Below are 144,179 nucleotides of genomic sequence, written 5' to 3'. Positions count from 1 at the left end.
AATACTTGTTCAAACTTATTCAAAGTTCTTCATAAACTTCTTCATAAACTTTATTTTCCTTTTTTCTTATATTTTTCTTTTCTTTTAACCTTTTTTATGTTTTGTTTAAATTCTTTTTTTTATTTTCAACCAATTTTATTTCTATTTTTAAAATACTTATTTTAGAACTAAAATACATTGTAAAATTTGTTGAAAATAAAATAAAATTATAAGTCATAATTCCAAATTACAAATTCCAAACTATTGTTCGGTTTTCAAAAAAAATAGTCTTAAAAATTAGGGGTGTTTTAAGAAAAACAAAACACAAAGGAAAATTAGTTAAAAGGAATTGAGTTGAAAAATATTAGGAAAATAGGATAAACTTCCATTTGCAACTTATTTAAATTTATGTATAATTTTCAATGTTCTCGTCACTCATAATCTTTTTTTTTTGTTCTATGTTTATGGTTTTACTAAATACGGATATTACTAAGTTTACATATCTTTTCACAATATATCGATATTGTACTAATTTAATTAGTACATGTTTTTTAGGGAACTTTACATACATTGTAATGGATGAACAAACACTTATTGGAGTCCTAACTGCATTCACGTTGGCCCAACGTCAGATTTTACTAACGTTGGATCTATTAATGAACAACAATAAGCGTCTCCCACATACATCGCCCGATACACGCCATAGAATTAGGGAGCTTGCTTACTTTCGCATGATACACGAGTCAGATCTTGTGTGTCTGCAAAGCACGCGGATGGATAGGCGAACATTCGCAATTCTATGCCATTTACTTAGAAATGTGGCTGGTCTTTCTTCAACTGAAATTGTCGATGTTGAGGAAATGGTAGCAATGTTCTTGCACGTCCTCGCTCATGACGTGAAGAACCGCGTCATACAACGAGAATTTGTACGCTCCGGTGAGACAGTATCTCGACATTTCAACATCGTATTGTTGGCTGTTCTTCGACTGTACGAGGAGTTGATAAAGAGACCTGTTCCGGTAACAAGTAACTGCAATGATTAACGTTGGAAGTGTTTCGAGGTGGGCATCATAGAAGTTCACTATAATTGACCTTTACATACATCGCACTTAATTCAACGTGTTTCTTTCAACCTGCAGAACTGCCTTGGCGCGTTAGACGGGACGTACATAAAGGTCAGCGTCCCCGCAGGAGATCGGCCTACTTTCAGAACGCGTAAGGGGGAAATTGCCACAGACGTTCTGGGGGTCTGTGACACGAAAGGGGATTTCGTTTATGTCCTCGCCGGTTGGGAAGGATCTGCAGCAGACTCGCGGATCCTACGTGATGCGATTTCACGAGAAAATGGACTACAAGTGCCAAAGGGTATATCTTCTTTATAATAAAACACTGTCGCTTCCTACTTACCTATTTAAAGTTCATAAACAAACCATTTAATAACAGGATATTATTATCTGTGCGATGCGGAATATCCAAACGCGGAGGGGTTTCTCGCCCCGTACAGAGGCCAGCGGTACCATTTGCAAGAGTGGCGTGGTGCTGCAAATGCGCCAACAAATGCAAAGGAGTACTTCAACATGAAGCACTCCTCTACAAGGAATGTTATTGAGCGCGCGTTCGGTGTTCTAAAGGGTCGTTGGGCCATTCTTCGTGGAAAGTCGTACTATCCCCTGCAAGTCCAGTATCGCACCATTCTAGCATGTGCCTTGCTTCACAATTTGATCAACAGGGAAATGACATATTGCGACGACGTTGAGGACGACGATGAGGGGGACTCCACGTACGCGACGACCACCGCTTCAGAAGACATTCAGTACATTGAGACAACAAACGAGTGGTCTCAGTGGCGCGACGACCTAGCCGAATCGATGTTCACTGAATGGCAGTTGCGTAACGCTTAGCTAAGACAAATTTAGATAACAAGTTTTCGATGACTTCGTCGCAATTCTATCGTGTCTAATATGTACTGTAAAAACTAATATGGGTTGTTGCATATGAATTGTACGCGTGCCATAATTTGTATCATGCCTATTTTATTTTGGAGTTCAATGGTGAAATTACTTACGTACTCCACGTATTTTTTCTAATTTCTCATTCTCAGTATGTCAACGTCAAATCGTGCCCCGAGATATGTTTGGACGAAGGAGGAGGAGGGGACTCTTGTGGAATGTTTAATGGAGCTAGTGTCAATGGGGGGATGGAAATCAGATAATGGTACGTTCCGCCCAGGATACCTTGCGCAGTTGGTACGCATGATGGCGGAGAAACTACCTGGATGTCAGGTACGAGCAACAACTGTAATTGATTGTAGGATCAAGACACTGAAGCGAACGTTCCAGGCCATTGCCGAAATGCGGGGCCCAGCATGCAGTGGCTTTGGGTGGAACGATGAAGAGAAATGTATCGTTGCGGAGAAGGAATTATTTGATAATTGGGTTAGGGTATAGAATATAATTTAAACGTGACACAACGTTCACAATGTACATTTAGTTAACAATTTTTCAATTAGTACTCATACGTGATTTTTTTTTTGTTGTGCCCGCAATCGCATCCTGCAGCGAAAGGACTTCTGAATAAACCATTCCCGTATTACGACGAACTTACATATGTATTTGGTCGCGATAGGGCGACCGATCGGTTCGCTGAGACATTCGCGGACGGGTCTAACGAGCCTGGTGGCGGATATGACAGATTTGATATGGGGGATGGAAACGAGGACTTCCCGCCCGTGTACAGCCAGGGAGTTGACATCTCGCAGGACGATGTACGTGCATCCCGACCTTCTTGCGCTTCAGAGGGTAGGATCGGATCAAATGGATCGAAGAGGAAGAGGGGAAGTCAGCGAGACTTCGAGCTTGAAGCGATACATCTGGCGCTCGACCAAACAAACGAGCAACTCAGGCAGATTGCGGAGTGGCAAGCACGCAACCTTGCAAATGACAACCACGTCACACGGAATTTTTCCGCATATTGCGTAAGATGCCAGAACTTACGAGTTTGGATAGGGCGTTATTGCAAAGGCATCTTTTGTCTCGTATGGATGACCTTCGGGGTTTCGTACTCATTCCTGAGGATGAGAGGGAGGGATTCTGTAGAGTCCTCCTACGAGACATAGAGAGATAGTTTCTGTTTCTACTGACCTGGGTTGCTTATTATTTCCTTACGTTTTTTCTGTATCATGTTGACTATTTATGCATTTTCTATTGTCAAGAACTTCTTTTCCTCATTGGTAATGTTTATTTTAAATGAAGGAAAATAGTCACAATTTTCCAAAAGCATTATAACGGCTATTTATATAGGTTTAAAATTGGATGACTTCGCTATCGCCGATTAGAAATATTGAATAATTTTTTTATCTTTATAAAAAATTAATTGTAATAAATTTATCACAATATGTTCACAAATTTATTTTAATTTGGGCAACTGTATGTATGAATTTAATAACATTACACATACAACAAATAAAATAGGAGAATAAGACGGATTCGAGGGTTTCGTAAAAAAATATGCAATAATTTTTTTATGATATTTACAATTTAATTTAAAAATATTATACCACATAAAAAATTAATTAACCCAACACATTTAACAATTTTCCCAAATAAAATTTATCACAAAATCCACATAAACCTACCCACCTAACCCTTCCCCCAAACACATTTTATCATAAAATTTCCATAAAACTACCCACCTAACCCTTCCCCCAAACACATTTTATCATAAAATCCCCATTAATCCTCCCCACCTAACCCTTCCCCCAAACACATTTTATCCTAAAATCCCCATTAACACTTCCCACCTAACCCTTCCCCCAAACACATATTATCATAAAACTACCTTTTTAAACCCTTCCCCCAAACAAGGGTTATGATAAAACTAGGTTTAACTTAACACTAGTTTTATCTTAACACTAACCCTTCCCTAAATCAACCCTTCCCCCAAACGCACCCTAATAGTTAGAAAACACCAAATTTAAATAACTAAACCATCTAATGATTAAGGGTCCAAAATTAACATTTGTTAGGAAACAATCAAAACTCAACTCAAACTTACAAAAAAAATGATAAGAAGTAAAAAATAAGCTTGGTGGCTCAAATGGCTTGGCTAGGAAGAAGAACTGGCTAAGTGACTCGGCTTGGCTAGGAAGCAGACGCGGCGCGACTTGGATCCAACAGACGCACGGTGTGGCTTGGCTCGGGCGGACCTTGCGCACATGTGGCTTGGCAACTGCTCCTAATCGAACGTTCGTTGACGGCAGTGAGCGACAGACACGTGACAGAGGGTAGTGGACCTACGCGGCTCGATGGAACACACTTAGCTTTAACGGTGAAACGACCGTGGAGATACCGAGACGACGGATCAACAACGAAGGCAAAGGCGGAGACCCACCGACGCTTGATGGACGCACGAACGGTCAAAGACTTGACGCGAAAGGGAAGAGACACAGACGAGGTTGAGCACGACTGGCTGCCGGGGCTACGGATCGATGGCGAGGAGGGCAGTTCGGCAGCGGCGGCTTAGGGTTTTAGGGTTAGGGTTTCCTTCCTCTTTTTTTATCCAATGAAGGAGATGGTACAACTCTCTATGCCCAATTTAAACCAATTAATGATAATAAAAATTATCATTTTTCTCCTCCTTTTTCCTCTCTCCTCAACTCATTCAAAAAAAAAATCTCTTCTCTCTCTTCAATAAATCTCACCAAACCCTTTTTTTTAAACCAAAAACAAAACTGCCAACTTAAATAATTATACTATTCTCATTATATAATTATTTATTTTATTTATTCACAAATAATATTTGCCAAACAAATAAATAACACCCAACAATTCCATAATTTACACTTAAGATAATTGAAAATAAATTACCTTAAATTTGGGGCGGTACAACTTCGCTTTTTTTTTTTATTGGTTTTTTTAGATTAATTGCTCGCTTCAGTTTTTCATTACTATAGAATAAAAGAAAGAGAGAAAGCAAAGGTTGGAAATAATTTTGGTTTGTGAATAGAGTAGATTATTTTGGCCTCTTATGTTTTCTGAATTCCTATTTCTTACCCATCAACAACTTCTTTTCTTGTATCTCCCTCATTTATCCTTCCTCAAAACTTTGCTAAATGCACCTTTTTTTTTAGCATCTCTTTCTTCCTTTTCTTGCATCTTTTCTCTTCCTCAATTTTCTTCCTTTTTTTCATACCCCATCCAAGTTGAGAATGTATTCAATAGGTTAAGGCATTAATAATGTCCTTTAGAGGTATGATGTTGGAATCTTCACTCTTTATTGGACTCAACCAAGGAAAAGGAACACGGTCCACACATTTTCAATTCCTAATTTTTTTTAAAACAACTCAATTCCTAATCTAAGTATTCATAAACACTGGCCAAGTAAAATTTAAAAACAAATAACTCCAAAAGAGTACACAATAGTAATAGAACTCGCTAAATGTTCCAATCAAAATGCAAGAAATTATTGTATTCGACATGAAAACTATAATACTTCTATTACTGTTCATGCATTGATAAACTAAACTGGATGCTAAATTTGCAAGGAATGTCAGTAGTGGACAGTAGAAAATAACAGAGGATTCAAAATAGCAATCAAAGAACTCAAATTTCAGCCAAACAAATGTGAATGGGAGAAAAGAGAGTGAAGGGAGGGAACCAAAGAACGAACGAACGAACCTGAATTTACGGAGAATGAACCGAACAAAGGAGGGAGCAAGGAGAAGCAATAAACAGCAAAAGACGGCTTCGCAGAGGTAACCAGAAATTGATTTCGACGGTGTTGCAAATGTGCGACGTTTCGACAACTATTCCTAAAACACAAGGAAAAGCAAAATGCTTAACAAATTAGCTAAAATTGATTGACTAAAACTTTTAAGATATATTGAATAAACACGTGTAATTAATATAATCACTTCAAACATAATGTTATAGCATATCTAGAAGAAATGAAAATTGTTACAAACATCTCGATTTAAATATTTTAAGAAAAATCTGCTTAAACTTGAAGGTACACCAAGCACAACCTTAATTAGTCTCTCTTGAACATGCAATTATGAATAAGAGGACCCTACAAGTACTTGAAAATTTCTAGATTTCTTTTGGAATTCTAATCCATTGGGAAACTTCATTTTTATGCTATCTTAGATTCTTGTTACTTGCATCCTTTGATTCTTATACTCAAAGACTTACAAGTGTCAAAAACGAAATTCTAAATGGATCTAACCTAGTGGCTAATTCATTCAATTCACACTAGTTGAAGTGAAATGCAATCCATATGATAAAATTAGACAACAATCATATTTCTTGAGGAATACTAACACAAGATATATTCTCCAAAAAAGAATAGCTATGCTTCGAGAAATTTGGTTAGGTAGAAATCAGAGAAGTTTTAATGTTAAATATAGAGAAGGTACACCAAGCACAAGCTAGTTAACAAACAACAATTAACTTGAAATTATGAAGCGAAGAAGTTAAAAAATAACAAGTATACCTCAAAATCGTTGGCAAAATAAGAAATCAGAGGCTGAAGCATCTGCGGCTAGAAATCAAAGGCCAAAAACTGATTCCGAGAATGACACCTTTAATAACACTTTGGAGGGAGACGACAACAGTCGAAAATCATCTGCGAGAGGGGACGCTTCCTTTAATGACTGTCGAAAATCAAGCGGGTTGTGGCTCCTTTAATGATGGCACAAATCGATTCAAGGGGAGACGACGACGGTCGAAAATCGTCTATTAGAGGGGGATGACACGAACTCGAGGTCGAATATCGTCAGAGAGAGGGGACGATAGAGGGAGACAACGGCAAAAAAATGTTTGAGAGAGAGACAACGACGACGAATTTCTTTGGAAGGTTTCAGAAGAGACGACGCAAAAAAAATTAGGGCTTTTTTAGTGACATGAGGGAATTTTATGTCAAGAAAAGTGGAAAAATACTTTTTTTTTATTAGGATAATTTTTTAATGATGCAAAACTTATGTCGTTAATTAACAACAACGACAAGAAAAATTAAATAACGACGTAAAAAATATGTCATTAAAAATTCTCCATTTTTTATTTTCAACGCTCCCACCCACCCTTTTTCATTTTTAACAACACAATATTTTGATTAGTAGTGTCGTTAAAACTCTGGAGTTCTTATTTCAATTCAATTTAGAATAAAATAATAAGCTGGTTTTTCTTTTTAGAATAAAGTTTGAAAAGCTTGAAAATGAAAAGTTCTTTGATTTTTTGAACGTTTTAGCTCGAACCTCGCACACCCCCAAAATTTGAACGTAGCAAGGTCCTCATTCCGAAGAGTGAATGATAAGATGAACTTAGAAAAATTTACAAAAGAGGTTTGAGGTAAAGCTTGCTCCCCTAAAAAAACCAGAAATGTTTACTTAGTTCATTTCGCTAAGGAAAGTGTCATCGTTAGATACAAGTTAAATTAAAGTCTACATAAGGGTCATCATGAAAGTTATCCTTGTGAGGAACAAAAGAAAGTATGCGAAGAATACAAAAATTTAAACAAGCGCCAAGAAAAGCATAACGCATAGTATAAAGGAAAATATAGACTTGTAGAAATTTAATTAATGAAGTAGATAAACAGTTTACAAAAGGACAAGATAACAAAAGGCAAATTAACAAAAAGTACAATAACAACCCGAAATTTAGTTTTCTGGGCGAGGATCAAGTTTGCCAGGTGCTGGATTGGTGGGGTGGATTGGAGGAAAAGGCGCCACAAAGTCTGGGGGATGACTGGTTGGGGAACACGTTGTACAAAGACCGCGTGAGTATATTCCATCTGAGCGGAAAACTACTTGTCATGCCTTTCCGCCATTTGATGCAATTGTTCAGGGTGCGCAATTACTAGGTTGGTGAGGTTGGAGATTGTTGAGGCGAGTTGCGTGACAGTAGAGGATAATTAAGAGACCGTGGCATTTAAACCGCTTACAGTGGCATTGAGTTCTAATATTGTGGCATTGAGTTCGAAAATTTTTTCTTGCACGGCCTGATTCTCCCTAAAGAGTCTGAGGATTTTAAGTAACATGTCGTGATTATCCTCGGTGATAAAGTACTATGGTTTGAACACGTTCTGGAAACTTTCGAGCATGGGTTTCGCGATTGTAGTTCTGAGATAATCACGGAGATCCCCTTCAGTTGTCGCAGGAACTTCGTCTTCAGGAGGTGGTCTTCTCACTGAACTTGTCTCACCAGGTTCATCAAGGATAGGTTGTTTTCCCTTAATGAATGGGTCATAAATAATAATTCGTTTCTCTAGGTTACACGGAACGTCAATCTCAATCTCGTTCATCGTTGCTTTATCCCCTGCGTGTTGATTCACCTTCACTCATAAACTTATTCACACGCTCTTCTGCATAAACATGTGATTTAGTTGAAATAGAACTTTTGCTTAAGATTAGTACACAAATTAAATCCACAATAGAAACTACTAATTCTCTAGCAACAACGCCAAAAACTTGCTTGTTCTATAATTGGATTTTAAAATTAATTTGTGAATGTCAATGTTAGGCTTTAAGTATGTGACTTAAGTAGGCGACTAGGCTAGGGTCATGCGATAAAAGGGACACAATCCTACCTATGTGTTGCTAGCTTCATTGATTCAACGTTTTAGTACAAGTTTTCATCTATGTTGTCCAAGGTAAGTGAAAAGAGTGGTTTCCTGGATAAGCTAGGATCGAACACAAGAAATTGGCTATCCTAATGAGTTAATTGTGTGTTATAACCTTATGTGGTATCTATATAATGATATGAACAATTATATTTTTATCCTATATACTTACACTATTGTGAGATGGAGTAACAAGATGGGGATGGCAATGAAATTAAATGACATGCGAACTTAAGTATTAGGCAATGACATTCAAGAATATTTAACTAATTAAGAGTAACGCAAGGGTAATTAAAATATTGGGGCGATACCAAATATTTGTTAACTTCATAACTAAGGCGAGCAACTCTCGATGCCTTTGCCATACTTGCTCACCTTTCGAAACTCAAATACTTAAAATTAAGAGATTATTTTTATTGGATCTTTTTAAATGAATTACAAGCAACTCATCCTTTATTAAGGCGAGCAACCCATCAGTACTTTTATCGCACCACTCGCATTTCTTATATGTATGTTAAGGATAAGTTTGGCTACAAAATTTCTTTGTCATACTTGCTCACCTTTCGAAACTCAAATACTTAAAGTTAAGAGATTATTTGTATCGGATCTTTTTGAATGAATTACAAGCAACTCATCCTTTATTAAGGCGAGCAACCTATCAGCGCTTTTGTCGCACCACTCGCATTTCTTATATGTATGCTAAGGATAAGTTTGGCGATAAAATTTTATTGCTACAATCTTTTCACCACCTATTAGCTAAATCCGAGTCACCACACGTTATGTGACAATAGCTAACACTGTCTTTCCTCTCAAATAGGGCAAGGCATTAATGGCCGCATTTAACTCAACAAGACACCCAACGCAAACATCCAGATTCTTTAGTCTTAATTACACTTTACCTTTACATGATTACTTAAACTTAAGTAGAGTGCTGAGATAAGAAAATGAGAGAGTGAAAGTAGAAATGCATCATATTCATAATCAAATCTTTAGGCTTTTTGGCCATGGAATTTTCATTACGAACTAATATAAGGAAAATACAAATGGAAATACATGAAAATTGACCTTTTAAAATTTTTAATTAAATACACATACCCATGTATGTATGTATGTATGTGTATATATATATATATATATATATATATATATATAATTAATCTGACACATTACTGTAAATAAATTCCTTAACTTCCAATTCTACTTAATCTAACACCCAGAATAATCTAATCACAAATTATTCAAGATAATTAAGTAACAAAATTACCTTAAATTTTTTGTGTTGAAATTTATGTCCTAAAACTCATAGTTTGTAGTTTAAAATTATATTATATTCAATAAAGTAGTTATTAAAAACTTATTAGTGAAAATAAAATACTATAATCTGAATCCAATAAAGGTCCCGAGGCTATCTAATGTAGACTTGAACTTTATGTAGAAACATAAACGTGGATCAAGTTTGAGTATATAACCCAAATAGTCTATAGTGTATGAATAAGGTTGGACACCTTATTCTAGGGACACTATGGATGCGGTCCACTCTGTAGTTAGTACACACCATATGATCCTGAATCGTTTATGTAAAGATATGGCAGTGGAGGCATCCAATGTAAAGACTTTACATAAGACTAAAACCATGAAATAGTTACTTTTAAGTTATAACACTGTTGACTGACTATATATAAACTGACTATTTTTATTTTAATGACCTAAGTAACTTAATCTTAATCTTGAGTTAACTATGAACTTATGTTCAAACGGTATGCTCTTTAGATCTGCATAGAGAATGACAGCTCAACGACGCTGGCCCAATAAATCTCCACTACTAGAAAATTGTTTTTTAATGACACAAAAGATCAAGGAAAAAGAGGTGGAGTAGGAAACATTTTGTCCTTCAAAATAAAAAAAATGGAACTTTTAGTGACATATTTAAAATGTCATTATTTAACTTTTCTTGACACAAATTATGCGTCGTTAATTATCGACATAATTTTTGTGTCATTAAAAAAGTACCCTAATAAAAAAAAATTATTTTCCCTCTTTCTTAACACAAATTTCTTACTCATGCATAGGCCCTGAAAAACCTCACTTTTTTTATGCGTCGTCGTGTCTCCAAAAAAAAATAATACGCCGCCGTCGCTCTCTCTCAAACCCTCGAAACTTTACGTCGTCATCTCCCTCTGTCGTCTCCCTTTCACAAACTCTCTATCCAATAATTTTATGTCAAGTTTCCCTCTCCCTCGCAACACTCCAGCCAAACGCTCCACTTGTGCCATCGTTCTCAAAATCAGTTTTCGGCCTCCAATCTTCACGACTTTACAGTCGCTTCTTCTTTATAGATGCCATTCACGAGTTTTCATGATGTTCCCGGAGTCAGAATCGAAATCAGAATCTCTCGCAGAACTTCAGCTGTCGTCATTCCATCCGGCTGGTGAAGAATTTACCGACGATTTTGAGGTATAACATTTATCTTCTAACTTCCTCGCACTTCATAATCTCATTGGACGTTTCAGCTAATGCAGCGTTTATGATGAGGGTTATTGATTTTTATTTTTTGGTAATAAATGTTATTAATGTTTAGTGTTTGAAGAATGAAGCAGTCCACACTATACTCTCTCTTACACCTTTCTCTCAAAAAATATAAACAACAAATATTCAATATCATATTTCTCTCTTATTTTCTCTCATTTTCTCTTTGAAAAGCAATTTGATAAGATCTTGGAAGAATGTCGTCAATAGTGCATTTTCTTTCTTTTTCAAACCCCTTTAACAACTTTGGTCTTAGTTCATTTTCAAGCCCCTTTAGATTTTGTGAAGAAAGCCATAAAAAGCAATGATGCTTCAGAAAGAGGGTTGACGGATTTCCATATGCCTTACTTTGTGTGGGTGTACAAGTCCATCCCCTTACTTGCGTTAAATTCAAACTTTTTTGCAATGTGGATCTTTGGCACACCTAGAATGAACAACTAGGCAGCAAATGTTCATCCAATTTCATTGAAGAATGAAATTACCAAAGAGGGAAGAGAGCCTAAGGAGTTACAAAATACATCTCTAGTTGGTCAAAAGGGAATTAAGAATGGAATAACTTGATGCAAACTAGAACATTGTTGGGTTTAGAAACACTACAAGAAATCTGGCCTTTAATGTCACTTGGCGACCGACATCTTTGCAAGCGTTATTAAAGGCCTTTAATGTCGGTTAAAAACCGACATTAAAGACCTTCTATGTCGGTTATAAACCAACATCTTTGAGACTGTTATTGAAGGTCTTTAATGTCGGTTCATCTTTAATGTCGGTTGTTAACCGACATTAAAGCTGTTTTTAATGTCGTTTTTAGACCGACATTAAAGATGTCTTTAATGTCGCTTATGCTACATCTTTAATGTTGTTTTTCCACCGACATTAAAGAGGACTTTAATTTTTGAACCGACATTAAAGACACATTTAATGTCATTTTTAAACCCACGTTAAAGATACATTTAATGTCGTATTTATAATAGTTTTTATGATGGCAAAACCGATATTATTTGAGTCGAATTACGTCCGAAAATGTTCGTCATCGTATATTGTAAAAAATAAAAAAAAAATGGCTTACACACTGGCTATAATGCCTACTACTCAATGCCTTATAACTATTTCACCTGCAATGCACACAATAATACCTAAAATTCCAGCATACACTTCCATATAGAACTACAACAAATACACATCATCCAACACCTACATATAATCACATATCAATAAACACAACTATATTCAACATTATAAGTCCAACTAATCCAAATCCTCCAATATATCCATAATCACACATATCAAACAACACATCCTGCCATCCATGGCAAACCAATAATAAACACCTACAATGCATAAGATCCAACACTAAAATACAAGCACACTTTTCCACACTTCCATATAGTACTACAGCAAATACGATCATCCAACACCTAAAATATCAGCACACCTTTCCACCCTTCTACATAGTACTACAACAAATAAAATTATCCAACTCCTAATCACATATTTAAATAAACAACCAACAACTGTAAGTGAAAACTCAAAAATATAAAGATAATATATAAGATCGTGATTAATAAACAATGTATATGTAACAATAGAAAGTTCCTTCACTAACTAAAGTATATGTACAAACTATCTAACAAACCGATATTAGTACGGGACCACCTGCACTTCAAAAAACTATAGGACTGCCCGTCCCTACAAAAACTTAACTCGACCAACTACTAACCTAAATACCACATGACTTTCACTGGAACATTTTTAACCTCCTTCTTTGAATTTTTAGGAATCTTCCATCTTGACATACCACAAGAGGGGCATACATTTGCATCAGACAGTTCTTTCCTAAACAAGCAACAATCATTCCTACAGGCATGAATCTTCTCGTACTTCATTCCAAGAGTACACAAAAAATTTTTTGCTTCATAAGTAGAAGTAGGGCATTCGTTGGGAGTAGGTAAGATGTCAGAAATTAATTGTAATAACTCAGTGAAACTCTTATGCTCCATCCAAATTTAGCTTTCAAATTATATAACTTTATTAACATAGATATTTTGGTAAAATTCGTACAATTAGGATATAATGGTTTCTTGGCATCATCTACTAGTTCCTCAAAATTTTCTGACTTGTCATTAAAATAATTATGTGCAGCCTCAAACATTCCAATTGTGTCATCAACATCATCCTCGTCAATTTCTTCTTTTACACTACTAAAGACACTTTCATTGTTTCTCTTTATTGGTAGTGATTCACCATGAAAAATTCATTCTTGATAACTCTGATCGATGCCGTTAAAAAACAAGTGATCTCTAATTGTATTCACATCTAAAGTTTTTGCATTCACACACTTTAAACAAGGACAGGCCATGACATTCGACGTCTTTGAATGCTTCAACCCATTTTTAATAAACATCTCAACCCCATAAGCATACTCAGATACGTTCTATTCTTTTGCATCCACGACTTCTCCATATTATATAAGATGCAGTTTAATCTAAAAAAAATCGACAAAACAACGAAATTAAGTAAACTTAAATTGAATCCATATTCCAAAAACTAACAAGTTCTATATAACCCTAAACCTTATTCTCTGTATTCCAATCAGGTTTCGAACTATAATCATGTAAAATGAAAAGACAAAAAATAATAACAAAAGATATATCTATTAGAAGCAAATTTAGTTCTACATATCCTCAGGCATACTTAAGTTCTACATACTTCCACAGGAAAGAGTGGTAACTGAAATTAATGTTGAGCATACATGAAAAATTTCAAATAATACGTAATGTCATGTCAAAAGGGGGTATGATGGTCTAAGTATGGAACTAAAGTTTTTAATGATTATAAAAAACTTTACTTATTGAAAATGCCATTATTGCATGTTATGAAATGAAAGCCCATGTATATATTATAGCATAAGGAAAGACCAAATAGATGATCACAGAAAGGACAGAAGTTGAGATAATTTCGGAATGACAGAAAAGGGCTCATAGCTAGGCATCTAAATCTTTTATGTTGAAGAAGAATACATGAGGAGCCATGTGCCTAAAAGCCACAAATCTTTACCCTCTAAAAAAAAAGAAAAAAGAAACAAATGCCAAAATGAGAAAAAAAGACAATAGAATTTGAAAGAAGCTAAGCTCTGAGGGTTTTTTTGAGTAGTGGGCTTTGGATTTGAGTGACACATTATATAGCCCATTATTATAATGATAAGTCTTGTCCAAAGTTTGAGTTTAAGCTGTTACATCTAAACTACTAACACACATTATATACATTATTTATGACATTTTGCTTTCATTATATCTTTTGTCTTTTTTTTTCTTGTTTTTTCTTTCTGTTTTCTTTTAAGATTGATCCTCACAATCACCATGTTCAATGATTTGTGGATATAAAAGATAATATTCTTTAAGAGAAAACCCTTAAAGTTGTTTCAAGTAACAATAATTGTTGGAAGAAGAGCAAGTTAACCATGCAAAAATGTTTGGTTGGAGATAGAGAAGCTTGTTAAGACACTTATCATCTAACATGAACAAAAATGATGTGAGAGTCAGATAGGAGAGGAAAAGAAAACTACAAAGAAAAAAATTTGGACGTAAATAAAAATAGTTTACTGAAAGAGCTCCATAGTTTGAGTAGACACAAATTAATTTTATTTGGTGTTTTCGTTTCTCATCTTAGAAGTCCATAGATGTGCATGGTTTTGGTTTGGTTAGATTTAGGCAAAATCATTAATTAAATTGAATCAACTAGTTTCGAAAATTTGTGTGTGAAGAAACCAATTTGAAGCACGAAAAGGACAACAATGTCATCACCAACAATAAGGAGTGGCTCATCTTTGACAATAAGAGAAAATAGGTGAGAATAGACATGGATCATAAAAGATTGTCACTAACGGAGAAGAACACAAAATGAAAATCGATCACTTTAGAATTTAGGACATTTCAAACTCATACAAAACTTAATTATTCCTATGAAGAGAGTAAATGAGGAAATTCAAATTATGAATATTTTCATCCTAATTTGTATTTATCAAATAAAATTGTTTTCATCCTAAACGCAACTCCAGCCATTTCATCCTATACACAGCATTATTGTAATTAATTTATGCTTTTCAAGATTCGTCGACGCCAATAAAGCCCGCACAAATCTTCCAACGCCTTGAGAATTTTCCCTTGTCCAAGAATCCATAATCTTACCCACGTTAATAACTTTATTCCCAGTTTTACACCAAGCTTTCACGATACATTACAACAAACAATACTTTGTGAGAGAGAGAATAAAGCCAGTCATTTCATCCTATTCACAGCTACGATACACTCAGTTCATGATATCAAAAAATACAACTACGATACGATACACTCAGTTCACAGCTACGATTTCATCCTAGTTTCGAAAGTTTTACACCAAGCCATTTCATCCTATTCACAGCTATAATACACTCAGTTCATGAGATCAAAAAATACAACAAACAATAATAACAATAAAGTACAAAAGAATGATTTAAAGAACAGTCATTTCATCCTCATTTACAGCAATTTAAATCGAAATCAAAAAACATGCTAAAAACCCGAAATTAAAAAAATCGCGACCACTTGAAAGAAGATGGAAAGTTTACCGTCGTTGCTGTGAATGTGAGAGGGAGAATGAGAATGTGAGAGGAAGACACGGACGATCGGACGAGTTTCTTTAGAAGGAGAGTAATGCGGCCGAATTTGATTCCAAGGGTAGGCGAACAGAACAACAATCGTGGCGGCAATAGAAATGGTGGCAGCGATAGAAATGGTGGCGGCGATCGGAGAAGAAATGGAGGGGAGTCGTTCGGAGAAAACGAGGGAGAGTCGAATAGATTTGGAGAAATCGTATAGCAGACGGTCGAAAAGGGTAAAGTAAGAGAGAGAATGTTATTTTTTCACAAAAAAAATTATTAAAAAAAAATTAAATGGACCTTTAATGTCGGTGGAAAACCGACATTAAAGTGTCTAATTTTTTCACAAAATAAAAATATTAAAATTAAAATTAAAATGGACCTTTAATGTCGGTTCTCAAAATGGCAGACCTTTAATGTCGTTTTAAAACCGACATTAAAGCTTAGTCTTTAATGTCGGTGGAAAACCGACATTAAAGGTCCGCCTTTTCAAAACCAACATTAATGTTCTTTTTTCATTTTTCCCAAGCGACATTAAAGCCTATATTTCTTCTAGTGAAAGATTAAATCGAAACTTACATTTGCAACACTTGTATACTATGTTTATGCTTATGTAGTCGGTGTTTTTTTTATTATCATTATCTTTTGCATTCCTTATAGGTCTTTTATTAAAAATCTTGGTTGTATGAACCTTGGGCACTTATTTTGAAAAATTCATTAGTTTGCTTATTAAGAAGGTGATTTCTATTTGGCATGTATTTAATGTTTATGTTTATGTTTCTGCATTTTCCGTAATGAATGTTGGCTAAGGTTCATTTTCTTCAAATTTGTTACACGGACCATGGTATATATCAATCAAATTCATTTATGCATCAATTTGATTAGATTAGGTCACACATACATGTAATATTACAGTTAATTTATTTTTTGGATTATTGTTCCTATTCTTTACCAACAATGTAATTTACATTTTTTATTATAAATATAAATATCTTTCTAAATATATGTGCATAATGTTGAAATTTAGGATTTAATTATTTTTTAAGGAATATATGCAAGATAGAATTCACTCCTACCCGTTTTAGGGTTAGTAGATAGGTCGTTCCCTTGACTGAATCTAAGTCTTAAACAAGAGATCCCACTCTTTCATTGACCCGAGAGGGATTCAATTTATAGGTTAAACTTTAAACCAATTTTTCAATAGTAGATTAGTGGGACTTAAGAAACAATATGTTGTCTCGAGGGTAAAACGATATTTTGGCCCAGTCGAGGTTACGAAAAACCTGTGAATAATTAACTTACTAATCATGGTTATCACATGGACAGAAATATTTCCATAGTAAGGAGAGTACAACTACGGGACTCTAGTGGAATAATTCGTTAGTTAACGAATGTTGATTAGCTCAGTCTAAAAGGGTTTAGTCAGTCTATAGGTTCATTAGGTTCCCCTGCTAGCTCATATGGAATTAAATTAGAATAATATGTTGGAATAATTCGAATTTTTCAAACAAGGTAGAGAGAGAAATCGACGAATATATATGATATAGTCATCGATTATAGAGCTTTATGTTTAAATATGATTTAAATTTTAAAAACATGAATACAAATTCATATTTGGGAGCTCGGAATTGATGGAAATTGTCAAAGTTGTAAAAAGTCAAATGGTTGACTTTTGATTTTAAAAAACCAAACTTTGGTCGGCTTTTATAATCAAATGTAATTTGAATTTTGGAAAAATGAATGCAGATTTATGCTCGAGAGGACGAAATTAGTCAAGACGAAAAAAATAAAAAAAAATAAAAAAAAGTCAAAATGTTGGCTTGAAAAATTTTGACTTTGACTTGAATGGTCAAATGACCACATTGCCCTTAGACTAAAGTTAGTGGAAAAATCTAACATTTCGTTGGATAATCTCACTAACACTTAGTGGGACAAGTGTTTACGTAAGAAGTAAACATATAGCCTACTAAGATTAAGTGGAATGTGAGGTGTCTCTCAAAGATCGATGTAGTTTTTACATGCATTTGCAAGTTAATTTTTTATAAAAAAGGTATTTGTAAAATCTTTTTAGATGAGAGAGAACTTTTTGATAATTTTAGAAATTATTAAAAATTTAACAAATTGTCTCACATCTCTCTCTTAACCAAAAGTTTGTTCCCTCCAAATTTCCATCCCTCTCTTATTTTTCCTTCACTTAACGATTCCCACAACCCGATTCTAAGTCTAGAGTATAGCAGGTCAACTTTAATGGTGGTCCTGGTTCATGTTCATGAGGCGATATCAAAGGTTGTAAGGCTTCAAAGGTAAGTATTCTTCCTTTAACCTTAATTTATTTTAATTAGGGTAGTTTTATAAGTATGTTAACACTACTAGAAAAAGAGTGTTGCTTAACGGTTGTATTTTTAATTTCTTGACGGTTTTTGAAAAAAAAAAGTCAAGAAATGGGTAATTTAAAAGAAAAACTGTGAATAAATTTTATGAAAAAGTAGAGGGTAGTCAATTTTCAGCTTTCTTCACAGTTTTGAAATGTCAAGTAATATGCATTTTTTTTTACGTTTTAAAATCGTCAAGTATTATCTATTAAATTCTTGACATTTTTAAAACGTCAAGAATTTTTATGAATTCGACATTTTTGACGTTTTCTAAACGTCAAATGATATCTACTTATCCTTGACGTTTTAAAAACGTCAAGTAATATCGATTATTTATTACCAAGGTAACTTAATCATAATCTTGCTAACTATGAATTCATGTTCACAAAGGATTATCCTTAGATTTGCATAGGTGAAAGCAACTTATTAGTGGTGGCCCAATAAGCCTCCAATTTCAAGAGTAAGATTTGGTGGATAGCTAGAAATATAGAATGCAAAATGGAATTCACTCTTGCTCGTTATAAGGTTAATAAAAAGGTTGTTAATCCCTTAAGCACTGAATCCAGGTCTTGAACACGGGGTCCCACCCTTTCATTAGGCAAGAGGGATTTCGTTTATAAATTGGATCTTAAACCTATTGTTCATTAGAGGATTAGTGGGATTTAAGAAACAAGATGTAATCTCAATGATAGACCAAGAACAACTTGTAAAAGAATAACTTACGAGTGTTGTGAGGTGAAAAAGAAAATAGTTTTTTTTTATTATCTTTAATTCAATTAAAATAAAAAATATTTGTTGCTTTTGCTTGGCCACAAAAGAAATATATATTTATTACTTTTGTGCCACGAACAATTGGACCGGTCTTCTTGTGTCACGCATTTTACACCCGGAACGGATGCATTCTTGCAGAAGGCCGTATGTCTCCTCTTCTACCGTCATGGCATGAAGGCCTACAATAAAGCCTCTGCTCCTCCCTCTCAATCAACCACGGAACAAATTTTCTCTCTCTTCTTTGCATTCAACCTTCTCTTTACTGTCTTTTCGCTTTCATTATTCTTCGTTGTCTACATTTCCATGTGTCGAGCAAATACATACGAATCCGAAAAGGCGTTCTGTTAGGAAGACCATTTCCAGTGTAGAACACTGACAGTATACATTTTTTGTGACTATTTTATTAAAGGAATGGTGCAGAAACTTTTCAGAACTGCTTGCACAAAAACAAGAGCAGAATCACGAAACATTCTATGGAAAGGGAGCTTCCCAGCTCAGCCACTAACAAAGTTTTATTTTGCAGATTTTTATTTGGACAGTCCAGCTGTTGTTTCCATTTATTGGTTGTCAGAGATTTCTGAAGCAATACATACGTAAATGTGGCCCAATTTCAATTTTCATTCGCCTTCGCTTGTAGGTGAAACTTGATCTGTCCATTCTGGAGGGCATTGAAGATGATTATGACTTCTGTGTTCAGTTGGCTAAAGAGGAATCTGTCATCATTGTTCCTGGTAAGATCTTGAATTGAAATTTTTTTTGAAAGAATTACTGTTCTTGAAAAATCATTCCAATAAAGATGCCCTTGAATCTTATTCATGACAAAGCTTGCATTAGTTTAACTATAGTATTTATTATTTATCCAGGCGCTGTAGTTGGTTTGAAGAACTGGTTACGAATATCATTTGCAATTGATATTGAAGCCCTTAGAGATGGCCTTAGGAGGCTGAAAGTCTTCTGCCAACGCCATATTAAAGGCAGTCAGGCTAGCTTCATATTAATTCAATCTAAAGATGGCATAGACTTGAAATTATAGCTAGCGAAATAGAGATGATAATTTGGTAATTTCGCTCTAAATATATTTCTGTTCTTTTTTTTTTTCATATAGAAATAGTGCTGTGTAGTGCTATGTAATGCATTAAAAACAGTTTATCATGAGGTGAATATGAGGATAGGAGACAGGTTACTGGTTAGAATATCCTTGGCTCATTAAAGTGTCCTATGGTCTATTTGTTTCACATGTTTTTGTTAAGGAATTTTGGACAAAACATTTAATATTCTAGCAAAAGAGAGTGATAGAAGCTTAATAATTATGTTTGATTCATTCTTCGAATTAGTGTTTGTAATCTTGATGAAATGAGTTGACAGCCATGAAAGTGGATGCAGTTATCCTTTAACGGAACCACTCTAAATTCTGTGTGTGCTGAGTTCTCTCTTCTTAATTACTCTCATCAATGTCCTTTTCAATTCCCGAATTCATATATATCTTTTGAGCTTTTTCATGATCTGATTAAAAGAAGTGAAGAAGAAGAGGGTACGTAATTTTCAAGGTGCGTGCATGTCTGAAGAAAGAAGAATGAAATCAGAAATTAAACCCAACTTTTACCATTTTTCTATTTCTTTTTGCAGATTGGTTTGTTTGTGCGGCAGCTGGGCATGCCTTCTCACAAACTTCATTCACGCATGTGTTGTCAGGCATTGGGTCTTTTGTAAAGTGGACAAATCCAAATTATTTATAATTTTAACACATTTTAATATTCAACTTATTTGAAATTTTTGTACTAAAATAAACCTTATTTGAAAGTTTATGAGATTATATATCGTTCAATTTTGAAGAATAAAATCTAGAATTAAGATTGAAAAAAATTAATAACTAAAATAATGAGATCTAAAAGCTACTTGAAAAAATAGATTTTAAAGATGCTCGCAAATGAAATGTATGTTTTAAAAAAGATTTGGATAGATTTACTTAATAAACCGTAGGAAAAGAGAACACTAAGTTTATGTTTGAAAATACTTAAACAATAAGAAAAATCACATTTTTATTATTTTTCTCACCGATGAAAGTTACAAAAGGATACAACCTTATAGGATTTAGCAAGTCCAAAATAGTTTTCCCAAACACAAAAATGGTGATTGTTTTTAAATCAATTTTAAACACTCGGAAAATCAATTCACAAACTCACCCTATAAATAATAATATTATAGCATGATTAATTAATAAAATCAATACAATTCATCACTACTGTTAAATTTCAAAAATTATCATGGATAAGAAAAAACATAAATCATTTACAAAATATAGTAAAACTTTTATTAATAGTTTAAATATTTTACCTTTTTTTAATTTCCCTTAATTATACTTAATTGTTAAATATGAATATATTATTTAAACTTTACTATATTTCAACTAGTACACACATTATCTTTTAGAAGAATTTGTATGGTTAGCAAAAAAAAAAATTAAAACTATTTTTAAAATATAGTAAAAAAATTTAAATAGACTACAGATAATTTGATATATTTTGTAAGTAGTTTCCATTTTATGCTAAATTTGGAAATATTCCTTATCTTTCAAAAGCATTTTCAAATATAGTAAAATAAACTAAAATATTTAAGCAAAATTTTGGATTATATTCTTTATCAATGTGATCATTGATAGAAGCATATGAGTGTCTATCAATGTCTATCATTGATAGAATTTGAATTTTTCTATATTTTGTCAAATTTGTCATTTTTTACAATTTTTCTATCTTTTAACTAATCTATGTTTATTTAATGATTTTTAGTGATTAATCAAATAATTTAATTAATATCTAGTATGTATACAAATAGAGTTATTTTCAAATATATCAAAATGAGTCAAAATATAAGAAAATATCACAATTTATTTGTGAAAGATCTAGATAAACTACTATTCAATTTACACACAAATAGTAGTCTAGTTGGGTTTATCTCAATCTATAACAGATACATTATGATATTTTGTTATATTTAGTAAATATTTTTTAGAAGTTTTATTATTTAAAATAATTTTTTGTAAAGATATGAGACGTTTTCAAATATAGCATAATGAATCAAAATATTTACAAATACAACAAAATTTTAGATTTTTTTCAATTATGGACATTTAACGATAGAATCTGATATTTTGTTATATTTTTAAAATATTTTCAGTAGTTTGCTCATTTACAATAATTTCCTTTAAAATATTGTTTTTTATTTAATTTGATTAAATAATAGGGATAGTTCCAAATATAACAATTAGATTCAAAATAATTAAGTATATAGCAACATTTTAAAAAAAATACAAATATAGCAAAGTCATTAAACTCCTATCATTAATAGAATTTGAAAAATTTTGCTACTTTTGTAATTTTTTAAAATGTTGTTATATACTTAATAATTAGGATATTTTTTGTCGCAGGATAAATATTTTGTATTTTTTATTATTATTGAAAAAACTCTAACAATTATTTCCAAATTATTATTCATTATAATTACTTTAAATAAATATTATAATAATATGTTAAATAATGCGGCTAAATCAAATATTCTCCTATATTTAATATTAGTTTAAATATACAAATTTGGTAAACAAATAAATATATTTAAACTTTTAAATATTAATTATTGGGTATATCCAAACTCAGAAATTTGAATCCGAAAGATTTAATATTGAAGGCGTGAAAAATGTCCCTAACGGAAAAAACGTTGAATTAAAAATGTTAAAAAAAAAAAAGAGAGTTGCAAAAATCACTAATAAATTTGTTAGTGTCAAATAAGTTTCATATTGGTGGTTCATTGGTACACAAACATGCATTCTAGCTTACCTCATTGTCCATTCCAACCATTATTCTACAAAATATATTTTTGGTATTGGTCATTTACATATATGACAAAACCCACCAACTCTACCAAACACCGATCACTCGTTCACTTATTGATTCTTTCCAAGTATTGTTTTATTTCACGTCTTGTTCATTGTTCACTAACCCATATTTCGATTGGTGCCAATGCTTGAGTGTATATTAGCTTATTGATATACCTTGAGTTAAGGGTGAGCTATCATGCTTTTTCTTTCACTTTTTTATTAACCATTTTTAAACTTATTCTCAACCACGTAAATTTTTTAGAATATTCCAATATTTTTCATTCAAATAAAATATCATCAAAAGATTCTTACAAAAATTTTAGATGGAACAATATAATTAAAATATTTCATCTTTTTATTTGTAACCGTTAAAATATAATGGTGTATTTGGGGGAGGAAAAGCGTTATGAGGGAAAAAGATTATGATAATCTTAGTGTTATGATAATATGTGTTTGGGGAAGGGTTATTATTGGTAGTATTATTGTAATATGATGTTGCAGTACGAATACTTCATATTGTCGGGAACGTCAAGGAAAGTTTTCATGTCATCCACGTTACACATCAGTATACACATTAAGCGACACCCATCCATCAATGTCAGCTCAAGGATGACCTCCAACTGTCGGACAACCTCTTGAGGTGTTTGGCTTGCGTCTTGACGTTGTAGGATAGGTCATTCAGCAATGCGATTAAGTTGTTCATTTCTGTACTCAATCGCAATGTGAATTACTTCCCCGTTGTCTGCGGCCTGTCCTCCACGTTTTCGCTTAAACCCGCTCGAAACATACCTACCCTCACTTACCCAAGTGGTTCTTGTTTCCATCGATTCATCAGTTGACATGTTCAATCCCTGACTGTACATTGGCTAGAAGTCCATATCCGGTGCAACATCAATGGCAAATGTCTCGTACCCAGCAGGATCGTTTAATCCAACATCCACAAAAGTCTCGCCCCGGGCTTCCGTCGCACGATCTTTGCCAAACACGTATGACAGTTCGTCATAGTGGGGAAACGACTTATTAAGGAGGCCCTTGGCCACCGGATGACTCTGTACAAGTGCAACAATAAATGGTTAGTCCTTTATTTAAATATACTACAGTAATTGTTGAAATGACTAGTAATGCACCTTAAACCAATTATCAAAGACATCTTTCTCTGCGACGATGCACTTTTGTTCATCGTTCCACCCAAACACACTGCAGGTCGAGCCACGCATCTCCGCAAGCACATGGAACATTCTCTTCAACAATTTTATTCGGCTATCGATCGTTAAAGCATGGACGTTACAACCTGGGATCTTGAAGGCCATCATTCTCGCCAGCTGATTTAGGTACCTGGGGTTAAGGTCCTATTGTTGGACCTCCACCCACTAGCATTTAATAACTCGACGAGGCTTGCCTCTTCCTCTTTCGTCCAACTGTGCTTAGGTAGTCTCGATGTACTTGCCATGCTAGAAATCAAACGCAAACATATTAGTGTCATTAATTTTCCTATGATTAGAACACAAAAACATAGTACATTCAACATTTACTGAAAAACAGTTTGCCATTAATTTACTTGCGTAATCAATACATTCAAAACAAATATATTCCAAAAACTATGACAAAATAAGACCTAATGCAATCACTACTTAAGTATGAAAATGAACGGTAAACATTCAATTGTTCTACTGGTTACACAACTCCCCGTCACTAAACATTTCTTCTGCAAGCTTGTCCTTCCACTGAGTCCACTCATTGGACGTCTCTATGTAATGTATGTCATCGCCGACAATAGTCGCGTGGGTGGAATCAACCTCATCTATGTCGTCTTCTATAACAAAGTTTGTCATCTCTTTATTGATAAGGTTGTGGAGGAGACAACATGCGAGTACTGTGCGACATTGAACTTCTACAAGGTAGTATGATTTTTCCCGCAGTATCGCCCACCAACTCTTCAAGACACCGAATGCTCTTTTGATTACATTACAAGCAAACGAATGCTTCATATTGAAGAACTCTTTGGACGTTGAATGTGCATTTTCAGCACCATGTCATTCCTACAAGTGGTAGCGTTAGCCTCTATAGGGTGCCAGGAAACCCTCTACGTTTGGGTACTCAACATCAACCAGGTAGTAATAGCCTGTGATCACATTGCACGATTAAAATGTCACAGATATTAATTGCAAAATTGTATTCATACGTACAATGTCGTAGGTCTACCTTTGGCCACCTTTAGGCCATTAGGTCTTGAAATGGCATCACAAAGGATGCGTGAGTCCACAGCTGATCCTTCCCAACCGACAAGTATATAAACGAAACCTCCTTTCGTGTCACACACACTAAGTACATTTATGGCGATCTCCACCTTGCATGTTCTATACCTAGCCTGGTCACTTACTGGAACGTTGTGTACGTTCCATCTAATGCACCTAGGCAATTCTACATAACTGATGATTACTAACAAGACCTAACGTTGTTGAGTTGGAAGTATGTAGTTCCAAAGAAATGTGTACCTCAAACCACCTCTATCTTTGATATGTGCAATCGTTAGGCACTGATTGTGGCTTTTTCAAAAGCTCGTCATGAAGTCAAATAATAGCCAACAAAACCATGTTGAAATGATGAGAAATTGTTTCACCCGACCGCATGAACTCTCATTGAATCACACGGTTTTTCACGTCATGCGCAAGAATGTGGAGGAACATTGCTACCATCTCCTCAACATCGATGACTTCCGTCGACGTTAGTCCAGTAATGGTCCTCAGTAGGTGGCACATAATGGTGAAACATCTTCGGTCCATTCTCGTACTCTAGCAACACACTACGGCTGAGGCATGAATAATGCAAAAATAGGCTAACTGTCTAATCCTATGCCTAGTGTCATGGAAGATGTGTGCTATCCTCTCTGTGTCGTTATTTAACAGCTCCAACATTAGTACTAACTGACGTTGGGATGTTATGAACACATTTAGAAGAGACGCAAACTTGTGTTCGTCCATTATAAATACTGTATTGACACCCAGTTGAAAAAGAATCCTAAAAACGTGTTACATTCGAATGTTGTTAGCCTAATGACATACTTGAAATTAACTTTAGAAATGTTGGAAATATGTTCAAATTTAACATTTGTTTCTAAATTAACCAATGGAGTTTGTAAAATATGTTTATAATTATAATTTTTTTTTTAAGTAACGAGGGGAGTTTATAAAATATGTTTATAAATATAATTTGTGTTTAATTTACACATGGGAGTTTGTAAAATATGTTTATAAATATAATTTATTTCTAAATTAATTGGAGGACTTTGTAAAATATGTTTATAAATATTATTTGTTTCTAAGTTAATTGGGAGAGTGTGTAAAATATGTTAATAAATATTATTTGTTTGTAAATTAATTGGGGAGCTTGTAAAATATGTTTATAAATATTATTTGTTTCTAAATTAATTGGAGAATTTTTTAAAATATGTTTATAAATATAATTTGTTTCTAAATTAATTGGGGAAGTTTGTAAAATATGTTTATAAATATAATTTGTTTCTAAAGTAATTTGGAGAGTTTGTAAAATATATTTATAAATATAATTTGTTGTTAAATTAACTAGGGGAGTTAGGAATTTTGTAACCCATTACACATTAGATAAAACAAAGTTAGTTGAAAAGTAAATCTCAAATTTATTATCATTTAACATGAATTAAATACCACCCAAATTATTTGCCAAAAAAAAGTCTTTGAAATTACCACTTATTGAAAATGCCAAACTTCTTACATAGATCAATGTCTCAATCAATTTTCTTAAATAATAATGTCAATTTTCTTATCTATAGCCCGATGTCTTATTATTATTCATATCTATATACAATCAATTTTCTTAAATAACAATGTCAATTAATTTTGATCCAGGATAAAATTTGTTAAGTTATTATGCTCTTACTCCTAACACATACATGTCACACTATTTAGTTTCAAAACAGTATCTAAGTAATGAATATGACATTGATACATACAGGCAATGGTAAATGTAGTATGGAAATGAATGAATAAACAAAAGTATCATTCAACATAGTAAGAAAAATACGGTTTACAAACTAGAATTCGAAAGAGCGTTTCATCTAACAAACATAAATGAATAATTACGAAAGAAAAGAAATAATTACCAAAACAATTAAGTAGACCACATATAGATCGACTTCATAAATAAATGAGGTTTATAGTCGTAGTACCTCATTTACAAATGCTTTAAGTACGACAACCTGAAGATACAAACAAAAAATGGCCTTGTCATTACATATGTGTGCCGATAAACATTACGTATTGTAAAAAAGTAACGAAAAAATGCAAATTAAACATACCTTAACCACAAATGAAACCTTACAAATCCATGGGACCGTACAAAAAATAAAACCTGAAGTACCTCATTTACGAATGCTTTAAGTACGACAACCTGAAGATATAACAAAAAATGGCCTTGTCATTACATATGTGTGCCGGTAAACATTACATATTGTAAGAAAGTAACGAAAAAACGAAAATTAAACATACCTTAACCACAAATGAAACCTTACAAATCCATGGGACCGTACAAAAAATAAAAGTATCAGTACATAATGTAAGGGAAAGGAAATAGCCTCAAAGTTAAGAAATTCCCGCAAAGATGTTCAAGAAGAATGCATTTACGGTATAATTTTGTATGGTGGACTCGATAATATCATATGTAAAAGAAGCAACCAAAGAGAGACATAAAATAGAGATCATTCTAATGTATTGCATCAAAACATGTTCACAAAACAGTGGTCGGTGTGACAACACAGTGCGCGAACCAACATGGAGCATTGAAAACAACAAGCATTTTTTGTAACAGAAACAATGAGTTGTAAGTAATTATACATAGTCGCAAATAAGGCAACAATTAAGAGCTAAATGAACATGATAGTTGAGAATATGAGACATACACAATAGTGGTGACATATGGAATGCATTCAAAACAGAAGTAAGAGGGTTGTAAAATAATAAAAAACATGGCTAAAATGCCAAAACAAATGAGATGCATTAACATTGTAAGTGAACATGTTCAACATATAAAAGAATGGTGTAATAGGAAAAAAAACTAAAGTGAATTGCATGAGGAAAGCCATGTGGAGAAAATAGAGTAGAACAAGCAGAATTGTTTTGTAAAAAATAAATAAGAAAAATTTTAAGAACATACCATAGAGTGATCAAACCGAGAGCAATGAAGCATTAATAAGAGCAAGGGGTCACTCAAAAGAGGAAGCAAACAAATTTACATAATCAATGTATTGTAAATAATTATAGATAGTGACAAAGAAGGCAAAACAAAGGTGCTAAATTAACTCTATCTTTGAGCATAGGAGATATATATCAAGTGTGGTTTTAAATGTTACATTCAAGCATGATTGAGTTGTAAACTATTGAAAACAGTGGCTAAAGTGGAAAATCTAATTGAATGCAAGTACACCAAAGAGATTTGATGAACATACCAAAGAGGAATGCAAGTACACCAAAAGAGAAAGACAGTCGAGCATGGAATGCAAGGAGGAAGGTCTAAATATATAGTAAAGGGAGTATCATAATAAATAAGGCAACCATTATTAATTAGTCCAACAAGAATCCCATAAAATAGGGGATTTTAGAAATGCAGTCAAAGTTGAATAAAGTAGTCAGTCATATTTTTCAACACAAGTACACAATAGGCATCACATTGTTGTACATAGGCTACAGGAATAGATAGAATTCTCATAAACAAGGAGGGTGTAATAGCAATTCAATGCTACAATTGAAATGGAAGAGCTTGTAAAACAAATCCATACATGTTCAGAAGACAGAGGTGCAAGAAAATTGATCACATACGGAGGCAAAACAAAATTGATCACATATGGACGCAAAACAAACGAATGTGAGGAACACAGAGTGAGGATAATTAAAAAAGTTCATGTTAGAACACCAACTGGTGCTTCTCTACTATTTCGATTACTCTTTCCAAAAATAAAACGGAATGACAACTTACAGCCCGCGTTTCTCTAACAACCCACGATCATTCACAACAACAACTTCACACAAAATAAACAACACTCACACATAACTTTTTAACAAAAAATAACCACACAGACAATAACGCAAGAACAAAATATATAGCTCAAAACCCAGGCGATGCAACAATGGTAACCTGGAATTCCTTCTGCCTTCCTTTCCACATTTGGAGGGAGCAGCCCAACCTTTTCATTACAAAACGTATGTACCCCCCTCTGCTTCCTGCTCCCCCTTTTAATTCCCACTACTAACTAACCCGTGGTCCCCACTGACTGGTCCCCAGTCTCCTTGCTTTTCTCTCTACTTCCACGTGTACCCTTCTCCGTCTCCTTATTAATATCCTTCTTCCTTCGGTTATAGGTAAATAGAATTGGGGGCTAGCATCACTTTCCTCCTCTAAATCCACCTTGTCCTCAAGGTAGAACTCAGGAAATTATACTTTCAGGTCTGAACAATCTTCCCATGTTGCTTCATGCGGAGGTAGCCCCTTCCAGCTCACAAATACCTCCCATTCTTTAGTGGCCTGATTCTTGCGATACGCATAAACTTCCTCTGGCTGTGTAATCCACTCATGACATTCATTTACATATGGATCAAGGGGCTAGATTTATTTGAAGTTCTCTACTGCCTTCTTGAGCTGAGAGACATGGAACACCGAGTGAATGGTCGCGGTATTGGGTAGTTCCAGTTCGTATGCTACTGCTCCAATTCTTTCTATGATTCTGTAGGGCTCGAAGTACTTCGGTGATAGTTTTTCATTATGTTTCTTCCATAGGGATGTCTGTCTAAGGGCCTTAATTTAAGGACACATGGTTCCCTGTTTGAAACTCCACATCTCTTCTTTTCATATCTGCAAATTCCTTCATTCTTTCATGAGCCACCTTCAAATGTTCCTCAATGCTCCCAACACTATATCTCTGTCCTTTAGCTGCTGATCTAGCGTGGAGTTGGGTGTCTCCATGTTCCCGTATTGGATCAAGGGAGGGGGGAAGTCTCGGTCTGCCCATCCGTATGAGGATGATAGGAGGAACTCCGGTTCAACTTAGTTCCAGCTAATCTAAACATTTCAGTCCAGAAATGACTGAGAAATATTTTGTCCCTGTTCTGAAACTATTGAATTGGGTACCCGTGCAGCTTCATTACTTCCTTGACAAACACTTCGACCACTGTCTTGGCAGTATATGAGTGTTTCAGTGTGAGAAAATGAGCATATTTGCTCACCCGGTCAACTACCACCAGTATCGCCTCCCACCCGTGTGATTTAGGCAACCCTTCAATGAAATCCATGGAGATATCACTCCAAATGGCATCTGGAATTTCCAACGGCAGCAGTAGTCCTGCCGAGGATAGGGCAGAAGTTTTATTCCTCTAGCATATCATGCATTCTTCACAGTATTTTTGAATGTCACCCTTCATTTCCTTCCAATATAATTTGCCGGCGATCCTCTTATAAGTTCTAAGGAAACCCGAGTGCCCTCCAAAAACTGAGTCATGATACACATGCATAATGGTGGGAATCAAGGTGGATGTTTTTGATAGAACTAACCTCCCTTTAAACTTCAATACACTCTCATGTGTAGTATAATGTAGAACCTTCATGCCTTGTTCCTCTATTAATCGGATAATCTCATACAAAGCTGGGTCTTTTCTTACTTCCTCCCGAATAACCTCCACGTCCAATAACGCTGGGGTTGTCAACTGGTTCAACTGTGTCATTGGGCTCATTCTGGACAGCGCATCCATGACCTTATTTTCCAAGCCCGGCTTATATATCACTTCAAACGAATAGCCTAGCAGCTTTGCTATCCATTTTTGGTATTGCGGCTGTATCACCCTCTGTTCTAACAGGAATTTCAAGGATCTTTGGTCTGTTTTCACTGTGAATTTCCTTCCCAACAAATATAGTCGCCACTGCTGCATTGCCAACACTACTGCAATCAGTTCCCACTCGTACACTGGTCGTGCCCTGTCTCGCATACTCAAAGTTTTGCTGAAATAGGCAATCGATCTCTTGGCTTGAATCAATACTGCTCCCACTCCAAATCCCGAAGCATCTGATTCAATCTTGAATGACAGATTAAAGTCTAGCATTGCTAACACGGAAAGGGTCATCATGGCCGTTTTGAGTTTCTCAAAGGTTGTCTCTGCTTCTTTCGTCCATTTGTATGCCCCTGTTTTCAGTAGCTGCGTGAGGGGGGCGACTATACTCCCATAATTCTATACAAAGCGACGGTAATAGCCCATGAGCCCCAAAAATCCCCTCATCTTCCTCACGTTCGAAGGGGTTGGTCATTCTTTCAATGCCCTTATTTTTTCAGGATCCACCTCAATGCCTTTCACGAATATAAAATGGCCCAAGTAGCTGATTCTTGGTTTAGCGAAACTGCATTTATCGAGGTTGGCATACAACTCACTTTCCCTCAAAAGTTCCAACACCACTTCAAGGTGTTGTACATGCTCCTCCACTCCCTTACTATGGACTAAAATATCGTCAAAGAAAACAAGTACAAATCTTCTCAAATAGGGCTTAAATACCTGGTTCATCAGGGTTTCAAAAGTTCGAAGGGGCATTTGTCAGTCCGAACGGCATCACCAGAAACTCATAGTGTCCTTCGTGAGTTCGGAAAGTTGTTTTCTCTATGTCTTCAGGGCACATCCGAATTTGGTGGTACCCAACCTTAAGGTTAATTTTCGAAAAGATGTCTGCCCCATTCAATTCATCAAAGAGTTCCTCAACTACCGGAATTGGAAATTTGTTCAAAATGGTCACATTGTTCAGCGCCCTGTAGTCTACACAAAATCTCCAACTTCCATCCTTCTTTTTCACTAATAATACTGAACTGGAATACGGGCTAGTGCTCGGCCTAATAATTCTGGAAGTCAACATCTCATCCACCAACCTCTTCATCTCTTCCTTTTGTTGGTGTGCGTATCTATATAGCCTGACGTTAACCAGATCGATCCCCTGCTTTAGATAAATATGATGGTCTATTCCCCGTTGGGGTGGTAGTTTTCCCGGCCATTCAAACACCTTACTGTATTTGCTGATTATGGCAGTAATTTTACCTTCCTTTGTTTCTTTCAGTTCGTCGTCTTCCTCCCTTCCCTTGATGTCCCTTCTTTCTATAGCTCGACATTCAACAAGGAACCCTTGGTCTTCAGCCTCCCAGCTCTTCATCATTCCCTTGAGATTGACTTGGGTTTTTGTGAGACTCGGATACCCTCTGATGACCACCTTGTTTCCCCGCTCATAGAAGGTAAAAATTATGTTCTTCCAGTCAAGTTCAGTGGTTCCTAATGAGTGTAGCCATTGCATTCTCAGGATTGCATCCACTCCTCCTAGTTCCAAAGGTAAGAAGCTATCCGTCACTTTACAATCCCCTAGCCACAGCTCCACGTCTCCACACACACCTCTCCCTTTGATCGTTATGCCCAAGCCAAGTATCACGCCGTAGTTGGGTGTTTCTCTCATTGGTAGTTTCAATTTATCGACCAATTTCTCGGCTATGAAGTTGTGGGTAGCTCCACAGTCTATCAGTATGACTACCTCCTCTTCTCCTATTTTCCCTTTCACCTTCATGGTTCCCGGATTTGTCAGGCCAACCACTGAGTTGATAGACAACTCTATGTTTAAATTCTCAATGTTCTGTATTTCTGACGGCTTCATCTCTGATTCTGCATCAAAATATTACTCATCTACAATTTCAAGCTCTTCCCCGCTCTCCTTAATGAGTAACATACGCAACTCCTTGTTCTCCTTAGTTTTACACCTATGCCCTGCATGGTACTTCTCCCCACACCTGAAACATAACCACTTTTCCCTTTGAGCTTGAAACTCAGTGTCCGTCAGCCTTTTGGTGGGTCCTTCTCATCGGTTATCCCCAGTTGCCACTTTCCTCAATGTGATGGTTCTCATTGGCCAACCGCTCGTTGTCGTGCCTTCACTCGCAGTGGTCGCACTGGTGCTGCGCGCACTAGGTGTCCGCTGGGTCGCCTTACTATTTAGCCCGCATTCTTTTTGGACCATTTCCCGGTTCTCTATTTTCAAAGCCAACTTCGTCATTTGGGCCAGCCCAACCGGCTCCCACATTTCTACCTCCAACTTCAACCATGGGCTCAACCCATTCATGAACGTCTGTTCCAACACCACTGGCTGTAGGAATGCTACTGGCGCCAAATATTTATCAAATCAGTTTCTGTATTCCTCCACCATCGTCTCTTGCTTGATGGTGAGGAATCGCCCCACTAGTGTGTCGTCTCAGATGGATCGAAATCTCACCAGCATCTTTTGTTTCAGGTCCTGCCATCCCTTGAACGCTTTCCTCTCCTCTTGGGATCTATACCAATCCAATGCTGGTCCATCGAAGTTGATGACAGCTACGGTTAACTTTTCTAAATCGGATAGGTTGTGTCTTTTGAAGTATCTGTCGGGTCAGAATAGCCACGAGTCAGGGTCGGTCCATTGAAGACCGGCATTTCCACTTTTTTGAACTTACTCCGATCCGTCGACTGCCCTTTCTCGACCTTCCCTCCTTTCTTCAAGTCTATAGAAATCGTTGTGAGGGTCGTTTTTTCATTCTGAGCTTTACTCGTCGAGCCTTCAACCATCTGCTTACCGAGCGAGTCATCTCAGATGATCCCTTCCAAGTATTTCAGTATCACTTGCTGCTGCTTATACTGTTTATCAATCTGAGCATTCATATCTGCGATGGTCTTCAACAAGAGAAAAATGTTCTCCTCCATCAATGGAAGCTTCATAATCCCTTGTTCCACCATGTCGAGTCTCTCTTCTTTGCTCTTCGCCATTTTCGTCGATCACCCCAGGTGTGGTAGGCTCTGATACCAAATGTTAGAACATCAACTGGTGCTTCTCTACTATTTCGATTACTCTTTCCAAAAACAAAACGGAATGACAACTCACAGTCCGTGTTTCTTTAACACCCCACGATCATTCACAACAACTTTACACAAAATAAACAACACTCAAACAGAACTTTTTAACCAAAAATAACCACACAGACAATAACGCAAGAACAAAATATATAGCCCAAAACCCAAGCGATGCAGCAACGGTAACCTGGAATTCCTTCTGCCTTCCTCTCCACCCTTAGAGGGAGCAGCCCAACCTTTTCACGACAAAACGTACGTACCCCCCTCTACTTCCTACTCCCCCTTTTAATTCCCACTACTAACTAACCCGTGGTCCCCACTAACTGGTCCCCAGTCTCCTTACTTTCCTCCCCGCTTCCACGTGTACCCTTCCCTGTCTCCTTATTACTATCCTTCTTCCTTCGGTTATAGGTAAATAGAATTGGGAGTCTAGCAGTTCACAGACAACGCATTAGAAAAAAAAAGTTAACAAAAATCGAATCATGCATCATATAGTGGGTAACATTAAACTCATCACTGGCAATGAAAAAAAGATGTATATTGGACCCAAAAAATGAACAAGCATGAAAAAGAAATTAGAGAGACCACCACAATACTCATCATAGGCTGAGCATACCTTCGATGTAGACCAAGAACCCCTACCATGCTCCGTCATGACCCTACTCGGCTTACCTCATTCCAATTTTTAAACCCATTTATTTTATCATTTTCTTATATTTAATTTTGAAAAAAAAAGGTTAATTTTAAATTTTTAATTATTATATATATATATATATATTTTTTTTAAATAATTTTAATCATTTTAGAATCATTAATATAAAGTAAAGTAAATAAGACAAAAAGGAAAAAGAGAAAAAAAGATAATATCAAATTTGATCGGAGTAGATGGAGATTAAAAAATTGATATAGTAATTTTGGTAAGATTAAATTTGGTATTATGAATGAGTAGGAGACTCGTGTAAAAGAAAGAATGGAAGAGTCGGTGGAGGAAAGAGAATGTAGCATCTAATCATTTTGATAAATACTTTGTAAAATTGCATTATTTTGATAATTACTTTTCAAAACTGCATTATTAATATAATTTTTGCAACGTTGGTACCACTCATTCTCTCACTCATCCAATCGCCTATTTTTCATGTTGGTCACAAACCACCTTTCTTTCTTTTCGATAAAATTTTTATAATGTTTCGGAACCCATTTATTACCATGCATTCTTCAATCTTCTCCGGCCCCACACCCGCTGACGCCTTTGTGCTTCTCCTTCCTACAAATTCCATGTACGAACCCACCTCACCTCTCTGAGTGTGAGTGAGGAAGCAAGCAGCAAGCTCTTAAAGATACAAAGTCATGGAGATCAACTCTGACCACCACTGGAACTTCCACGGCGATGAACACCTCAACAAATTCTCCATTTCAGTCCGTGGTTTTCTTAATCTCGTCTCTAGCCATCGCAATACTGATGATCCTCGCCCGATTATTGCTTTTGGCCGTGCCGACCCTTCGGCTTACCCTGCCTTTCACACCTCTCCGTTATTCGTTGAATCCCTTGTTAGTGCCGTCCAATCCTTTAAATTCAACTCTTATCCTTCCACGCATGGCGTTCTTTCTGCCAGGAGGTTATTTAATTACTCTTCTTGGCTTTCATGTTTGCTACTTTTAATCTCATTTCTCTTTTACTGAATTTTTAGATAAATGTTTTTAATCATTCAAAATCACTTCGCAGTTATACATTGAAATGATTAAGGAGGGGGTATTTCTGAGTGATGTGGTAAAAAGTCGGTTTAATCATTTTCTTTGTGATTTTTCTAGTTTGAAAGTGGAAAATTGGTGAGTTGTACAAAAAATTTGAGAGAATGCTCTTGTAATTGAAACCGATGTGTTTGTAAAAAGATTTCAAATAGTATAGTTCTTTTAGGTTGGCTATAACGTTTCTCCGTTGTTGTTTTCTTTTCTTTTCGTTTTTTTCTTTTTCTTTAATTTCTCAGTTATATTTCTGCATACAAGTGGGGAGGGTTTCCCAACAGTTTTTACGTGCTGCTTATAATTCGAACGGAAGAGCATTATTAGCATTTACTCTTGACAAGGCCTTAACGTGGTATGTCTTTCTAATACAGGGCATTGGCAGAATATTATTCCAACAGTCTCCCATACCAGTTATCCCCTGATGAAGTCTTTCTCACTGTTGGTTGCACACAAGCCATTGAAATCGTAATATCTGTGCTAGCTCGACCCAATGCCAACATCTTGCTCCCTAGACCATCTTATCCGCACTACCAAACTCGAGCAGTGTTTGGACACCTTGAAGTTCGGAATTTTGATCTCTTACCAGACAAAGGTTGGGAGGTTGACCTTGAAGCTGTGAAAGCTCTTGCAGATAGCAACACTGTTGCTATTGTTATTATCAATCCCAACAACCCCTGTGGCAGCGTGTATACGTACCAGCATTTGAAAGAGGTAAGCAATATTGATTCTTGGCTCGTTTTGATAGTTTTTAGTTCCTTCAATTTTCTCCCTATGTTTAATGCCTTTTCTTGTCGTTGTTAAATTTAGATTGCAGAAACTGCGAGGAAACTTGGGATTTTTGTAATAGCTGATGAAGTTTATGCGCATATGGCTTTTGGCCACAAGCCCTTTGTGCCAATGGGAGTGTTTGGATCCATTGCTCCAGTGCTAACCCTTGGATCTCTATCTAAGAAATGGTCTGTTCCAGGATGGAGATTGGGTTGGATTTTAGTCACTGATCCAAATGGCATCCTTGAAAAAAATGGGGTTTGTTCAAATTCTCTGTTCTTTTACATTTATCTTTGAGGATCTAATGATGTTTATGTTAGTTAGCTTCTATGTTGAAATAGAAATATTCTTGCAATTTGAAAGAATTGCTTCGTTTCATTTGTTCGAATGTGACACTTATCTTTTTCTTAGCAGATTATAGAGAACATTAAGAACTATCTGGACATTACACCCGATCCCCCAACCTGCATTCAGGTGCTTAAATTGGACCTTCTTACTATGAATGGAGGACTATATTTTTTAACCTTGACATTATATCTGCCAATCCCAGCACTCCAAAATTTTGGTCTTTTCTTTTTAGGCCATTTGTTAATGATCTTTTTCCTTGTTCTGGTTTCTTTACCCTCACTATACAGGGTGCAATCCCACAAATTCTTGCAAAAACAAGCGATGAATTTGTTTCAGGTCTTCTTGATTTACTGAGAACAAATGCAGATATTTTGTATGAGAAGATCAATGAGATTCCTTGTTTGACTTGCCCAAACAAACCAGAAGGATCAATGCTTGCAATGGTACCACCATTTAAGAACATACAAATTTAAGCTTATTTATGATGAGGGTATATATTTTGTTTGATGGTCAATATTTCATTTGAAACAGGTCAAGCTGAATCTAGAACAACTTGAAGGCATAAAGAATGAGATGGACTTCTGCATCAAGCTGATGAAGGAAGAATCTGTGCTCATTCTCCCTGGTAATCAACATAAATAACATCACCACTAACTTTATTTCAAATGGAAGAGAGCTAACTCAAGGAGATTTTGTAGGGATGACCTAAAAAATTGTACTGAAGTGAGAATTGACCTGGTTTCTCAAAACAAGATTTTCTAACCTTTTGTGTGCGGGAGCAAATGTTTTTTTTTTTTTTTTTCATATATTGAATATAACAAAATAAACCAAAAATATTTATAAAATATAGCAAAGTTTGATATTCTATCAATAATAGATAATGACAGATTTCTATTATACACTGAGAAGTCTAATAGAAATCTATCATTATCTATCATTGATAGAATCTCAAATATTGTTATATTTTGTAAATATTTTCAGCAGTTTTGTCAATGACCATGATTTTTCAATATATTTTGTGTTTTATTTTTATTTTATTTTTAAGTTTTTGCACCTTATTTTTTATTATAGTGTTATGTTAGAATGGGATTGAAGTTTCACATTGACTTGAAAGGGGAAAATTCATGGTATATGACCAAGAACAAGGAAAATTATCATTTTAGTCTCCACTTTTTGAAGCATGGGCTTTTGGTCCTTAAAATTTCAGAATATACCCTTTTGTAGTACTCAATTTTCTAAGAATAGGTTGTAAAAGTCCTTTGACTTAATTTCACTATTATTATTTTTAAATGATTACGCTACACTTAAATTAGAAAAATAATTTAAAAGATAAGAGTTAAGTTTTTAAAATTATTTTGATTGTGTTTCTTCATCTTTTTTCTTTTTTTATATATTATTGTTATTTTCACATTCTTACTCCCTACTTTCTCCCTTATTCTTAGACTATGACTAAAGTCCCATGTTGGCTAGAGATGAGAAGACTCATAATATATAAGAACAACTATCTCAAATCATATAGGACCTTTTAGGTGAAAAAGAAAACAAAATCACGAACATGTATACTTGTAGTAGAATATGTAAAGGGTTTTTGTCCCTAATACTCTCACTCTCTTTACTTCTTGCTCTCACTTTCACCCAATCATAACTAGGAAAAAGAACCAGAGGGAGAGAGAGAAAAAAAAGTAGGGATAGAAAGTGGGAGAACAAAAATAGGTTCGGTCTATTAGGAAAGTTCAACAATTGAAATATTGGTTGTTAAAGACATGGAAATGAATGAAAGGAATGGTCACAGGTCTTGCTGTTGGGATGAAGAATTGGCTGCGATTTAGCTTCGGAATGGAGCGTAGTTCCATTGAAGATGGTGTGGCAAGGTTGAAAGCCTTCTACAAAAGGCATGCTAAAGCCAGCAACCATATTGCCTGATGATAAGTTTAAGTTGCTGCTCATCGTTTATTATATATCTTCAATGCATTGACAACTTCTTGTAGTTGATTAGTCCTTTGCTTAGCTGAAGGTTTATGACCTGTTCCTATCAATATGAAATAAATCAGACTAGTGGAGTAGACATTGAATTAGTAGGAAAATGAAGTGTACACATAATAACTTTATGTGGGCTAACTTCATGCTTTGGTTCCAATTGTATGGAAGTTCGTTTATTTTAGTCTCAGTTATATATATAATTTCAGTTTAATCTATTATGTTTTTTTTTTTTTTAATTCAGTTCAAGAAATTTCATATAATTTACATAACTTTTTTAACTTCTAGTTCTTTTCAACTTTTTTTAGGACATATTAAGTGGGGTATTTTGGGGTGAATTTGATATAATGTATGATGTAGCATTAGAATTTTATTGGATGGTTGTATTGTATCAAGTCTTGGTCGGGTTGTTTTTGAGTTTCATCATGTGGTTAAACTTGAGCATGTGTGCTTCTTTTACTATTGACTAGAGGAGGTTGATATTTATAGTATCCTATGTTAGCACTGTTTGATGCAATCTGCCTTGTTTACCCAAATGACTTGATTCAGAAGACATGTGAATATGGGTTATCATATATAATGATTAATTTGTATAAGAATGTAACACGAAATATTTATTTCTTCGTAAATCCACTAATTGATAAAAAGATTCACATCATGTTGTTCGATTTTAATCATGATAATAGTGATGTAAATGATTCAATATATTTGAGTTTACTAAACATGAGAATCGAGTAATCTTACAAAATAGAATTTATTGATTCTTATATAAATATTATCGATATTTCATTGAAATATTGATTTTGAGATTTGAATATGGTGCTCTACAAGCGGTTATAGTTGAAGTAAGATATAAATTCATGAGTATAATACTTTCATATGAATAGTTTGCTTTCCATATAACATAATTTCGGGTTGAATAGTTCATTTCTTATCATATAAACTCTAGTGCTGAACTAAAAAAAAAAAAAACCTAAATTACAAGTTTGGTCCTTATGGATCAAAGAAAACTAACCTATAGTTTAAATATTAGATTTTCTTTAAAATTTAATTTATATGTTTTGATAAAATTGCGGTAAACAATGGTTATCATAAGAACTATTTACTAAAGATTTGTAGATTCATACCAACTAAATTGTAAATTCTAAATTCCATGTAAACAATATGAAAAGAGAAAATTCTGTGGCGCCGCCTACTCATATGAATATTCTTAACTTTTCTCTAAACCAGTTTACAATTTATTATTAACAAAAAAAAAAAAAAATCTCAAAATAATTGAAAAAATTATCTCATTCTAAAATGTTACCGTTGGCTTCCTGCCACTATCAAAATTTGGAAAGGAAGGAAGACAGGCCAAACGGTGTCGTAGAGGAAAACTTTCTCCCTCCCAACGGCTCGATGGGCATGTGCTTCCACCAAAATTCCCCCTTCAAAATCAAATTCAAAACCACAACTTGAACTATAACATTTCCAAAAATCCGATTCTGAGCCCTAAGATCTTCCATTAAACCAATCTCCTCCATGGATCTCACTCCTCCATCTCACCGATCCGACCCTCGATCTCGCCCAAAATCATCCTCACGCCTCGCCGTTGAAGCCGACCAAACACCCCATTTCTCAGTCGACGCCATTTCTTCCCCGCGAAGGAAAACCCCTTCTCCTTCCATCCAGGACCTCTTGTTTCTTTCCCCTTCCACTGTCGGGAAATCCAGGTCCCGTCTCGTGGATCGCTTCGAAATGAACGACGAAGTTCCGGAGCCCGCCGTCTCACGGAGAAGGTGTAGAAACCGTGGCCCCCAATTGGGTCTTATGGGTTGTTCTTCTCCGAGGAGTATTAGAAGGTCAAGAAGACGATCTGAGGTGGAGATTAGAGAAGAGAGAGATTTGTGTTTAGCGGAAGAATTTGTGAAGGCTAGAAAGAGGAAACAGAGCGGGAGGTCGAAGAAGGAGAAGCTCAGTTTGGTTCCAGTTCCATCGACGCCTTCGAGTTCAACTCCAAGTAAATCTAAGATTTCTCTATTTGATGTTCTTGATTGATTTGGTTTCTATCTGTTCTGATTTGATTTGTATGTGTATAATAGAACTTGATAATGATGAGAATGGTAGTTTTGATCGAATTGGGCAGCTGATAACTGATCTGATCATGTGGAAAGATGCGGCTAAGTCAAGCCTTTGGTTTGGACTTGGCTCTTTGTTTTTCTTCTCCACTTGCTTCACTCGAGGAGTTAGCTTTAGGTCTGGTTCTTAAACTCGAATAATCGTTAACCATTGTAGCTTTCTGCGAGTGTTTGATTATCTATTAACAGCTCTAATATTGATAATTACAGCATTTTCTCAGCAATTTCCCAGCTTGGACTTCTGTTTTTGGGTCTTGCGTTTGTCTCCAATTCAATTTGTCAAAGGTACAGTTTCTAATCAATCTTTAATCACATCAAAATCTGTTAAGAGAGTTCCTAATGTTTATAAGATAGATAGTCATTCCTCCCATTATTGTCAATTGATTCTTGTTTCATTAAGATAAAATTTGAAATTGTAGGAACAATGTGGAAAAGAAACATAAAGACTTCAAGCTTAAAGAAGATGACATAAAACACTTGGTGAAACTGGTTCTTCCGGCTGCAAATTTCGCCATTTTGAAGATTAGGGAGCTTTTCTGTGGAGAGGCAGAGATGACCTTGAAAGTAACCATAAAACTCAAACATCTATGATCATTGAACAACGTCAATTAACAAATCATATTAACTTCTGTGGTTGGATGTTAAATGGATATAAGTATTTCTGGGGTTTTTCAGGTAGCTCCATTTCTCATTTTAGGAGCTGAATATGGACATCTTATTACTCTTAGAAGACTCTGTGCAATTGGTATAATACAACAAAAAAATCATTTCAAGCTTGCTTAAAAATCTCCCATTGATTTATGATCACTTACTTTAAGGCTGCATTCATTTTCAGGGTTCTTTAGCAGTTTCTCTGTGCCAAAGCTGTATTCATGTTACCAGATTCAGATAAACAGCAAAGGTAAATAGAAATTCTAGGAAACACCCACTTAAATATAGCTACTTCTGCATTATGTATATAAAATGTGATGCTGAAAAAGAAGATGATGATGGTGGTGATGATGATGATGGGGGTTTAAATTTTTACAGTGGATGCCGTGAAACAATGGTTGTTTGAAGCATGGGAAGCTTGCTCACATAAGAAGGTCGTGATAGGATCAGCAGCCACTGTGTTTTGGAACTTTTCTTCCCTAAAGACCCGAATTTTCACAGGTACAACCCTCTTAGTTTCTTCAATCTTCATTGTTCGAGCTTAATAAAGGATGACTATTAAGCTCTGTATGGTTTTGTTCGTTACAGCTTTCATTGTTCTAGTCATAGTTCGATACTGCCGCCAATTTATAGTGTCGTCAGAACCGGAAATTGTAGAAGTACAAGAGGATGAGAGGCAGGCATTGGTTGTGGTAGAAAGCAAGGAGGAGGATGATCAGAAGCAAGTCCAAGTGGTGGCGGAACCCCATTGTTAGCTTTGATTTGCCTTTAGAGTTTTTTACTGCCAACACTATAGTGTATAATAAACAAATGGGTGCGTGTTTGTTAGAGCTTTTTTACCTCCTAAATTTAATTGATTGATTCAAATGGGTGCGCCAGAATGTGCATTTTGGGTCTGCCCTGATGAAAAGAGGGAAAAGTTTCTTTTTCTCTTACGCAGTAAATCTCAAATTATGAATTGATTTTTTACACCAGCGATTTCTTTAGATTTATTTAAGAGATAAAAAGGGTTTTTGAAACTCATTTTTATTTAATTCCTTTTTTATAACAACTTCTTAAAATACGTTTTAAAAGCTTTTTTAAGAATTGTCCGCGATTTTCTTTTCAAAATGACTTATTTTTAAAATTAGACGTGATACCAAACAAATTCTTATGTCAAATTTACTAGCCTAACGCCCGTAAAATGGATTGGTTTGAGTAATTGTTTTTTTTCATTAATATGGTACATTAACAACCACATACAATAAGTTTTAGTCTTTTTTTTTTCAAGGTTCTTTTAGTCTTTTTATATGTTAAAGAATATATTATACTATTTTGATTCTTGAATTTTAATTTTGGTTCATCTTAATTTTTAGTTTTAAAACGATGATCATTTTAAATCCTTAAACTCTCGATCTTGATTTATTTTTGTTCATATACTTTTTAAAGTGTTCATATTTTGGAACCAAAGTTTAAAGTAGAAGAATCATAATGAACATTTTAATAGTATATGAACCGAATTTAAAAATTTAAGGACTAAAATGAATGATGAAGAGTACAAGAACCAAATTACTATTTTAAGCAATTATATACAGTTGGATTGTTCTTAAAAGGTGGTTGAATAGTAACTTTCTTACCATCGAACATTTTAAAACATCTTAATCTTAATAAATTAGGATTTTTTTAATGGTCGCCATTGAAATTTAAAATTCTCGTTCAATTCTGGATGAAATCAAGCGGTAAACTCCCAACCCTTGGAGGTAACAACTTGATTGTGGGATCAAGAAGGTGACAATTTTGTGAGTTTTGCAGGGAAATAAGTTTATGGACTACCCGATAATTTTCACCAAAATTCAATTAGATTCACCATCAATAATCTAATTATCAACCATACATAACCAATTAACATGCACATCTTTTTGCATAAACAATTAGCAATTTAATCAAGATTAAGTTAATGGGACTTGTGGTTGAAGATGAAGTCTGCAACACATCAAGCAAGAAGATTACTCATTGGTTGGAGAAATCCACTCACTTTTAGAAAAGTTTACAAATTTGAATTCTAAAATTAACTTAAATTGTTTTTTACAAAAATGATAAATCAATTTAAAATTAAACAATTTAATTTCTAATTAATCTAATTAATTAGTTTTATTGTTTAATAAAATAATAAAACAATAATTGATTGATATTTATATTATTTTAATCACAAATTTGGATCAATCTTATTGACCTAATTTTAATCTCTATTCAATTTTTTTTTTATTTAAATCTTATTTGAATACCATTCCTAACTTTTTTCGTCAACTAATTAGAAATAATACATCTTTTGGAATTGCTACGGTTGGTAAGTGTGGTGAGAAAGATTAAAAATAAAACTAAAAAAGAAATGGGTGATTTGACGTGCAGATTCTAGAGAGATTTAGTTCTTTCAAGGTTTACGTAATCCAAAATAACTTACAAAATGGAGGTTCAAATACTTATTCTCTACATGTCTAAGAAGTTATTAATCTTTGTTTGACTCAAGGAGTTCATGGGTTCTATTACTAAAAATATGAATTTTAGTAGTTTACGACTTACCTTGCAAGTCTTGAAAGTTTACAACTTTCTAGACTTCATAACTCATTGGAACTCATGTCATTCCTCTTAGCTGTGTTATGCATAAAAAATGAATTGAGTCAGGATAGTCATTTCTCATGACCTAAAGGTTTGAACAAAAATATTATTTGACGTGACTGTTTTGGTCTTGTATTCTTTACAATATTTTAAAAAATTTATTTGCTTCCTCTCTCAGGACTATGGCTCTATTTCCCCTCTAAAACATGTCTTCTTGCTCCGTCGACAATGCTCCCTTTTCTATAGTCCACCTTCCAACGGCATAAACAACGACAACAAGAGAAGTTATTTCCTCTTTCTCCAACAACGCACAAGGCAGGCAGCAACATGTGGAGTTTTCTCCACATCAAACCAACTAAAGGCTTATGACAAGCGTGAAGAAAGTGAAAGAAAATAAACAAATATTTAATAACTAACGTCAACAACAGGTTAAAAAGCTGTCCCAATTTCATTTTTGGTTCCTCAAAAAAATAAATCTCATTTCCTCGAGTAAATGGGTAGTTACAACTTGATAGATATAGTCAATGCCGGATGTTTCAATTCCACCAGTTGAGTTAGACGGTTGTTTCAGGACAGTTTTATATCTTTCTCAAACCAATACATTACACAAAACAAAGTAAAGCCATGGGGGAAAAAGGGAAAAAAAAAAGAGTAATCTCCGATACTTTAATATGACTAGGAAACAGACTAAATAATACATACAGAAAAACTTATCAGGACAAAACAATTCGAATTCGAAGCCTACCAATAAGCTCCTATTAAGCTTTTCTTGGAGGCACAGCCTAGTTAGAAACATGAATCATACCCTTTTCAGTCATACACTTTTCACTTTCTCCGATTTTACAGATCGAAAAACAAAAGAAAAAAAAAAATCTAGACATTGGGAATACAAAATCAATATGTATTGGCTAAAATAAAGTAGTTGATATCACAATTTCCATGCTAAGCCAAACAGCGAGTGCTATGTGTTTGTAAATCATCTCAGGAACAGAGTTGGGCCAAGATACCCACTTGGTTTTATCTAGACTGCAAGGAACTTTTTTGTTTGCATTTGATCCATCCATCCATTCATCCACCCAATAAATGGAACTTATATGTTGATTCGTGTCTTCAGTTTTTTATGTACTTGCCTGCTGATGTTGAAGACCAAGACCAATCTGTCTTCGCACATACTCTGGTAGCAGCCTGCTGATCAGTTCAGGGGATGCTCCAGCTAACTGTAATAAGATGAGAGATTTGAAATGTCAGTTTGAAATTCTTTTCTTTATTTTCTTCTTTCCTCTTAGGTTTTCTTTTTGGAAAAAGGCTCTTACTTGAACATGCTGTTAGGACCTATGAAAATGTTCGTGAAAAGTAAATAAATTAAATATAAAAATCCCACATCCAGGCTATACCTAAGATTTCCAAGTCCACAACAAAACGTTAGCCGGAAAGGTAAAGCCTCGCCAGTTTACCAAACCTAAGTACTGCTCTTCTCATAAGTTACAAGTGGATGTATTTGTAGCCTGCTACTCTAAGTTTACGAAAATAGATCCAAAATGTAGACGAGGCACAAACACATATAGCTCGAGTGTCCACAAGTCAAGCAAAAACAATCTGATGGGAGATCATGTTACCAGGCAAGCAGAGCAGGGTTTTGGATGGTAGATAACGTTCTTTCTATATGGAAGATAACGTAAAAAGATGTAACCAAGATCAATAGTCTTCCAATTAGACATTCTCCCAGTATATAATGAATTAGTTTTATGAAATTTAAATGGCATCTTCATAAACAAAGAACAGACTAAAAGCCTATCATCTTCATCCGCTAAAGAAGTCTGAATTAACCTCTCCAGTATCTTAAATTTGCTTGCAATAGGAAATAAAAAATAAAAAGTTAACGTACTTCTTGCTTAAAGTTGAACAGAGGGGGCAATGGACGGTTGTTAGGGAGGCGGACATTGGCCTCCCGTAGCTCATCAAAGAAAGGATGAGCACATGCTTCTAGCTGCAATGAATTGAAAGAAAAGATAAGTAGAAGCCAACAATCATCATCAGCATCATGGACAGAAATTCCCTTGATAGCCGAAAACAAAAGTCATGGTTGGGCATACTGTTAGCTAGATAAAAACATGATACAGTGATGCCAACTGCAGATATTTTCTACACCAAGTACATTATAGAACTGATTTATGATGAGGAAATCAAACATAGCATTGTATGTAACCTAGAATTCAGATAAAGAGTGGAAAACGGTTCAACTCACAGCTGTGCAACGAAGACTTGGAGAATATTGAAGCAGACGTGAAGCAAGATCAATAGCTTCAGGAGGCATTCGCTTGTGAAAAACCTAAATAAAAGAACCATTTCAATTGTAGAAATGCTGCAGCAAAAAATAGGCAATGCTATGGTATTCTAGACAATAAAGGCACGAAAAATAGTGCAACACAAAAACCATAACAATAAAAGTCTGTCGGATTGACTTGAGAAAAAAAAAGTTCTTAAAAACTCATTTTTATTTAAACACTTTTGGTAAAAACTATTTAAAATATACTCCAAAAGTTATTTTTTACTACTTACCAAAATCTCTAATTTTTTCCAAAATTATTTATTTTTTAAATTAAACACTTGATTTTGTATTTCAAACACACCCTAAATCGATGATGACATTTACATTCCAAGAAGAGAATAATACAGAATGTTAGGAACATTTTTTGGAAACCCAATCGCATCATGTAAGGTTCTAGGGCAATCTCTAAATTACAGTGCAACATGGATATATAACTAGAGTTGCATGTGCAACTCATAAGAAGTTAAATTTTTAAAAAGGATTCAAATTTAGCTAATTGACAACTGAGTTTTCTTATGACATTTATGAGCTCACAATTTGCATACGTATTTTTCTATTCACGTTTTCACATCCTACAGAGAAAAAAAATTAAAATTAAAATTTGACCCATTTGATTGAATGGGTCAATATCTAATTGCATACCTTGTGCCATGGATGGGCTTTAATCTGAGGGAACCTGAAGTCCGTGTAATTTGGATTCATACATCGAATTTCTTCCCGAGTTGGAGTACCAAGAACCTTTAAGAAGTTCAAAAAATAAGAGACGAAGCTTCATTTCAATGGTTTTAAAATCAATGTACAACTAAGGTATCACCTTGATTATCTCCACAAGTTGGTCCACCGCATTTTCTCCAGGAAACAACGGCTGTAACAAATCAAAAAGATTTAAGCATAGGAGCAAGAGAAGAAATACACCTCTTGGTGGGAAATTATTAGAAATTGAAGCGTCAAAGTCACAGACCTGGCCCAGAAGAAGTTCAGCAAGGACACAACCGGCCGACCAAATATCAATTGAGGTTGTGTATTCTGTTGCACCAAATATGAGTTCTGGAGCTCGATAATAACGTGAGCATATATATGATATATTTGCTTCACCCTTAATCTGAAAACAGAAGAGGCAGGAAAAGTGTCATTGAGGAAAGATTGCGTGAGCATATATGATACATCAGTAGATTGTTCAAATGCCAGTCTTAAAATTTATTTCACCCTTGTAATATGGAGGTAAAAAACCAAACCGATCAATAAAGAATATGTGAGTTTTCTAAAATTTTGTTTTCTACCCCGTTCATAAAAAGAACAAATTATAAGTTTAAGAGCCTCCATAAGTGCAATAATGATGTTAATATCGTCATAAGCTATGGTACTCAATGCATAGCTTTTAGAAATCAAGATATGGTTCCTCTAACCTAGGAACTTAACTTTTTAGATGATATTTGTAGATGAGCTTAGTTAATTTTTGTTGCTATATTTGAAGTTTTATTTTACTCTCTTTCTAAAAGTACCTTGAGAAAGAGTAGAGTTAGATGATGGAATAATTTTCTTTCAAAGAAAAACTGATGGTTAAAAAAACTAGTGGTTTGAACAGAGGACTCAAAGCTATTATTTCCAACCTTCAATCCTCTTCATAAAATGTATTGAACCACATAATTTGAAACGATAGATATAGAGCATACCAGTACTTTCGCACTTCCAAAGTCGCAAATCTTAACCTGATGAGTTAGAGTATCGACCTGCAATTTCCACGACATAGTTTCAGATACATAGTTCCACCAGAGAAATAGAAGAACTACAGGGAAAAGCCATACCAAAAGATTTTGAGGCTTCACATCCCTATGGCAGACCCCAGGAACCGAATGAATATATGCAAGGCCCCTAAAGATCTGAAAATTTTATTTACAACTGGGGTATTAGCATATAAGCAAAATCCACCAAAAGTTCATGCAATCGTAAATGAAATACTATGCCCTACTTGATATGTGTACAGTTTCACGTAGATGAGTGGCATCCTCTGATTCATGCTGTTGTAGTGCTTAAGAACATGATACATATTCTGAGGAACGTATTCCATAACCAAATTCAAGAAAAGCTCATCTTTACTAGTTGTCGAGAAGAAGCAATGCTTTAGAGAAACCACATTTGGGTGATCCATCAGACGCATTAGTTGCAGCTCCCTGTTTTTATAACGTTTATCCTGTAAAACCTTCTTAATGGCGACCGTTTCTCCTGTTTCCAAGCATTTTGCCTGAAAAGGCGAGTTAGACTTCAAAAACTGTACAGATAGGACAAACTTTGTCGTTAGTGATATATAACTAAGTCTTACCTGGAATACAATTCCAAATGAGCCACTACCCACCACACGCTCAGCCATGTAACTGATTGTCTACATTACAAGCAAGAAAAAAATTTAGCATCTCAGTAATCTAATATTTCAAGGTTAATTATGACAACATGGAAGATTTTTACATTGCTATAAAGTTCCATAAAAGCAAATGAATTATTGGTTAAAAAGGCTGTTACGGATATACTGTCCCATAATAAATTTTGTGGTAAACTTCTTTTAAATACAAGAATGAGACATATTTATTCAACAAATGAATGAAGGAGCAAATCATAGAAAGAAATTGTGAGGTGAGTGGAATGATATTTTAACCTGTTTTGGTTCACCATTTTTGCCACCGATTGTAGTGGAAATGATATGACCAGTTACTGCATCATTCCCTTCAATCACTGCAGCTGACATTTCCTGGAATATGCAGCATAAAGCATGGTAAATGAGGCAGAAAGTTTAGGCGAAAAAGTGACATATACGAAATGCATAAGGGACACTTGACAACATAGAAAGCTCAATGAAAGGGAGAGCCTATTTTATAGAATAGAACTGAACAGTCGGTAAATAAAACCTTTCTGTTGCTGACAAGTTTATAGTATCAAAATTGTTCTGTATGATTATCAGCAGTCAATAAAAGCACACATAATATCAAGAAGCCTGACTAGAAAGCCCAGGATTAAATTTAGGAAATGGAGTACTGCTCTGCGGTTCCTAGAATCCCATGTGAGGCTCCTTGTCTATTTTAGGAAGTGAAGGATGAAATACACAAATGCATAACTAAATTTACAGTAATTACATAATTGGTGTATCCGCTGAAAATTTATGATGGTGTTTTGGAATTTGTGACAAGGATCGGAATATCTGAAGGAATTGAAGACGGGTCTTAAAATGTAGGATAGAAGACAAATTAATGTATCCAGGGCAACGTCTTGCGAAAGCAAAATAGATAAATATTGCTTACAAGAAAGCATCACATGCTACGAAGAGGCATCACATGCTAGGAAGAGCTTGCATCTCCACCCAAGGAACTAAGGAGAGAATCAGCCGTTATCGACTTCCCAAAGCAAAACTATAAATGTTTTTAAAAAGATTCATGGAGAAGACCAACTGTAATTACAAAAAATAACAATCAAAATTACAGAAGATGAAACAACAACCAAGATTAAACCAGATCGGAACAAATGAAATCACTAGGAAAAGGAGTTTCGGAAACAGCACTTAGATGACTAATAAACGATACGAAGTCGTTCAACTCGGACGTCCGCACAGTACCAATTAATTTTCCGATTTATAAGGTTGAGAGAACAAAGAAAACGTAACATTCCCCCGATTTTAAGAGGAATTAAATTAAAAGAAGACGGTTAAACCAAATTGAGCTCAATCTCAGACGCAAGATCTCATCTAAGTACTCGATCAAATATTGAACCAACTACTTCACCAAGAAATCGATCAAACAAACAAAAATGAGCCAGAAAACATCTCTAGTCAGAGACGTAAAAAGATTAGTAACCGCCGAATAGAAGTTCCGGCTACTCATCAAACCTTTCCAGCGAAGGAAAGGAGTACCAAATCACAATGGATCGCTACTAGCTTAGCAAGAAACGACGATCACAAGCTGGATCAGGCACGCATAAAGCATCAACAGAAGAAAAACAACACAAAGAGAAGAATGACCTATGATGCAGAAAGAAGGAGAGAGAGAAAAAAGAGAAAGGAAGAGAACCTTATCGGTGTCCATTGCTGAGGTACGGTGAGAGTTGAGATTTAGACGGTCATTTTCAGGTTGAGGGTGTTGAAGCAGCTGTACTTGTGGCTGTGACTGTGGCTGTGGTGGAGGTTGATGGCGAGGCCCTAATGGCAAGGAGGCCATGTGAGAGTAGAGCTCTCTCTTTCTCTCTCTACTTTCTCTCTCTATTTCTATTTCTATTTCTTTCCGATTTTCGGTTTTTTTATTATTTTTTTAAAATTGTTCCTTTTTATTAATTATCTAAATTTTCTAATAGTCTAGATAAGAGTAGACCCACGCGCCAATATTAGGAGGTGAAAAGCACCGTCCAAACACACACTTCCATTGCTGTCTTATCTATGTCCGAGCCAAATGACAATATTCTAATGTATGGCAGTGTACTGTAACCTCCCATACACCTCCTGAAAACCAAACCCTTTGGACAACAATCACATGGAAATGGAACCCAACGCCTTATTTCACCACCAATCAATCCTCATCAATCACACACAAAACAATCTTATAAACTACCTTTTAAAAAACTAATTATAACTAACTAAACTATTTTAATTTTAACAAATTCTCTTCTTCTTCTTTTTTTTTTTCTTTTTTTTTTGAATTTTTATTTTCATTCATTTTCTTATTAATTTTTAAACGAAAAATGGCCACAACCCTTCATACACTATGATGTTGTTGTTGGTTACCATAACTATCAATTTAATCAATTGCCTTCCTCAAGTTTATATTATCTATCCTTGTTAAATAGATTTTCGTTCGTATATAAATACAAAACCACAAATTTATCTTATCAAAATAGATAAACCCTAGACAAATTTATCTTATCTAAAAGATAAATTGTACAAGAAAATTCATCTTTAAAATTGAAATTTTATGTTTAATTATAGCAAACCACATGATTTTGAAAAAAGTTTCGTTCAACTTTAAGGAGTTTATGGACTTAGGTAGATGTGAAGTGACTAGATCTTTGGACTAGAATGATTCTACGATTTAAAAACAATTAGGATTGAACTATTAGCAAAACTTTGTCTTGTAACAAATTTAGAGATTAAATTGAGTCCTCGACAAAAAACTCCTCGGCCCTAGAGTTTTGAACCTATATAGATCTTATCAAAGAAAGCTACTTGACCATGACCATGATTGAGTTGGTAGAAGTTGAGAAATTTTTTATTTCTTTTTGTGAAATTTCTTTCGCTCATATTTTAATGAGATCTTTAATACCTTAGTTAGTTATTAGTTAATAGAGTGAAGGAAGTTCTATAAATCTCAAAACTCTCTAAGATGACATAGTTTTTTTCCATTAGTGCTTGACAATTTTTATTCAATAAGATGTGTCGGCCCATGCTTTATTATAAGAAAAATGTTAATTTGGTTTTATCCTTAACTCATCCAATATTGTTATTCCGAAGATAAAAATTTATTTCATCCAACATTTCACCCCGAAGATAAAAGTTTATTTCACATATTTCTTATCTCGAGCTGTGGAGGTTGATTGCAATAGGTAAATCCTATTTTCAAGGTAAATATTATCAAATTGACAAGTCTAATGGATGTCTTATATATTAAACTTTCATTTATACAACGATGTTTTCATGTATATCAACATTTTAACATCGTTTGAAAGAAAAAACCAAAATGTTATGAATGTGAATATATGATATAGAGCATAAACATTCGAAGCATAATATATATAACTTTAAGTCTATTTTTACAATTTATTTAAAAGTGACGGTGTCAACGTACTTCAACTTATTTTTATTATTTAAAGTCATCCAAGAATTAGTTGTTACTTCCCATTGAAATTTGAAAAAAAAAACCTATAATCTTGATCATTCTGATATTTTAAAATCAGTATTATTTAATATTTTTCACAAAAAAATATATGATAGATCAGTAGAGGAATGGAGCACCTGAAATAATTAGATTTTGGATGAAAAAATATTGAAAAAATATGAGGTGGGAGGAACCCATTCCATTATGTGTTGCATGTGCCTGATGCATGGAAAATGGACCCATGTGCTACTCTTCTTGGTACCACTTTGTTAGACTTATTAAACATTATGTCAACTCCATATTTTGCTTGCCAAAACATTTTGACATTTTCAAACAATGCATATTCTCTAACACTCCTTCATATGGATACAAATGACTTATTCTACCATCAATCAAGACTATAGGATTAAAAAAAAATTCATCCACAAAGCTTAATTGTTTTTTATGAATTATATGATGCTAAACGACTAAATAGATCATTTACATACAATAGAAGCCTAACCAACATGAGCTTGACTCATATGACACCCTAATTTGTAATTAATAAGACCTTTTTAAAAGAAGAAAAATATTGATATCTAAAACACAATTACGAAGATTGGGGAAAAAGGTATATAATTTATTTAGATATATGAATAAGAACATAATTAGATATATGAATACAAACATAGTAAAGTGTGTCAAAATCTATTCTAACGACAAAAATACCATAGAATTTGATTTCATTTTCTTTAGTTATTAATTCTTTAGTTATATGACAAATTTGGTCCACAAACTCGTATTACTATTATTATGATGAGTGATATTATGATGAGTGATATTGATCAAACAAACTGGTTACACAAATGATTAATGATCTATGGTTCAAACCAATTGTAATAACATATGAATATGCACATGTGTAATCCTAAATTACTCTCGAATATTTTCTAATTTAGTCTCGCTCAAGTAAGTCATAAAGTGATTTCTTCGGAATATTCTGCGTCCTTATCCATTTAGGATCATATCCACATAGATTATTCTTTGCTAGAATTCAATAATAATTGATTATATGGATTTTACAATTGAAGATTGCCCTCAAGATATATTCCAAATGATTTCAACCAAGTTGTTTAATACACCTTTTTATTTTTCAATTACAGATAGATTAGTAACAATATGTCAATGCAATCAACAAACAAGCTGTCCTAATTGTATGAGCACTTTAATTACAAATGAAGCTTCTTAGTCTATTGGTTTTACAAGAAAGTAAGAAAGAAAGAAAGTATGCTTGAAGTTTGGTGCCCCTCATTTAGGTAATTACAAACAATGCCTGCCTAGAATTTCATTCTGTACCATTGAATGTTAGCTTCATAAGGGGGCTTTCTAGCATTTCACGCAACAAGGAAAGAATATCCCAACGTAACTTGGTGTAGAACAAGAAGCCCTACTCTTTTTCCATCAATGGCTCAACATGAAAAGAGAGGAGAGAGCAAATGACCGATATGGCAGAAGTTCTGATTATTCTGTTTCTTTACTGTCATCTCTAGGTGTCAGAAAAATAACAGATAATTTATGTCTCCTCAAAGTCTCTGCTCTTTTCCTCAGAATAAGACGAGCTCTCTGCTCTTCACTTCAATGGCACCAACATAAAAGAGATTTGAAATCATCGAATGGATATCTATGTTATTCTGTTTGTTAATGTTATCTCTAGGCGTCAGAAAATGGGAAAGTCGAACGAGAACTTATGCCTTTTCAATTATCCTAGACATAGCTTACTTTTCGTTTAAGCTTAGAATAAATCGGTCTATTTCAAGAAGCATTTGTTCAAGCAATCTCTGTAAGATATGAGTATTGAGAACCCTGGTCTGAATTGGTTTGATATATGTCAGTTCAGAGCAAGATGGGGCAGAATTCTGTTTGCTATAAAAAAAAGGAATGGTAAAATGGACTCAACCTTTTAGAGTTGATTCCATACAGGGGAGCGATCAGCCATCGATCTAACACGAACCATATTAATTATTTGAGCCAACACCTTTTCATCTATTCTCTCCGCACAGTTCTGCTAAAATAGCCACAATTGCTTGAACTTGGACCAAGGCTTAAATCAGAGGGAGGATAGGAAGCTAGGGCGCTTGTTGTCATTTCAGAGACCTCAAAGAAACAGAGGGAGGGAGGGAGGGAGATTTCAGACTAAGGAGATCAGTTTCCATTGATATCGCAGTAACCATTTTTGTTATATGTTGGGACAATACTCTATCCTATTCCCATATGCGCCTATCAACAATACTTAGCAACTATTACTTCTTCATCAAGCGGAGAGTTGGGGAAGAGCAAAGTGTGGTGCATTCGCAGAAGCTTAGAGAGAAGGATTTTTTTTTTCTTTTTTTTTTTGATGGAGAGGTAGTGTACTACTGAAAAAAAAATTGTTATGGTATTAAATGTCTGGTCTGTCCAAAACTAATCCAAACTGAACCAATGCGGTTTGATATGACCAATTTTTCATGGCCCATTCCCCCCAAGGAGAAGATACAGACGCTGACTCAAAACCAAAACTGACTAGGTCAGTACAGTCAATTTTGTTAGATTTGATCTTTCAAAAACGTTCTTTTGAAAGAAAAAACAACCGTACATTTATGTCACTCCAATCCAAAAAACATTGGCCTAAGTGAAGAACCTGTATTCTCAGTCGAACCATTTCAAAGGGGAAAATTAGCAAAGAACTCAAATTGCATCATGGGCATCGATAATATAAATAATGTTCAGAAACAACTATGAAACGACAACCCTACGCTCTCCATACAAGTTGCTGAATTGTTAATTGTCATGGCTGCAGCCATTAAGTTCAAATAAAGCCAACTTCTGATGTGATAAGTGTAGCCAAAACATCTGGAAACTAACGCAACATGACAGACACAATATTTATTTATTTCCAGGTAAGAACATACCAAAGACACTGCAACAGCGGTTATACAGGAATACGAGGATGGTCGAACATAATTACACATTGAAACCACGGTAGGGTATGAATTTTTTAGCATGGTTCAAACAAAAGCTTACGTAGAACTCATACTTAACTTTCCATATCTCTTTATTTCTTCCCACGCAGTTTTGCTCCAAGAGCTCTCTCAAGTTTGGTTATTATTTGTTGATTCGGAATAGCTTTTCCAGATTCGTACTCCTGGATAACTTGAGGCTTCTCATTAATAAGCTACAGGGGAAAAAAAAATAATTTCAGATCATCATTAACACGTGCACATAATAGAGACCGAGCCAACAGAGAATGTAGAAGAAACATACTTGAGCAAGTTGAGACTGAGTAAGCTTCTTCTCTGTTCGAGCATGCATAATTGCTTTCTTCAGCTCAGTTGGGACACGATCATCTAGAATCAAAATAAAACATCCAATTGACAACAATAATGAATGAAGAAAAAAAAACACCAAAGATAAATATAAAGCAGTACAATTCCCATAAGTAATTGAAACAGTAAATATTTCATGTCATTGACTGCTTCCATGCTCCTTCTCTGATATGAAAGCAACGAATCCTCTGATGAATGAAACAAGGGATAAAAAAACCTTATCCAACCATGCTATGCAAATGTAATCGAGAAGTACTCACGAGAAAGGTTCTCAGTCTCTTCGTCAAGCTTCCTAGTATTCAAACTAGTACTGCTAGAGGCAGATTTGTTTGACCCAGCAGCAGCTGCAGAAGGCAAAAAAAAGTATCATTGCAACACTAAATTTCACAGGATAAAACAGACTCATGCCCATTTGTAAACAAACATACGCAGAATATAAGGAAATAACAGGTACCCATAGCCCAACTCAGTTAAGACCAGCAACAAGTCCCAAATGATCATTGCCCACTCGATCCATTAAAAGAATGCGATGGTCAGTTGAAAAAAGAAATCAATCTAAATGGCCCCCCGATATTAAACATGGATGTATCTTTCTAACCTAAAACCCTCGATTGTCATCACCACCGCGCTAAACTGTTACCAATTTACGAATAAATAGAGTTGAAAGTCAAAACGAAAACAAGAAAACAGCGATTGGGGCTTCTTATACAGGAAAAACAAAGGGATAATTGATAAAAGTTAGAGAGGTCACATTTCTTTATGGTTTCAATCTCCGCCCCGGCTCGGCGTGCAGCATTAACAGCTTTCTCATCCTTCTTTGCGGCGGCGTTGGGGGCCTTCTTCCTGATGACAACCGGTTCCCAGTCCTGTGAAAGTGGTCCGATCCCAGCCATTTCAAGTTTCTTCGGGTCACCTTTTCGCGTTTCAAAGATGTTCCAGGGTGGGTAATACGGAGAATCTGAATTAGGGTTTCTAATCGGAGGATATAAAAATGTCTAGATAGCTTGAAGCGCACGCGGTCGATTCACGCCATTACTTATTGCCGTGAGGAACAATAAACAAAACGTCGGTTTCTCGGGCCCAAATAATCGGGTTTTCGGATTACCCAAACTAACAAATTTTCTTCTTTTCATTTTTTAATTTAATAAATAAATCCACTCTTTAAAAAAATAATAGTAAAAAAAATATATTGCTCTTCTTTTTAGTTTTAAAAAAAAAAAACTTTAGGTTGCTGATTTATTAGTTGGGATTACAATGTTGAGGGGTGGATATTCTTTTAACATTTAACTCAAACTCTACCTAGGTTAGGTTGACGGTGAATTGGTTTATTATAATCGATATGTTATGATAATATTTTTGTACGTGCAACTCTAAAAAAATGATTTTTTCCCTTAACCCAAGAAATGATCTTATTAAAGTTATTAATGTTGTGAAAATGAGGCATAATCAGAATACGGAAACCTAAAATTAGAAAATAAGAAAAATCTAAAAAAAATTCAATTCTCCATATTTTCCAATTTCTTTCGATTTTTCTCCAATATTAGTGTTTCTTACAACTCCACCAAATGCCACTATGTATAGTTAACTTGGCAAGTAAGATGTAACATTACTTGAGATATCTAAGTCGTCGCGTTCCAATGTTGTGCACCAATTTTTCAAAGGTTGCAGTAGGTAATAATTTTGTAAATAAATCTACCAAATTATCTTTTGAACAAATTTGTTGTACTGTGATGTCACCATTTTCTTCAAGATCATGAGTATAGAAAAAGTTCGGTGAGATGTGTTTTGTTCTATCACTTTTAATATAACCTCATTTTATTAGAGCTATACAAGTTGTGTTGTCTTCGTATAATGTTGTTGGAAGGAGTTTACTAGAAGACAAACCACATAATTTTCGAATGTGTTGAGTCATCGACCTTAACCATATATATTCTCGGCTAGCCTCATGAATGCCTCAAGAATTGTAAGAATTTCAACACGGTTTGAAGAGTTGACTGTTATGGTAATTTGTTTCACTGATCGTTAAGATATAGCAGTTCCTCCACATGTGAATAGATAACCTGTTTGAGATCTAGATTTATGTGGATCAGATAAATATCAAGAATATGCAAAACTAACTAGGTTAAAATTTGATTTATTTGAATAAAATAATCTTATATTAATTGTTCCTCGAAGATAACGAAGTATATGTTTAACTTCGTTTCAATGTTGTTTTGTTGGAGAATTGAATCTAGCTAATAAATTTATAGAAAATGCAATATCTGGTCTTGATTATTGACAAAATACATAAGCGCACCAATTGTATTAAGGTATGGTACTTCTGGACTAAGGAGTTCTTCATTATCATCTTGACGTCGAAAAATATCTTTCTTCACATTTAATGAATGAACTTGCATTAGAATGTTCAATGAATGTGTTTTATCCATATAAAATCTTTTTAAAATTTTCTCTGTATAAGTTAATTGATGAACAAATATCCCTTTTACTAGATGCTCGATTTGAAAATCAAGACAAAATTTTATTTTTCTGAGATATTTCATCTCAAATTCTTTCTTAATATTCTATTGCCTTTGAAAACTCTTCAAAATTTTCAATTATATTTAAATCATCAACATATACAGTTATAATAGCAAATCCTGACGGTGGTTTCTTTATAAAAACGCATGGACATATTGAATTATATTGATATTATTCTTTTAACAAATATTCACTCAGGTGATTGTATCACATTCGTCATGATTGTTTCAATCCATACAATGATCTCTGTAACTTTATTGAACATAGTTATGGGAATTTGATTTATATGTTTTAGGTATCTTAAATCCTTCTGGGACTTTCATATAAATATCATTATCAGAAAATCCATATAAATATGTTGTGACTACATCCATAAGATGCATGTCCAAAGTTTTATACACAGTCAAGCCAATTAAAAATCTTAAAGTGATTGCATCTACCACTGGAGTGTATGTCTCCTTATAATTAATATCAGGTCTTTATGACAAATTTATGAAAAACCTTGTGCAACTAATCTTGTTTTATATCTTGTGATCTCATTATTTTTATTTCTTTTTCTCATAAATACCCATTTATATCCCACACGTTTGACACCTTATAGTATTTGGACTACTAATCTAAAAACTTGACGTTTGAAAAGTGAATTTAATTCTACCCCAATTGCTTCTTTCCTCAAAAACTAATCTTTTCTCTATCGACATTCTTCAACAGACTTTGGTTCAGAATCCTCATTTTTGAATATAACATCAAGAGCAACATTATGTGCAAAAATATTGTCAACAACTACATTAGTTCGGTTCCATCTTTTTCTAGTCATGACATAGTTTATCGAGATCTCATTATTATCCTTAATTGTTTTATTTTCTTCGACATTTCTTTTAGAAATCAAATTTTGGATTTATTCTAGAACATCCACATCCTTAATAGAGTTATTGACTTAATTCCTTTTTCGAGGATTTTTATCTTTAGAACCTATTGGTCTACCACGCTTCTGGCGTGTTCCAAATTTATTAATGACCACATGTTGTGTAGGAATTTCAATCTTTAATGGAAAATTTGCAGCTATGATATGTGATTTAGTTACTTTCTTTGCATCTCTAAATGCATCTAGTAACTGATTTGCTATATTTTGCAAATGAATTATTTTCTAAACTTCAAGTTCACATTGATCTATACAAAGATCTAAATGAGACAATAATGATACATTTCATGCAATTTATTTTTCTAACTTCTTAATTCCTCCTCTTAATGTTGGAAAATTCGTCTCGTTAAAATGACAGTTAGCAAATCCTGCAATAAATACGTCACTTGTGAGGGGCTCAAGATATTTAATAATTGATGGAGAATCAAATCCAACATATATTCCAATCCTCCTTTTATAACTCATCTTAGTACGTTGTGGTAGAGCAATTGGAACATATACTACACATCCAAAAACTCTCCAATGAGAAATATTTGGCTCATGGTTATATGCTAATTGTAATGACGAGTACTTGTGATAAGTTGTTGGCCTAATATGCACAAGTGACTCAACATGCAAAATACCATATCCCAGGGAGTTTAGCTTTCATAAGCAAGGGTATAGCAATTTATTGAAAATGTTTTATAAATGATTCTACTAAACCATTTTGTGTATAAACATGAGCTACAGGATGTTCAACACTTAACCTAATAGACATACAATAATTATCAAATGTTTGGGATGAAAATTCACCAACATTATCAAGTTGAATGTTCTTAATTGTATAATCAGGAAATTGTGCTCTTAATTTAATTATTTGAGTAAGTAATTTTGCAAATACAAGATTTCAACTTGATAATAAGCATACATGCGACCATATGTTGGATGCCACATTAAGACCATAAAATACTTAAATGGTTCACTTGGTGGGTTAATTGGTCCACAAATATCACCATGAATTCGCTCAAAAAATGCAGGTGATTCTTCGATTCCTACTTTAGCTGGTGATGGTCTAATTATTAATTTGCCTTGAGAGTAAGAATCACACAATAATTCATTAGATTAAAGAATCTTATGGTTCTTCAATGGATGTCCATGTAAATTTTCAATAAATCTTCTCATCATTATGAATCAGCTTGGGTGACCCAATCGATTGTGTCAAATTGCAAATATGTCTGGATTCATGAACTCAGTTTAATTGTTGCATATGTTTCAATTATTCGTATATGAGTATAATATAATCTAGAAGATAAAACAGACAACTTTTCTAATATAAGTTTTTTATTTGAGACAGTAGATATAATATAAAATATTCTATCTCATTCTTTCTATCAGGCTCAATATGGTAACCATTGCAACGTATATCTTTAAAACTCAATAGATTTCTCTTTGATTGACTAGAGAACAATGCACTATTAATTGTAAATTTTGTTCCTCTAGGCAAAATAATATTTATTTTTCCAAACCGTTTAATCAAGTTTGCAAAACTTGATATTGTATTGACTTTTGCTTCCAGTATTGTTAGTTTGGAAAAGTATTTTTTACCTGTTAATATTGTGTGCGTAATTGCACTGTCTGCCAGATATATAATTTCATTGCTCATTTTTAAGTTATTTGGCATAAGAAAATTATCCATGCTTCTTCGTTAAACAAAATAATTACAATCAGAAAAAACTTAAAAAAATATATATATATATATATATATATATATATATATATATATATATATATATATATATATATATATAAATGAGAGATAAAAAAATAACATTAATTATTAATTCATAAATAAAGCACTTTATCGAATATATCAATCTCTTAAGGAGATTCAAAACTTTACCGCATCCAAATTTGTCACATACTAGATGGGCCAAATATATATCAATTTAATATACAAAATATGCTTTCACATTTTTCTCCTTTTCTTGTTGAGTTTTTCTTTATGATCATCATTTTATGTGGTTCTTTTGAGATTTGGATGATTATATCCACCAACTACAAAAAATAATTACTTCTTATAAGAATCGTCTAATTCATAACATTCACTTCAGGGAATGTGATTGTTCTAGTTGGTTAAGATTGATTATTTTCATCCACCGCTACTAAATTTTAGAATGTTCACTGTAGGGAAATGTTGTTTCTTTAGTCGACTGATATTAATGATTTTTCAATCAGTAACTCGTTATATCTAGATAAGTACATAATATTCTTCAAACTATTTCTCTCGATATTGCTACTGCATGAGCATATCCAAAATATAAAATAATTGCTTTTTGATGATCATATTCTTATTGACATTTCAATATATCAAACTTTCATGATAAATAATTATTGCTATTAGTATCAAATAATAGAAATTTAATATATATCAAACATGCAAAATAATATTTATTTTATTAATTACAACGAGTAGGAGAAAATCGACATACCGTTAGGACAACCCGAGGAGACGACCTACCTCTGGTGGAGGAGACGACTGGAGCTTGTGTTGATAACGTGTTGTGAAAATGAGGCACAACCAAAATACAGAAACCGAAAAATATAATATTAAAATATATAATATAATATAAATAAATAAGAAATTAAAGAAATTAAGAATATTAGAAAAATCTAAAAATTTCCACTTCTTCACTTTTTTCACTTTCTTTGGATTTTCCCTCAATATTAGTGTTTCTTACAACTCCACCAAATGTTATTATTTATAGGCAACTTGGTAAGTAGGATGTGGCATTACATGGCCACTAAGAGACCATCTTTCCTTACATGTGATGGACACTAATGAATAATAGACATCTATATATTGTATTAATATTTATAATGATTAATTTAATTTTAAGATTTGGTTTATCAATTACTGATTTCTTTTCGTGAGAGTGAAGTTAGAATTAACATTTGTTCCTTTCCTTGAATTTGAATTTTGAACTTCAACCCGAACATCTTGACAGAGCTCTTAACAAAGGAAGAGGTTCCTGCATGATGTTTAAGTCTTATTATTGGCAAGACCCACTTCTTTATAAAATTTGTGTTGATGGTATAATAAGAAGGTGTGTTCTCAAAGAGGAAATGGTGAGTATTCTGTTGGAATTTGTGTCCTAAAACTCGTACTTTGTTATTTGATTCACTATAATTTATTATTGAATGCTATAATCTTAAAACCAATAAATTAAAGTCCCGAGGCTATTTTAATGAGTTTGTAAAAAACACTTGAACTTTATGTATAAACATGGATTAAGTTCAAGTTAATAGCCCAAATAGTCTATAGTGTATGAATAAGTTTGTAAATAGTCTATAGGTTGGGCGCCTTATTCTGGATAAACACTATGGATGTGGTCTGCTTCATAGTTAGTACAAACGATGTAATCCTAAATCGTTCATGTAGAGACATGGAAGTGAGGGTGTCCTATGTAAATGGTTTGCATAAGACTAGAACCACGAAGTAGTCACTTTTAGTTATAATACTGTAAACTATAAACTGACTATTTCAATTATGATGACCTAGCTAACTTGATCTTAATCCTGAGCTAACTATGAACTTCTATTCATTCGGTAGTATCCTTAGATCTGCATAGGTGAGGGCAGCTCAACATCGCTGGTTCAATAAACCTCCCATTTTCAGGGGTAAGACCGAGTGGATAGCTAGAGACATAGGGTACAAGATGGAATTCACTCCTACCCACTTCTGGGATAGTAGATAGGTTGTTCCCATAAAAACTGAATCTAAGTCTTGAACAAGGGGGCCTACCTTCTCATTGGCCCGAGAAGGATTTTGGTTTATAGGTTGGACCTTAAACCAATTGTTCAAAAGTGGATCAGTGGGTCTTAAGGAGCAAGATGTAATCTCGGGGGTAAAACGATATTTTGACCCAACCAAGATTACGAACAACCTGTGAAGGATCAACTTACTCATCATGGTTATATTAGGTGGACGGAAATATATTTATAATGAGGGAAGTGCAACTAAGAGTCTTTAGTGAAATGACTCTTTAGTTAATGAATGTTGATTAACTTTGGTCTAAAAGAGTTTAGCCAGTTAATCTTGAATCGTTGGAGCCCATGATCTATAGGTCCATTAGGTTCCCCTACTAGCTCATATGGATTCAACTAAGAACAAATATGTTGAAGTAATTCGAATTGCTCGAATAAAGATAAGAGAGAGAAACCAACAAATATATAAGATATAAGTCGGTAGAAATAAACTTTAAGTTTTATGTTTAAATATGATTTAAATAAATATAAATATAGATTCATATTTAAAAGCTTGAAAAGTTTAGAAAACGGTCAAAAGTCAACATGTTGATTTTGAACTTTGATCGGATTTATATTCAAATATGATTTGAATTTTAGAGAAATGAATACGGCTTCATACTCGGAAGGTTAGAATTAGTCAAGACGGGAAAATGAGTAAAAAGTCAAAAAGTTGACTTTTGACTAAGAAAAGTCAAAGTTTGACTTTGACTTAAATTGGTCAAATGACCAAAATGCCCCTTTGACTAATTACTTTATTAATTAACGATTAATGGGAAATGTGGCAAATTATTATGAATTTGAAGCCACTAATTTCATTAAAGAGTTAATGATTTGATTAAGTGTTGATTATATATGAAATAATTTACATGCAAATTGCATGTATATTTCATATAAAACTTCTCATTACCGAATGAGAAAAGTATGAGGTTTTCTTTGAATAACACCACCTAAACGATACACTCCTCATTTCTCACTTCACAAAACCGAGTCCCACAACTCCGTTCTTGGTCTTGAGCATAGTAGGTCAGCTTGGTGGTTGTCCTTGTTCGTGATATTCAGGCAAAGAAGCATTGGGTTAAAGAAGAAGTTCAGAACTACAAAAGTAAGAACATCGTTTACCTTTTTGGCTTTTCGTTTAAGTCCATCGTATAGTAGATGCATGTTAACTTCTAAATTGTTTAGATGCATATAGAGTAAAGCATGATCCTTTAAATTCCGCTGCTGCATGTCTCTAGTGTTTTGTTTTTCCATCATATTCTAAATTCTTGTCACTCTTGACCCTTTGAAGACCACTTCAAACCTACCAGAACTACTTCTAAAATGCTTTATTCGGGTTTTTACTAGCCATCTCTTTTCAAAGACAATACATCTTTTAGATCATCTGGTAGGTGCCAACGAACATGAAATATTTCTAGACATCATGACTTACCAATAACCCCTATCTTGGAGGTGGAGCTTTTTGATGTTTGAGGAATAGTTTTTATGGAATCATTTCCTTTGTCTTTTAAGGGTTATTCATGCATGTTAATTGCAATTAATTACGTGCCTAAATGGGTCAAAGCAATAGCTTATATTGATGCAGGTACTATATTGAAATTCTTGAATAAAAACATTTTCATACTATTTGACCCACCTAAAGCTATAATTAGTGATGAGGGCACCCACTTTTGTAACAAACTATTTGATTCCATGAATAAATAGGGTGTAAAACATAAAATTGCTACAACTTACCACCCCTAAACTAATGATCTTGTTGAAGTGTCTAACAGGGAAATCAAACAAGTTTTGGACTTCTTGATGATGCATCATGTGCTTACTGCACAAATTTCAAAACCTTAATAGTACTTTACTATATAGATTGGTATTTGGAAAGACTTGTAAATTATTGGTGGAAATTGAGCATCGAGCATATTGGATCATCAAAAAGCTCCATTGGACTATGAAAAGGCTGGTGAACAAAATTACTGGAATTTAATAAAATGGATGAATTCAGGAATGGATAATCTTCGGAGCCTATGAGAATACACTTAAAGAAAGTATAACAAGATGGTGTGATAGAAATATTTCTCCACATGTGTTTTCACTTATACAAAGAGTTTTACTTTTTAATTCTCATTTACGTTTGTTTCAAGTAAGCTTGGGACACGATGGTCGGGACCCTTCACTGTAGTAAAGACATTACCTCACGGAGTTGTAGAAGTGCACGAACAAGATGGAAATTTTATCGTAGAAATGAAGAGTGCCAAATTGAGAATCTATTTTTCAAAGATAACATTTTTAAAAATACGATTTAGATAAAATACCTTAAACAAAGAACTTCTTGAGAGGCAACATAAGTGTATTTGTATTTTCTTTCCTTTGGGTTACTTTTTGACTAATCAAGAGTCACTCATTTGCTTTAAGTATTTTAGGAACTTTGAAAAGCTAAAAAAAAAACTACGTCCACCCTTTGATGAATGAAAGTAACATCTCATGCTCGTTTTTCACTACCCTTGCATGGACCTTAAAAATTAATTACTATGCATGTTAAATTGAGCTTATTGATTATATGCATGATTTTAAGGATAATTTTGTTGAAATTGGGATTTTTTTTTTCGATTTTGGATTTTTTTTTTGTGTGTTTGGATGTTGATTCTCCATGATAAGACTTGAATATGCATATGATTGATTAGTTAAGGAAATATAATAGTCAAATATCTTGAGTTATGATCAATTTATGCCCTCCTTTTGACTCTTTTAAATCTTAAGCACATAGTCCCTTTAATTTAGAAACTTTTACTAAAAGATGAATGCACTTGAATAATTTAGGTTGCCATCTCAAAAGGTCTTACTGATTAAAGAGTTAATATGCATGATAGTATATAATATTAAACTAGGAATATAGTTAGCTTTTTTACAATTATATATATATATATATATATATATATATATATATATATATATATATATATATATATATATATATATATATATATATATATATATATATATATATATATAAGAATAGTGACTCCAATCACATGCCTAGTTAAGAGTTAAGATTTGAACGATATTTTTAAATGAGTAAACGGAAACAATGAACATAGCTTCAATATTGTACAGGCTATAAAATTAAATAAAGTGATGAAAACAGTTGAGTTATGAAGGGAATAGATTTATAGAATACCAAAGATTTTTTCAATCAACGCTTGATAAAATAAAATTGCTTGTAATGTGGAGAAACCTGATAATATTGGTGCATGAGTTAGAGTAGGGGAAAAATTGCAAAAGCTCTCTCATTTTTCATTTTAGTACTTATAACTTAGATTAAAAGTGACTTGCACACAAGCATGAGAGATGATAAGATTAAACCATGAATGATTATAACAATTGACTTACTTAAATATTTCTTTACAAGTTTCTATTTAACTATTCTATGAGTGTTTGGCATACTAAATTAGAAATTCATTAGGATCTTATTTTGTTTTCCTCAGGACTATGAAAATTCTAAGTCTGGGATGTGCTAATCACATTTTATGCGCTTATTTTTTTGGGGTTGATTTTATTAGATTTAATCTGTTTGCTAGTGTTTCTGAGAAAATTATGGATAAGTTATCAATTGGGAGCAAAACATTCAAAATCAAGTAAAATCATGTCAATTTGGTTAAAAAAAATAAAGAAATAACAAAAAATTATGAAAATACCCCTACAATAAGGCGGGGTTACACCACCCAAAAGAAAGCTCACGCCGTGATGTCTCCCATTCCCATGGTAAGTGACGCTTGAAGGCATTAGAGTCGCAACGCTGTGTAGTAGACAGAACTTTGTAGGGGCGTGACAGACGACTTAGTGTGGTAGGTGAAATATTTCACTAAGGTCGTGACACTACTCCTTTGTACAACCTATAAATAGAGCAACTCCAAGTTCACTTTAAAATCATTCCATCTCATCCTAACTTTTTTCTATTTCATTCGTGCGCATCTCTTTCCCTCTTCTAGTCCATTTTCTCTTTGTTATGAGTAAAAAATAGTTTGTGTGTGTGAGGATTTAATTGGAGTCCCGAGTTGGTCATCACAGTATTCTTCAAGGTTTCCATTAACGACGAAGAAGGCTACAAAAGTTGTTCTTCGATTTCTCTCTCTCTTACTATTTTGTTGATATTTTTGTTTGAGATTATGACACTAACAATGAGTTGCTAGACATCTTAAATTTTAGGGTGTTGATGAAATTACTAATATGATATTTTCATAGATATTGTTGAACTTTATGTTTTAAAGTTATAATTGTGCTTATTTATTAAATGAGCATCAATAACTGTTAAATTAAATGTTCATTTTGAAAGATTGTATATTTAATTGACACTGTAACATTGAATTGATATTAGCCTATCACGTAAATAGTTAGGAGAATGGTAAAAGTTGATAATGATCATGCTTCTTACCATGCATCTTAATTCGATTTCAAAAAGTTAGTAATCATTAAGATTGTACGAGAAAAAAAAAACATTTGAAAGAAAATAATTAGGATTAAAGTTTGGGGCATTTTTAAAAATAGAAAAATAAATTAAAATAATTACAAACTATAGCAAAATTTTGGATTATATTAATGATAGAAACTGATAGACTTCTATCACTATATGTCAATGCCATTTAGAAGCATATCGATGCCTATTAATATTTATTATTAATAGAATCAGAAATTTTGCTATATGTTATAAATAATTTGTTAAATTTGCTATTTTTGACAATTGCCCATAAAGTTTCTAGGCTTAAGCATTGTGTTCATACTAAACTTCATGAAATGTCAACTTATTAATCGATGAACTAAGTCCAGGATTCACCACCCTAGAACATCTTATTTATTGAATTTCTTTCCGATCTATCTTCCTCCTTATTTAAATTGAATTTGAACCACACTTAAACCAATTTTCAATTTTCTTAGTTAAAATTTCTTTAATTCTGAAATAGCTAACTAAATATAAATCAACAAAAGTGATCCTCGAGGACAATACTCGATACCTTTCGTAGCCTTCGTTGTAAATATAGCTAAAATTTCTTTAAGTTTCTAGATTTTATGAGTCTTGGATTTTACCATTTAAACTGGATGAAGACCTTGTTAGAATAAAATACTTTAAATCTATATAATAAATTAATCCAAGATCAGTTATGCCAAATTGTCAAAAATAAGTTACATATTAGAGTCCATCCCCTTGAATTGATGATGGGTATAAACTGATTGCTGTAAAATGGCTATTGTCTTCCTCAACCAAAATCCTGAATGCCCTTATTGGGATCTTTCTCTTGATAGGATAAAAGAAAGACAAAGTGCTTATTGTTTTGGTATATTGGGGACAATAGCCCTAAGGTTTTTTTTTATATACTAGTTTAATTAGGATCCTCATTAAATCCTAATCAATCTAGGAATAAGCTTCTACCCATTTAGTCCATACTCAATTAGGAATCCTGGACCCTAATTAAATAGATCACATAATAGGTCCAATTAAATAAAATAACCTAATGTGATAAATTATTAATTTACATACATAGTCGACATTTTAATTTACGTATTATTTAAATACGTCTAACAATCTTCCACTTGAGCTATGTTTGTGTTCATGATATAATTAAATTACATAAACTTTAAGCGCGCATAAACAAGTTATTTTAATAATAGAATTCCTCTTTAGTTCAATTTGGTCCATCTCCTCTATCAGCATGGAACCAAGGCAGCTTTTGTCACTATCCTTGTAACTAAACCTTCCTTGATCACCAATTCCAATACATTCAATAGCATAGATCAAGTATGGATGGACAGCATGGAAACTACATGCAAAGTGATCTAGATCATGTCTATTTCCAACTTATCCAAATTTTTTAGTGAGATCATTTTTAAAAAACTTTATGCTAAACCGCATTTGCAAAATTGCATGCATGATAAATAAGTTCAGATAATAAAATATAAACCAACTTTATTCTATATAGAAAATAAACAAATTAAGGTCAAAGAACACTATCGATCGCAAACTCCCACTAAAGCATGGAATTAGAAAATTGACTAACACTCATGTGAGCAACATGCTCATGAAAAACTTTAGGTGGTAAACCTTTAGTTAATGGATCTGTCACCATGGAGTTTGTTTCTATGTATTCTATCAAAATTTGACCATTCTGAACTCTTTCTTTCACAACTAGAAACTTTATGTCTATATGCTTTGACTTTGTATTGCTTCTGTTGTTATTGGAATACATTACTGCTGACTTATTGTCACAAAATAATTTTAGTGGTCTTTCTATGCTAACCACTATTCGCAGCTCAGTGACAAAATTTTGCAACCATATTCCATGATTGGACGCCTCATAATATGCTATAAATTTTGCGGCCATGGTAGAAAAAACCATAAGTGTTTGTTTAACACTTTTCTAGGACACAGCCTCCAGCCAACTTGAAGATATAGCTTGAAGTGGATCGTAAAGTGTCTTGGCATCCAATCTCTGATAAGTGAGCATATAACTTTTGTTCTTTGTAAATACCTTATAACCCGTTTGGTTGCTTTCCAATGATCCATCTCTGGGTTGCTCAAATATCTACCTAACACTCCAACTATGAACGTAATATGTAGACGTGTGCAAATTTGAGCATACATTAGGCTTCCAACAGCAGATGGATAGGGAGCCTTTTGCATCTCCTTAATCTTGAATGTGGTCTTGGGGCATTGACCTGAATAAAATTTATCACCTTTAGCAATAGGGATATCTCTTGGTGCACAATTTTTCATGCCAAATCTATTTAAAAAAATTTCAATGTAGTTCTTTTGTGATAATCTCAAAATACCTTGAGAGCGATCATGCAGTATTTCAATTTCTAATACAAAAGAAGCATCACCAAGATCCTTCATCTCAAAATTCCTTTTGAGGAATCCCTTAGTGTCATGCAATAAGCCTACATCATTACTTGCTATGAGTATGTCATCAACATATAACATTAGGAAAATAGATTTACTCCCACCAAACTTGTGATATACACAATCTTCCACTATATTCACCTCAAAACCAAAAGAGGTAATTACTTCATGAAATTTGTGATACCATTGACGAGAGGCTTGTTTGAGACCATAGATGGATTTCTTCAATTTGCATACCATAGACTTCGAATTATTAGATAGAAAGTTTTCTGGTTGTACCATATAAATTATCTCATCAATGTTTCCATTAAGAAAGGCAATTTTCACATCCATCTGGTGTAGGTCTAAATCAAAGTGAGCTACCCATACCATGATTACCCTGAAAGAGTCTTTCGATGAAACTAGACAGAAGGTCTCTTTGTAATCAATGCTTTCAGTTTGAGTAAAACCCTTTGCGACAAGTTGAGCTTTATATTTTTCGATTTTTCCTTGTGAATCCTTTTTTATTTTAAATATCCATTTACAACCTATATGTTTCACTCCTGATAGAAATTTGACAAGTTCCCAAACGATTATCTTTCATAGATTTTATTTCCTCTTCCATAGCATTTATCCACTTTTAAGAGTTAGAACTTTGTAGAGCTTGTTGGAAGTTGATTGGATCATCTTCCATTATGCCAATGTCATCATGATGTTCTTGAAGAAACACAATATACTCATATGAAATTGTACTTCTCTTTTTCTAGTAGATCTCCTTAATGGCACTTCTTGAGATTGTTGAGTTTGCACTTTAAGGACTTCATTGTTGTCTTGTTCTATAACTGGTTCCATAGTGAAGTTAGGAATTGGAGTCTGAACATCATCTATGCCCACATTAGGAAGAGAAACTAATTTCTCTTCGAAGACAACTTTCTTTATGTTATCTTCCCCTTCAAACTCAACACCCTCAAGGAATTTGGCATTTTCAATCTCAAAAAATAATTTCAAAGTGGGATTATAAAACTTGAAACCCCGAGAATGCTCAAAATATCCAACAAAATAGCAGCTAATAGTTCTTGCGTCCAATTTTTTTTCGTTAGGCCTAGCCTCAACTGGACAACCCCAGACGTGAAGATGCCTAATATTAGGCTTCTTTCCTATTCACAACTCATAAGGGGTTATAACTATTGATTTACTAGGTACCTTATTAAGGATATATGTTGCAGTCTATAATGTCTCACCCTAGAGGGATTCTGGTAAAGAAGAATGACTAATCATACTTCTTATCATATCCTTAAGTGTTATATTTCACTTTTTCGTTACACCGTTCATGCTGGATTTCCTTGGCATAGTGTATTGCGAGACGATTCCACATTCCTCTAGGTATTTGGCAAAGGGTCCTAAATGTTGTTCACCTTATCCATCATATCTACCGTAGTATTCACCACCACGATTAGACATGACAACCTTAATATTCTTTCCAAGTTGAACTTCAACTCCAGCTTTAAAAGACTTGAAAACGTTCAAAGATTGAGACTTCTCATAAATTAAATATAGGTACCCATATCTTGAATAATCGTCTATGAATGTAATAAAGTATTGTTGTCAATTCCAAGAAGCCGTAGGGAATAGGCCACAAATGTCTATATGTATTAGCTCTAAGACGTCTGAACATCTGTTGGCATATAATTTTCTTATGTTTATCTATTTTTCATTCATGCATTTCACACAAACCTCAAATTTGCTTAAATCAAAGGAATCAAGAATTTCATCTGACACAAGTCTCTGAATTCTTTGCTTAGAGATGTGATCTAAACACTTGTGCCACAACATAGTAGAATTCTCATTTAATTTACGCTTTGTACCACCTGATTTAGATAGCAAGACCTTGTTAGATGAAGCATAAGAATCAAGCATATTTAAGTTATTAATTAAAGAACCAGTACCAATAAGCTTGAAGTTTTCAAAAAGACTAACTTTATTATTTCCAAAAGAACAAGAAAAACCAAATTTGTCCAAACTGGAAATAGAAACAAAGTTTTGTCTTAATGACGGTACAATAAAAATCTCATTCTCCAAAAAACAACTAGTTTTTAAAAGTAATCTAAAATTGCCAATAGCTTCAACTTCAAATACTTTGCCATTGCCCACATAGATGAATTTTTCAGCATCATTTGGCGATCGGTTCCACAAGCAACCCTGTATGGATATACTTATGTAAGTAGTAGCACTAGAATTTACCCACCAAGTACCTGTAGGTATAGATGCTAAATTAACTTCAGAACAAACCAAAGTAAGAAGTTTACTGTTCTTTACACGCCATTTGGCGTACTTAGGACAATCTTTCTTGAGATGACCTTTCTTTTTGCAGAAAAACAAGGATTCTCTGTAGCTTGTTTCTTATTCTGCTGAGATGTCCCTTCTACAACATTCGTAGGTTTCTTTTTCTTTTTATCATGATAGTTAGTTGCCAAGTGAGCACTTATGTCCTTTCTCTCTTAATCCTATCTTCTTCTTGCATACATTGTGAGATAAACTCATTAATACTCCATTTATCCTTCTAAGTATTATAACTTATCTTAAACTGAGTGAATTGTGCAGGAAGACAAATAAGTACCAAATGTACAAGTAAATTTTTCATTTATCTCGATATCAAGTGCTTTTAGTTTACCAACGAGATTGAACATTTTCATAATATACTCCCTGATGTTTCCATTGCATTTATACCTCATAGAAGTTAAAGTAGTCAAACGACTACTTGCTTTCCCTTTTTCATTTTTAACAAAATATTTTTCAATTTTAGCAAGGAACTTATTGGCATATTCACTTTCAGTGATAGAACCCCGAAAGGACTTTGGAATGAAGTGCCTAATAATCATCAGACACATGTGATTTGACCGTTTACATTTCTCAATATTAGTTGTATTCGATTGTTCCTTATTAAAAGCAAGTTTATCGGTCCTTAATGCAAGGTCCAGATCCATACACCCGAGAAGTATCTCCAGGCTTTTCTTCCAAATCTTGGAATTCAATCCATTCAACTTAGGGACTGAACTCAGATTAACAGATATTTGAGCAAGACCAACTGAACAAAGAACAGACAAATAAATTATATACTCACAATTAATAAGTGTCACAAAATAAAATATGATAAAAATAATTTAACATATATGGTGGACCCCTTTTATAAGATACCTAACACAACATTGATGTTAACCTTTGGGTAGAGACATCAACTGTAAACGGTACTCTCAACGTAGTAATCAAAATATTGACGGTAAACTCGGTCAAAAAATTAGCCTTTCTTTGGATCGACCATTTTTCACATGAGCAATCCTCATAGCTGTCACCTACTCATTACCACACACATACTCATAATTTGGCCAAATAATTATCTTCCTTTGGACCGATAATTATGCGCATAAATCAATGAATATGCACATCATACATTTTGGAATCAAACTGATCTAGATAACAGATGCTACTTTGGTCACATATTATTTTGACAAATTCAATATAAAATATAAGATGAGATAATAATAATTTTATTATTGCAAAAAATAACGGAGGAAGAACACCAAATAATCTTTGCCAAAGTTCACCCAGTGATTGGATACATTAAAATTCAATTAATGCAACATAAACATGTAAATCCAAAAAATTCATCATTCAAGTTTAATTCATAGGATAACCAATTAATCTTGAATATGTTAATCTTGAATTAACAACATGATCAATTAAACTTTTATTCACAACATGATGATAATTAATCAAATCTTGAGTCTACAACATGATCAATTAAACTTAAATTCACAACATGATTAATTAATCAAATCTTTCAATCTAAAATAAATAAACTTAAAATGTAACGCCCTGAAAATTAAGATAATTTTGGAGTTAATTATCTTAATTTTGTTTAATTAGATTTAATATATTGAGAGTTATTTTGATTTCATTTAATGAGAATTATTTGAGTTTGTGAGAATTGAAATTAATAAAATATTTGTTGGATGAATATTTAATTAATTAGAGGTTTTGACATGTGGTGTTTGTTGAGTTTTTGATTAAATGGTAGGTTAAGAGGATTAAGTAAAGTTGTAGATTTCTAGTGTTGTTGAAGTTGACTTAAAGTAAATAATTATGGATGTTATATAATTAATTTGTAGAGTGGAAAGTTTATTGGAGAATTTTTACTGTCAGTTAGGAAGTACTTTGTTTGGCTAAAATCTTCAGTTAAGAGATTTTCCTACTAGACCTTCGAACTGAATTTAAGAGATCTCATGTAATTATGATTATGCATTGATGGTAGCTAAAATGCATAACTTGGTGCTAATGATAATGACTGTCATTATATTGATGATTGATAATGACAACTAATATTACATTTATGACTGGTAGTATGTTGATGACTATTGCGTTTTGTTAAGAATGATATGATCGATACTTACGCCATGTTATGATGATGTTATATTATGCTACATGCTATGAATAAGGTGTACTGTTAACTTTATCTATTAGAGTTGTACCCACATGGGTGTCCCTCGGGATCACCACCTCTTTATGACTGTGTAGTCCGACGGATCACCAGTTTAATATGACATAGACATGATAACGAGTGATTCGACAGGGTCACTCACAGCCCTATTGTCTTAGTGTTTCCTTTAGGTACACTAAAGACCAGTTTGTCTTAGGTGTTCCCTTGGGTTCACCAAAGACCAAATATGTTCCTACGAGATCACAGATTGCACATATTTGGGAACATGCCAGTTTAGGGGTACCACTTTACAGGACTCTAATGGAAAGATAACAGGCACCTAGTGGGACTAGTAGTGGGTCTCATACTAAGTATATGTTGATACTCACTCTTTCTATGTTTAATATTTCAGGCAAAGATAAAGGTAGAGAAAAGCTGGCGAGCGACAGAGAAGGATTCGTGACATGCCATATAGGGACTCAGCTGTTTTGCTTCCGCGTCTATGTATCAGTGTTTCAGTATTCTGTTTTTAGTGAAAATTTAGTTTTCCTCCTTTCAAGAAAATGTCTCTTATTATTGTTTATTTTTAGTAATGATCTCAGCTTAGTATAAAGAGTTGAATCGTTGCATAAAAACTCAATATGATTAATCAAATAAGAATGATGAATTTAAGAGATTAATCACGATGATTAATTAAATCTTTAAAACCACAAATATGTTACTCAAATCTTGAACCTAGAATAATTAAACTTAAAACCACAATATGATTAATCAAATCTTAAATCTAGAATAATTAAACTTAAAACCACAATATGATTAATCAAATCTTGAACTACAACATGATCACAACATGATTAATCAAATCTTAAATCAAGATCAATTAAACTTAATCCACAATATGTTTAATCAAATCTTAAATCAAGAATCCAATAAAAAACAAATAAATTCCAACAATTTAAAATGAAATTCATGCTCTGATATCACTTGTTAGAATAAAATACTTTAAATCTATATAATAGATTAACCCATAATCATTCATGCCAAATTGTCAAGAATAAGTTACATACCGGATTCTATTGTCAAGCATAAGTTACATACCAAAATTCATTCTCTTGAATTGATGATGGCTATAAACTGATGGTTGTAAAATGGCTATTGTCTTCTTCAACCAAAATATTGAATGCCCTTAATAGGATCTTTCTCTTGATGGGATAAAAGAAAGACTAAATACCCTTAATGGGATCTTTCTTTTGATGAGATAAAAGAAAGACGGAGTGCTTATTGTTTTGATATATTGGGGACCATAGCCCTAAGGTTCTTTATATACTAGTTTAATTAGGATCCTCATTAAACTCTAATCAATTTAGGAATAGGCTTCTACTCATTTAATTCATACTCATTTAGGAATCTTGGGTCTTAATTAAATACGTTACATAATAGGCTCAATTAAATAAAATAATCCAATGTGATAAATTATTAATTTACATACATAGCCGACACTTTAATTGTACGTATTATTTAAATACGTCTAATAGACCTAACCAAGTTATGAACCTTATGGACAAGGTTGATGAATTTTTGTTGGTATCATTAAGAATTAGTTCATATAGTTTAGAAGTAAAAAATGATACACATAACACAATGAAGTAAGGTAACATTGCAAGATAACAATAGTGCGTTGACATTCTTACAGAGGTGGAGCTTTGGTTTGATAAAGTTGTACTTCTAAACCAAGTGATTCACATAATTAACAATTCAACGTCTATCTTTAAAAGATTGAAGCAATAGTTAAATTGGAAACTTAGGATCATTATCCAAGTGCTGGTTATTGGGATCATGTATTAATTTTTAAAGAAATGGTGATATAGGTTTAAACCCATATTAACTAGTTAATTAAAAAAAAATGGAAATTATTTAAGCCTAAATACGAAAAAATTCTAGATTGTAGAAATGTTACATTCCAATGCATAGTAAAGGATCATCGGTTATCCATAGAGACATCTTAGGGTACCTTTAGATTGCCTATGAAAAAAATGTTTTTTAAGAATATATATTTTTAAAAACTTTTTTTATAAAAATGAGTTTAAAATCTAAACACTTAGGGGCCGTTTGTCCAAATGTTATCATTATTGTGTTGGGTTATGGTGACCTAACCCTTATTTGGGGGAAATGTTATCATAACTCATTTTTTCCTCTCTCTTCTTCCTCTTAAACCCTCATCAACTCCCATAACCCTAAACCTCTTCAACTCCCCAATAGCTTTATTATTTCATTTATTTTTAATTAATTTAATGATCTTAAAAAAATATTAATTTTTTAATTTATTTTATATATGTGTTGAACAAGAAATTTTGGCCAACTAAATCACGCCACGTCATCACAGCAAAATTGTGATGATTATAATTTGATTGGATTTGGGTAATCAAGTTTTCTCATATCCAACCTAGTTTAAGCCCCTAAAAAAATTGAGCCAAAGAAATAATGAGCCCGAGCCTACACAAACAAGTGGGCCCAAGTCCGAGCCCACCAAGCGAATGGGTCCAAGCCCAAGCCTGTCAAGAAAATAAGCCCAAACTCAAGCCCAACAAGCAGATGGGTCCAAGCCCAAACCCAACAGGTAAATAGGTCCAAGCCCAAGCCCGCCTAAAACTCATGGAGATGCTCTATAAATAGAGATCTTCCCATTTGTTTTGAAGATCTTTTGGTTGAAGGAAGAATCGAAGCTCTGAAGAATTGAAGACAAAAACTTCTGAAGGCTCTCAAGACGTGCAAGTTATTATTAACCACGAGATCATCCTTCTGAAAGATCGAATACTTGGAAAAGATCGAATACTTGGAAGATCAAACTTTCCTTAAATTTCAGAAGATTGAAGCTTGAATTGACTTGCAACTACAACTTTCTAAAGACTGAATATCAAAAAGTTCTAAGTTTAAATTGTATGTGAGAGAAAGAATCAAAGGAGTAAATATTAGAGAGATTGTATCCACAATACCCTATCAATCAATACAAAGATCAATTCGACAAATTAAATTTTTTCTGAAATCTCGTGTGAACAATATGAAATTAATTTTATTTAAATATTAATTGTGATTAGTTTATACATTTAGTCCTCATATTTAACTTTTTATTTATTTTTTATTTTATTGTTTCATGTCTTTTATTTGTTTCTATTCTTTTATTCATTTTTCACCTTTTCAAATATTTTATTTTAAAATTAATTTATCTATATCTAAATTATTTCTGATAAATTTAAGGTAAATGAATTTCTAAAAAAATAAATTTTATTAAATTTATAAAAAATCAAAACAAAATCAAATCAAACGATTTAATATTAAATTAAATAACTTTTGAATCCTTAAATAACCTAAAAAATGTATAACAAATATTTTAAAAGTTATTTAAATTTTAAATGTATAAGACTTTTCTTTTAAAAAAAATCAATTTAACGGCGAGATTTGATTTAAGATTTATTTCAATTAAATTTTGAATATAAAATTTTTACCAAATTATGCTCATAATTTTCCAAAATGTAGTATTTTCTCTTTCTTTGCCGTTATTTTTATATCTTCATTAATTCATTATAATTTTTATTTTAAAAGGAAAAACAGTAATTTATTCAACCGTAATGATTATTTAAAAAAAGTTAAAAATTTCAGGTCGTATTTAAAGAAATTAAAGCAAATTATTATAGGAAAATTAGGACGATTTGTTAAATTAAATATACGAAATTCGTGTACTAGTTTTAAAAATTATTCTCACGTAACGATTCTTAAAAAAGATTTGGTAAATTATTTTTGAAAACGAGGATGATTTGATAAATTAAATACAAAATTTGTGTATTGGAGTTAGAATATGAATTAAAAAAATTAAATACAAAATTACGTAAAAAAGGTTGAAAATGGACGTCGTATTTAAACAAATTACTAGAAATTGTTTACGAAAATATGATATTTTGAGAAACTAAATATATGAAATTTGTGTATTGGATTACGAATTCAAATTTAAAAAAATTAATAATTTATTCACATGTAACGATCTCGTAAAAAACGTTGAAAATGAACGTCACATTTAAAAAAAATTACTGAAAATTGTTTTACGAAAATAGAACAATTTGGTAAATTAAATATATGAAACTTGTGTATTAGATTTAGAATACGAATTTTTAAAAAATATATAAAAAAAAATTCATATTACTACCTACGTAACCCTTCCTCCAAACACATCTTATCGTAACATTATTATAACCTTATCCACATAACCCTTCCCCCAAACACATTTTATCATAAAACTACATTTTTAAACCTTTCTCCCAAACACATGTTATAATAAAACTAGGTTTATATAACGTTAGTTTTATCATAACATTACCATAACCCAACCCTTCCCCCAAATAATCCCTTACATGTTTAGTTTAATCTCTTTATAAATGTTTATATGAAAATTGTGTTTAGTTTGTCCTATACTAACAATGTTTATACTTAGGTCAAATTACCATAAAAGACTATTAAACATTAAGAACTAAATTTCATAAAGAAATACACATTTTGAACTTTTTTAAAAAATATATTTTAAAATTAATTTGCACGTTATCTTGAAATTATTAATATTTTTAGTTACTTGAAACTAAACATTAATTTCATCTTTTTGTATTAATTTTTTTTGGACAATTCAATTTTAGAAGCACAAATATCTTGAAATGTAAATATATAACCATAAGAAAAATAATTGATTTCCAATGACAAAATATGAATAAAAATCAATAATTTTTCCGAGATAATATAATATCAATTAGACAAAAAGGTATGCAATTTGATTACGTTATTCATTTATCTTCATTTCACGAACTGAGCGATCATGTTCTTCATTGACATCCTCATGATTTCTTTCACAGATGTTAAGGCGAAGTAGATTTGACGGAGAGAGAAACATTTGCAAATCTCTATATTTAAATGTATATGAACACACATTGAAAAAATATTTAAAGTATTTAAAAAAAACAAAAAGAACGACGAAGTGAAAAATATATAGGAAAGAGGAATAGAAAAAATAGAGGAAAAAATTAGATATTTGGTTGGGATTACTTATTAAACACCAAATAAACATTTGTTCTAAGATTTGATTGCATGTGTGTTTCTCTAAGATGATTTATTTTATAATCTCATTTTTTTAAGTTATTTTAAATCAATGTCAAGCACCTCAATTTATCTTAAAATGAATTATTTTAAAAATTAAACACTTGAAAAATCAATCTAAAAGCATTTTAATTTTTGGAATAATTGGTTTAGGGCTAATTGGAGGCCGAACAAAGAATTATCAAATTTAATATTATGGTTGTCGGAAGTCAAAAGAGCTAGAAATCAAAGGAGAAGTCAAATTAACAATGAGCAACTATTATCTCCAAAAATGCCTTATTATTCGTTTTAAATATGAATCTTATGAGTTTAGATCATTTGATTGAAATGATTACATTTTGATCATGTTTGATCATGAAGATTGTTTTCTACGACATTTTCGTAACTTCAAAGGGTTTGATTGACATGAATATGTTTTGAGAATGAGATGATGATTTCCATCAATTGCACATATGAGCCCGATTTCATTTGAGAATGTGCTTACTGTCAAATATTTTCTTACCAATTTAAAAATCATCATCAATGAGTTGTACTATGATTTTGATTTGAATTGAGATATGAGTGGTTTCACCAATTATTTATAAGAACTTGATTCCAATGGATTTATGGCAAGCTTTGAAAGGTATTGGTTTAGTGAGGTTGTGATGTGGTTATGCTTGTTTGTATCATGTTTGCACCGTTCGTTCATGGTTATCTCATGTAAGTTCTGAGTGGTTGACTTGGTAGGCGATTAGGATAGGATTATGCGATAAAAAGTGTTTTCTACCTATGTGTTGCTAATTCACAAATGATAAGCATGTAGTACAAGTTTTTCTATCGCTTGCCTAAGTGAGCGGAAATGATAGGTTTTCTGTGTAAGCCAGGGTTGAAATCAAGGAATTTCTACCAAACCTTAGTTATAAAGCTTATTTCTCATCTAGGCGGTATATAATAACTATACAGTATAAAGTAAAAGTATATCCCAGTACTAAAGCTAATATCTACACTAGAGATTAAGCTACGCGGTAGGCCTTGATCTGATAGAGAGCAATTAACTATCACTACTACAAAATTTGGGTTTTAATGATGCAAAGTTTACGTCATTAAGAGTTTCAACGATACAATTTTCTCGTCATTGAAGTCAATATCAAGATAGGTTATTTAACGACACTTTAGAAAACGTGTCATTAAATATGCTTACATGACATCAAAATTGACATTAATATCTTTACCTTGACGCAATAAATATGGCACCGTTATTTATAACTCGACATCAATATATTGTCCTTAATACCCTTACATTGACGCTTTAAATGTGTCACTGTTATCTATACCTCAACACGAATATATTGTCATTAATACCTTTATATCGACACTTTAAATGTGTCACCTTTATATGTACCTCAACATTAATATATTGTCATTAATATCCTTACATTGACGCTTTCAATGTGTCACCATTATCTATCACTCGACACGAATATGTTGTCATTAATACCCTTATATTGACACTTCAAATGTGTCACCTTTATCTATAACTTGACACCAATATACTGTCAAAGACTATGTTTTGACGACACTGTTTCTATTTAATAAAGGCTTATATGTCAACCCTTGTTTGGCGTCGTTTGTTTTCAATTCGTAATGCATTTTTCTGTCATATATCTCTCCTGTAAGAAAAATTAAATACTAAATCTCAACATGAACCACATATGTTTAGAAAGATTTTTATATTGATAATGAAGAATGTAAATCACATTCTCGATAAAGGTTTTACAATAATCCAAAAGATAAATTAACTGTAATATTACATATATGCATGTGTGACCTAATCTAATCAAATTGACTCGTGAATAAACTTGATCGATATACCATGATCCATAGATTCTTCAACTACCTACAAATTTGAAGCAAATGAACCTTAGTCAACATTCATTACGAAAAATGCATAACCATAAGCATAAACATTAAGTACATGCCAAACAGAATCACTTTATTAATAACAGACAAATGAACTTTTCAAAATAAGTCAAGGTTCATACAATTAAAATTCTTAATAAAAGACCCAGCAATATTCTAGTTTGCATCAAGTTAAAACTGAAGCATAAACTTACTCTTAAGTCTATGCATAAGCATATATATAGGTGTTGTAATTATAAGTGTCAATTCAATCTTTATAGACCCAGAAATGTTCTAGTTTGCATCAAATTGAAACTTAAGCATAAACTTACCACCTCACTTCCTCCTTCCAAGGTCATTATTAAACATAAACTTATCACTCCCCCACCCCCTCACCCCTTCTAAAGTCATTGTTAAACTTAAACATAAACTTACAAATCCCACTGTCCTTTTTCCCACTTCTAAGGTCATTATTCAACTTAAACTTAAAATTACCACTCGTCCCCCCTCACCCCTACTTCCTAGATCATTATTAAACCTAAACACAGACTTACCTCCTCCCCCTCCACAAACACCTACGCAACAAATAAAACTTTACAAACAAACAAAATCATGTTGTTATAACAACACAAAACAAAGTATCAAATCCACACACTTTGGCATCAAGAATAGGGAGAGTGAATCACATATAATAGATTGAAAAGCCAAAAGGAAGAATTGAATATACTACGTTCTTAATCATATTGTTACAATAGGTAAAAACTTCTTACAACAAGACTTGGAAATGTTTTATATACATGTTGTAAGTGGGATAACATAAATACCTACTTGAGCCTTTTGATGCTCACAAGATTTGGTGGTATGGCGTGCAAACTGGAAAATGTCAGTTAAAAGAAAACATCATTTACATTTGATTATGAATTTCAAGACAAAAAGTGAGTTCAGGCTCAAGGTTATGAGAAAAATACATTATATAAGTTGTAAATCACAGTACCAAAGATACAAATACAAGAGCAAGACTAGATTCTTAGATAGTTTTGCAAGGAAGTTCAAATAATAACTTGTGCATCAATTTGAGATCATTTGCATATAAATATTCACTCATTAATGGAGATAGAGTGTCTTGTTCAGTTGGTGGTTGTGAAAAAAAAAAGGGAAAAAGATTTGTGGTTTTCCTAATCAAGTACAATTTCATATGATGAAAAAATTATACTCTTAATCCTATTATTTTTAATTTTATAGTCTTTCTAGTGAATGCCTCTCTTGCATTTTTTTTCTCATAAAGAGCATATATTTTCAGGATACTGTTTTTACCCACTCATATCTTGAAATTTCTATTGAATGTTAAAGATATATCCACGAACCAACAAACATAATAAGAAATAAAGTTTAATCATATGTTAATGTTCTAATCTTATTTAGTTTTGTTCATTTTCCTCCATGTATGGTTTGTTTCGAGCAACCTAATTTAATAGAGTATTTCACCAGATGACTAAAAATAGCAATCAAAGAACTTAAATTTCAGCAAAAAAAAAATGCAAATAAGAGAAAAGAGAATGAAGGAAATGAACCAGCAGAAAAGAGAACAATAGGAATGAACGGATAGCACGAGGAGAACCAATACACGATAGAAGACAGCTTCACCGAGGTAACCAGAAATTAATTTCTACGGTGTTGCAAATGTGCGGCATTTTGACGACAGTTCCTAAAACACAAATCGACGATGAATGGCATTTCAACGGTGAATCGCGCGACGACGGTGCTATCAAGATTCGACAGCATTGCGACATTTCAATGACAGTGGTGGAAGGATTGGGTATAACGACGGCGACTAGAGACTGTTTTAGTGACAAAGGTTTGTTTTCATTTTGATGTTACCTAGTGCAAATGGAATGATTTAGTGTCTTTTGCGAGAGAGAGGGAAATCGTATTTATTTTTTAAAGAGCGGGAATTCAAAAATTTCTACATTAAGTGGTTTTTTATTTGAAATTTTTTTTAATGACACAAAAATTTTGGCGTTAATTAACCACGCAAAAATTGTGTCAAGAAAAATTTTACATTTTTTATTTTTAACGACACATTTTACTCCACCCCACATTTTTTTTTATTTTTAACGATACAATGTCTTAAGTAGTAGTATCACTAAAACCCAATTTTCTAGTATTGTATCTTTTAATTAAGGCGAACACGTCTCAATGCATTAAATGCAACACTTGCTCGTCTCTCGGGATGCAAATGATAAAGCTTCATTAAATGATAGCTATGTAGAAGTGGTTACTTATAAGACTCATATTGCCTCTCTTTTAAGGGTGACAACCTCTCGGTGCCAAGTTACCACACTTGTCGAGACACAAATGATGGAGGTTTAATCGCCAAGGTGGAGTTTGTCTCCAAACTCCCCCTTGCACGCATTAGCTATGTCCTTGCTACTTATTCTCTCCAGTAGTTGGTGACAAATGCTAGCTAACCAGTGGAGTACAACTCAACTAATGCAATAAACGTTATAAGTTAGACTTCTTATCAAGAACTTATCCCAAGCCTAAACTACCTATAACATTTTGACAAAGCAATAGTAAAGACATGATGGATTAAAAAGGGATAAATTTGCAATGTAGTAAAGAATGTAAGCCTTTGGCTACTATACAATATAAGTTCATACATTACAATGAAATACAAAATGGAAAGTAAGAAAGGTGAGCCGAGCCGTAGAATGCCTAAACATTCCTTGGCTCTTTTACAAGTTAGGGGAAATAATATAATGAACTCTCTTTCTAATCTCTCTCTAAGCTCTCACTTACAAGATTGACCGGAGAAGATGATGGAAGTTAGAATAGTAAAAAATGATTTAAACAATTTTAGGGGTTGTTGAATAAGAAATTTTGGAACCAATCACAAATTGTCACGCCATTTACTAAAATAATTGCATTTGGAATTAACTAAAAATTTATATTTGTCCCAAATTAAGATTAAAGACATAAATTGGCCAATTTTGATGATGCCACATGTCTTTATTATACAATTAGATCAAATTAAATATTTTGATTCAATTAAATATTATTTACTTGGACTAAAATTCAATTGAGCCCAAAAATAAGCTTAATTTAACTCAAAGTTAAATATAACCCTAACCCATGTGGTTAAGTCCATGGGTCTAGTCTATGGATCAACTAGGTCCAAGTCTATAAAGACCCACCAGAGAACTCTATAAATAAAGGAGATCTTTTCATTTGTAGGGGTGGAAATTTTTTTACTCCAAAAGGTATAGGGAGAATTCTTCCAAGAGCCAGAAGACTCTCTAACTCCTGAAGCCAACCATCCTCGAAGATTGAAGTTCCTTTGAAGATACAAGCTTTCATCCAAACCAAGCGTAAGCATCCAACCGAGAGAGAATCAGAGGATCAAATTTTAGAGATCCAACCACATCGCATTAAATCAACATAAATACAACATCAACACAAATTCAATTTAATGAATCAAATTTCTCCGAAAATCTCGTGTGTACAAATTGACACGTCCAGTGGGACCTCTCTACCTCTTATCTCTCTCTCAAAACTCAAATCAACAAACCAACTAATGATACTAAGGAAGGTTGCATCCAAAGCTACTGTGGCAAATGATACTAGACTTGTCACCGAAAGTCACTTAAACAGGAGCATGCAAGAACAAGAACAAAGTTATGTCCTCACAAAGAAAAGTTGGGAACAACTGATGGAATCTCCTAAAGGCGGGTCATCATCAGAGAGAATCATTTGTTCAAAAAATCTACTCATACTTTTGATCTATTCGAGAAAGAATCACACCTTGAAGTAGTGTCTGTCATGATGGAAGATGTGACACCTGAGGCAGCCATGGTAGAGATGGAGAGAAAAATAAATTTCCTAAAGAAAATTATTGAGGAGCGAGATCATGAAATCGCCACCTTGAAAGATCAAATGAAGGCTTGTGAAGCTGCTGAGTCGAGCAAAACTCCTATTGTCAAAACTGATCATAAAGGAAAAGCTGTGTTGCAAGAAAACCAGACGTAATAGTCCATCTCTGTCGCCTCCCTGTCAATCCAACAACTGCAAGATATGATCACAAGCTCCATAAGAGCTCAGTATGGAAGACCACCACAAACTTTTTTCATGTACTCCAAGCCATACACCAAGAGAATCAATGACCTGCAAATGCCTATTGGGTACCAACCTTCAAAGTTCCAACAATTCGATGGAAAGGCAATCCAAAGTCATTAACATCTGGGAATAGTTAGAAACAAAGTTTCCCAATCGCTTCTATAGCACTAGACGTGCCGTCAGCATGATGGAGTTAACAAACACCAAACAATGAAAGAAAGAGCCAATCATCACTACATAAACCGATGGAGAGCTCTAAGCCTGAATTGCAAAGACAAGCTCACAGAACTGTTGGTTGTGGAAAAGTGCACCCAAGGCATGCACTGGGAGCTTCTTTACATTTTGTAAGGAATAATTTTTTATCCATTTTATGATTCTGATGTTGAAGATATGTTAAAGCAGGTGCTAGAAAAATTACTTATTCAGTTGCCAAAATGTAAACGATCAGAACAAGTAGTATTGTAAGTAAAAGTAAATTCATGATCCTAACTACTGTAAGTACCATCGAGTCATTAGTCACCCTGTTGAAAAGTGTTTCGTATTGAAGGAGTTGATTCTAATGATGGCTCATGAAAAGAAGGTTGAGCTGAACATTGATGAAATAGTTTAGACGAATCATGTTGCAGTCGAGATGACTTCAAGTGTTCTACCATTAACACAACTTTATGATCAAAGAAAAAGCTTGATTCAGTTTGGAACCTTCGAACCTATACTTGTTCAATTCCAACAAAAGATCATAACGATGAACTCCCAAAACAAAGAAGAGTCTATCGTAGATGATAACAAAGAATGGATAGTCATGACTCGTCGAAAATGGAGACAAACAAATTTCATTCAAACGAAGTCACACTTCCATCAAAAGGATGTAAAAGGAAGTAAAAGGAAGCTTCTCTTATAAAAAAAAAAGGGAAAAGAAATAAGAAGATGTGGAAGTCTAAGCCCATCAAATAAAAAGATGAGGACTTCCTCCGACCTCGACGGTGGGTAACTTTGACAAAATTCCTCCCAGGAAGCTTCCTCAATGATCATCCAGAGGAAGTATTAGAAGTCACTGCATGTTATGCTGTCAGCATAGTAGAAGTCGATAACAATTATGAATTTTCTGAAGAAGTTGACAATTCAAATGAAATCAAGCAAATAACTTCTATCTTTGATCGTATCAAGCCTTCAACTACTTGATCTTCAATCTTTTAAAGATTGAGTATAACCATGAAAGAAGAAGAAAACCAATGTCCAACGTCTACTTCCATTCGAACTTTAGCTTTCAAAAGGCTAAGTATCTCCACATTAAAGAAAGATCAACCTTCAACATCTTCTTTTGATCGTCTAAAGATAACAAGTGATTAACGTGAAAGAGAGATGAAAACATTGAAGGCAAAACCATTTCATGAAGAAAACAATGACAGTAAGATTCACAGTCGTGTCCCATCACGCATGAAGAAGTTGTCTGTTGACATAAATATAGAAGCTTCCTTGACGGTGAAGCCAAGCCTTATTATATTCACCAATCCTACAAACAAAGGGGGTAAACAAATTCCTGATGGAAATATGAGCTGCTAAATATACAAAACTTCTTATCGCAAAAGCCTAAATTGCATGGGGCTTCTAGTCCACAAGAGCTTAAAAGGTGAATGGCAAAAAAAAAAAAAAAGTTGAACTACGTTTTGACTTAATCCTTATATTATAAAGGGCATGTAGGCAGTTTAAGGGAAACTTTAAGTTCAGTCCAATAAAAGAAAAAAAAATCTCAAGTTGAACTACGTTATATTTTGATTCCTATAAGGATATGTAGCCAACTTAAAATAAATCTTAAGTTTAGTTGCACACAAACAAGAGAAGTTTCATGACCACGTAAAGCATGACATTAGATAATTGATGGTGTTCATTCTCATTAAAGAATATCAACTTAAAGTTGAAGATGCCTTGTTGGGATGCCCTGTTGAGGGTGATATAACAAATCAATGAGATGTTGCACTAAGAGCAAAATTCTGCAAAATTCTGCAAAGTTAAAGTTATAGGGGGCATCACTCCCCTGAAGTTCAACACTCTATCTTCAAGTTTAGATCAAGTTCCTCATAATCAAATTTTGAGACTTTGTTGATGTTTCTTCAAATTCAAGTTCAAAAATTTCATTAAAGCTCATTCAAATGCAATATTAGAAACTTCACTAATGCTTCATCGACTTCAAGGATTGCATTGTTACTTTTCCATGTCCAAATTTGAAGGCTTCATCAATGCTTCCTCATATTCAAGCTCGAAGGCTTCATTGATGTTTCCTTATATTCATGCTCGAAGGTTTCATCGATACTTTCTCATATTCAAGCTCGAAAGCTTTATCGATGCTTTAACATATTCAAGCTTAAAGGCTTCTTCGATGCTTCCTCATATTCAAGCTCGAAGGCTTCATTGACGCTTTCTCATACGTAAATTCAAAAGTTTCTTCTTTTTCAAGCAAAAAACAAACCCCCTCAATTGTTGCTTCTTCAAGCTCAAGTTTGAAGACTTTAGGCTTCATCGATGCAGATGCGACTTTGCCTCCTTTTCAAAATGTCGATGTATCAAACTCTACCTCATCTCAAATATGTTGCAGCCAAGAAGATCGCCATCTCAAATATGTTACAGTCGAGAAGATTTTCATCTCAAATTTGTTGCAATCGAGAAGATTGTCATCTCAAATATATTGTAGTCGAGAAGATTGTCATCTCAAATATGTTTTACAGCCAAGAAGATTGTCTTCTCAAATATGTTGCAATCGAGAAGATCGTCATCTCAAATATGTTGCAGCTAAGAAGATTTTCATATCCAACAAGTTACAGCTGAGAAGATAGTCATTTCAATATGTCACAGTCGAGAACATCTTCATCTCTAATATGTTATAGCCGAGAAGGTCATCATCTCAAATATGTTGTGAGAGAAGGTCGTCATCTCAAATATGTTGTAGCTGAGAAGGTCGTCGTCTCCAATATGCTATAGCTGAGAAAGTCGTCACCTCCAATATGTTACATCGAGAGGATCATCATCTCCAATATCGACCATCAAGAGGATCATCGTCTCCATTGAGGAGTTCGTTCATCTCCAATGTGTTACAACTTTGAGCATGATGATGATAGTACATCTCGACCTCCAACTCTTCAAATCATGATGGTGCAACTCTAAGAGGATGATAACGATGCAGCTCTACCTCTGCCTCTCCAAGATGACAACAGGTGCAACTTCATTTCCACCTCTCCAAAGATTATACTGACGAAACAACTCTGCCTTTGCCTCTCTAAGATGACGATGATGATGCAACTTTACCTCCACGTCTCTTAGACGATGACGATGGTGCAACTCTGCTTTCATGTCTCCAAGATGACAATGATGGTGTAGCTCCGCCTCTCTTTCTCAAAGATGAAGACAACGATGTAGCTTTACCTCTGCCTCTCTAAAAGGACGATGGTGTAGCTTTAAGAAGATCACGATGGGAAAGCTCCAGCTCTGCCTCTCCAATAAGATGATGATAGTGCAGCTCTGCCTCTACCTATCCAAGAAGACGACGATGGTGTAACTTTGCCTTGCATATCCAAGAAGACGACAATGGTGCAGCTCCTCCTTCGCCTCTCTAAGATGACAATGATGGTGTAGCTCCACCTTTCTAAGATGACGATGATGGTGCAGCTCCGATTCCACTTCTCCAAAGATGATGTCGACAATGTAGCTCTGCTTCCATCTTTCTAAAATGACGATGAAGGTGCAACTCCACCCTCGCCTCTCTAAGATAAAGATGGTGCAGTTTTGCCTCTTTAGAATGAAGACAGAGTAGAGTGAATGGGTCCGATCATTCCTACTAGAGAGGTGGATCTGACGAAAAATGCTCGATCCTCCCTTAGTAGAAGTTGGATCACTGATAGCGAAGTAGGACGAAGATGTCTGATCGCTCCTACTAGGGCGGTGGATCTGACGACAAATGACCGATCGTCCGCCAATAGAAGTTGGATTGCTGACGGCGGAGTCACCTCTGCAAATGATTGCAAAAAAAAAAAAATAGAAAAAATCATCACCTTTTGAAGAAACGTTTGGAAGCAAAGAGAGGTACGATAACTTATATTCCTATAAAAAGATGACAATAAAAAAGGACGGAAAGTTAAAAGTTAAAAAAAAAAAGAAAAAAAGAAAAACAAAAGAAGGGAGAAGAGAAGGTTTTTTATCTTATACCTTTGATCTACTTGATGATGAAAGAATGATTAAGGTATGAGTCTATTTATAAGGTCAACAATTTCAATTCCTAATAAGATTTGGAATGATTTTAAATATTTTTAAATGGTAAAATAAAATTAAAATTCAATTATCTTATAGGGATCTTTTTACAAATAGAACAAAGCGGTAAAATATTTACACTGTATAGAACAATCCCGAAAACAGAAAAAACTCACAGGCCCACCATGTAAAATACCAAAAATGACCTGTCAACAATGCGCCTGTAATATATTTGGTACATGGTTTTGATTTGGCTATTGTTTGGTACACGATCGTTTAGATTTAGTCATTTAATTTGGCAATTATTTTTTTAATTTTATAATTTGGTTACATGATTGTTTAATTTGGTTACATTTAAAATTGTTACAAGATCGTTTAGATTTGGGTAGACAAATTGTTTTTCTTTTGGTACATGATCGTTTAGATTTGACTAAATGATTTTTAAAATTTTTTTGTACGCGATCGTTTAGTTTTTTTTACACGATCGTTTAGATTATTTTTTACACAATCGTTTAAATTATTTTTTTATACGATCGTTTAGATTTGTCCACACAATCATTTATTTTCTCACGATTCTTTAGTACACGATCATTTAGATTTAAATAAATGATTTTTAAATTATTTTGGTACGAGATCGTTTAGATTTATCTACACGATGATTTATTTTTTTACATGATCATTTACTTTTTTTTACACGATCGTTTACATTTGGCTACACCAATCTAAATGATTTTTTTCAAGATTCTTTTTACACGATCTTTTAGATTCTGGTATATTTGTACATGATAGTTTAGATTTGGTTACCTAAATTTAAACGACGTAAAAAAGAAGAAGAAGAAGAGAAGAAAAATAATGGAAAGTTATCGCAGAGGAAAAAAAGAAGAGGAAAAGAAGAAAGACGATGGAAAGAAATCACAGAGAAAAAAAAAGGAAAAGAAGAAAGATGACAAAAGAAATTGCAACGAGGAGGAAGACGATGAAAGAAATCGCAGCGAGGAGGAGAAGAAAGACGGAAGGGCAAACCTGAAATATTTAAAAAATGACTAATTTTATGGGTTTTGTTACATGTGCCGTAAATAGTTTGGTGTTTTGTTACCTTGATGAAAATTTTCCTATCTTATGTTATTTTATTTTGGAGTAAAATCTCGAATTCTAATTTTTGGGATAAATAAGCATATTTCAAAATTTCAAATTTTAGATTTTAGATTTTATCCCAATTTGAAAATTAAGATTAGGTTCAAAATCCAAGCCAAATTAACTTGCATATATGACCCCCATTTTTATCTCAAATTTAAATTGGAGCCATAAATCTAACTTTATCCCAAGATTGAGGTTTCCTATTTATCTCAAAATTAAAATTGATCACTTTAATATTAAAATTGGGCATGCCAAATGTTTCTGCACTCTCTAGAAAAATTAGGGTACGATAGAAACCCCATCCTTATCTCAAAATTAAAATTTGGTTAGTTCCAAATTTTATAAAAAAGAAAATTAAATCAAATTTAAATTTTTATGTTCACCAGATTCCAACTCTTATTTTAAATTTAAATCAAACTCATGTACTAAATTCATAGTTTGATTAATTTGATATGTCGAATTGAGCAAAAAAAAAATGCTCATATTTAGACTTTAAATTTATCTTTTTCGAGATTCACCCACGTATATAGGTGGTTTAATTTCAAGAAAATAAAAAAATTTTGGAACCAATCACAAATTGCACAACACTTGCTAAAATAATTATATTTGGAAGTAACTAAAAATTGACATGTGTCTCAAATTAAAATTAAATATATAAATTGACCAATTTTGATGATGCCACATGTCTTTATTATACAAATAGGTCAAATTAATTATTTTGGTTAAATTAAATATTATTTACTTGGCTAAAATTCAATTGGACAAAAAAAAAAAAAGATTAATTTAGCCCAAAGGTTAAATATGACCAAAACCAATGTGGTTAAATCCATGGGTCTGGTCCACGGATCAACTAGACCAAAGTCGGTGGAAAATTTTTAACTCCAAAAGATCCAGAGAGAATTTTCTTAAGAGCCAGAAGACTCTTCGGCTCCAATTTTAAGAACATCATGTGCTTCACTTGCTCAAATCAAGTGTAAGCATCCAACCGAGAGAAAATCAAATGATCAAATTCTTGAAATCGAACCACATCGCATCAAATTAATATAAATACAACATCAACACAAGTTCAGCTCCATGAATCAAATTTCTCTCAAAATCTCGTGTGAACATGGGTGTTTTAGGGAAGGAAAGGAATAAAGGGAAAAGAAAATAAGGAAAGGGGGATTATGAAAATGAAAAGATTATAATAATTTGGGGAGGAATTAGTAGAAGGATTATGAGAGATTATTTATAATCCTTGTTTGAATAAGTTGGAGGATTTATAATATTTGTTTGGGGAAGGAATAAGTGGGAATGATTATGACAATTTTTTTTTGTTTTTTTTATAAAAAAATTGGTACGAATGTATTTTTTAAAAAATTCGTATCGTAAATCTAATACACAAATATTCGTATTTTATTTACTAAAATTTAAATTTTTTATCGAAAAACATGTTCCATTAGCTTTCGTAAATACGATGTTAATTTTAAACATTTTGTACGCAAGGTTTTTGTGCCAAAAAATTAATTGATACGTTACGTGTAAAAGAAATTATATGTATTTTCTTTAAATTGATGTTGTAAGTGAAATATCGAGAAATTATGTATCGTTAACAATCAATTTAAAAAAACGACGACCAATATAATAGAGTTGAAACGAAACAAAATATGGGAAGCAAATGCTTTTTTGCGAATGTAGTTAAACGAGGAACGTCAATTGTATTGTAAGACTATATTTCGAAATATAGTATTAAAATAATAAAAATATTAATAATAACAACAACAATAATAACACTAATAATAAATTTCTTAATTTAAAATAATAATAATAATAATATTTCTTAATTTAAAATAATAATAATAATAAATTTCTTAATTTAAAATAATAATAATAGAACAACATTTAAGGAAGAGAGATAAACGAAGAGAAATAAAGAGAGATGAACGAAGAGAAATAAAGAGAGAGATGATCGAAGGAAGAAAGAGAAGAATTAAGAAGGAATAAAGGGATTAAATATATTTTTTTCTCCTTTCTTCTTTGCTTCAAACATGGAAAAGACCATCTTATCATTTTCGTTCCTTTTTCTTTTCCTCCTAAACACTCCTTTATATCACTCTCTAGCACACCCAAAAATTATGTTATTTCTCCGGTATGTTTAATAAAGTATCAATATTGTCGCAAATGATTTTTTGGTACACTTGTTCAGGTCAGTTACTTCTAAGTTTTTCTAATTAAAGATCTATTTCTCTTCATCTTATATCTTTTCTCACCTTTTTCATATTTGGCAAATTGTTGAAGTAGATAACTTTTCCCTTCCAACCAAAGAGTAATTGTGGTGTTTCATTTCTAACCATACACATGTTGAATTGCAAAAGGAAGCGTGTATTTCACTATGCTACTAACTATATACATTGAACTTGATATTGTATTTTTAAGTGTCAAAAAATAAAAATTAACTCAAAAGTAAGATGTGTTTTAACTTCTATAAATTTTTTCTAATATTATCGAAATAAGAGATTAAAATCAAATTTTTGATTAACAAAATTATATCAATTAAGTTAGTGTACTCAACATATTGTTACTTGAAACATTTTTTAAGCATTAGAAATAGGAATCAAATAGAATTATTAAAACACTAATTAAACTATATTATTTCTAGTTCCATACAAAAAAAATTTAAGAATGAAAAGATTTGTAATGAGTTGAAATACGTCTAGTTGGGAACAACCACGCAATTCATTCGTTTTGTTTTCTCTATACTCTCACAATATTCGAAATGTGTGAAACAAATAATAACAAAAATTATATATAGATATGAAAAAAGAGTTTAGGAAAATTAAAATAAAGAAAAAAGGATATCTTTTTTCGGGTACCCGGCGGTGAGGTCAACAGAGACACCAAAGGAAGAGCTCGCGGATTTCTCAGTCTTTTTTAAAGAGGCAAAGGAAAATAAATAAAATAAAGAAAAGAAAAAAAAAAGAAAAAAAAAGGAAAGGTAATAATGACGTAATATAAAGCCGTTCCGTCATCTTCCTTCTTCTTCTCCGTCCTTCCTCTGATTCTAAGCTTGCGTGCGATCCCTCCGCTTCGCTGCAGCTCCCTCAGGTACCAAATCTTCTCATCTCCTAAATCTCTTACTCACTATTTTTCCTTCCGCCGTCTTGTTCTCATCGCCGCTCCTTTCCGATTAGCTTCTCTTTCTTTCTGTTGCTTCCAATTATTCTACCTGCTCTTTTGTACTCTTTCTCGTCGATTCTTTTTCTTCTTCTTCTTTCTGACTGTTTTTTTCACATTTTCTTCAACGCTTTAATTGCTATGTACTCTCTATTTCCATCGGATATTTGATTTTCTTGCTCGACGAGGTTTCTAAATTTTCCATATGGCGAGATGTTACTAATTTCTACTGTCCTTTGCTTCGCACTTGTATTAGTTGTTGAGAAGTTTCCTTTGTGCTTAGGATGTGGATTTATGATTTTCTGAAAACGAAAAACACGTTTTTTTCTTTCATTTTCCTAATTCTTTCGTTTTCTTGCTCTATCTGTGCTAAGCTGCAACAGTGATAATTAATGCAGTGAATAATTCGATTTGATTATTCTGTTTATAAAGGAATAGATCGAACTGTATTGTTCCTTTATGCCTGGAAGAAGTACTGTGTGTGGTTGTTGTTTTAGTAACATATTATTGTGCATTGAGGAGGTATTGCTATTTCGAACTTAGTGTCGGTTGTTTTTGTCTGTTATCGTTTTTAGGGGCTGATAAGTTATGTTAAAAGAGAGGATCCACTGCCATGCAGATCTCTTGCTGTTGGCTACATATGCAGAATAAGTTTGAGTTACCATCCTGTTATAATTTTTATCATCATTACAGTTCATAAACTTATTGTAAAGACGTTATCAGCTTACTGGCTTCGGGCTTCAGTCCTTTCAGTTAAGTTGGTACCGTCTTTGCGTCATGCCATATTACATACAGAGACTTTATAATACTTGCAAAGCTGCATTGTCTCCTAATGGACCTGTGTCAGAAGAAGCCCTTGAGAAAGTTCGTGCCATGTTAGGTATGGTTTTTGCTTTAACCCTTGGCTTCCGTTTAGTATTCAATTTTTCTTTTATCCTCCTATTTTGATTTATTTTACCATTAAAGGTCTTGATTAAGATGCTTCATCGTCATGAAATGTATTTTACTTCTCACTGTCTTTCTAACCTTGTTGCAATATTAAAATTATAGGACAATTAAGTAAGATGTTGGAGGTTATACTGAAAAAGTTAGATAATAAAAAATATCCCCAAGGAGTAGGTTTCAATTGTACCTCTAAACTTTGAAGAGTTTACTTTTATCCTCAAACTTTGAAGTTATTTCAGTAAGTACAACGGGATAGTTATTTCGTTGAAATGAAGCACATAAATTGAGGCAACAACTGATTGTTAAAATTGAAAAATATAAATAACATTATTTACAACTCAATTCCAACTACAAAAGTAGTTAAGATTGTTGTTACTATTTATTTTAAAATAAATGATGTTGCTGACGTTACAGCATCATTAGCATGATCGATCCTTTGCACATTATTTGCAACATCATTTTATATGAATGATACTGTAAATGACGTCACATGTGCGTTCATATTTTACACATTTGTTGTCGTGTCAACTTTTATTCATCATTTTAATGAAAAAAAATTTCGAGGGTATTTTTTGGAACAATTTCATATTTGGATGGTTAAAATCACATCTAGGGGCATAATTGAAACTTAACTCAAAGTTTAGGGGTATGTTATAATTTGACCTAGTCGAAATATTCTACAACTAATTCATATGTTGGTAACTTCTAGTGTAAGCGTTCACAGAAATGCCTTTGTAAGTCCAGTTAGGTTAAATTAACTTCAAGTTGTGGATTGAGTGCTATTGAGCCGTGAACTTCTGCATTTCTTTTGAAGAGTACTTGCAGATTCTTGATTCCAATTGAAGAAGTTTTTTGCAACTCATTTGGTGCCCCCCCAACCGCGGGCGCACACACAACCACCCACACGCCCATGCACAGTCTCATTTTGTATCATTTCATATTGTCTGTGAAACTGGTTTCCTATCGGAGAGAATAAAAATATGGAAAGAGATTCTGAAACTTACACATCATGTATGGGGAATGCAACGCCTTTGCAAGTTCAATTGGCTTAGTTTAACTTCAAGTAGGGGATTGAGTGCCATTGAGCCAAGCGAACTTCTGCACGATTTCTACTTGTTCATGTTATGGAGATTCTTATTTCCAATTAGAGATGTTTTCTGTAACTTCATTTGGATAGGATTTTTCCTGTATTTTGTATCATTTCATCTCATCAATGAAATTTGTCTTCTATTAAAAGGAGAAAAAAAAGTGCAACCTAACATTGCATATGGGAAATGCAACACATTTATTGTTTGGTAAAGTAATCCTGTTTATTGTTTAAAAGGGAAAGAGTTATTTTTTGAAATACATTTGTTCGAGTAATCTGTTCATGGCTTGAAGTGAAGTGACTACCTGCCTATATTGAAAATACAATGCAGTTATTGATGGTTCACGATAATAATTTGCTTTATGGCTTGAAGTGAGGAGGGTAGTGCACAATACATGAGATGGTGGAGAAAATAAAGAAATTACAAATAGTGAAGTATAGAAATACTAACTTTGTGTTATTCTGCCGCAACATACAAGACATTTTTAAAATATAAAATTCCTTTTCTTTGAACATTGCATCATTCTCTAAGTGCTTATCATTTATTTTTTTGCTTATTTTTTCTAGGTAGTTTTGCACATTTAATTATACACAATTTGTTTGCAGAAAAAATCAAGCCCTCTGATGTAGGCCTTGAACAGGAGGCACAAGTAGTTCGTAATTGGTCGGGACCTGTGCAGGAACGTAATGGGAGACGACAATCATTCCCACCAATTAAATACTTGCATTTGCACGAGTGTGATAGCTTCTCTGTAAGCATCTATGTTCTAATCACATTTTATCTCTGGAAAGTAGAACCCTTGATAAATTATTTCTTGCCTTTAGTCGATAGATTTGTTCTACTGGAAACAACTGGACTTAATGCCTTAGATGGTATTAACTAAGTTTTTCTATTATACACTCTTTTGCAGATAGGTATTTTCTGTATGCCTCCAACTTCTATCATACCTTTTCATAATCATCCTGGCATGACCGTGCTGAGCAAACTAATTTATGGTTCCTTACATGTCAAGTCGTATGACTGGGTTGATCTTCCAGGACTTGATGATATTTCGGAAGGTTTGTTACTATATTCATAGCCACCCAATCTTCAATTTTTATTTTGTTGATTTCCTAATTCCATAAAAATGCCTAGAAAATTTACATATTTGGAAGATATAATCTCCCTCTTTGTTGTCCTTCTTAAATAGGAAGTGGCATTTTTTTTGGGAATATGAAATTGTTGTCGGCTTGAGACCTTAAAATGTATATTTTTAGGCTAAACTGTAGCAAATACCCTTAAACTTTGTACTGTGTCAAAAATACTCTCAAACTTTCAAAAGATTAAAAAATAGCCTTAAACTTCCAAAATGACTTCAAAAACACCCTTAACTCTCAAAATGACTTTAAAAACACTCTTACTGTTAGTTTTGGACGGAAGTTGATAGTGTTGCATGTCAAAAATACCCCTAAACTTTCAAAAGTTTCAAAAATTCCCTTAAAAAAACGGTTAAAAAACCTTTATTGTTATATGAGCTAAAACTGTCAATATTGTCTTACTTCTCTATTTTTCTAAATTCACCTATAAAAATTTCTGTCGCATATTCTACTCTTCAATGTTTTAGGCATCTCAATTAGCCATTGAGGTACGGAGAAAGATCTCTTTTTTATGACTTCCACTTATCGATCCCGACTCGAAAAGTGACCAACTAGACATGGAATTGCCTTAGTTGAGTCTCTTAGAGGAGGAGAAAAGGATTCCGTTCCATTTCCTTTTTTTAAGAAAAAGAGGCCGTAGCCCGATCTCAACTGGTTACCAGACACGTGACTGAGTTCGTTTAATCACTCAAGACTTGTAGGTCTTTTTCCCCTATGAGTTCGCGCTTTACTTAACAGCTTCTAATCTAACCTTCCCCCCTTCTCTCCCTTACGGTTATTTCCCCTCTTGTTTAATATAAAAATAAATAAATAAAGGGATGTTTTCAGATATAGCAAAATTTCAGAATTCTATCCATGATAGACATTGATAAAAACTTAAGTTTCTATCGGTGTCTATCATTGGTAGATTTAGAAATTTTGCTATATTTTCAGTAGTTTTGCCGTTTGAAATAATTTCCCATAAATAAACTGCACACTTCAATAAGGTATTATATATGGAATATAGTAAGGATAAAGGGAATATTGAAAAGAAGAAGAAAACAAGCACAAGGTATATGTGGAAAATCTTAGTACAGGGTGAAAAAACCCCGATAGAAGCCATTATTATTATTTTCTAACAATCCAAAGAATACATGGGGGAAGATATATATAGGCTACAACAAGCCCTAACAAGCGAGGAAATAAAACTAGGGTACAATAAAATACAAAAATATTATTGAGGCTATAAACAATCAACTAGCTCCTTATTTCCAACATCAAGTTGGAGCGTAGATGTCAATTAGACCCAGCTTGCTAGCACAAGAGTAAGTTCTGTTTGAGTAATCCTTTGGTGAGAACATTAACAATTTGTTGATTGGACGGAATGTACGGAATACAGATATTGTCATTATCAAGTTACTCCTTTATAAAATGTTTGTCAATCTCCACATGTTTTGTTATGTCATGTTGAACTGGATTATTAGCTTTGCTGTAGCAGCCTTATTATCACATAAGAGCTTCATAGGTAACTCATATTCTGGGTGAAGATCAGACAAAATTTTCTGCAGCAAGATCTCTTCACAGATTCCCAAATTCATATCTCTGTATTAAGCTTCAGCACTGCTCCTAGCGACAACACCTAGCTTCTTACTCCTCCAAGTAACAAGATTACCCCACTCAAAGGCATAGTATCCCGAACTGGACTTTCTGTCATTAGCTGATCCTGCCCAATCAAAGTTGTTATAAGCCTTAATACATTTTCTTTAAACATTTGACCTTTACCTGAAATAGTTTTCGAATACCTTAGAATATGATTCCCAACTTCCATTTGTTCTTCATAGGGTGCCTGCATAAACTAACTCACAATACTCTAACAGTATAGGAGATATCTGGTCTAGTGTGGAATAGATAAATCAACTTTCCCACTAGATGTTGATACTTCTCTTTATCAACTGGAACTTTGTCAACAGAATATCTCTCTTTATCAACTGGTTTAGTTTTGGCAGGTCTACGTCTAGTCATACTTATTTCTTTTATCAGGTCAAGAGATATTTCCTTTATGAAACTGAGATTCCTTCCCTTGATCTTGCCACCTCCATCCCTAGGAAGCACTTTAGATTTCCTAGGTCCTTGATTTAAAATTTGTCACCCATCTTCCTTTTTTAGCTTGGTTATCTTTACAGTATCATCATCCGACAGGACAATGTCATCGACATACACAATCAACATAGCAATTTCCCCAGATTTGGACCTTTTTGTAAACAACGTGCGAGTAGAATGTCCCTAAGTGAAGCCTTGAGATTTAGCAAAGGTGGTAAATTTGTCGAACCAAGCCATAAGAGATTGTTTTAGACTATAAAGAGATTTCGAAGCTTACACACTGGGTGGTTAAATTGAACTTCAAAATCATGAGGAGGGCTCATGTATACTTCTTCTTCCAAATCAATATGTAAGAAAGCATTCATTACATCAAGTTGATGGAGAGGCCACTCTCTGTTGATTGCACAAAAAAACCTTGATTGTGTTTAACTTTTCCATAGGAGAAAAAGTATCTACCTTGTAAGTTTGAGTGAAGCTTTTTGCAACAAGCCTGGCCTTGTACCTATCTAAGGTCCTATCTGAATTGTACTTAAGAGTAGACACATATTTGCATCTCACCGGCTTGTGCCCTTTAGGAAGAGTGCAAAGATACAATGTCTTATTCTTCTCAAGTGCTCCCATTTCTTCTATGACAACAGTCTTCCACTCAGGCCTCTCCATAGCTTCATGTATGTTCTTTAGTACTCTTGCGGTATTGGGACGTGCAGTGAATGCCTTGAACTTAGGCGATAGATTAGTAAAACATGAATTACACATAGAATGCTTCGTATAGGACCTAGTATCATTTCTCAAGGCAATGGGCATGTCAAGAGAGGGATCATAACTCCCTGGTTTTGTCTGAGTCATCTTGGCTGGTTTCACCTACCTATTTTTTTGATAGAGTTTCATCACTTCTGGAAACCTTGTTCTCTTTTGGAGATATCATATTAGTCTTGTCATCCTCAACCACATCAATAATATCATCTTCAATACATAAATTATTATTAAGTTCAGTCATAACTTGAGCTTGTATTGGTTTAGATTCATTGATCGGAGCTGGTGGAGCAGTAGGGTACACCATTTTCTTTCTAAGATTCTTCTTGTAGTTAGTTATCCAGGGGACTTGGTTGGTGGGTAGAACGGTGTCATGGAGGATGGTTTCAGGAGGCTTAGTAGGAGCTAAAGGAATGAAGAGAATGGGCCAGTTACCCTCTTCACTCACACTCTCCCTCTGAAGAGAGCTCACAGGAAAGAAGGATTTATCCTCAAGGAAAGTGACATCCATGGTTATGAAATACTTTCAAAGAGGATGGTAACACTTGTAACCTTTCTGGTGCAAAGGATACCCTACAAAAGCATAGGATTGAGCACGAGGAGCAAACTTAGTATGGTTAGGGCCATGATTGTGAACAAATATAGTGCACCCGAACACACGAAGAGGAGCATCGGGAATAAACTATATGGTAGGGTAGAACTCTTTGAGACATTCAAAAGGTGTTTGGAGGTGGAGGATCCGAGATGGCATTATATTGATAAGATGAGTTGCAGTGAGGACTGCACCCCTATAAGTAGGAGGGAAAAGAAGTAGACAACATGAGTGAGCGAGCAACCTCGATGAGGTGATGGTTTTTTAATTCAGCCACCTCGTTCTGTTGAAGAGTATAGGCACAAGAACTCTGGTGGACAATCCCTTTAGAGGACAGAAATTCATGAAGGGTATTATTCAAGAACTCTCAACCGTTATTGCTACGCAAAATAGCAATTTTGGCATTGATATATGTCTCAATTTTGGCATTGATATATGTCTTAATTAACCTCAAATTTATCAGTAAAGGAGAAAGACCCATGTGAGATGGGTATGATCATCAATACAAATCACAGACAAACATTTCTCCGAAGCGGTGGTGATCTGTGAGGGCCCCAAAACATCACTATGAATGAGGGAAAAAGGCTGGGTATATCTGTAGGGCTGAGATGAAAATGAGACTATGCTATTTTGCATGACTACGCACATCACGTGACAAAGAAGTGAACATCCACCCTAGAAAATGAATGAGGAAATGGATATTTCATGTATTGAAAATTTGGGTGGTCAAGATGAAAGTTCCACAACATACAATCTTTTTCAACAGTAGAAAAATAAAATTACTATATACTAGTCCTATAACAATCTCCCTAGAGTCCTCTATTGTGCCAGCCAGTGTCAATCATCTTCCTTGAGCTTAAGTCTTGAAAAGAAACAATATTAGGTAAAAAAATACCTTGACAATATAGAAGCAAAGTACCCATTTGCAATACTAATTTTGGAAATATGACCCTTGCTCACAGTAGGAGCAAAGGACCCATTTGCAATACTAATTTTTTTGTTGGCAGCACAAGGAAGATATGAAATAAAATGTTAAGAGGATCCAACCTGAATCAAGTATCCAGGTTTTCTTCCAATAACTGTTTTTCGTATGCTAAATACTAGGTATCCGTAGAAAGGCCTAGTATAAGGAGAAAGAATCACAATAGAAGCCACTCTATTATTTTCTAATAATCCAAAGAATATAAGGCGAAAGAATATATATATAGGCTACAACAAGCCCTAAGAAAGAAGGAAGTAAAACTAGGGTACAATAAAATACAAAAATACCCTTGAGGCTATAAACAATCAATAAGCCCCTTATTCCAATAGTAAATATCATCTTACTTCTCTTTTTTCCTCTTTGTTGTACGTTAATAGTTGGAGGTGTGTTAATAGCCAAATACATTCTTTTATTTGACTATTCCTCGTTTTGATATGTTACAAGGAAAAATTTTAATTTTGGAGTTTTGTAAGATTTGGTGAGATTTTATTTTTAACTTCAAATTTTTGTTTTTATTTTGGTTCCTAGAAAATTCGTGTAATAATTGGAAAGATTGGAGAAAATGAGAGTATTTGTTTGAAAAATAAAATGAGAATATCTATGGCTCCATTTGGTAACCATTTTGATTTGATTTTTAAAAATTAAGCCTATTTCCTTCCGATTTCTTACCATGATTTGCATTTTCTTAAGTACAAAAGTTTGAATATAAAAGTTACTTTTTGATAAAATAATAGATAACAAATTAAGAAATTTGGAGGTGGAAGTAGTATGTATAGGCTTAATTTTCAAAATAAAAAACTCAAAAACCAAATCATTACTAATCGAGGCTTTATATAATTTATTTTTAAATTGATTCATTTTTAATTAAAAAAAACTTAAAATAAATTTATCACTATACTAATAGTAGAAATATTTTTAATTTAGTGTTATTTTTGTAAGTAGATGTTAATGGTTTCAATTCATATACTAATTGTGAGAGTTTTATTTTTAACTTTTTTAAGTTCAAGGGTATTTTTAAATATTTTCAATAGTTTAGGGGTGTTTTTGAAACAAAACTTCAACAGTTTCCTTTCAAAACTAACGGTAATGATAATTTTAACCATTTTCTAAAGTTTAAGGGTATTTTTGAAAGTTTTATGATGTTTTCGACACCAAATGCAAAGTTCATGGACATTTTTTTATAATTTAACCTATTTTCTAATACAGGAAAAATACCTTCGTCAATAAGCACACACATCACATTTTCAAACAATCAGCCTCAATAAGCAACCAAGTTAAAAAAGTTTTATCCAATTAGCGATAAAGATTACAATTACCAAAGAAAAAGAGAGAGATAGCTCCAAAGGGAAACTTGGAATCACTGTTCCAAACCTTCCCACTCCTATAAATCCTAAAATGAACATTCTAAATTTTTTTTCTAGCCAAACATTCTAAATATCCCATAGGTACAGAACTTACTTTCATTTAAAAGGGAGGAATATGAAGTGTTTTTGAGATCCAGAAAAGTAGATCGGTGGAAATATTAGTTAATGAAGAGACCCTTGCATCTTTTCATGAATTACACCACAAATTTCCCAAGGATCAACTGCTCTTGATGATATTGTTATGTTAGATATAAAACCGCCATGAGTATTTTTTTAAATGGAAACAGATATTTTTATTAATAGATAAAAAGAGATAGATCAACGTACAAGAAGGTTATTCAAGAGCTACAAAAATTAGGGATCAGTAGTCGCACTCGGATATCTCAATAAGGTTGACACTCCCATAGTGACCTGACGAACAAAAGTAAAAGGAGAAAAACTAACTCAGTACCGAGCCATGATAATGTATCATCATGTGCTGTGAGTATTCATGTCATATTTCCTAGAAATCACCATGTTCCTTGAAGAACACCGTTAGACCTTCAATTGTATTGCAATCTAGTAGAAGAGGGAAGAAGGAGAGTGCATGTGTGATTGAGAGTGTGAGCATTAGAAGTGGGAACCACAATGGTGGGACCACAGTTAGTTAGAGGAAAAAGTGGTTAAATAGGAGAGGATTGGGAAAGGAGAGGGGGGTATCATTTTTGTGAGTAGTTTCTGCATTCATCCTTGAGAGATAGGAGAGGCAGAGAGGGAAAGTCTATGATTGTTTTTAGTTTCTGTAATTTCAATTCAGAATTGATATCCTATCAATTCTTCTCTGTAATCCTTGAAGTATTATCAATTGAATAAGAACACATCTACTTGGTGTTCTATCATATTGGTATCCGAGCGTAATTACCTGGGAAACGATCAACTATGGCACAAAAACGCATCGAAGAGAAACTTGAAGCATTTGATTAGGAAATTTCTGGAATACAAGTGAAGTTACATAAGTTGCCAACGTTGAAGAGAATCTATTATCACTAGCAAAGATCATTGAAAGGTTGGGTATACAAGCGGAAAAACAACAACAACAACAACTATTACTGAAATATGTTGAAGGAATGGAAAAGGAGAAGTCGACGATGGCTGCAGGGATGGAAGGATTGTCAAGTAAAGGACCTTCGGTTGAGAGTTTCGTTGAAGGAGGAAATACAACAATGAGGGAAATCAAATCCGAAGCAAAGATGAACAAATCTGAAGGAGAAGAAGGTTCAAACAATCGTAGTAAGTTTGGAAGGTTGAGATGCTGGTCTTTAGCGGCAGCGATCCGGACTCCTGGTTATTTAGAGCCAACCAATACTCCCAAATTCATAAGTTGACCAATTTGGAGAAGCTAAGAGTTGCGTGATCAACTTCGATGGGGTGGCATTAGACTGGTATCGATCACATGGAGAGCGTGAACCTTTTCAAGATTGGGCAGACCTATAACGAAGACTCTTAATCTGATTCCGATTGGTGAGGGAAGGATCCATTTGCGGACGATTCTTGGCCATTAAACAAGAGACAATCATAGAGGAGTATCACAATTTTTTGATAAGTTGGTAGCTCCTATTACGACATCTGCCAAAGGAAGTGCATGAGGGAGTGGAGCGTTGGGAGCTAGTTGGCTTTGCACAAATGAGCATCTTCCCGTGGGGCACTTACGACATTTATGTATGGGCTTAGCCCATGGATCAAAGGGACGTGGAGCGTTGGGAGCTAGTTGGCTTTGCCCAAATGATGAAATTGGCTCAGCGTGTCGAAAACAGAGAGATCATGAGGAAGAAGGCGGCTTAAAAGGGAACACTGAAGGTAAGGCCCAAACTACTATATCTTTTACTAAAAATAATTTACTGTTGAATGTGAATGAGTAAAAAACGAGAGGGAATTTCCTGATGAGAACCATAACCTTGCGAAGTGTAGCAATGGGAGAGAATTGGCACGAAGGATCAACAAAAAGACTATCAGATGTGAAATTCCAAGCCCAAAGAGAGAAAGGACTTTGTTTCTGTTGTGAAGAACGATATCACGTCAGCCATCATTGTAAAGTGAAGGAGCAGAAGGAATTAAGAGTTGGTTATTCGAGAGAATTGGGAGGAAGTGAAAATAATTGAGGAAGCAAAGATGAAAGCAATTGAAGTGGAGAAAGGAGAAAAACCAATCGTTGAGTTATCAATAAACTCAGTAGTTGGCTCGACTAATTCGAGCACAATAAAGGTGAAATGGAAGATCAATAAAGAGGTAGAGATAGTACTAATAGACTGTGGAGCAACGCACAATTTTATATCTGAAAGACTGGTAACTTTGTTGAACTTGCCAACGAAGGAGACCTCAAATTATGGAGTAATCCTTAGGTCGGGTACAACCATTAAATGGAAAGGAATTTGTGGGAAGATAGAACTGATGGTGGGAGACTGGAGGATAATTGATAGCTTTTTGCCATTGGAGCTAGGTGGCACGGATGTGATTTTTGGAATGCATTGGCTACATTCATTAGGGGTAACAGAGATAGACGGGAGGAATTTGATCATGACATTCCAACATGAAGGTTGTAAGGTGGCAATAAGAGGTGATCCTAGTTTGACTAAAGCCCGGGTGAGCTTGAAAAGTAGGATGAAATCTTGGCCTTCATCTGACCAAGGCTTTGTAATTGAATGTAGAACTATGGAAGGAGGTACGACTGGCGGAATTGTATGATGTGGAGGAGGTACCTACAGTCAGTGAGTCCATTTCAGCTTTGTTAGCCAAATTTGAGGATGTGTTTGATTGGCTGGGGGAGTTGCCACCAAAGAGAAGTATTGAGCACCATATACACTTGAAGAAGGGAACAAATACTGTTAACGTGAGACCATATAGATACGTGTATCAACAAAGGGGAGAGATGGAGAAGTTAGTGGATGAAATGCTGACATCAGGGGTAATCTGTCCGAGCAACTGCCCTTATTCAAGCCTTGTTCTGTTAGTCAAGAAAAAGGAGGGTAGTTGGAGATTTTGTGTGGACTACCGAACCTTGAATAACGTTAGCATCCTAGACAAATTCCCTATCCCCGTGATTGAGGAGTTGTTCGACGAATTGAATGGAGCTGATATGTTTTCTAAAATTGATTTCAAGGCAGGCTATTATTAGATACAAATGAGTACGATGTAGAAAAAATAGCCTTTAGAACTCATGAAGGCCACTATGAGTTCTTAATCATGCCGTTCGGGTTAACTAATGCCCCATCTACATTCCCATCATCGATGAACACAATATCCAGGCTATATTTAAGGAGATTTATGTTGGTGTTCTTTGACGATGTTTTAATATACAGCAGAAATTTGGAGGAGCATCTACAACATCTAATGCTGGTTTTGGAAATTTTTGCGTGAACATAAGTTATATGCCAATTTGAAAAAGTGCAACTTGCCCAAGTAGGATATCTTGGGCACATAATCTCTGGAAAATGGGTGGAAGTGGATCCGGACAAAATTAGAGCCATCAAAGAATGGCCACGGAAGTTGGCCTGCATAGAAGATGGTCTGGTTGCTCTTTTCTGAATCATCATAGAGTATCAATAATCACACTAAAATCAGGCATTTTTCTTCCCTATTTTTTTTTTTTTTAATTTTCTCTTCAAAAACCCCTGTTTTTGAGTTAAGGGCCCCACGGGAAGATTCTCTGATGGCAGAGTCATTCCTAATTTCATTGCTGAATATGCAAATTTGCCATTAATTCTCCCATAGCTTTATCCGAGCATTAAGGTTTTCGTAACGGGAGTAAATTTCGCATCTGGAGGAGCTGGAGTTCTGGACCGAACTTCCCCAGTATATGTGGTAAGCTAAGAAGCAAGACACCTTACTTTGGATAGCGTGTGTCAGACACATGTCAGAAACTTGGTGGACACCTACCGGATACTTGTTAATGCAACAAATGCATTGGACTTGCATAGAACACTCATTAAGTAGACTAAAACGACACATATATGACAATTGACAATAATAATAACTTTTGAGTGTAGAACGCATCAAGTTAAGTCTTTTAAGCATATAAATGCATCATTGCATTTACTATGAATTTTTTTAATTATAATAAAGATGGTATATATTTTTTAAAAATCAACTTTTTAAAAATGTGTCCTTGCCGTGTCCTAGATTTAAAAAAGAATGGTTTCACTGTGTCTGCGTCGTGTCTTATCTGTGTCCGTGCTTCTTAGGTGGTAAGTAACCTTGAGAAGGCAGGTGGATTTTTTTTCAAAGAACTGTGAAGAAGTTTGAGAAAGAAACTTGGAACTTTGCAAACAAAGGAATTGCTGTCAAGAGCCGTTTACTTAATTGACTATAGTGCTTTTGATCCACAATCCAATTAACTTTATCAATTTGTACACAACCCATCAATATGTTAGATTCAGTGATCCGATTCATAACCAGTTTGTCAAAGAAACTTACAATTCAAGCTATTTATTGTCTTGCACAATGAAAAACTTCCTAAAGCTCTTCAAAAGCTTGCACTAAAGCTTAAAGGATTTTCATATTCTCATACTGATTTCCACACTGCTATTAATGACATAATCCACCACCCAACAAACTACAGTATGAAAGAAGGGAAGAGTGGATGCTGTCGAAGTGGGGCATTGAGAGGAAAGGATAGCCCTGGAGGGAAGAGAGGCATGCAAGAAATTATGTGAAAATTCAGAGGAACATGTGTTTTTTGATTCTAAACCATGGCACTGATAGAATATACCAGTTTACAGCCGAAATGTTGTGGATTGGGAATTCAAATATTACCACTCCTATCAATCTCAAATCCTTACTCATATACTAATGAACCAATATAGTATTGTATTGCACTTGATCGAGGATCCTCTGCTTTGTTGTTTTATCTTTTGGTTGTACGTCTTTTTCTGGATGGGCTTATTTTGTTTTCTTGGATGTATATCCTTGTTGTTGTTCTCTTTGGATTTTTTCATTCATCGATGAATGTTTCTTTGTCGAGAGGAAAAAGAAAAAGGAAAAAGAAATAGCCATATTTCTTTTGTTTCCTGTCAACAAAAGAGAAAATAAAAAAATTAATTCATATATTTCAAACGTGGGCCTTTGTCACATTTTCAGCCTGATTTATGCAAAGTTGAAAATGCAGGACAAATTTACAATGCGAAGTTTTAAAAAAGTTGAAAGTGAGAATGGAGTTTTTGATCAATAGGATTTGGTCAAAATTTTCATGTACTGTTGAATAGAGAAATCAAAAATAAAAAATTCATAACATCTAAAGACTAAAAAAAAATCGAAAAGTTAGGAATTAAAGCAATGATATAAAATAGTTTTGAGTTACAATTTCAGTTGTAAAAATTGTCCTCAAACTTATACCAGGATTAAAATTGGACCCACAAACTTTAGTTGATAAATTTGTACGCTTCATGCTGTGTGTTTGTAAAGGTATAGATAACAAGATTGCTTGCTTGACAAAGATGATAAGTCTTGAACTTGCAAAATAAATGTATTTGAGTAGTTGGAAAGGTGACTGTTGTATTCTTGTAGAGGTAGATGCGTCATAGTAGTTTAATATTCATTTCTAGATTTATGTGCCAACTGTAACTGGTGTCCTCACAGCTCGACCCGCAGTGCTTGTCAAAGATACAGAGATGACGGCACCTACTCCAACGACTGTCCTATATCCCACAAGTGGAGGCAATATCCATAGCTTCAGAGCCATCACACCCTGTGCTATTTTTGACATCCTTTCTCCCCCTTATTCATCAGAACATGGACGCCACTGTACTTATTTCCGAAAATCTCCAAGAAAGGATCTTCCTGGTAATTCCATTTGCAATTCATTGAGCTCGTGCACGATACAATGATTCCCCTCTTAGTTCTTGGTGTTGTTGACACTTGTTATTGGAATTTAGGTGATTTTCAATCGGATGGAGATGGAGATTCAGTTTCTGAAGTGACTTGGTTAGAGGAATATCAACCTCCCGACAACTTCGTGATCCGGAGAGGGCAGTACAAGGGACCTGTGATTAGAACTTGATCGATATTCCTGTTTTAGTTGTACCATACAATTTGGAAAACTGCATCTTCTAACTATGAATTATTGAGCGAAATTCTGGTATATGGGTTGTTCATAGTCATTTAAAATAGTGATATTGACTGAATTAGCTGCTCATAATTTGGCTTGCACATATGTTGCATTGCACCTAATTGGTCTCTACCTTAGCTTTACTTGCTAATAATAATATATTCTGTGGGAATTGCTTCTGTTTTGGTTGTGGAAGACCACATGTGGGTTTTAGTTTATTCACACCGTTGCTTTTAAGCAAGCAAAATACCAAGATGCAACTAGGCTATAGGCTTCTTGATGATCATGTGACTCATAAAATCCTCACCTCACTGGAAGATCTCATCTCATCGCAATGCTGGCAAAATAATCAGAAATTATTTCTTTCAAACCAGATTGGTTGGGACATGGGAAGAATTGGTTCGTTATCGACTTTTACATATCCTTTTTGGTAACTGTTCATGTGTATCGTGTCCTTGATTGTTATTAGCAACGCAAAAACAGAATTTGATAAAAAAAAAAAAATAAAATAAAATAAAAGATGGTCTGGTGTAAATGGCCTTCATGTGAACCTTTTAAATTTGCCACCAAGTTCAAATATAGTTTCGGAGTTGAATTTATTCTTTTCAGTGAGCAACCACTCCAAAAAATGTTCTTTTTCTATGATTTCTTCGCAAGGATGGTTCTTTTCAACTTAAATTCGTTACTTAGTATTACAAGTGGCAAGATGACTTTGTTGTCATGATCTATCGATATTAAGTCCTTCGTGGAATAGTTGGATTATAATTTAGATAGAAGTGGTATGTTTTTTGTATTTGGGCATAATGAAGAAGGATGAATCGGGAAGAAAAAACAAAAGAATGGTGAAATTGGTTAGGTTAGGGTTTAACAGTTTTAATTTAGTGTTTGGAGTGAGATTTGATTTAGATGAGGAAGTTAAAGAGTTGAGAGATGGTTGCTTCCTTAAAACATGGACATGTGATATCTTGAAAGACTGACATTCTAAAATACGAAAGAAGTGAGTCAGTTGTGTGTGTATTTTGAGATCTCACAAAATGGCATTGTTTGCGGCGGCTCTTTTGCCAATGCTCACAAAATTAGATTCCTTTTTCATACATATCAAATACCATATTTCTTCTTATACACACACTTTTCAAAATTATTATGCCTAATCAATAAATCCTTACATCAGATACTATTCCAGCACACTATTATTCCCCCCATCAAATTAGTGCTTTCAATTATTATTCTTCATTTCATAGGGTGCTCTATTTATTTAATTAACCTAAATTCTTCTTCTTCTTCTTTTTCTTTTTTCCCTTTTAATAAAATACACTTCAATTTCACCGTTGCTTTTCAAGTACTGACCTCTCATGGACATTTTACAAATGTCTTTGGAGTAGATTTCTTTTAAACTTTGGATGCAAATTCAAAGGTAATTACAATGGGTAAGTGCATGTCATTATTTTTAGAAAATTGTAAATACAACAAGATTTATTAACAATAGGTTCAAGAAAAAAGCTGGATCTAAATTTTGCTATATTTACAGTTTTTTCATTGCATTATTATTTATTAATACTTTAGATTTGATTTTTGAATTTTTAATTTTTGTAACTGTCCAATGATTTAAATTTAGAATAACTTGATAGTAACATTTTGGAGTGGTAAGGTCCATATTTCAATTGAAGATTTGGGAGCATTTCTTCTGTAATGGCGGTTTTTGATAGGGTCTTTTTACTTTTTCCAATCGATATTTTTATGAGTTGTTTTTAGTTAAACTTTCTCATGATTTTGAAGGAAAACGAATGATATTGATTTAATGACAAATCACAAAAACCAACATTAATTTTTTTTTTTTTTTAATTAGATGTTTAGAGTAAGTTTTGGCAGTTTTCCACAGAAACGAACCAGTAGATTTAAATTTGATTAAAAAATATGCATGGGCATGAGATATATATATATATATATATATATATTCATATCAGGGATCAAGTCCTCGATTACATTTAATAATTATTTAATTTATAGTTATGGCTAATAATTCCAGCTAATCAATGTCGTGTTTAGAATAGAAATTATTATTTTTAAATCCATAAAATTTTTTGGCTTAAAAATAGAAATTATTCAAAAAAGAAAAAAAACTTTGGAGTGTACAATCTTAATTCCAAGTTGGAAGTATATTATATATATTGCCAAAAACTTATAAACTTAAGAGTTTGATTCTGAAAAAAGATTCCTTTGTCGCTTTGAAAGTGTGCTGAATTACAACCAAAAATGTCAACTCTTTTATCTTAATAAACCCCACCTTAATTACTTAATAATTCCAATTAATTAACATGTTAATTAAATTGATCTCGTCAATATTATTTTTAGAGATAAGGAAGATATTAATTGAAATTATTCCTTGGTTTCGTTCATCATCGTAATCCCACACGAGTCCCAATTCCCTCTTATTCTTTCAACTCACCAATTTAATTCTATGAATATTTGTCTTTCATTAATGAAGTACCTAGAAAATGCCCACATCTCCCCCCCTAACAATATCTATACCAATTAATATTCAAATTTTAAAATTTACCTTTATTTATAAATATAATTAGAAAAATCATATAATATAATAAGTATATTCTATTAACTATCTCATCTCACATCACACTCTCCGTTCAAGTAAGCTCACAAAAATCCAAGTCAAAATTAGGTGTCTTGTAGCTAAACCTAATTCTTTTTTATAGGAAAATAAATAATATTATTGTTAATTATTATTATTATTTTCTCTGTGTGGGTCTCTGCAGACACAGCATTTTAATTTCCAAAGCAAAAAAAAAAAAAAAAAGAATTAAAGAATTAAATAAGTGGGGGTGTGGGGTTGCACCTTATGATATGAGACAAAATATTGAAATTCTTTCGAAGATGCCTTGGAAAGTAAATTCTTGGACAATAGGAAAAAAGAAAAAAAAAAGAACACATTACTGTGGACATATTTTAGTTGAGATACAGATAGTGGAGGACAACAACAATTTCACCCCTTAGGCCTAAGTAAATAAATAAATGAATCAATATTTTTCCATTTTAGTGTTTATTCTATTTACCTTCTCACAGTGTTGAAATGTGGATGATATTTAACTAAAATTTAATAGAATATATAGCATAAGAATCAAATAATTGTATAAATGGCACAAAAATTTGTACAGGATTAAGTCTATTTGGTAGAGAATATGTAAACACAAATTTCGAAACAAAAAAAAATACTTTATCTATTTAAGTCTATTTAAGTATCTCTCTTGTGTCAAATTTAAAAATTAAATTCTAGTTTAAAAAAAAGTTTAAATGTGTTTTAAAATCAATCTTATTCATCCACTAACATTTAGCCGACAATAATAAGTTATTGTTAATTTATTTATGAATCTAATTTATGTTTAAAAAATTATTAAACTACAATTTTTAATCCATATTGTTGGAAGAAAGCTACGGTTTAAACTTATAGTTTGATAAAATCTCACGGTCCTTATGATTCGTGATAATTTTCATAAATAATTCCTACGAGCGAGACAATTTTTTATGATTTTATCAAACTAAAAAGACTAAATTTAAGTTATGAAATCATAGGGACTAAATTCTTTTATTTTAAACTATAAGGACTAAATTTATAATAATTACTAAATATATATATATATATAATTATTATTTTATATTATTATAGAATTTATAATAACATTACATCATACATGTTATATTAAAAAATGAATTAAGTTTATATTTTTAGAAAAAGAATTTAGATTATCTGCTAAAGACATATTTGCTGAATTCAATGAATTTGAAAACATAAAACAGAATCTAGATTATCTACCAAACAAACCTTTAAAAATCCATGTCTAACACAACAATTGATAATAACTAACAGTTATTATTACTGATAATTGCTATCGATGCATATCACCGATAGCTGCTATCAATGATGAAAACACGTATATTGAAAAATAAACTTGAAATACTAAAATTTTTACAAGTTGATCGGTTAATATTTGCTATATGTGCATATAATGGTGTATTATATATTAAAATTATTTATTTTATGGTGCTATTTACTATAATTTTTCTTTTTTGTATTTATCAAATCTTATACAAACTATTATTGAACATCAGTTATTTAATATTAAACATTATTTTGTGAATGAGAATTGAATTCAATTTTGATGTCATTTTAAATTATTATTGTACCTAAAAACTTAAAGTTAATCTGCAACAACTATGATTGAATGTGATGTTTTGATTATGTTATGTATGTTTGAATTTTCTTATATTGTTTTATCATAATGCATTAAAACTTGGTTTTATTTGATTAGACTTTACCCGGACGATGCTTTTAAGTCAATATGTAACAACGCTTTAGAAAGACCTTAAATATACAAAAATCTATATTTTATGTCTAAATTTTTTATATTTACCAATTATTTTACATTTTGCTATTTCTACAATTATTTTAGATCTATTGGACTATATAATGTGCAATATCTCTAAAACATATTTATACATGGTGATATTCTCAAAACTAGGAAAATTATAATAAATTTTAATTAATGTATCGATCATAATTGATCTTAATTGTTTGTTTTTATCATATCTACTTAGGCATTTTTCAAATGTAATCTGATTATGATTGAAGATGTCTACTTTTGTATCATTGTTTCTTTTCACTTAAGGTCAATCGATAGTGTGGTAACTGTAAAATTGTGATGCATATAATTTTTTTTTAGTGTAAGAGTAACAACATATATCTATAACGACAATGGTATCTAAAGGTAAGAAAAGAAAAATCATTTAGATTATCTCACCAATTAGATTCTATCACTTTTAGCTTCGAAATCAAATTGTATTTGTTGATTTCAAATTAATTTAATTGTTCTCTATTTCATTACCAGACAAATAGACAATTAGAGTTCACCTTTTAGATTACCATTAATGCATTAAATTTTCGAGGAAATAAACACGAAAAGCCATGTTTATATAGCAACAAAGCAAAAGGTTTTTACATGGACAACAATTCATAATAACTAAACCCATGCTATTTATATCTATCTTGTTGCAACAATTTCTTCATTAACGTTAAAGACGCGTTAACAAACTTTTACAAATATATTGATTGCAACATTTAAATGGTAGCAAATGCTTTAATGGAAAGAACTAATTTGAACATAAACTAATCTATTATTGATACTATCTTAAATTATTAATAGATTCAAAAGCTTAAACAAATGAATAAAGATAAATTTAATTATAAATCATCTATTGCATGCATTGTAGAAAGAAAAAAACTTAAGTACATCCTAATTATATGCGTTTTTTTGAATTTCATCAAATTGTTCAATCCTAATATATCATACGATAAAAATTTCATACCATTTTTAGAATATTTTATCTTTTTATTGTGCGTATGATGAAAGTTAGATAGTAGTTAAAAGTATATTACATTTGATGCAAAAAAAAAGTAGTTCTAAAAACACTTAAAAAGCAAGTTAAAATATTTTAAAGAGATTTATGAAAGAAGTTGTAAATAGTAGTACATTTGCAGCCAAATTTTGTAATAGACATGTACACAGATACATTAGAGAATGAGTGTAGATTTGGATTTAAATGTATGGGTTGTATTTGATTGATTTAGGTGTTGTGTTTTTAAAAATTAGGTTGGTTTTTCTAAATTTTTCATAAACCTTTTTGGATTCCTTACAAACACCGTTAGATAAACAAGAGAGTTTGGAGAGAGTGGATCTAAACGTTGAAGTAAATTAAAAATTAAAAAAAAAAAAAAGAAGTAAAATTAAGATTCTCTTTTATTTTTTTATTCACTGCACAACACCATTTAAGTTTTGTTTTTAAAAACTATTTTCCACTTTATTCACATATCTAAATTTTGAATTTTAAATTTTAATTAAAACGTAGAGTTATGCTAAATAATGATAAAAACATTTAAGAATACAATGTAACATGACATAAATTTAATGTATTTTAAAATAAATATAATATGTATTTTCTGTAATGTATTATATATTGTAGAAAAATTGATAAAATATCTACAAAATATAGCAAAATTTGAAATTCCATCAATGTTAGACATTAATAGTCACTGATATGCTTCTATTAGTGACATTGATAGATAATAATGACAACATTTCTAATAGAAGCATATCAGTGACATTGATAGATAATACTAGAAGTTTGTCAATCTCTATTATTAATAAAATTTGCAATTTGCTATATTTTGTAAATATTTTAGTTTATTTTACTATATTTGAAAATGTACCCATATTATATAATATTACAAAATAATAATTATATAAAACTTTTCAAGAGAAATCATATAAGTAGTTTTACGATCTATAAATATAAATTATCAAATACATTTTAAATTGTTTGTTTAAATTAAAATGCAACTTTTGAATATACACGAGTTTACTCAAGCTTTAATATTCATGACCGAAACAAAAACTAAAAGAACCACAACAGAAAATGTCTTTTTAGTTAAAATGTAGTATTAGATAACATTGGTACCACAACAACTTCAGCAAAACATACTTTCTATAGATGTGTGATTTGCAGATTTTCATAGATTTCTTATTCTCCTAAAATAATATCTCTATTCCTTATTATTCTCCGGCAAATGTTATTTATTCTCTCCAAACATCTATTCCCATATATAGCTAGACATATTCATATTGTGTTTTGTGTTAGATCCACTTGTATTATTTTTTCAATTGATATAAGAACGAGTTGATTGCTAGTTCACTAAGTCTTCGAAGGAGTCGATCAGGGAAGGTAGATCAATTACTCACCCTCCAACTTTAAATAGTAGCGAAGAAAATCTTGTTGATTCTTTTTCTTTGTTAATAGAGCAAAAGTTATAAAACTTTTGATTATGCTTTCTGGTAATTATAACTCCCATGTCAGAGACATTAATAACAACAACTCCAGTATGCTGAAGAACTTTAAACCTTCTGATAGAAAGAAAAGAAGAAAACAAAGAACGAATAATACTTAAAATAATCGAGACAGAAACTTTAGATATAGAGAACTCGAAGGGTTTGGTCATTACTAAGATGATGTCCAAACTTTTTGAGAAGACAAAGTAAAGGATATTCGATTACATTATCAGATGATGAATAAGTTATAGGTAGTGAAATTGATGATGGGATTCTTGCAATTGCTTGTGTGGTTCTTTTGAAGAACATGTGGAACTTAATACTCCAACCATGAAGTTTAACGAAACATGTAGCCATTCGAGTATCTCTACTCCTTGGTTTGTAAACTTACTAATTGAAGAAAGTCCATGAAAAATGGGAGGAAGGTCTTTGTGTGCTAGATAGAAATCAAAGTTGCATACTCGAGGATAACCATCATTGTTGAGCACTATTTTTGATTTAAAATGAGATCTAAAAACATCTTGATTGGATTTGGAATCAATGACAAGTCTGTTTGCATGTTGAACTCAGGGACAAGTGATCTTAACAAGATTCTCAACGTTGGGAAACAAGTTGTTGTAAAAAGAAGGTGTCAAATTTAGTAAGTATGAGAAAACTAACTCTAAAGTTGGATCATCCTCTCAATCCATTTTTGTTTTTGCTCAATATTCTTATATGTTAGATAAGATGTTTGTGGATAAAGAACCAACGTCTTATCTTGTCATCAGAAATCAAAGAGGGAAATGGGTGTGTCACTTTTGTACGTGAAAAGAAAGGTATATTCACCCATACTGTTTCCTAGTATAATAATTGTAGCTAAAGAGGGAGATTGTTATTGTATTGTAGTTGGCTGATTTTTATTAAAAGAAAAACTTGAGCAGCATGTTGGTTAACATGTCAATGACCATTGACAAGAACATTGTTATCGACGAAGTGCGCAGCTTCAACAAAATATACTTTCTATATATGTGCAATTTTCAAATTTTCGTGAATTCCTTATTCTCTTGCAAAATATTATTCTATTCTCTCCAAAAATATATTTCCATAGCTAGTCATGCTTATATTGTTTCATATGTTATTTTTTTTTCGAATGGAACTTGAGTAGTGTATATAAATTTAAAATTTTAAAAGGGGTCTTTTAAAAAATATAACAAAGCGAAAAAATATTTACACTGTATAGAACAATTCTAAAAATGGAAAAAGTCCACAGGTCTACAATGGAAAATACAAAAAATGTCCTGTCAACAACGCGCGTAATATATTTAGTACATGATTGTTTATATTTGTCTATTGTTTGGTACACGATCGTTTAGATTTGACTACCAAATCTAAAAGATTTATCTTTTCAATCCTATTATTTGGTTACATGATCGTTTAATTGAGTTACACGATCGTTTATATTTGACTAAAAGATTTCTTTCAAGGTGCACGATCGTTTAGATTTGTTTACATGATCCTTTATTTTTTTTCTAAGATTTTTTGGTACATGATCGTTTAGATTGGGCTCCCAAATCTAAACGACTAAAAAAAGGAGAAAAAGAAGAAAGACGATACATGCAGTGAAAAGAAAAAAGAAAAAGAAGAAAGACGATACATGCAATGAAAAGAAAAAAGAAAAAGAAGAAAGATAATAGAAAGAAGTCAGATTTGGTTACAAAAATCTAAACAACATAAAAAAAGAGAAGAAAAAGAAGAAAGACGATGTATGCAACGAAAAAAGAGAAAAAGAAGAAAGAGGATAAAAATAAATCAGATTTGGGACGTAAAAAAAAGCGAAAAATAAGAAAGACGAATCGCAACGAAAAAAAGAACAGTAAAGGAAGAAACGATTCGCAGAGGAGAAGAAAGATGGAAGGACAAGCCTGAAATATTTTAAAAATGGGTAATTTTATAAACTTTATTACACGGGCCGTAAATATTTTAATAATTTGTTATATTTATGAAAGTTTCCCATTTTAAAAATAGAAAACCTGAATTTTTTTCGTTCGTACAATTATTATACTACAAAAAATCCAAAAGAGAAAGTGTTTGAAAATAGTTTCATTATTAATTAGATCTTGTTAGGATACTATTTTGTTTTTAGTTTTTGAAAATTAAAATTGCAAACATCTTTACCATCTCAAATTTTCTTGTTTTGTTATCTACATTTTATCTATATTTTAAAAAATCAAGCTAAAATGTGAAAATTAAAAAAAAAAAAACTTTTAAAAACTTACTTTCATTGTTGGAATTTGGTTAAGAATTCAACTCTTATATTAAAAAGCAAAACGAAGAAAAAGGGTTACATTGTTAGAAAAAGAAACAAAAAAAGAAAGAAATTTTATATATAAGACCTTAATCTTTAGTTTTTGATATCTTACCTACTTTCTCCCAAACCCCTTATTACAAATTAAATTTCACCTTTCTTAAAAATAAATTTTGTCGGTCAAATTCTAAAAAGAAAAATACTACTTTTCAAATTTCACAATATCTCGTATAGTTTTTGAAAATATAAAAGAAACTTAATAAAAGAAAAAAAAAAATCCACAAAACCATACCCTCGAACTACTCTCAGTGTGGATGGTCCTTAGAACAACATAAATTTGTCTTTGCCATTGGATGAAGTATATAAAATTAATTAGCATATATAAAACAAAAAGTTTTTTAGTTTTTAACTTTTTCTTTTATTTTCATGTTAAAAACAGTAGTGGAAGGATAATCCAGAGGTAATTAATAAGGGAGACAAAGTTTAAGGTTAATTAAGTTTAAAAGTGTAATAAACATTTGTATCTCTAAAGACAAAACAAAACAAAAGAGATGGGGAAACGTAGCCTTTGGCATGTTTTCAGTTGCACAGGTCAACTATTAAACATCATCACGAGACAAACAGAAAAATAAATTAAATAATTATAATTCTTTTCTTTTTTTCTTTTTTTTTTCTTTTTTAAAAAAATTAAACAAGCTGTCAAATGAAAGAACAATCCAAGTAATTTTTTTTCTTCTTAATCTGATTATTTAAATAAAGGCATATAGAGATCACATGATTTTTGACAGTAGAGAGACCAATTCATATTAAATATTTATTTATTTCCTCAAATATATAAATTATATATATCAAAGAAGTTGATATTGACAAAGACTCAAATTGTAGAAATATATAATTCTTTTTTTCCTTTTTTTATAATTAATCAACTTGGCCCATCCGACCATTGTCTTCCTCTGAGCCTTTTGTCCTCAAATTTATTTATTTATTTATTTATTAAACTCAGAGCTACCCTTAGCTAAGAATATTTTCTTTTTCCTTTTTCAAATTTTCGAGCTTACAATAAACATTCATCCAATTATTTTTTTTTCACAATTTCCCACCAAAATAATTTTTTTTCAAGAAAATATATAATTGTTTGAAAGCTCATAACTTTTACTTACAAAGACTTCTTTTGCTCTCTCCTCTCTCTCTCTAAAAGGATGATCATTCAGAGACAAAGAAATTATTGGAAATAAAGCTTCACTCTTTTGGTGTTTGGATAAATAGATCCATGTAAAAGGGTGTCTCAATCTGGTGGGTTTTTCTCTTAATTTTCAATTTCTTTCAATTTTTCTTTGATCCCTATTATATTCTTGATCTTGAATCTCAATTTCTTGGCTTAATTTTTACTTTTTTTTTTCTTTGTCGGTAGATCCTTAGATGTGCAAATCTTTTGAGAAATTAGCACAATTTTTTCTGGGTAAGTTGCAAAATTTGATTTTTCTTCCTTCTTTTTGTAATTATAACCTTCTCTTAGGGAAATATATCTTTCTTTTGATAATATAGCGAAATTGAAGTTTCTGTTTGCTTAACAAGTTGGTTTTAAGTAAGCTTCTAATCATGAAAATATATGTAATTTTATTTCAGCAAGGTTTTTTTCTTTTTCACAGTTTGATTGACCCAAAATTAGTAGTAAAAATTTGAATTAATCAGCTAATCAGAGAAGAGAATTAGGATGCCTTTATATATAGTAATTAAATTAAGGAACAGCTGTTTAATGTCCATAAATAATAAAACAACAATGCTTCTAGGGTTTCAATGTTTTGTAGAATTCCAATGCCCTAATTAAGAGCTTGGTTTATAAAAATATGTAAGCATAAATATAAATATATAATGATCATCAAGCAATTGATCCCCTCCAGTAAATATAACCCATTTTATATATATCCCATTTCCCCAATATATATGTTTATAATTAATTAATTAAAAAGCACAAATTTCTAATAGAGTTATGATGTTTCAGGAATAAATAGAGAGAGAAGAAAGAAGAAAAAATAAAGATGATAAATGGATTTGATTTGAACGAAGAAGCAAAAGGGATGGATGAAGGATTTGGAGAAGGGAACTCGAATAACTCGAACACAAGCAGCAACAATGGAAGCATGGAGGAAGTGGAGAAAGAAGAAGAGTTTGATGAACAGAGATCAAGAAGTGGGCATGGAAGTGTTAGAAAATATTCAAGGTCTAAAATGCCAAGGCTTCGTTGGACTCCTGATCTTCATCTTGCCTTTGTAAATGCTGTTGAAAGACTTGGTGGACAAGAAAGTAAGCATTTCCACATTATTATTTTCTATTCTCTCTCCATCGATCTTCTACTCCCTTCTTCTTATCTCGTTTTTTCTTTCTACAACAAATGTCGAGATGACAGTTTGAACCACTTAACCTTAGAAGAAGGAAAGTTATGCGTAATTATATACTGACAATGTGAAATTAGTTTAATGGATCCACTTTGTTAGTTATTTCTTTTAATGTTTGTATTGGTATGGTGAAATTAAACTGAATTTGCAGGGGCAACACCAAAGTTGGTACTTCAGTTAATGAATGTAAGAGGCCTCAGCATTGCCCATGTAAAGAGCCATTTGCAGGTACATCCCCATGCATTCTTTTTCTTTTTTTTTCTTTCCTTCTTCCATTGTAAAAGAAAAATTATTTTAAACAATTTTAAAAATATTTATAAATGTGGCAAAGTATCATATCTATAGATTAAGATAAACTACTATTTGTATTTACTTTTTATTTTAGACAATCATTGTCCATCGTAGATAGATTGTCATATTTTACTATATATTATAAATATTTTGATTTATTATTGTTATTGTTATTATTATTATTATTATTTATTTATTTAGTTTGGGAATAGATCTGATAATGAAATGAAATGTTGGGGGTTTGTTTGTGAATGTAGATGTATCGAAGTAAGAAGCTGGATGAGTCTGGACAAGGTAGGGTTTCTATATAATTCAATAAGTAGCTACCTTGATTCTCTAGGTTTTCGTGGTAAATATCTTTTTCTTCCCTCCTTTTTCTATTTATTAAATCATTTACACAACATTTGTTTAAGTTTAAATAATCATTTTCTTCTTTTAATTTTCTTTTTATTGAACCCATGATATGATCAAATATCTATTTTTTTTTTTTATTTTAAAAAGAAGTTTGCTGCTTTGCATAGTATTTTTATTCATAAGACAACATGTATTTTGTTTTAAAAAATAATTATTACAAGTTTATGTGATTTTTAAATATGAATAATGAATTTGTTACGTTTAATGATAGGGATTAATTATAAATTTAGTAGAAAAAAGTATTTCAAGTTTATTGTGTTTTAGGATATAAAAGAAAAGACTTAAATTTGAGTGTTTAAAGAGATCTACCAATGTTCGAATTTGAAAAACTAAATAGACACAAAACCTAAAACTTTAGTACGGTATATAAGTCTAATTCATTTTTCATTGCATTAGTTCTACAAATTTTTAGTTTGAAACCTTGGAATAGAAGTAGTAAAGAAAGAAAATTATTTACAAATATAATAAAATTTTGCTGTCCAAACTACAATAGACTACAACTATTTGTGTCCTTACACATACAAATAATAGTCTATTGAGATCTATCGTTGATAAATTGTGACATATATTTTTTTATATTTGTAAATATTAATTTTAACGGTTTTGACATTTAAAGAAAATTTCCAAAGTTTTAATATTTTATTATCTTCCTGTTATTCAATTTTTTCTCTTATTTTTTTTTTTTGATAGGTTATTTTGGAAGTAGAAAGTTTTAAAATTAATATACAATTATAAAAAGAAGTATATAAATACACACAAACACACCATGCATATACAAACATAATCTCTAGATAAATAGAAAAAGAAATGATTACACACATAAAGCATAACTTTATGGTATCTAAAACATTTTGAGTGAAGTTTTAAGAATAAAAATATACTGATGGTAGACCCTTATATAAATGTAAAGATTTGATTATTGTTTTATGGGTAATTTTGCAGTTTTATCTCAGACAATGTTGGGAAGAAATCACATAATGCAAATGTACCATAGATTGAATCACCATCACCATGGACATATCAGAGGGCACAATAGTAATTTCCTCTCAGACATCACAAAGCCTTACCACCTCATCAAACCTCCTTATAACTCTTCTTCAAGGTAATTCATTCCAACCCACAAAATACTTGAATTACTTCATCTCTAATTCCTACATTTATACTTTATATAAACAATTTATTCCAATCACAAATAGAGATTTGAGATTTTAACCTAATTACCAAAACATGTCAACTATATAGTCATGTTGATTTTCAACAAAGAATTATGCAAGATTGTCCACTCATGCTTAATTTTTACATTGATATAAGAAAACAAACGTAATATTAAAGAGAAATACAGAATCAAATCCATATAGACAGTGGGGTAGAATTTTCAACAATATAACAGTATTTTTCCCCTTTTCTCATCCTTTGTCTCTTCTTTTTTACTACTTATTTGAGAACAATTACCTAATTATTTTTTCGACTCTAAATAGAGATTTAAATGGATTGAGTTGAGAGATCTTTTGGACCAATCCGAAAGTTCGGGTTGGTCAAATTGACAATCCAAATAACCCAAATAAGATCTCCAGTTCAATCAAGCTTAGATTGAGTTGTCGGATTATTTATTTCTTTTTTTAAGTATATTATTTATTAACTTAAAATACTTAAATTTATCTACAACACATTTTAATAATTAAAATTTCATAAAACTCACATGAAACGCAAATGTTAAATCAAAATTCAACATATCGACTACAAACTTAAACAAAAAAAACCCTTCATAATAACGTGTATGAATTATAATATTTATAAGTTGTAATATATATTTACCCAGATTTTAAAAAATGTAACCCAAACCCAACCCAACCCAAAAAAACATAAAAAATTCAACCCAACGTAACCCAATTGGAATAAAACCTAACTCAACTAAACCCGCCTTACAATTTGGTTGGGTTGTTCGAGTTGTTGAGTTATTTGAAAACCCCTAACTTTGATGAGATTCAAGGAAAAAGGAATAATAAATACATTTTATTTATGTTTCATTTGGTAACTTTTTTATCTTGTTTTTGTTTTTGAAAATTAAGCCTATATAAACACCACTTTCACCTCTAAATTTCTTATATTCTTATTTACTTTTTACCAAAGGTTTAGAAAAGGGAAACTTTTGTAAATGCAAAACAAAACATCAAACTATTTATGATCCTATAACAAAACGCATGAAATTAGTTATTTTTTAAATATTCTAGGTTTGGCTTTCCGTCTTTATTCTCTTTCTCGCTGCGATTCTTTCATCATCTTCCTCCTCGCTGCGATTCATCGTCTTTCTTCCTTTTTTTTTTTTTTTTTTTTTTTTTTTTCTGTTGTGATTTCTTTCCATCGACTTTCTTCTTTTCTGATTCTTTTTTACGTCGTTCAATCTTTCCATCGTCTTTCTTCTTTTCTGATTCATTTTTTACATCGTTTAAATTTGGGTAACCAAATCTAATCAAACATGCACAAAAAATAGCAAAATCTAAAAGATCGTATATAAAGAATATTGAAAAAAAATCATTTAGATTGAAGTAGTCAAATGTAAACAATCGTGTAAAAACATAAACCATCATGTAGACAAATTTAAACAATTGTGTATCAAAAGAATAAAAAAAAAAATCGTTTAGTCAAAACTAAACGATAGTGTAAACAAATCTAAATAATCGTGTAGAAAAGAATAAACGATCGTGTAGCAAAAGAATTCAAAAAAATCATTTAGCCAAACCTAAACGATTGTGTAACCAAATTTTGAAAGAAAATCGTTTAGATTTGGGTCAAAATCTAGACGATTAAATCTAAACGATCGTGTAACTAAATTAAACGTAACTAAATTAAACGATCGTGTAATAAAATTAAATGATAGAATTGAAAAAATAAATTGTAGCCATATCTAAATGATTGTGCACCAAACAATAGCCAAATCTAAATGATCGTGTAGCAAATATATTATGCGCACATTGTTAACGACGTGGTTGACGGACATTTTTGGTATTTTAAGGTGGGCCTTTGACCTTTTTCCGTTTTTGAATATGTTTTATATAGCGTAAATACTTTGTCGCTTTGTTATATTTTTGAAAAGACTCCTTTAACAAATGAAGCTAAAAGTTAAAAATTAAAAAATCATGCTTTTGAAAGCTTGTCTTTTATTTTGAAATTTAATGAAAAAAATCAATAAGATGCAAAACATTGTTTTTCAGAGAGAAAATAGGTTGAATTTTAAAAAACCAAGACAATTAATAGCTATAAATTACTAATAGATTGTCTGAAATTGTTTCACTTAGAGTTCATGCATATTATTAGGTAGAGGGTTTTAGGTGAATGTTGGTATATACACATCAACTTTCTTCTACAATATTTTCTAATATTTTTAAAATGTTAACTGTATTTGATATATTAATAATTATTAAGTATAGAGAAGGACAGAAAAACTCTAAAGATTTTATTTTATTTTTGTGAACTCTATTTTTTAATTTAGGTTTGGAGGAGATGAATGGGAAGCAATAGATGAAAATCCATTGGGAATTAGGGGATGTTCTAATAATAATTTATGGAGCAGAGATCAAAATTCAAAGATAATATTGGAGAAATTAAACAATGAGGCATCTAATAATCATCATACCTTTCAAACTACTTCCCATATATATGAAGTTGCAAATGCAATTTCAAGATCAACCACACCCATAAGACCATCCCGATTTCTCGAGGACAGAAAATGGCCTCCCCACCATTTTATTACTACACAACAACAACAACAACAACAACATTTTTGCATCAATAATAATATTCACTTTCGACCTAATTCTCTATTCACCTCCAAAGTGATCAATAACCATGATCATCTTCTTCATCCTCCAACCACTCCACCTTCTCCATTCTTTAAGCTTACCCGATGCAGCTTCGACCCCGACCATCTTATTCAACGCCCCTCGACTAAAGTAAGTTTCTTTTTTCATCTTTTAAGTTAGTTTGGATTAATATTTAGAGTGAGTTTGAAACGACTTTTAATTTTGTTTTGTTTCAAGGATTACAAAAAAAGAGTTCAAGAAATGTTTCCGTTTTTCTTTTGTCATTGTAGTGCTAGATTTTTTTGGCCTACTTTTGTTTCGAGACACATCTCTCGAAATATTACACTTTTAATTATTTAATTTCTAGGACTATTTTATGACATTAAAATTTTGTCACTGACATTTGAGTTTTGTTTTAGTTGATCCCTAAGTTTTAAGATTTATGACACTAATTAACTTTGTCTTTTAAATATTTTTCGGTACTTGGAATTGATGTTCACTCGTTAATTTAGAATAATTATTAGGTGAGGTTTAAAACTTGGTTTCAGTATTCATAAAAATATAGAAATTTGATTAATTATAGTTTTTTGAATTAATTAATAAAAATTATTAAATTTGAGGAGCAAAATATAAATCTTCAAATGATGAAACTAAAACAAAGCTCCACTTTAAAAAATAAAGTTGTAACATTTAAAAAATTTAGAGTAAATTGAATTCAAACACAGAACTAAAAAAAATAATGTAACATTTAAAATGTATAGAGATTGACCAAAGGGCAACCAAACCGAAAGATGTAGGAACTAAAAGAGTAAAACTTTCAAAAAGAAAAAAATTACTTATGTTTGTATTTTGACATTTTTTTATAAGCTTTTCACTTTTTCATAATCTTTGATATCATTTTTAACCACTTCTACATGTATGAATAAATACGGGTTGTTTTTATAAATATAGTTAAATGGACCAAAATATATCTAACAAAATATTATTATTTATGATAGGTAGAAGGTGATATTTTTGTGTATATATAAATACTACTTTAAGCATTTTGAAATCATTAAAATAGGTATTTAGCACATCTTTTGTAAAAGTCATTCCAAATTAAACTCTGTGGATCTTCTTTTTTTACATTAATTTTGTTGCTAAGATTTATTATTGTTTATGGAAATTTGCAGTTAGAGTTGAGTTTACGTAACAATAGCGTGGTGGAAAATGGTGGTGGGAAGATGGAGGTGGTGAATACTATTAGTAATAATGAGAAATTAGAAGAAGAGGAATGCAGAAGAGAAATTAATACAGTACTTTCTCTCTCTCTCTCTAGCTCTTCCTCAAGACTACAGCAAGAACATCAAGAAGAAGAAGAATTTAGACAAACAAATATTAGTTCAAAGGTTTGAAAAATTAAATAATGGGCTGAGTACTTAAGGATCTATCTCACCGTATGCAATATTAAATTACATTATATGTATTATTAATTCGGCCATAGGAGAGAGTGAGATCTTGTAAGTACTTGTCTCATTTTTTTCTTCTTGATGGAAATTAGTATTTATTTACATTAAAATTTCTACTTTTCCCTTCATCATCTTAACTTTCTTTCCCCTTACTGTTTCAGAATGCATCTTATCCCATATTAATGTTAAATAATCAAATAACTGATGTTACTCGATGAGAAAATTTTGAGTACTTAGGCTCCACGAATATATATTAAATAACATAGGATTCCATCTTAAAAACAATCAATATTATTCAAAGGAGTACAGTGTCCGTTTATCTTGAAAAGAGTGAGGTTCATTGAGTTTTTTAACGTAAGATTATCAACATGCCGCCCTCAAGATAATGCCTTTTTTGAGTTCACGTTTTTTGAATAAATCTAGATTTCTTTTTATTGGATCAAATAATACTTGTTTTGGCTTTTATGGTTTTGATACCATACTAATTAGATAATATGTGGTTTTATCTCAAAACCAATTCACAATAGAATGAGTAACTCAATCATCTTATTAATATGGGATCCTCAACATACATCATCAAGATGGTATCTCTTTTGGATTCACCATTCTTGATTGGATCCCAATTACTCTTATTAATAGACAAAATACCAATTTGATCTTTATGACCTTTGATACGCCATATTAGATAACATGAGATTCATCTCAAAATCATTTGACAAGAGGAGAACTCATGTCTTATACTATTGGTTTTTATCATGGGTTCAAACGGTAGAAACTAAACTTTGAACAAGGGAGAATGCACTTGACCTTCATGTAACATCGATAGTGAATTTGTTTCAAGAGGAGAATAACGTGGCTTGCAAAGGAGAAAACCTACAAACTGATGTGGTACTTACCGCACACACTCCAGTGCTAATGTCAGAGAATGAAAGAGTGTAAAAGTTAGAAAGTTTGAGAGTTGGATTCAAGTTATCTAATATGAAGTTATAATGATGTATTTATAAGAAAAGTTGATTTAAGGTTATTCCTTAGGGTTTTCTAGTCGTCCTAAGATAATTAGATAGCCAAACAGGCCAAGTGGATGTGTCTTATATATTTTGTGTTTGGCTAAGGTTGATCGAGGTCGAACATCTATTCCTTTGACTATATATTGGGGTTGAGGTGTTACTTTGAGTTGGTACATGCATAAAATATGTCTGTGGCACATTTTGGCAAAAGCTGGTGTTCTAGGCTTTTGAGAATATGCCGTTAAAACATCTAACTCAAAACTCCAAACAACATAAAGTATATTTTAAACCCAAACTTATTATATAAAAAACATAATAAAAAGGTAGTAAATAGGAAGTCTGGGGTCAAATCCAAGAAAGTTTTGTTTAGGCAATTCAAATCTTTATTCAACACATCATGAATTCTAAATTGGAGGGCTGAGGGGAGGAGGATGTGAAAATCTTGCAAGAAAATAAAAGAAACTAAATCTTTATGGGTTTTATAAAATTGGGCACAAGAGATACGTATTTCTCTCAATCAATTGTGAAGAGAGAAGGAGTATGTGTAGTCTATCTTTCTATCCTTGAATAAATCACAACATCGCAATCAAAATCAAATTACAACTAATTATTTCAAGAAAACTAATGTTTGCATCAAGAATTCATACTTGAAAAAACAATCGATGGAGGTGACAAAGTACACAATGTCAACTACAATATCATAAACAATATAAATGACAAGAGGGTCGTCATGGATGCAAACAAAAAAGTAATGACACAAAGATTGATAGTCTAGTACAATACAAAAACACCTATGTTAGATGGGCAGTATGTCTAGTGGAATGAAATTTCACTAAGTTAAGCAATAATAACAATGAAAGTACTTATTTGATGGACTTAATTGCTTCGTTAATCCACCTTTCTTGATCAACTCTATTAAAGACTCAATGATCAAGCAGTTAACTCGCTTTGATACCATTTGAATTTAATAAATAATAGGTGGATCTGATAAATGACACAATGTCAAACACGATGCCACATAAAATATGAACAACAAGAGGGCCGTCACAAAACCAAAAAGAAAATAATTGCACAAATATTTATAAACCAGTCTGGTGCCAAAACAGTTATGTCTTGGGGACAATGTGTTCGGTAGAATGAAACTTCACTACATAAAGAGTTGAGCAATTACAACAAAGAAAGTACTTATCTAACAGGCTTTCTCTTAAGTTATTCGTGTATAGTTTCCTTTTCAGTTTAAATTAGGCTCCCCTCACTTCCACATTAATGCATCTTCACGGTTTGCATGAGATCCCCTCAATACAAATATGCTTAGGCTCCTATAAGAGTGAGATCCCCTCACATTCGCCATATATATTTAGGCTCCCTCTAAATACAATATCACTACAAGAAATCGAGGTTTTTCCGAATCACAAAACGCGTCGGAAGAAATGACGTCGGAAAATACGTCTTATCTTGACGACACTTTTTGCACATCGGGAAAAGGATAAAGGAACTTTTCCCGACGCCGTGATAGAGTCATCGGAAAAGATGACAACATTTCCGACGTTTGGGTGAATAGCGTCGGGAATAATAACTTATCCCAACGTCCCCTGCACGCATCGGGACCTGTTAGTTGGAAAAGTTTATAATATTAAAATATATTTGACTTTTTCCGACACCGTACATGACGGCGTCGGGAAAAGTTTATAATTTTTAAATATATTTGACTTCTTTCGATGCCGTATATAATGACATCGGGAGAAGTTTCTAATTTTTTGAATATATTTAATTTCTTCTGATGCCATACATAACGACGTCGGGAGAAGTTTAGAATTTTTTAAATAGGAAGAAGCGTCATCCACCATCCAATCTTTGCCGTCAATGTTCGTCGTCCGATCTTCACATTTGCCTGCCGCCCCTCACCGTCGGTAAATTAATCCCTTCTTCTTTTTCTTTATTTTGGTTTAGGTATTAGAAATATAATTAAACTTGTGATTGTCTTGTAGATTTGTATCAATAATGTTTAAACTATGTTCATTTTGTTGTGGATTGCGTAAATTTTGTTCTTATTGTGTTGATTTTTTGTTATTGTTCTTTATGTTTTCAATCCTCCCTTCCGGTGTAAATGTTTTGTTATTTTTGTTAATTTTGTTATTGTTTTTATTGTTCTTTATGTTCTTTATTATTCTTTATGTTTAAACTATGTATTAATAATGTTGATTGCTAAATTTTTCATTCGTTTGTTTAGATCTCATTCTCAGTTGTGCAAAAAAAAAAAAAACTTCCATTTAATAATGGAAGGTATTTTTTTTAAAAAAAGTTGTGGATCTCCCGACTCAAATATAGCGTCGGGAGATCCCTTGACATCTTCTGGCGCTATATTTGTGTGTTGGGAGATGTTAAGGGCTCTCTCGACGCTACATTTTGGTGCGTCGGGAGAGCTTCTCCCGATTCATTTCTTCCGACGTCGTTCCCGATGCAGATTAATGCGTCGGAAAAGGATTTTCTGATGCATTTCATATATCACTCGACGCTTTTGTGCATCGGGAGACCTCCATTTTCTTGTTGTGTATCAATATCAAACTCCTCCCAAGTTCTACAAGGACTACCAAACCAAAAGTCTTAGCGACAAGCACTTGAGTTTTCAATATCAATACATGTAGGGTGAGGCTTAGACAAACCCTAAGTTCAAAACGTTCAATGCACATACTTTTCTCATGAGGTGGCTAACCCTAAAAGTGAATAAGAGCACCATATTTATATGACTTGCTTTGGAAATATATTATGAAAAAAATAAATATTATTTACAAGAGATAAGGAATGAAGATATTGTAGGAGAATAAGGAATCCACAAAAAATTGTAAATCATACATATATGGAAAGTATGTTTTGTTGAAGTTGTTGTCCGTCGGCACCAATGTTCTTGATAATTTTGACATGTTGACCAACATGTTACTCTAGTTTTGTCTTTCTAAAATTGGCTAGGTACAGTACAATAAAAGAACTAAACTTATGAAATGTATTTTCATCTTAGCGATTTTCCTTGCATTCTTTAAGTTCTTAGATTTCATCTATCATTGTGACATTCAAAAGCAAAGATGGCCTCTATCTTGAGGATGATTAATTATTTGAATTCAAATTGGATTGGACAAGAAAAGATTAAAAGGAAAGACATGCTTAAAATCAATTCCAGAATCACCAATTATTAATCTTGATTCAAAGATTATACTTAGCGCCATTAGAAATTAAACAAAGATTCATGCTCTCATAATTGATCAAGTCATTCATACAAGATCTTAATTGTACAAAATCAAGATTGGAATTTAGTTATAGATGGAAATTAATATGAAATTGAAACATAGATTTTCAAGAAAGGTTATACTAAAAACCCATTTCCAGGAAGTACCTTTTAGTTTTTCATTGATCTTGTCGGAGCATTAAGAAGAAAGATGAACACACAAAAAAAAATTCTTCAAAGAAATGGTGAGAGAAATTTTACTGATGAATTTGGAGAGAAAATTTACAATTAAGAGTACCCTAACTATTAGGGATCGAAGTGGGATGATAAATTATGAAAGAATACAAGAGAAAATAGGGCTTTATAACATTTTGGGCGGCTAAATATGTCCAGGTGTGTGCCTTGGCACAGATGAAAAGTTCTTAGTGTCACTACTCTGGGCTTAATCTACACTGCATTTCGACACTTAATTAAGATGTAATGTTGCACGATATAGCTGATCTTGAAAAAATAGCGTGGTGGCATGGCCCTACGGCGCTACAGGTAGTTAAGAAAGGGGTAAATTTGTAATTTTGTTATTTTTCTTCGTTTTCGCTCGTTTTAGCTTAGAATTGAGTCGTTTCTGTTTTATTGGACTTCTTTGGTGTGCTAGATCACATTTCCTATAAAGCAAGGGATTTGATGCATAAGTACGACCATCTCTAACATTTTTAATCTAGAAAACACAGAGCTTTTATGGTGTTATCAATTAGCCTCGACTAAGGCCAAGCCATGGGCTTGGCCCAAGTCATCCTCATTTTCTTAGGCCTATTTCAATCTTAATTTCCACTTTCATGTCCCTTACACGCTTCTTTTTTATTATGTTGTTTCTAAATGTCGATTATACTCTTTAGTCCAAAATCATGCATACCACACACCCTAAATATATATACATCGTTATAACTTAATATAAGTGAAGCTCACCTTATTTTTATAATCAAATTGACATGATATACAATAAATTTAGGCACTATTATAAGAAATGTTCCTATGCTAAGAGATGTGACATTTGCGTAAATTATAGGTTTACGAGGGATTGCCCTATGATTTGTATGGTGAAAGTGCTTCTTTGTGCAGGTCAAAGATATCCAATACTTTAAAATTGCCTCATTATTAAGACTCTTGAAAATTTAAGAGGAAAATACTTTTGTGCTCCCTGAGCACATCTTTGTGCAACTTAGAGAGATATCCAATAAAAATTTTCCACGTTGTAGTTTGTTTTCGATAAAAACAAAATTTTAAATTTTTTATGTTAAGAAATAGGGAGTACGAGATAATGTGCAGCTTAAGTTGAATCTATCTTGAGAGCATTCATTAATTGTTAAAATTATTTAACATGTTGAGCCTTATTCAAAACTGTTGGGAAAACAAAGTACAATCAAAATATGGAAATTGAGAAATTATAATATTAAAATAATAAAATAAAGTAATACATAATATATAAATAAATAAATATATTTACTTAAGTGTTGTTACAAAGCGTGTATAAATCTCAATAAATATATATTGATATTAGAGGCCCCCACAATGGTACATCTCCCATTAGGTTTCTATGAAATTCATACTAATGTCCTTATACAACGGTACATTTCTCATCAAGAACACATATCCATTAGTAAGGCTTACTTCATCATTCTAAGTTACCTGGTTTGCATATACTACATCTCTAGTATGGTAGACAATTGTAACCTTAAAATATCTTAATAAATGACAAAGAGCAATAAAATAATCTTAATCAGGATTATGTGTATATATGAGGAATCTTCTCAGAGCATATGCAATAACAAATCTTGTACAATCTATAAAAAACATAATACTTTCTATAATCCTTGCATATTCAGATTGAAAAACAAATCTTAAGGCTCATACGGTTCTTACATGAGCACTATTAAACTATCAAATCTCTTTAATAGTATTCAATGTGTGATTGACATAAATCAAAATATTCTCAATAATACTTAGGCGCATCACATTGGTCTCACCTAAAATTTTCACACCAAAATGTGATAACTTTTTAGCATTATTAACATTTATATTTGTATCTAATAAATCTTTCACATCAACATACAAACATATAATTACACAATCAACTTCAAACAACTTTCAGTAAACACATATATCAACAATTCACTTCTAAAGATATTTTCTAAAGTGTTGTTAAAATTTTTCCTCATCATACTTTCAGGAACTAGTGAAAGACCATAAAGAAATTTGACTCTTCCAAGTTACTATTGAGGAATATCATTTTTACATGCACTTGATGTATTAGACATACACCTACAAATGTTTTTAAGGCTATATAGTAGCTAATTTAGTCATATGATGTAAGCCCTCATTTCATTGTCCTTTTATATATTATTAATATTTTCTAAGTTGCGGAAAAACCAATTTAAATTCAGTTGCCAATTCTTTAAGGTTGATTTTTTTTATAAGGAAATGGAACAAACTTAGTTTAGTGAAAGACTTGGAATTTTTATCAAGTATTTGAAAGGAACCAAGATAAGAGTAAAAAAATAAGTTTAATTTGAGGTGAGAGGCAATATGGTCTCTTCAATATATTATTAATATTAATTTTCTTTTAGTAAATAAAAGTAAAAAGGAAAGAGGGAAACGAAAAGGATCTTCTTCTTCTTCGTGAAAGCTCTACCCCCTTCTGGAAATTTCTCTTCTGCACCTCACTCCTTCTCTCTTGCATTGGCACCACCACCTTAGTTCGCAGTTGATCATTGACGCCAACACTGTCTTCACGTCGTCGTCACCCATCTCGTGTTGCATCTTCTGTTCGGGTCCAAGATAAGAGTCATTCCAATCGCACATAGAAATTTCATCGCCTTTTCACCAGCCACACGAGCTGCTCCTTCGATTCCTCCCCTACAACCACCATGCACGATAACTTGCTGAAGATCAAGTTAGCCGCTGTTCGTATATGTTTTTCATTCAAATCCATCACTTAGAGTAAGATTCTTATGGTTCGGGGTTGTCTTTTTTTTTTTTGTGATTTTGAATGCCCATAAAGTTTAGACTTGAGTTTAACATTACCCATTACTTTTCGATGCTAGATTCAAGTTCTAGAAGAGTTTGAGCCGCTGTTCAGCCATTCGAAAGTTCAAAATTAGGCGTTTTGGCCCAACTTGGGTAAGATTTCAAGCTTTATGGTTTAATTCTTGAATACCCATTTAATTCTAGTGCTAATATTGAATAGCCTATGATATTGAAAGCTAGATTTTGAACTTAGAAGGTGGTTAGGATGTTGCCCATTGAAGTTAAGTGTACTTTGACAAGTTCTTGACAAGGTTTGAAGTGATTTTGTTGAGTTTTCCTAGAGTTCTTGAATGTCCAATAAGTTTAGGCGTTAAAATTGAATTACTTATGATACTTGGGTCCTAGAGTTGAATGTTAAAGGTTGAAAATGGACTCCTTTAACTTTTGAGATTTACTTGGGTGTTACATATATAAGCTTCAAACACAATGGTTTTAGATCCTAGATTCGAATTTAGAAGGCCATTAATGCGTTGTCAAAGAAATTTTGAGAAACTTTCGATAAGGTTTTAGGTAAATTTAGTGAGTTCTCTCATAGTTCTTGAATACCCATTTAATATTAATGTAAAAGTGATTTTACCCATATTGTTTTGTGTGAGAAATTAAAGATTAGAGAACTTGGAAGCATTGGTTACCAAATTTAAGGTTGTTTTAAATGAGTTTGGGTAAGTTCCTAAATTATTTACTCGTTAGTTTGATATTGAGATTGTTAATGGATCTAGATTTCCAAGGTATTGGGTACAAGAGCGTATTGAAATGAAAGCCCAATGAGCTTGACTTAAGTTTGGACATCCATCTTACTAAGGATTCAAAATTGAGGTTTAAAGGTTGGAAATTTGAGGTTTAAAGGTTAAATGAAGTGTTTTAAGTTTATTCTAAGAAGATTCGAGAATGTAAGGAATCTAGAAATGTAAAATTATGCTCAAAATGAAGTGTTTTTTAGAGATTGTTGTGCCGTCTTGCTAAGCGAAGAAAACTGAGAGACCTTGATCTTTGTTTCAGGCCAAATTGAAATGGGAAAAGCGTATAATCTCGGGAGATCAAGTCCATTGATAGTGAGTGATTTATTTTCAAGTATTCCTTTATAAATCTATACGTGCTATTATAGTATGCCATGATTGTGAGAACTTCGAGCATGATTACTTTATAAATCAGGTGTGAGGAATGTTTTCAAATATGACTTTATGTTTTCCATGAACTCTTATAATTCGAAAGCATGGTTGAATTCGAATATATTAATCATGATTTATATGACAACTGGTTTAAAGAATACTCAATCTGTTATTAAACATGGATGGTTTGAATGGAAGGTTATTCTTAAAACATGTATTAATTGCTAAGGATTTAAAATGACTTTATGAAAAGTGTTCCTAACCATGTTTGGCTTTTAAACATGAAATATGTGATTTTTATGAATGTTGGTGATTACCCTAAAGGCTACGTGAATGTGTTTTCATAGCGCCACCTATGGTTGTTAGGGGATTCTAGGACTGAAAAAGGCCATGATTGGAGATCCAGGAACCTGAGCGTAGGTGGGGACATGTATGGAGGATTGTGATACGGCTTCGGGCCTAGCTTAACCCATGGTGGATGGCTCTATGTGCATAAAAGAGCGAATATGGAGGTTGTTACTGTGGTAGCTGTTTGGCCGCGTGTTTCCTTGTGGATATAGATCACATGTGAGCTATTCTGGCCCGTGTATTTAGTATGCTATCATGGTTGGATTGGATAGAGGTTGCCATCGTGGCGGGTGCTAAATATGCGTGAGCTAATTTTGGCCGCATGATTGGGTACATGTTTGTTGTCCATACTTGTTGTTTATAGTAATATGTGATTTTAATGTTTTAGTTACTATTTCGTTATTGATGTCATATTTAAACAATTTGAAAGTATGTTTTATGGGCTTTTACTTTTAAAAACTTGCCACTCACTCAGTTTTAGCTCACATTTTCAATGTTTGCTCCCTCGGGTATCGGTCAAGGATCAAGCATTAGTTGAGCTTTCCCGTCATTTATTGTAGATTCTCATTCTTTTTGTATGTATATACTTAAGTGTTGTATTGCATTATTGGGTGACTAGAAGAAGCGAGAGTCATGATGAGAATTTGAGTTTTGAGAGGTCTCTTATTAGATTGTATTTCTTTTGTAACTAATTCATAGTTTAATATAAACTCTGATTGGAACTCTGGACTAGTTGGATGAGTGTGTGGTGAGACAGACTCGATATTATTTTGAGTATGGAGAAATTGTTTTATATATAGAAGTGAAAATCTTCCTTCTTTTTAGGTTTGGCTAACCCATATTTTAGGGAAGATGTTGCCAAAATTTCTGTAGAATTTCATAATGGTTTCCTTAGAAGTTAAGTTGGCAAAAAGTTGTTTGAAAAAGTGTTTCCATGCCACGATCTAGGTTAGAGAGGAAAACCTAAAATGGGGTGTGACATATGAGAACAAGAATCAAAACATTCTAATTGCACGTTTGATTCAAAATATCTTTCATAATTCTAAAGTTTCACCTATGTACTTAGGATCGTCTCCTTATTTAACTAATGTGGGACTTTGGTTGCATTCCCAACAATCCTCCCCTCGAACAAAGTTCCAATTGAACCTCCCCTAAAATAGACATCATTCCATTTAACTGTTATCTAGGCTAACTCCTATCTGTAACATACTGTCTATTCAATAGAGCTCAACCATGAAAAGTACCGACCTTTTAAGGTTCCACTACACCTTTGTTCGACTTGAGGATTATATCAACAAGGCTAAACCAAGGACATCATGACTCTGATACTACTTTCAGGGATAACTTAGGGTATAAGTTATCATGCTTTATAAGATATCACATGTTCGATAGTTTAGATAATATCTTAAACTTCCATAAAATCCTATGAGCTTCATAAACAATGGATTTAAATAATGCCGTAAAACCAAAATTGACAAAGTTTATGCATTGACAATTCTTGATGCAAGTCATGCATAAACTTTGTCAAATATAACATACATGAAATACTATTTCTACTCATGCTAACATGCTAATAGATATGCTTAAGTAGATCACAGTAGCGTCTCAATATTCACAAACTGATTTATCATTTATATATATATATATATATATATATATATATATATATATATATATATATATATATATATATATATTCTATATGCAACACTATTATGAGCATAATTAGTAAACATAGCCAAAGATTTTTAATCATACCATAGATTTCTTGAACACTAGATATACTACCTTAGTTTGACCACCCCACATTTCCAAATATTTAGGTGCATAGCTTTCCATTTATGGTATTAATTAGCAATAAACTATATAAAAACTTGAAACATTGTTAAGCCTTCAACTATAGGAAAATCAAATCCACAATAAAAATCAACTTGAGAAAACTCAACAAGTTTTATAAAAGAAGGTACAAATTACCAACCAAATTTGAGAAAATCTCATTGCTAACATTATTCAAATTTCCAGTGATTTGATGGAAAAGATGGAGGCATTTGTGGAATAAATCACCAAACACAAGAGAAATTCATGTATCACAATTTAATTAGATCATCATTTCTTTATTTTATTCTACCTAGATTTACTCTCCAATTTGAAAGTCTCTTCTAATTGTAGATCATCATGGCAATACAACACAAAACTCAGAAAATTTCAAGTGAAGAAACATGATCCTCGAACTTCAGTAAATAGCGTTCATCAAACAAACTCGATAAGTTAATTATAATGAAATGGATATAGATCATACATACCACTGAGGGGAAATTGCATTATCAAAAGTCTTGACTTAAAAAACTAGATGATAAAAATGATACATGGTGGATAATAAACATGCATAGCGAAAAACGGATCATAAAAAATACTCTAATTGCTAAGGTAAATATGCATAAAAAAAAAAAACTACATGAATTAGGATTTTTATGAAGTAACCTTTGTAGTTTTTGAATTGCTAGAAAATTCACCAAAACGAACTCGAACAACCACTAAAGTTGACCCGCTATACTCTGGACGAAAAATCAGGTTATGGGACCTAAAGGAAGAAGGAATTGAGAAAGTATAAAAATAATTTAGGAAAGGTGAAGATTTGAAAATAAAAGGACTTGGTGATTTTTTTTTAACTAAATTAAAAGGGCCAAAAGATTTTTTAAAAATGAAAAATTTCTCCTTTTATAAACAAATTACATGCAAACTTTGCATATAATTGACTAACCATTAGTGGATTTATTCACCATTGCATTTTCTATTAGTGGGCTTGGTGTCATCACCATGAGCCTCCACTTAGCCCATTAAGAGTTAGTGAGATTATCCAACAAAATGTTAGATTTTCCCACTAACTTTGGTCAAGGGGTAAAATGGTCATTTGACCTTTCTAGTCAAAGTTAAACTTTGACTTTTCAAGTCAAAATGCAACATTATGACTTTTTACCATTTTGACCTCCTTGAATAATTCTGGCCTCCCGAGCATGAATTTGCATTCATTTTCTCAAGATTCAAATTACATTTGAATATATTGCCGGTCAAAGTTTGACTTTTCAAAGTTAAAAGTCAACATTTTGACTTTTTTCAACTTTGACTATTTTCATCTTTTTCGAGCTTTCGAGTATGAATCCGTATTCATATCTTTAATATTTAAATCGTTTTTAATATGAAGCTCTATCTGTAATCTAAAAACCGAGGATTATATCATATATACTTGTCGATTTTTTCTCTTTTCTTAATTCGAACAATTCAACTCATTCCATCATACTGTTCTAAGTTTATTCCTTATGAGCTAGTAGGAGAACCTAATGGACCTATAGATAATGGGCTCCAATGATTCGAAATTAATTGGCTAAACTCTTTTATATCGAGCCAATCAACATTCATTAACTAACAGATCATTCTACTAAAGTCCCATAGTTGCACTCCCCTCACTATAGATATGTTTGTGTGCATTTGATATAACCATGATTAGTAAGTTAATCCTTCACAGGTTATTCGTAAGCTCGGTTGTGTCAAAATATTTTTTTACCCTTAAGATTAGATCTTGCTCTTTAAGTCTCATTGATCCACTATTGAACAATTGGTTTAAGGTCCAACCTATAAACCGAATCTCTCTCGAACCAATGAGAGGGTAGGGCCCCTTGTTCAAAACTTGAATCCAGTCCTTAAGGGAACAATCTATCTATTAACCCTAAAGTGGTAGGAGTGAATTCCGTCTTACACTGTATGTTCCTAACTATTTACCCAATCTTACCCCTGAAATGGGATGCTTATTGAGCCAACGCTAATGAGCTGCCCTCACTTATGCAGATCTAAGGATAATCTCGTGTAGATAGGAGTTGATAGTTAGCTCAGGAATTAGATTAAGTTACCCAAGTTATTAATAATCGAGATAGTCAGTTTTAAATAGTAAACGGTGTTATAACGTAAAAGTGACTATTTCATGGTTTAGTCTTATGTAAACAATTTACATAGGATGCCCCTACTTTCATGTCTCTATATGAACGATTCAGGATCACCTCGTTTGTACTAACTATAAAGTGGGTCAAATCCATAGTTTATCTAAATAAGGCGCCCATCCTTTATTTATATACTATAGACTATTTAGGCTATATACTTGAACTTGATCAATGTTTATGTCTTTACATAAAGTTCAAGTTTACTAAAAAATAGTCTCAGGACTTCAATTTATTGGATTTAAGATTATAGTATTCAGTTTCTAAATAAAGACTTTATTGAATAGAATACGATTACAAACTACGAATTTCGAACATAAGTTCCAACAAACTTAGCTTCCAACAAACAGAGTTTAAATCAACCGTCAAGAAAGGGGTGGTTTAATAGGAAAATCGTCAAGAATTTTGATTAAAAGGTGGAGGGGAGCAATTTACAGAAGTCTTGACGGTTTTGAAACGTCAAGTAATATCCAATTTTTTCTTGACTTTTTAAAAATCGTCAAGTTTTATATTTTAAATTCTTGACGTTTTTAAAACGTCAAGAATTTTATGAATTCGATATTCTTGACGTTTTTTAAACCGTCAAATGATACATATTTTTCCTTGACGTTTTAAAACTATCAAGAAATATCGATAAATTCTTGACGTTTTAAAACGTCAAGAATTTTTATGAAAAATGGGGGATTCATTTTTTAAATTTATTGACGTTTCTTGACGTTTTAGAAACGTCAAGAAATAATTAAAAAAAATCTATTTTTTTTTTTAAAAATAAACCCAATTTTCCCATTCTCTTTTTACATTTTCCCTTTCCCTCCACACACAACCCAAATTCATACATTCCCTCCCGACGGCAACCCCATTTTCACACCCATCCGAAACGCCCCGAACGTCACTGCTCTCCGATCGACTCCTCGCCTTAACTGATTTTTTTTTATTTTCTTCCCCATTTTTTCCTTTAGCAAATCGACCTAGAGCTTTGTATTTTCCGGTCCTAATTTTTGCTTTTCTTTTCTTGTCTTTTTTTTTTGTTTCAATCGGGCCCCTTTAACGCAAAAATTTTTAGGTTTTCAAGAAATCTTTCTGAATAACCTCATTTCGTTCGTGTTGTCAAAGGTACGGTTTCTGAACTATTGCTAAGGATGCATGTCGATCTGTTGTAGCTTCTTTGTCAGCTGATACACGGCTTTTTGTTAACCCATTTCGATAATCTTTTGGGTTATTTAGGTTACATTTAATTTTTTTCACCTCATAATTTGAATGTTCTAGCTCCTGTGTCATTGGGTTGTGATTGTTTAGCGAGTTGAGCAAGGAAATGGAGACATTGTGTATGGCATTTTCATTTTTTTTCTTTTGAGGGTTGGGGGGGGGGGAGTGGTTGATAAGGATAGTTAAATTCCACTTAATTCTGCTTGTGGTGATGAATTCTTGGGTATTCTAAGGCCGTAGTTATTTACTTGAAACATGGTGTTGCTGGGGTTTTAAAATTTTATGAACAAGTATTTTTTAATCATCTTTTTCGTGACAAATAAATGGTACTTTGGCCTTAACTTGGATATTCATTGGTTGTGTTAATCTGAAGCATAATGAACATAAATTGAGTGTTAGGTTCTGCTTTCTATGGTTGATGATGGTTAGAGAATTCTGGCAGCAGTACAATATTCATTTTTACTGATGGATTGTGATATCAATTTTTCAATTTAAATTCATCTCTTGGCCTGAGGAAGAATGTCATATTCTTTGTGATAACCAAAACATTGTAGGTTGTTGTTAATGTTGATGTTCTCTGTATGCTCTTAAACTGTTTGATGAAATGCTGAAATAAAGTTAGAGTTGAAGTCCGACACATTTGTGTGAAGAGAGTCATTTTTTGTAGTAGTGGAACCTTATTTTCTTTGTTTGTTTCGTTGGGGGGAAATTTTTGATGGGGGCTTGAAGAAACCTAATGTTATCTAGGAATTTATTTTCTTTATTTGGTTAGTTGGTGGAAAGTTAGTCTTATTAAGCGAATGTTTGTTTAATCTCCATATTTATTTTCTCTTTTTATTATCTCAACAAGACTTTTTGAACTAATTTAATTTACTTTATTTGTCAATAGATTTACAGTTATGGATAAATCATGGATGCATAAAAGTAGATTATCCAAAGAATATGAGTTGGGTGTGGAAAATTTCATCAAATTTGGATTTTCGAATACAAGTACCTCCTACATTCGTTATCCTTGTTTGAAATGTGGGAATTGTGAAAAGCATAGTAGAAAGGATGTTAGAGATCATTTATATGTTAATGGTATTGATGAAAGTTATAAAATTTGGTTTTGGCATGGTGAAGCACTTCCTAACTCATCTTTCTATGGAGAATCTTCAAAGTTTGACATACATACATGTGAAGAGAATGATGTTGGAAGTGTAAAAGAAATGATTGAAGTTGCTCACGAGGAGTATTCAAAAGACCCAAATGGATTTGAGAAGTTTCTTATTGATGCTGAAAAACCATTGTATGAAGGATGTAAAAAGTACACCAAGTTGTCTATTCTAGTTAAATTGTATAATTTAAAAGTTAGATATGGATGGAGTGATATCAGTTTTTCAGAATTACTTAAAACTTAGAAGGAAATTCTGCCAACTACCAATGAACTCCCAAATTCATTGTACGAAGCAAAGAAAACATTAGGTGCATTAGGAATGGAATATAAAAAGATTTATGCATGTCCTAACAATTGTTGTCTCTATAGGAAAGAATTTGCTAATGCAACAGAATGTCCTGAATGTGGTCAATTGAGGTGGAAAAACGTTAAGCAAATTCCATCAAAAGTGATATGGTACTTCCCACCCATTCCACGATTCAAAAGGCTATTTAGAAGTATTGAATATGCTGAAAACCTGACTTGGCATGCTAGTGAAAGAATTGAGGATGGTAAGTTACGACATCCAACGGACTCTCCAGCATGGAAGTTAGTAGACTTTAAATGACCAGGCTTTGGTTCTTAACCTAGAAATCTTTGTTTAGCATTTTCAGTCGATGGAGTAAATCCTCATGGTGACATGAGTTCTAAATACAGTTGTTGGTCAATAGTGATGGTTATTTATAATCTTCCACCATGGTTGTGTATGAAAAGAAAGTACATGATGCTATCAATGCTAATTTCAGGGCCAAAAAAACCAGGGGATGATATAGGCACATACTTAGCACAACTAATTGAAGACTTAAAACTTTTATGGGAAAATGGTGTTGAATGTTATGATGCTTATTGAGAAGAAGTATTCAACTTAAGGTCGGTTTTGTTGTGGACAATCAATGATTTTCCTGCATATGGTAACCTCAGTGGATGTTGTGTTAAATGGTATAAGGCATACCCAATTTGTGGAGATAATACAAATTCTAAAAGGTTACAACATGGGAAGAAAATAGCATACCTAGGACATCGAAGATTTCTAGCACACGATCATCCGCACCGACGACAAAAAAAGTCATTCAACGGTAAAAAAGAACTTGGTACAATTCCAGAATCACTTTCTGGGGAGGATGTGTACTTGAAATTGAAAAATCTTGAATTTTCCTAAAGGAAAGAAGATCCATAAGAACCTATCGATGAACAGAAGTGAAAAGATTTGTTGGAATAGGTTATCTTCCTTTTTTGAGTTGCCATATTGGAAAGATCTTCATGTTAGACATTGTTTAGATGTGATGCACATCGAAAAAAATGTTTGCATGAATATCTTAGGTACGCTTCTTGATATTTCTGGTAAAAGTAAGGATGGGTTGAATGCTAGACGTGATTTAGTTGATCTAAAACTTCAACCGGAGCTTGCCCCTATTAGTAGTGAGAAGAAAATATTCATTCCTCCTGCGTGTTATACTCTTACAAAGGAAGGAAAACGATGTGTTTTGAAGACTTTGTCAAGAATAAAGGTTCCCGAAGGTTACTCTTCCAATATTAGAAACCTTGTGTCAATGACAGATTTAAAACTTAATAGTTTAAAATCTCATGATTGTCATGTGCTCACACAACAGTTGTTTCCCATTGCGATAATATCGGTGCTACCGAAACATGTTCGTTATGTTATAACTAGGTTGTGCATCTTTTTCAATTCTGTATGCAACAAGGTGTTAGATGCAAAACAATTAGACAAGTTGGAAGAAGATATTGTGGTAACATTGTGTTTATTTGAAAAGTATTTTTCCCCTTCATTCTTCACAATCATGATTCATCTCACAGTACACATATTTAGGGAAGTCAAACTTTGTGGCCCTATATATCTTTGGTGGATGTATCCCTTTGAAAGATTCATAAAAGTCATCAAAAACTCTATGAGGAATAGATATTGTCCAAAAGGTTGTATTGCCGAAAGTTATTTAATAGAAGAAGCTATTGAATTTTGTTCTGATTTCTTATCTAGAGTGGATCCCGTTGGGCTTGGGACTCGCAAGTCACAAGACCATTTAGACACTTCAAACATTGGTAGGCCGTTGTCCATGGGAGTTCCATTCAAACCTGAACAAGAACTTCTATGTCAAGCTCATCGATATGTGTTGGAAAATACAATTGATGTTCAACCATATATGGAGTAAGTTTATTCATTGATTTCTTCATTCTTTCATTCACTTTTATATAATTAAATCTAACTATATTACAATGTTTGAATGATGACTACAAAGAAAACATATGAAGGCTTTGCAATTACAATATTCGAACAAATCTAAAAATCAGAAATGGCTTCAAGAGGAACATAATCGAACTTTTATACATTGGTTACGATAAGAGGTAAAGGGTTGAACTTTGTAATTTAGTTATACATGTTATGTGTTGAACTTGAAATAATAATTCTTGTGGTAGGTATCAACTGAGCTTGAAGTTGGAAATAGTGGAGTTTCAGATAACTTATGGTGGATTGCTCATGACCCTCATCCTTTTGTTATTACATATAGTGGTTATGCAATAAACGGATGTCGCTATCACACAAAATCTTCTGAGAAGGACCGAAGAGTACAAAACAGTGGAGTTAGTTTAGTTGCAAAAACAATGCAAGTGTCTAGTTCTAAAGATAAAAATCCCGTCATTGGAGATATGTCATTCTATGGAGTGATACAAGAGATATGGAAACTCAATTATAATACGTTTAATGTTCCGGTGTTTAAATGTGATTGGGTTCAGAATAGTGGTGGTGTTCGGATTGATGAACTTGGTTATACTTTAGTTGATTTAAATAGAGTAGGACACAAGTCAGACTCATTTATACTAGCAAGCCAAGCAAAGCAAGTGTTTTATGTTGAGGA

At 32.8% G+C, this 144,179-nt stretch overlaps 6 protein-coding genes and 1 long non-coding RNA gene across 13 annotated transcripts; 5 read left to right on the top strand and 2 right to left on the bottom strand.

The window, feature by feature from the left end:
• The first annotated feature begins 34,744 nt into the window (after positions 1-34,744).
• On the top strand, positions 34,745-38,738 carry LOC103490501 (probable aminotransferase TAT2). The gene is made up of 7 exons (XM_008450034.3): positions 34,745-35,300; positions 35,799-36,138; positions 36,235-36,453; positions 36,610-36,669; positions 36,831-36,986; positions 37,075-37,168; positions 38,336-38,738. Exons 1-7 carry the CDS (start codon positions 35,032-35,034, stop codon positions 38,464-38,466), a joined length of 1,269 nt encoding a protein of 422 aa, XP_008448256.1. The 5' UTR covers positions 34,745-35,031; the 3' UTR covers positions 38,467-38,738.
• A 1,123-nt stretch (positions 38,739-39,861) lies between these two features.
• LOC103490500 (reticulon-like protein B17) lies at positions 39,862-42,258 on the top strand. Its single transcript, XM_008450033.3, has 8 exons — positions 39,862-40,519; positions 40,602-40,755; positions 40,848-40,922; positions 41,057-41,201; positions 41,313-41,382; positions 41,473-41,538; positions 41,667-41,789; positions 41,877-42,258. The coding sequence occupies exons 1-8, from the start codon at positions 40,042-40,044 to the stop codon at positions 42,041-42,043; spliced, it is 1,278 nt and encodes a 425-aa protein (XP_008448255.2). The 5' UTR covers positions 39,862-40,041; the 3' UTR covers positions 42,044-42,258.
• Positions 42,259-44,545: 2,287 nt separating this feature from the next.
• LOC103490499 (shaggy-related protein kinase zeta) lies at positions 44,546-50,498 on the bottom strand. 2 transcript variants are annotated; one of them, XM_008450031.3, is made up of 12 exons: positions 50,265-50,498; positions 48,863-48,955; positions 48,533-48,592; positions 48,182-48,454; positions 48,018-48,092; positions 47,886-47,942; positions 47,174-47,314; positions 47,027-47,077; positions 46,855-46,950; positions 46,129-46,212; positions 45,769-45,870; positions 44,546-45,100 (listed from the first exon to the last, which is right to left on the bottom strand). In XM_008450031.3, exons 1-12 carry the CDS (start codon positions 50,409-50,411, stop codon positions 45,002-45,004), a joined length of 1,278 nt encoding a protein of 425 aa, XP_008448253.1. In that variant the 5' UTR covers positions 50,412-50,498; the 3' UTR covers positions 44,546-45,001. The 2 variants fall into 2 exon arrangements, with proteins under 2 accessions (XP_008448253.1, XP_050947465.1); XM_051091508.1 differs by lacking the exon at positions 50,265-50,498 and adding an exon at positions 49,503-49,649.
• Positions 50,499-54,757: 4,259 nt separating this feature from the next.
• Positions 54,758-56,437, bottom strand: LOC103490498 (multiprotein-bridging factor 1b). Its single transcript, XM_008450029.3, has 4 exons — positions 56,151-56,437; positions 55,660-55,743; positions 55,338-55,420; positions 54,758-55,248 (listed from the first exon to the last, which is right to left on the bottom strand). The coding sequence occupies exons 1-4, from the start codon at positions 56,290-56,292 to the stop codon at positions 55,129-55,131; spliced, it is 429 nt and encodes a 142-aa protein (XP_008448251.1). The 5' UTR covers positions 56,293-56,437; the 3' UTR covers positions 54,758-55,128.
• Positions 56,438-93,386: 36,949 nt separating this feature from the next.
• LOC103490496 (plant cysteine oxidase 5-like) lies at positions 93,387-108,804 on the top strand. Of its 4 annotated transcripts, XM_008450026.3 has the most exons (7): positions 93,387-93,538; positions 94,183-94,258; positions 94,331-94,487; positions 96,246-96,391; positions 96,551-96,698; positions 108,157-108,360; positions 108,453-108,804. In XM_008450026.3, exons 3-7 carry the CDS (start codon positions 94,385-94,387, stop codon positions 108,575-108,577), a joined length of 726 nt encoding a protein of 241 aa, XP_008448248.1. In that variant the 5' UTR covers positions 93,387-93,538; positions 94,183-94,258; positions 94,331-94,384; the 3' UTR covers positions 108,578-108,804. The 4 variants fall into 4 exon arrangements, with proteins under 4 accessions (XP_008448248.1, XP_008448250.1, XP_050935298.1 ...); XM_008450028.3 differs by having other exon boundaries at positions 93,388-93,538; positions 94,183-94,487; positions 108,169-108,360; XM_051079341.1 differs by lacking the exon at positions 94,183-94,258 and having other exon boundaries at positions 93,432-93,538; positions 108,169-108,360.
• Positions 108,805-118,957: 10,153 nt separating this feature from the next.
• On the top strand, positions 118,958-126,274 carry LOC103490495 (probable transcription factor KAN2). Of its 3 annotated transcripts, XM_008450022.3 has the most exons (8): positions 118,958-119,095; positions 119,214-119,261; positions 119,805-120,106; positions 120,350-120,426; positions 120,747-120,783; positions 121,846-122,005; positions 124,394-124,853; positions 125,876-126,274. In XM_008450022.3, exons 3-8 carry the CDS (start codon positions 119,842-119,844, stop codon positions 126,095-126,097), a joined length of 1,221 nt encoding a protein of 406 aa, XP_008448244.2. In that variant the 5' UTR covers positions 118,958-119,095; positions 119,214-119,261; positions 119,805-119,841; the 3' UTR covers positions 126,098-126,274. The 3 variants fall into 3 exon arrangements, with proteins under 3 accessions (XP_008448244.2, XP_008448245.2, XP_008448246.2); XM_008450023.3 differs by lacking the exon at positions 119,214-119,261; XM_008450024.3 differs by lacking the exon at positions 124,394-124,853 and having other exon boundaries at positions 118,959-119,095.
• A 6,722-nt stretch (positions 126,275-132,996) lies between these two features.
• On the top strand, positions 132,997-135,648 carry LOC103490494 (uncharacterized). The gene is made up of 4 exons (XR_007815390.1): positions 132,997-133,372; positions 133,477-133,552; positions 134,459-134,511; positions 134,935-135,648. It is a non-coding gene; the product is annotated as an uncharacterized LOC103490494 (long non-coding RNA).
• The last annotated feature ends 8,531 nt before the right edge of the window (positions 135,649-144,179 follow it).

Source organism: Cucumis melo, chromosome 11, assembly GCF_025177605.1.
Source record: "Cucumis melo cultivar AY chromosome 11, USDA_Cmelo_AY_1.0, whole genome shotgun sequence".
NCBI lineage: Eukaryota > Viridiplantae > Streptophyta > Magnoliopsida > Cucurbitales > Cucurbitaceae > Cucumis > Cucumis melo.
The sequence above is the reverse complement of the archived record's forward strand: the minus strand, read 5'-3'. Positions and strand labels throughout refer to the sequence as shown.

Excerpts from the sequence above, each read along its gene's own strand:
- LOC103490496 (XM_008450026.3), top strand. The coding sequence starts at position 94,385 with ATGCCATATTACATACAGAGACTTTATAATACTTGCAAAGCTGCATTG. Across the intron at positions 96,392-96,550 it reads ACGAGTGTGATAGCTTCTCT|ATAGGTATTTTCTGTATGCC; the intron begins GTAAGCATCTAT and ends ACTCTTTTGCAG. Across the intron at positions 96,699-108,156 it reads ACTTGATGATATTTCGGAAG|CTCGACCCGCAGTGCTTGTC; the intron begins GTTTGTTACTAT and ends GTGTCCTCACAG.
- LOC103490495 (XM_008450023.3), top strand. The coding sequence starts at position 119,842 with ATGATAAATGGATTTGATTTGAACGAAGAAGCAAAAGGGATGGATGAA. Across the intron at positions 120,107-120,349 it reads AAGACTTGGTGGACAAGAAA|GGGCAACACCAAAGTTGGTA; the intron begins GTAAGCATTTCC and ends CTGAATTTGCAG. Across the intron at positions 120,427-120,746 it reads ATGTAAAGAGCCATTTGCAG|ATGTATCGAAGTAAGAAGCT; the intron begins GTACATCCCCAT and ends TTGTGAATGTAG.
- LOC103490498 (XM_008450029.3), bottom strand. The coding sequence starts at position 56,292 with ATGGCTGGGATCGGACCACTTTCACAGGACTGGGAACCGGTTGTCATC. Across the intron at positions 55,421-55,659 it reads AGAGACTGAGAACCTTTCTC|ATGATCGTGTCCCAACTGAG; the intron begins GTGAGTACTTCT and ends TTTTGATTCTAG. Across the intron at positions 55,249-55,337 it reads CTCAGTCTCAACTTGCTCAA|CTTATTAATGAGAAGCCTCA; the intron begins GTATGTTTCTTC and ends TTTCCCCTGTAG.
- LOC103490500 (XM_008450033.3), top strand. The coding sequence starts at position 40,042 with ATGGATCTCACTCCTCCATCTCACCGATCCGACCCTCGATCTCGCCCA. Across the intron at positions 41,202-41,312 it reads AGGCAGAGATGACCTTGAAA|GTAGCTCCATTTCTCATTTT; the intron begins GTAACCATAAAA and ends GGGGTTTTTCAG. Across the intron at positions 41,383-41,472 it reads TAGAAGACTCTGTGCAATTG|GGTTCTTTAGCAGTTTCTCT; the intron begins GTATAATACAAC and ends ATTCATTTTCAG.
- LOC103490499 (XM_008450031.3), bottom strand. The coding sequence starts at position 50,411 with ATGGCCTCCTTGCCATTAGGGCCTCGCCATCAACCTCCACCACAGCCA. Across the intron at positions 47,078-47,173 it reads CTGAACTTCTTCTGGGCCAG|CCGTTGTTTCCTGGAGAAAA; the intron begins GTCTGTGACTTT and ends GATTTGTTACAG. Across the intron at positions 45,101-45,768 it reads TGTTCAACTTTAAGCAAGAA|TTAGCTGGAGCATCCCCTGA; the intron begins GTACGTTAACTT and ends ATCTTATTACAG.
- LOC103490501 (XM_008450034.3), top strand. The coding sequence starts at position 35,032 with ATGGAGATCAACTCTGACCACCACTGGAACTTCCACGGCGATGAACAC. Across the intron at positions 36,139-36,234 it reads CGTACCAGCATTTGAAAGAG|ATTGCAGAAACTGCGAGGAA; the intron begins GTAAGCAATATT and ends TGTTAAATTTAG. Across the intron at positions 36,670-36,830 it reads ATCCCCCAACCTGCATTCAG|GGTGCAATCCCACAAATTCT; the intron begins GTGCTTAAATTG and ends CTCACTATACAG.